The following is a 131,007-nucleotide window of genomic DNA, read 5'->3' as shown; positions in this document are numbered from 1 at the left end:
ACCCTCAGATTGTTTTTCAGAGTCCATAGTCTCTCATGGTTCACCTCCCCTTCCAATTTCCCTCAACTCCCTTCTCCTCTCTATCTCCCCTTGTCCTCCATGCTATTTGTTATGTTCCACAAATAAGTGAAACCATATGATAATTGACTCTCTCTGTTTGACTTATTTCACTCAGCATAATCTCTTCCAGTCCCGTTCATGTTGCTACAAAAGTTGAGTATTCATCCTTTCTGATGGAGGCATAATACTCCATCGTGTATATGGACCACATCTTCCTTATCCACTCGTCCGTTGAAGGGCATCTTGGTTCTTTCCACAGTTTGGCGACTGTGGCCATTGCTGCTATAAACATTGGGGTACAGATAGCCCTTCTTTTCACTCCATCTGTATCTTTGGGGTAAATACCCAGTAGTAGCACATCTTCTTTATCCATTCTTCTATCCATGGACACTTGGGCTGCTTCTATATCTTTGCTATTATAAATAATAGCATAGCATTTGCTACTATAAATAATAGCATGGGGATCATGTATGTTTTCAAATTAGTGTTTTTGTTTTCTTTGGGTAAATACCTACTAGTGGAATTACTATATCACATAGTATTTCTACTTCTAATTTTTTGAGGAATCTCCATACAGTTTTCCCCAGTGGCTGTACCAATTTGCATTCCACCAATGGTGCATTAGGGTTCCCTTTCCTCTATATCTCACCAGAACTAGTTATTTCTTATCTTTTTGATACTAACTATTCTGACAGGTGTAAGGTGATATCTTATTAAGGTTCTTATTTGCATTTCCCTGATGACTTGTAATACTGAACAACTTTTCACATGTCTGTTGGCCATCTGTATATCTTCTTTGGAAAAGTATCTATTCAGATCCTATGCCTATTTTTTAATTGGATCATTTGTGTTTTTTTTTTCACAATTTGTGGTTTTGTTTTTTAAAGATTGCTAGGAGGTTCTAGTTCTGCATAAGAAAAAGTTAGCACATTCCATCCTGTCTCTCTCAGCTATAAAATCTGGACAGAATGCAGAATAGTAATGAGGACTCTGGAAAGTAAATAGTAGTAGAATTGGGGGAGAAAATAAAAAAGAATTGGAACACTAAATTGGCAGTGAATTTGCCGTCTATTTTCTATTTTGTAGCCCCCAATCTGGATGTAGCCAGAAATGCTACACTGGGAATTGGTGAGGATAGAGAATGAGCTAGTTGAAATCTTTCCACTTCTGGTTTGAGGGGTGCAGGTGGGGGGTCTCCTAACCCTCAGAGAGGACCCCCAACCCTAAAAGAGAACCCTCTAAAAGAGAAGAAGTAGACTGCTTCTTCTCTTTTCTCTCTGCCCCATGACAAAAACAATGGTGGCAGGAACAGCAGGGAAGAGAGGTGTCTAAAACTCTGAGGGAAAGGAATCTTTGGGCCCCTGATGTGGACACAGTCACATGAAGTGTGTGGCAGAATGAGGCATATAAAGCCCCAGCTGTGGGGCCCAGAGGACAAAAAAAATTCTGTTGAGATCATGGAGAGGGAGGAACGTGGGAGAAGTGACACCATAAAGTTCTTCATAAACCTCCGAATTCAAGGCCCACATACTATATTCATGGGTATGACCCTATAGCATACTACTGATGTTGAGAAATGAATTATGGGGTAGCCAAGTCACAGAGAGAATACTAGCCACAGACACCATGAAAAAGGAATCATATTGAAACCATAACATAGAATGCTCGCTCAAACATGTGAACTGAACCCAATCAGCCCAACTGCCTGATAAAATAAAAATATCAACCTTCTCTGTAAGATTTAAAGAAGACCAAGACACTCATAACATAATATCCCAAATATCTGAGATACGATACAAAATAATTTGGTATATGAAAAACCAGGAAAATCTCTATTTGCCTGAGAAGAGAAAATAAATAGATGACAATGCTGAGGTAACACAGTCATAGCGGACAGAGCTGTGAAAACAGCTGTTATAAAAACTCTAACAACTGAAAACTCTTGAAATAAATAAAAAGATAGAAGTCTCAAGAAAGAAACAGAAGACATAAAAGTAAGTGGAAACTTTAGAACTGAACACAAGGATGCCCACACTCACCACTATTCTTTAACATAGTACTGGAAGTCCTAGCAACAGCAATAAGACAACAACAACAATAACAAAAGGTATTCAAAATGGGAAAGAAGAAGTCAAACTCTCTTCACAGGTGACATGATACTTTATGTGGAAAACCCAAAAGGCTCTACCCCCAAATTACTAGAACTCATATAGCAATTCAGTAATATGGCAGGACACAAAATTAATGCACAGAAATAAGTTGCTTTCCTATACAATAACAATGTAACTGTAGAAAGATAAACTAAACAATTAGTTCCATTCATAATAGCACCAAAAACCTCAAGATAACTTGGAATAAACTTAACCAAGAGGTAAAGGATCTATACTCTAGAAACTATAGAACACTTATGAAGGAAATTGAAGAAGACACAAAAAGAGGGAAAAACATCTCATGCTCATGGGCTGAAAGAATAAACATTGTTAAAATATGCTGCCCAGAGCAATCTATACTTTCAACGCCATCCTGATCAAAATATTAATGGCATTTTTCTAAGTGCTGGAAAGCAATTCTGAAATTTGTATGGAACCAGAAAAGACCCCAAATTGCCAAAGAAATGTTGTAAAAGAAAAACAAAGCTTGGAGCATCACGTTGCCTATTTTCAAGCTATATTACAAAGCTGTGATCACCCAGACAGCATGGTACTGGCACAAAAACAGACACATAGGCCAGTGGAACAGACTAGGAGCCAGATATGGACTCTCAACTCTATGGTCAACTAATCTTCGGCAAAACAGGAAAAAAATATCCAATGGGAAAAAGATAATCTCTTCAAAAAATAGTGCTGGGAAAATTGGACAGCTATGTTTAGAAGAATGAAACTCGACCATTCCCTTAATCCATACACAAAGAAAAACTAAAAAATGGATGAAAGACCTCAATGTGAGGCAGGAATCCATCAAAATCCTAGAGAAGAATATAGGCAATAACATTCTCCACATTGGCCACAGCAGCTTCCTTCAAAACACCTCTCCAAAAGCAAGGGAAACAAAAGTGAAAATGAACTTCTGGGACTTGATCAAGATAAAAAGCTTCTGCACAGCAAAGGAAATCGTCAACAAAACAAAGAAACAACCCACGGAAAGGGAGAAGATACTTGCAAATGACACTACAGACAAAGGGCTGGTATCTCAGATCTCTAAAGAACTTCTCAAACTCAATACCAAAAAACAAATAATCAAGTCAAAAAATGGGCAGAAGACATGAACAGACACTTCTCCAAAGAAGACATACAAATGGCTAACAGACACATGAAAAAGTGTTCATCATCATTAGCCATCAAGGAAATTCAAATCAAAACCACCTTGAGATACCACCTTACACTAGTTAGAATGGCAAAAATTGAAAAGACAAGAAACAACACATGTTGGGGAAGTTGTGGAGAAAGGGGAACCCTCTTACACGGTTGGTGGGAACCCAAGTTGGTACAGCCACTTTGGAAAACAGTGTGGAGATTCCTCAAAAAGTTAAAAATAGAGCTGCCTTATGACTCAGCAACTGCACTACTGGGTATTTACCCCAAAGATACAGATGTAGCGGAAAGAAAGGCCATATGCACTCTGATGTTCATAGTGACAATGTCCAAAATAGCCAAACTGTGGATGGAGCCAAGATTCCCTTCAACAGATAAATGGATACAGAAGATGTGGTCCATTTATACAATAGAATATTACTCAACCATCAGAAAGGATGAATATCCAGTATTTGCATTGACATTAATGGAACTGGAGGAGATCATATTAAGTGAAATAAGTCAAAACAGAAAAAGTCAATTATCATATGGTTTCATTTATTTGTGGAACATAAGGAATAGCATGGAAGACATTAGGAGAAGGAAGGGGAAAATGAAGGGTGGCATATCAGAGGGAGAGATGCACCATAAGACACTATGGACTCTGGGAAACAAACTGAGGGCTTTAGGGGATGTTGGGGAATGGGTAAGCTGGATGATGGGTAGTAAGGAGGGTGTGTATTGCATGGAGCACTGGGTATTATACACAAACAATGAATCATGGAACACCACATCAAAAACTAATGATGAACTGTATAGTGACTAACATAACAATCAAAAAGTTATTTAAAAAAAGAACTGAAAAATGCAATAAGAAATTATTAGACTCAATAGCAAAATAGAGACAACAGGGAAGACTATGTAAACTTGAAGAGAGATCAATAGAAATTACCCAGTCTAAACAACTGAGAACGAGAAAAAGATTTTTTTTTAATTTGACAGAGAGAGATTGCAAGTAGGCAGAGAGGCAGGCAGAGAGAGAGGGGGAAGCAGGCTCCCTGTTGAGTGGAGAGCCTGATGTGAAGCTTGATGCCAGGACTCTGGGACCATGTCCTGAGCCGAAGGCAGAGACTTTAACCCACTGAGCCACTCAGGTGCCCCGAGAAAAAGATTTTTAAAAGTGAACAGAACCGGGCGCCTGGGTGGCTCAGTTGGTTGGGCAACTGCCTTCAGCTCAGGTCATGATCCCAGACTTCCAGGATAGAGTCCCGCATTGGGCTCCCAGCTCCCTGGGGAGTCTGCTTCTCCCTCTGACCTTCTCTTCTCTCATGCTCTCTCTCACTCATTTTCCCTTAAATAAATAAATAAAATATTAAAAAAAAAAAGTGAACAGAACCCCATGGAACTGTGAGGGTAGCGATAAGAGATCAAACATTTGTGTCAGAATCCCAGAGGAGAGGAGAATAAGTGCAAGGATAAAAATATATTTAAAGAAATAATGGCTGAAAACTTAATTTGACAAAAGACATAAACCTACAGATTAAAGAAATTTTGTGAATCCCAAACAATCTATCAAGGAAATCCACAACTAAATGTCTCATAATCAAACTACTAAAAACTAAAAACAAATAAAGGGCCTTAAAATCACCCAGAGAAAATCAACACATTACCTCTAGAGAACAAAAATTCAAATTATGGCAGATTTGTCATTAGAACCACAGAAGCCAAAGGAATTGGCACAGCATTTCTTAAATGCTGAAAGGAAGGAACCAGAATTCTATACCCAGCAAAAATATGCATCAAGAGTGGAGATGAAATAAAGACATTCTCTGATGAAAGAAAGGGGAATTTTTAATGATTTATTTATTTATTTGAGAGAGATGTGATGGTGGAGGGACAGAGGGAGGGAGAGGGAGAGAGAATCCCAAGCAGACTCCATGTTGAACACAGAGCCTGATGCAGGACTTGATCTCACAACCCTGAGATCATGACCTGAGCCAAAATCAAGAGCTGGACACTCAACTAAGCCACCCAGATGCCCTGAGAATTTCTTTTGTCAGCAGATCTGCTGGGATCTTTGACTGGAGTTGCATGGAATCTAAAAAATCAATTTAAGGAGAAAGGAATAACTTAATACTGAGTCTTCTAATAGTGAAAATGGTATATTTTCTACTTATCTACATTTTTAATTTCTCTAAGAAATGTTTTATAGTTTCAGTTGATAGGTCTTACATATATTTCATTAGATCTATCTCAAAGTGTTTCATATTTATATGCTGCTAGATTCTTATTTTCAATTGACAATGCTTTGTTGTTAGAAATACAATTGATTTTGAATATTGATTTTGTATTCTTTGACTCCTAAATTCACCTACAAGTTCTAGTATATTTTTTCGGTAAATTTCCTGATTTTCTTTTTTTAAAGATTTTATTTATTTTTTTATTTTAGAGATAGAGTGTGAGAAAGAGTGTGTGTATGTGCGAGCAGAGGAAAAGCAGAGGGAGAGGGAGATCATCTCTAGCAGAGTCTGTGCTGAGCACAGAGCCTGATGCAGGGCTTGATCCAAGGACCTAGAGATCATGACCTGAGCTGAAACCACGAGTTGGTCACTCAACTAACTGAGCCACCTGGGTGCCCCAATTTCTTAAGATTTTCTATATACACAATAATGTCCTCTGCAAATAAGGATAGTCTATGGCTCTCTTTCAAATTCGGATGCTTTTTATTTATGTTTCTTGTATTGTTGCACTGCCTAGGATCTCCACTACAGTGCAGGATATCAAGTGTGCAGGTTGCCATCCCTGCCTTGTTCTCAATCCTTGTACGCCATCAAGTATGTTGTTGGCTATAGTTTCCTTTCGTCGAGGCTCTTTACTAGTTTAAGCCTGTTTTCTTCTCACCCTAGTTTGATGAGAGTTTATATCACAAGTTGGTGTTAAATTTTGTCTCCTGCATCTACTGAGATAATTACATTGTTTTCTCCTCCCCCAGCCCACAATTTGAACCAATCCTGAGTTCCTGGAGCAAACTTGGTCATGATGTATCATCCATTTTATATGTTGCTGCATTCAATTTGATGGTATTTTGTTAGGAAGGTTGAATTGACTTTCATGAATAATATTGGTGTATAGCATCTTTCCTTCAAAATATTTGTCAGTGTTTAGTAGCAGGGTTACACTGGACTCATAAAATGAGTTTGCAAGTGTTCCTCTTCTACTATTTGTATAGAATTTTGTTTTTTTCTCCCTTAAGTGTTTGATGGATTTGACAGTAAAACCACCTAGTCCTTGATTTTCCACTGTAGGAAAGCTCTAAGTTATACATTCTATTTATTTAATGAATGTAGTGCCCTTCAAATTTTCTGTTTCTTCTTGAATCAGTTTTGACAATTTGTGTTTTTTTAGGTACTTTTCCAGTTTTCTCAAATTTATTGAATATACTGGAGTAAACTGATCAAGATATTCTACTATTTTTTTAAATGATCTTTTTCCTTTGGAAAAAAGGTTTCTATTTTTAAACAGTTTAGATTTACAAAGAAGGAAGAGGAAGAGAAAGTAGAGGTCCCATATACCTCCTCACATAGTTTCCTTATTAGTATGGCACACAGTACAATTCATGAGCAAATACTCATACATTATTATTAACTAAAGTCCACACTTTATTCAGGTTTCTTTAGTTTTTATCTAATATCTCGTTCTATTCCAAAATCTCATCCAGGATACCACACTAAATTTACATGTCATGTCTCCTTAGGTGGCTCCTCTTGGCTGTAATAGTTTCTCAGACTTTCCTTGTTTTTCATGACCTTGACAGTTTTGAGGAGTACTAGTCAGGTATTTTGTAGAATGTATCTCAGTCGCATGTTTTTCTTATTCAACTTTTTGGTCAACAGAGTAATACAAATAAAAATCACAATAAGATACTAATTCATACCTATTAAGATGGCTATTATTTAAAAAAGAAAAAAAACACTTGGTGAGGATGTTGAGAAACTAAAACACTTATGTGTTGTTGGTAGGAATATAAAATGGTATAGCCATTGTGGAAAACAGTCCGGCAGTTTCTCAAAAGGTTAAACATAGATTGCCATATGACCCACCAACTCCACTTCCAGGTATACTGAACCAGAGACTCAAACAGATACTTGTACACCCATGTTCACAGTAGCACTTTTCACAATATCCAAAAGGTGGAAACAACTCAACTGTCAATCAATGAATGAGTGGAAAAGTAAAACATGGTATATCTATACAATGAAATATTATTTAAGGATAGAGAGGAATGAAGTTACAACACAGAGAAACCTTAAAAATTTTGGGCTGAGTGAAATAAGCCAAACCCATGGGCAAATATTGTATGATTCTACTTATAAGAGGTACTAAAATAGGCAAATTCACAGAGACAGAAAGTAGAATAAAGTTACTGGGAGCTGAGCAGAAAGTGAAATGAGGAGTTATTATTTAATGAAGACAGTTTCAGTTTGGGGGGATAAAAAAGCTCTGGAAATGGATGGCAGTAATGGTTGCACAACATAGTGAATGTACTTAATGCCACTGAGTTGTACACTTAAAAATGGTTGCAGGGGCACCTGGGTGGCTCAGTTGGTTGAGTGTCCCACTCTTCATTTTGGTTCAGATCACAATCTCAAGATCATGAAACCAAGCCCCGCATCTGGTTCATGCTGGGTGTGGAGCCTACTCAAGATTCTTTCTCTCCCTCTGCCCATCCCACCCTGCCCCAAGCATTCTCTGTCTCTCTCTGTCTCTCTCTCTCTCTCTTTCAAAGAAAAAAAAAAAGGTTGCAATGGTAAAAGAAAAAAGCCAACCAGTGCCTTATAATACATTTGTTGCAATGAATTATTTTAGTAAAATTTAGATTTCCAATTGATTCAAATTTTGTACCTCTGGTTCAGGTTTTTTTTTTTTTTTTCTTTCCTCTTGTTCAAGTTCCTCTCTCTCCTTCCCTCCCTCTTTCTACTCCTTTCCTTGTTAATAGTAGTTGCTGGATATACTTCAGTGATGGGGTCCTCTCTATCCTGCTCGTATCTATATGTTTCATCTTCTAAAGAGTCAAATCAGTATCATTAGGGTTAAGGGCCTCCTGCAGGACATGGTGGAATTAACCCCTTAGCTGCGCCACAGGGAGGCAATAGGTGATTTTTTTTCCTATAACTTTGAGGATTCGGATCTTTTTTGGTGATGGAGGCATAGCAGCGGCACCAGCATCAAAGGCATTTTGTAGTGTGAGTGTGACCTCAGCATGCCACAGAGTAACTGCTCTCCATTCACACAAGCAACAAATTGATGGACCCATAAGGGTATCAGTCTTCATACTGAGCACTCTGCAGAATGGGCCCAACGCCTGCTTGAGACAGGAAACCCGTGGTCACAGGTTAAAAGTCATTCTCTTGAGTCTAGACTTAGTTATGGCTTATGCTTGAGACATATGACTCAATCTGAGATACACAGACCCAGCTCATGACACATGAACCAGGGCCACTTTAAGGAGAGTCCCAAACCCATACTTCTGTCCCTAAATACCAATTATCAAAACTCCTGACTTAGACCAAAGTCTTTCACAGTGACTCAGTAGAACAAAACAAATGCAGCACAAAGCAACACAGCTCAAAATACATCCTCACCAGTGGACAACAAAGCCAGTTAACAAGCTGAAATGAAAAAACTCTCTAGTGGTGGGCGTTATTGTCTAGACACCCTGCTCATTGTGCTAATTATCATGGTTACCTCAGAGAGACAGGACAGACCCCCACACAAAATGTGGTTTAGTTATCAAGACTGATGGTCAATGACTGATCAGGACCTGTGCACAGTCCAAGAGGGTATTAAACGGTTCATTCTTCACATGATGAGGCTTTCTGGAAGAGCAGAGTAGATTTCTCTGTAGCCCAAAAATGGCTGGAGGAAAGCAAGAGGAGATTGGATTGGGATTTTTATGGTGGTTAAGCTGTGGACTACACCGGGGATTTTCATTCGCAGGCTGGGGCTTACACATTTTGAACTTCCCATTGGCAACAAAGAGGAGAACACCTGGGTTTTCTTACCAGTTTGCCCAGATGTGAGCCATCACATCTTAGAAGCCATCAGCAAACATCAAAAAGTGGAGTCAGACTTTATTACAATTAATGTGTTTACGTCATTCACATTTTTAGTGATTACTGATAAACTTGTATTAGTATCTAGTGTTTGTCCTTGTTGCATCTTTTTTCCGTTTGCCCTTTTTGTTCCCTCTACTTTTAATTGAGCATTTTACATGATTGCATTCTATTTCCGCTTCACATATTATACCTCCTTTTGAAATTTAGTGATTGCCCTAGGGTTTCTCATATATATTTTTAACTTTCAAAGAACACTATGCCACTTCAGACATTGTCTGAGAAAGTTTTTATTTCTCCTTCATATTTGAAGAATAATTTCAAAAGATACAAAATTTTAGGTTGGTGGGTTTTCCCTTTCAATGCCTAAAATATTTCACTCCACTCTCTTCTTGTTTTTATGGTCTCTGACAAAAAGACTGCTATAATTTTTAAAATTTTTCATTATGTTCAATTAGTTAACATAGTTCATCATAAGTTTTTGTTGTAGTGTTCGATTCATTAGTTGTGTATAACACCTAGGGAGTAAGATTGCTATGATTTTTATCCTTGTTTCTCTATAGATTAGGGCTCCCCTCCCCCAGCTTGAAAAGATTTTCTGTGTTAGATTTTTTACAGTTTGAATAAAAAGCCCTTTAGTGTGAAGTTTTAGGTTTATGAGACTTGAATCTGTGGGTTTGCAGTTTTCACCAAATTTATAAAATAACTCTCCAAATATTGTTCGGTCCTTTGTCTCCTTTCTCTTTCTGGGACCTAATTATATATGTGAAACTACCTGATGTTGTTCTAGAGTTCACTGACTCTAAGTTCTTTTATTATTCTCCACTCTTTTTTCTGTCCTTCGTTTCAGATAGTTCCTACCGTTATGTCTTTAAGTCATTTTTTCTTCTATGGAATTTAATCTGCTGTTGATTCTATCCAATGAAATACTCTATTCTGGTATCGTGAGGAAACAGTTAATGCAGTAGGTCTATTTTACTCACTTCTTACTTATCTCTGTATCCAGGGCAGTGATCTCTGGCCAAGCTCTGAAAAACAAATTCCTGGGTATTCACATAATTTCTAGTTAATGATTTTTTGATATATGCCTGAAGCAATGGCTCAAGATGAACCAGGCTATAAGTGTTTGAACATGAAGATTTATGATATGCATTGGATGCCTGATTTGGAGTCCACACCGTGGCTGCTCATATAGCTGTGACTAGTTCCCTTTAAGGACTCTGAATTTTAAGACTTGGGTGGGCTTCCCTGGGTGGAGATACATTGTCTTTGCAATTTGGCATCATAGGGAAAAGGACATCTGTATGACTTTCACAGAGACAGAAGACTCAGAAGCTTGCATGTGACCTCTAACATTTGCCCGTTTTTTTTGTTTTCTGCTCCTGAACTATATATCATTTATTGTAATAAACTTCAGGCATGAATATAACTTTATGTTGAGTTATATGAGTCCTCCCAGCAAATCACCAAATTAGCTAATGGTCGTGGGAGTGCCCAAAACAGGTGTATTTTTCATCTCTACAAGCTATCTTGGTTCTTTTAAATATTTTCCACTTTTTTCATTCTTTTCATGAAACAAGTGTTTCTTTAAAACACTTGTGCATAGTTTTAATAGTGGTTTTAGTATGCTTGGGTGTTAATTCAATCAGGTAGTTATTTCTGGGTCTAGTTCCACTCACAGATTTTTATTATAGGTCATATTTTCCCGCTTCTTGGCATATCTAGTAATTTTTGACCGGCTATTGGAAATTGTTATATTGTTGAGTGTTTCATTGTCTTCCAAGAAAGAGTGGTGTGCTTTCTTTTGCAGACAGTGACTTCCACATCATCCTGATCCCATTAAAGTCTATTTTTGTACATTATTAGGGTAGGTCTATAGCAGACTTCCCTCCTGGGATAGGTCAATCTATTACTAAGGCATGACCCCATAAGGGGCCTCCACTTAATGACTGGGAGTATTATTGAGGACTCTCCCCTACTGGTCAATTAGCATTTTTCCTCATCTTCTAAGAGCTGTGGCAAACTTACAACTCCCCATTATTTCTCGCCTTACCTTCTAAGACCTTCTAAGATTTTATTCTGAGGATGTGTAGCTTAGTGTCCAACAAAGACTCAAGGGGATCCTGTTGCAGATTTCTGGAGCCCTTTTCTACATAGCCCCCAACCCGCAACTTCCAGCTGCCTCAACCTTCCTGAACTCCAACTCCCAACTCACTCTAGAGAGCCAAGCTTTTCAGGTTCTCCCTTGTGTTTATAGTCTGAAAATTACTTCCCTGCAGAAATTTGGGGTAATTGGAGGGATCACTTCATGTTTCCCTTCTCTCAAATATCATATCCTGCACTGTTCCATGGCTGATTGTAGTCATTTCATATTTCCTATGGTGGACTATTACATCTAGTAGCATGGGTGGAAACATAAATCTGCATAAATACTTGGTGCCCTCTTGCATTAAATTTCTAACAGGTTTCTCTGTCACAGCCTGCTTAAAAGCATTGGATGATTCCTCATTGGGAAATAAACCATAACTTGAAAAACTGTACTACTATTCAAAAAAACAGATAGTGTTCTAAACCACATCATACAAGTCATCTAAGTTTGAACTGTTTTAACACTAACTCACTTAGAGCTATATGTTCCAAGAGAAGACAACAGTAACAGGAGCTCAGTATGGTTTCACACATCCCAAATTCTTTTTTTTTTTAAGATTTTATTTATTTTAGAGAGAGAGTATGCACATGATTGGGGGAGGGGCAGAGGGAGAGCGAATCTCAAGCCAAATTCACTCTGAACACAGAGTCTGATGTGGAGCTCGATATCATGACACTGAGATCATGACCCAAGCCAAAATCAAGAGTCAGATCCTTAATCAACTGAACCACCATGAGACCCATCCCAAATTCTAAAGATAAGTCCACTGACACTTTTCCAGCAGCTAGCCTCAATTACAAATTCTGGCCAATTGCTGGCCAGACCCACTTACTAACTTACTTAACTTAATCCACTTACTAACCTTTATTGTGTAACTACCCCTTAACTAACTTTGGCCTCCCAAATCCTCTAGGTGCCCTTCCTTAGTTCCTTGACTCTGTTAATGTAGTGCTCTCCCTTGCTAAGTTTGATGAACCCACCTTTGTATGATGAACAGGTTTCCCCAGGACTTTTTTGTTTTGTTTTTTAATTTCAGCTTTGACAATCATGGATGCTCCAAGGAAGTTTAGCAGAGACCTATCATAGTCACAACCCAAGACCACCAACTCAGAAGGCACTCCACTGAGGCCTCTTGAGCCTTCTTGTTTGGGGTTACCTTCTCCATGATGAGGAGTTCAGTTCAGTACTAAGTTTGAGCTCCAATCCCTTTTTTGTTGAAATCCCAAATCTGTATGAGCTTTATTTGTCTGTCCTAGGAAAAAGAGTTCCCAAAACATTTTAGTCACTTTAGTTATCTGAATAGATTTGTACTACTTTTAATTTTCCTTGGTTGCCATATTAGATATCCATTGCTGGGTAACAAATTACTCCAAAACTTAGATTAAAAAACAATTATCTCAGGGCGTCTGGGTGGCTCAGTGGGTTAAAGCTTCTGCCTTTGGCTCAGGTCATGATCTCAGGGTCCTGGGATCAAGCCCCGCATCGGGCTTTCTGCTCAGCGGGGAGCCTGCTTCCTTTCCTCTCTCTCTCTGCCTACTTGTGATTTCTGTCAAATAAATAAAATCTTAAAAAAAAATTATCTCACAGTTCCTGAGGGTCATGACTCTTTGAGTAGCCCAAAGTTTCTGTTGAAATTTCAGTCAGGCTGCTAGCTGGGGGAAAGCTTGACTGGGAAGAATTCACTTCCAAGTTCATTCACATAGATGCTGGCAGACCTTAGGTATTTGCTGTTGGCTGGAAACTTCAGTTCTTCACCATCTGGGCCCCTTCGTGGGCCTCCTGAGAGTCTTCATGGAATTGTAGCTGCCTTCTCCCAGAATAAGTGATCCAAGAGAGTGCATGAGACTAGCTTAAGAGCTGCAGTCCTTTTATGACCTAATCTTAGAAGTGCATACCACCAGTTCTGCAAAATGCTACTGGTCACAGAGACCAACCTTGATACAATGTAGGAGGACTCTACACAATGATGTGACAACCTGCAGCTGGGGAATCCAACCTGGGAGCCAACTTGGAGGCTACCCACCATGGTGAAGTCTGCCAAAGCACGGATTTGTCAATATTTCTCCCACTAGACTATCTATTGCCAAACTATTGTGTGTCTACAAGAACTTTCCTTAATAAGGCCCCTATTCATTATCACAGAAGCCAAGATATCCCACACCAATATGCAGTATGCCAGGAACTTAACTGTTTTAAGTCTGTGAAACAGGCAATATTGTCCATACCTAATAAATGAAGAATAAGAAAAGTTAAGCAACTTGTTCTTTCATATAAGTCATATGTCATAAGTCACAGGACCAGGCATTCCCAAGTCATCACTCTTCAAAGTCTAGGATTTTTCCAGAACTCCTCACTTCTTGTTGACTGGATCCTAGCTCTAATCTAGTTCTTTCCAGCCTGATCTCCCTCTAACCCCTCACTCACCTCACACTACCACCATACTCCACTTTCCATCATACTGTATGGATTTTAAGGTCCCACATTCTTGTGTTAGTCCCACAGCAGATATCTTTCTTCCTATCTCTTTGTGATATCAGTCTTCTGAAATTTGTTGAGGCTACCCTGGGCAAATTTCATAAATATTTCAAATGTGCTTGAAATGAGGAAATTTCCATGTTGAATGTGATGCTCTTCTGAGTTCATTAAACTGAGCTTGTTAATTGTATTATTCAATCCTATGTTTTTACTGACTTTTAAAAATTTGTTATTTAAATTCAATTTAGTTAACATATACTATATTTTTAGTTTCAAGGGTAGAATTTAGTGATTCATCAGTTGCATACAATACCCACTGCTCATTCCATCACATGCCCCCTTAATGCCCATCATCCTAGTATTCCATCTCTCCACCCACCTCCCCTCCAGCAACCCTCAGTTTGTTTTCTAGAGTTAAGAGTCTCTTACAGTTTGCCTCCCTCTGTTTTCATTTTATTTTATTTTTCCTTCCCTTCCCCTATGTTCATTTGTTTTGTTTCTTAAATTTCACATATGAGTGAAATCATATGGTATTTGTCTTTCTCTGACTGACATTTCACTTAGCATAATGCTCTCTAGTTCCATCCATGTTGTTGCAAATGACAAGATTTCATTCTTTTTGATGGCTCAGTAATTGATGGCTCAGTAATTTACTGACTTTTCTTGTATTTCATCTAACTACTGAGGAATATTAAAATCTCTACCATAATAGAGGATGTCTGTTTTTTCTTGCAAATCTGTAGGCATCTGTATGTTATTAGGTACATACAAGTTTTATCTTCTGTTAAACCTAATCTGTCACCATTATCTCAGGGCCACCTTTACCCCAGGAGAGGAGACGAGAGCAAAGAGATAAAAGGGGGAAGGAGTGTATGGGGGAGCCAACTACGGATAGGTTTACATCTAAGCCCAATCTCCCCCTTGCAAAGGGAAGATAACTAGTCTTCCGAATAGCCTGCTACTCGGACAGTGGTTAAAATTCTTTGGGTGGATTACTTCCTTCCTCCTAAGAACATAGCCAAATTTCCTTGCTACTTCTTTCTGGGAAGCAGGGTATGATTTTGCTCATCCTCCCATTGGTGGTACAGCCCACTGGGGCCCCAGCTTTACACAAAGGCTTCCCATTTGAAACTTCACCTGGGCACACCTGGGCTTTAAGATTTTCTGCATTATGCTGAGTGCAAACAGAACCCACTCTCAGGCTTCCTGGTTTCATTTCATTTGGGGTCCTGCAAATGCTTGGTTGTTTGTGTATATGTGGTGCTCAGCAATATAGTAACAAAAAGGTTTTTTTTAAATTATTTTATCTAGAATTATAGCTGAACCCTTCAAAAGCATCATTCAGAATCTCTCCAGATTGCTTTAAATCCTTGAAATCCTATTCACCCCTCATGGTTCAGTTCAAATACAGATGCTTTCATTAAACTCTGATCAATCAACTACCCTTCACCCCATATCCAGTGGAAGTTAATAGCGACCTCCTGTTTTACCTGGCTGTCTCTAGCTGGGTGGTAGTAATTGCTACAACCAGCCTTACTTTTCATAGTTATATTTGTATGTTTCTCTCCCCAGTAAAAAGGCAACTAAATAACCAGATCCTCTGTCAGGTTGTTGGGTCCCCATCCCCACTCTAGCCCTGCTCCATTCCCTGTCTCTAGAGAGGGGAGCAAAGGCTCGACTAGGTGTTCAAAGGCTCCGCTGGTGTTCCCCAACTGCTGAATGGCTTCAAATCTTTCATTTGAAACCTATGGCTAGAAATCCTGACCACAGAACTATCCAATCCTACGACAGTGGGTTCATGGCTAATGTCCTGTTCAAGAGAGCACAGGCTGCCTTCCTGGCATTGGCCGCTCTGTGGTGCGCTTCTCAAGAAAACAACAGATTTTCCAGAAGGACCTTGGGTAGACCCCCACTTCAAGGGCCTTTTAGATGCTGACAGGTGTGCAGATTCAAAAAGAATCTCCCATCACTTGTCCATTTACTGAACTTGACATATCTATTCAATAGATACGGATTTGAATCATTTTAAAGTTTTAAATTAATTAGATCTCACATCATACAGTATTAAAAACTTTTTAATATTACTCTTAAGATCAACATAGAGAAGACATTCAAGCATGTCTGACATGAGACACTAATAAGAGAGGACTCCGAGGTGGTTGCCACTGGGAACCCAGAGAGGGTGAGGCACAAGGCGGGAGTCTGACGGTGTACGGTGTATACGGCTGACTCTCTACCCAGTGTACCCAACTTCCTGCTAAGGCACCCACGTGCCACAGCCAGCTACTTGAAGGCACTTCTGGGACACCACTCATCAGTGACCACACAGATTTCCAGGCCCACGTACTGGAGACTCGCCACTTTACAGTCAGTTTCCACACTGAGAAAACACTTTCAGAGAAACAACAAAGCATGGGGATAAAAATACCAGCAACCAGAAAAATTAACTTGGGTGAGTTGTGTGCTTGCAAGGTCCTTCAGAGGGAAGCTTGAGTCTGACATGGAAGAGCATCGGCCTTAGCTCACCTCACAATGGGTTCCGAGCTAAGCCGTCAAGGAGGCAGCCTATGTGCCTCTCCCAGCCAGCCAAGCCTGCTGAGCACAACACCTGCTGCCGTCTTGCCTCCTCATCCTTCTCATCTCTGTGCTGGGAAGAGAAGTCCAGCACTGTGCCCCACTCATTGGAGCAGGTGCCTGAGCACCGACTCACTTGACCCAGGGGCATTCTTGTTTTTGAGAGAAATGGGAATAGGACAAGGAAAACCACAACAGCAGCGGGCCTAGCCTCAGCAGCCTTTCTGCGTGATGTCTAGTCCTGACGACTTTGTAATTTCCAAGGTTGTAAACACCTGTTTGAAAGGAAGAAAACCAAGCACATTTATATCTAGCCATCAGTATTTCAGTATTGCTTTAAGAAAACATGTTTAGAATATCACTTCTAGATTAACCTTTAAAATATACAAAGCAATCTAATAAAAATCTTTCTGACGATGGGCTTTACAACAGTTCTTGAAACCATACCAACTGAAATCAGTAAAAACCAACCCTATCTCCGTACCTCACCACATGTGGGATGAATTCCAATGGTGTCATCCAGTTGCTGCTTTGTGAGCCCACATTTCATTGCGGCCGCAAACCCTTGGGTGATCTCACCGGCATTCGGTCCGAGAACGTGGAATCCTATCACCCGATCCTTGAATAGGCAAACATAAGAAAGAGAAGCCTGGCAGGTTAATGATCGGAATAGGAATCTATTTATTGCAAGTTCGCAGTTAACATTTACGGCAGCTACCACAGAAAAAGAACTCTTATGTTGAACTGAGCAGAGAACATTATCATGAAACTGAACCACTGTAAGAATCTGCTAAATGAGCCAGCAAATGCACATCCAGAGTTAATTTGCACTCAAATTTACTAGAACAAGCAATTTACCCACTGCATGAAGGAGTTCATTAGTATGATGTAAATTTCCAAATTATGCTGAGATGGTGCTAAACAACAACATAACAAATCTGAATTAAAGTCCAACGCTGGAATAATTCTAGGGCTTGGATAAGTCAGAGTTTGGAAATACTGTGGTTTCTGGCCCAGGAAGCATGTTGCCAGGCTCCTGACATAACTAGGACCAGCCAGAGCGGGCCTTTCACCCAGGCCTGCACGAAGGGAGGGACAGGGCGCAGGGGACGAGCAGACCCACCAAGACAGGGAGCAAGAGTCAAAGTCTGTCTCCAAGGACACAGTACATTTTAGGCCATCCAGTGTTTTTTCATCAGACTCTAGTCTCCATGTTGATGTTCACCGGTGAAAGTGCTCAACAGGTAAGAGAGAGAAGGCAGAAGGGCAGAAGAGAGACCTCCGCTGCCCACGTTCTGGAGAAAGAACAAAGAGCACACACGCGGCCTCATGCACACTTAGTGGTGGGTGCTCACAGGAGAGCTCTAAGAGCGGCGTTTCTCAGGGGTCTGGCCCTCAGAGGCCACGGGAGCTGTGCATGAGAAGTGGGAGTTCTCAGGGCCCCACGGAAGGCCCCTGAGCTGGAATGTCGGAGGTAGGGAATCATGCGGCAAAGTGGGGGACAAGAGGGGCAGCCTGGAGAGACAAAGGACCTCTGATGAAAATCTCCACTTACAAATGAAAACAGAGGCAGTGTGTGAGGGCAGACCTCGTTCACACTTTCCACCATACAGGACAGGAAGGGAGGCAGTCCTAGGGCGATACTCCAGAAATAGCAATTCTTCAAAAGGGGCGAACCAAGTCCCACTGCTTTCTACACTCAGGGTTCTTTACAAAACAAGTCATGAGTAAGCTGTGCTTTCAACCCCGATAATGCAGGCGTCCATTATCAATTTCATGCTCACCTCAAGAACGGGGGAGGCCGAGAGCCTCTGCCCACCGGCTCTCCACCCCACCAATTCTTCTTTCATGAAAGCCTTCATTAGGAATCAGTTAATTAACAGGTTTTCACTCCATGCAAGCATCTCTTTCTAAAGGCTTTGACACACATTTGGTCAATTTACAAAAGGCATACATGCACCCTACCTTTTATCAGTTGATGACCAAAACTTTCACAGACCATCTGGCTCTAAACAGCTAAGTTAGATAGCTCTGGGAAGAGACATCTTTCAATGACTCTTTTTTTTTTTTTTAAATGGTATTAGTTAGCCTCCCTTACTGTCTGTCATGTGTTCAACGTCCACAAACACAAACACATATACTGGGTAGCAATTTGAAGGATTCCTGCCTCACCATGAAAGCAGTCTTGAAAGAGATCATTCAAATCCAAATACTAGATTAAAAGAGAAGTTTAAAATGACAGCTTTTTAGCATCCAATCGTATTACGTACGTTGTCGAATTTATTGCAAATTATCTTTGCATAACAAGTATTGTTGTCTCTGCCGGCCACTGTCCATTCAAGAGGCCAGAAAAAAGTATGGTACACCTGCAAGACAAAGGAGAAATAGGCCAAGATCAATGTCTGTGAAAACCACTCCCTCATATGCTCTTTAATTATACAAAGATGATCATCTCTAGAATAGCTTTCACCAATTTGAAGTCTTATGATCTTGACTTGGGTGTGTGATGGCAGCATCTGGACCACTGTCCTAAAATACCAGCTGTACAAGTGTGTGGACTTTTTTTATTTTTTTGCTCTGCTGTCAATCCAAAAAAATCTCCCAATTAATTCCATTCCATTTTCAAACCTTTCTAGGGTGCTACTGTCCAGGGCAATGCAGTAGGCCCTCTGGCACCCGAGAAGGTAAATAAAGACTGAGATTCTGCTTAAGTGAATTGACACCCTGCCTACAAGTTTCACAGTCACACCACATCTAGGGAAAAGCAGAAGAAATAAAATAGTGCCAATCATTCACAGACATTAAGAACACTACCTCTGCTACTTGTGAGCCCCCCCTCCAGTGCTCTGAGTGCACCTGGAAGGCTCTCAATCTGGCCTGGTCAGCTGGGAACCAGGACAAAGTACAACATGTCCTCCACTCGTGGGGGCTATACTGCCCCAGCCTGTTCATCCTAATCGCTCCACACAGAAGGCAGTCAATTAATGTCTGCTGACAGGGTAAGAAATGAATTCCGAACTAAAATCCACAGTGGAAGGATTTAAATACTGGTGCTTTGTTCTTTAATAGGATTCTGTATTTTGTATTTTGAATTATGTCTTTATTGTTTTTATAAAAACGATCCAAGGTTATCATAAGAATAAGGCAGTGAAGAAATTCACAAAGTAAAAACCAAAAACAAAACTAAACAAAAAATCCCCACCATCCAGAAATAAATATTTTAAATGTTAGGGAAGCATCAATTGTTGGTGCATAGCTAATAAAAATGAAATTATTATTTAAAAGCTATCATAGCTGTTATGCTGAAAATAAAAAATAATAATAATAAAAGCTATCATAGAACACAATTACTTGTAATAAAACTTGTATTTAACAGAAAAGCAACAAACTTTTCATGTATTTTAAGACAAACTTATCAATCTCTCTGGCTATCAGGAATAGAAGATAAATGCTTCTTTACATCAAGACAGTACTTCCTAAAATACAGCTTAAGAAAAGAGATGGTGAAAGCTCTGGGGTTTTAAACAAGATTTTCCCCACAGCAAGCTTGTTCCTGGCTTGTCCCATGCCACTCTGCTCACATGTTTCAATTCCTTTTCCTTCTTTCTCCCATTTGTGCTCTGTGTGTGATGTTCCTTTTAGTATTTGGAAGATTTTATTTTATTTAAATCCTTGGTCCTCCTTGTTCCAAGTGGATGTGAAGTGTGGATCTAAGTTTACTTGCTTCTTGAATGGCCATCCACTTATTCCAATGCCTTTAAATGAATGTCTCTTCCCACTGATTAAAATACGATCTCTATCATGTATGAATTCTTCTAAGCATTTGAACCCATTTCCAGGTTTCATATTCTGTTCCACCTGTCTTTCCATCCACCTGTATACCACTATGGTACAATTTTAATTATTACAGCTATATGATAAATTTTAATATCCAGTAGGGCTCATCTCCCCATTGCTCTCATTCAGAATCTGTTATTGTCTCTTTTTTAATTTATCAAATTATGCACAATTATTAGATGTAATTTTCGAAGCTCTATTATGAAAACAACAATGTCTGTCTCCCATGTCCATTTCAATCAACTGGAGGCAACTGTTTTCACTTTTGTTTTTTAAAGAGTATGTTTTCCAACTGCTGGATCTGCAGATCAGTGCTGCAGTTGTATCTGCCTGGTTCAGAAATGATTTTATTTTGTTGGTCTCATTTTTTTTTAAAGATTTATTTATTTATTTGACAGACAGAAATCACAAGGAGGCAGAGAGGCAGGCAGAGAGAGAGGAGGAAGCAGGCTCCCTGCTGAGCAGAGAGCCCAATGCGGGGCTCGATCCCAGGACTCTGGGATCATGACCCGAGCCGAAGGCAGAGGCTTTAACCCACTGAGCCACCCAGGCGCCCCTGCTGGTCTCATTTTATTCTTCAGTTCTTTACAATTTGAGTCTGTTTCTTAACTAAAATGCAGATTTCAGACATTAAGCTATTTCTACTTTTCTCCTCTTCTGTCAGCTTAATTAAGTATCATAGTGAGCACTCTTTCTTCTTCTAGAACTACATACATTGTAAATGAGTTGTGGACAAAAGAAAATGCCCATGGGTTGGCTAAAGTCAGCACCTCTGGATCAATGGTTCACAACCTTGGCTGGTCATTAGAATCCTAGGGTGGGGTGGACACATGCCCAACCTGCTAAATTAGCATCTCTGGGGAAGGGGCCAGGCACTGAAATCAGCATCTCTAGGTTGCTTTCACCTCTTTATTTACCTCCATGTTTCTAAATAACATGCTTATGCTGCTACTTCTTGAGTTTTCCATTTTAGGCTTTATTGGCTTGCCTCTACCAGCGAGGAGGATTTAACTCCCTTTCTTCCTCAGTCCCTACCACCCATTCACTGGACACCCTTCCTGACCCACTCATCCTCCCAATTACAGATATTTTCTCAGCTAAATCAATTATCAGTGTTTGCTTTACTAAGTCAAGCTGTTCACAGACAATTGGATATTCACATACAAAGGAATGAAGCTGGACCCCTACCTCACATCATAGGCAAAAATTAACTCAAAATGGATTGAAGATATAGATGTAGAAGCTAAAAGCTTTGATAAAACTCTTAGAAGGAAACATAAGCATAAATCTTCACGACTTTAGACTGGGCAACAGTTTATTCAATGTGATGTCAAAAACACAACAGAAAAAAAGATAAAGTGGATTTCATCAAAATGAAAGACTTCTGAGCTTCAGAGGAAGCCATCAAAGGAATCAAAAGACAACCTGCCAAATGGATGAGAGGTTTTATAAATCATCTCTCTGGTAAGAGACTTGGAAGTAGAACATACGAAGAACTCTTAGAACTCAATAAAGCAACAACCCAATTTTTAAAAGGGCCAAGGATCTAAATAGACATCTGAACAAAAAGAGATATACACCTAGCCAATAAGGCCATGAAAAGACTCCCAATATCATTAGTAATCAAGGAAATGCAAATGGAAACTGTAAAGAGACACCACTAGACTGGTGTATTAGTTTCCCAGCACTGCCCCAACAAATCACCAAGACTTGGTGGCTTAAAACAAAAGGAGTTAATATTTTTATAATTCTGAAGGCCAGAAATCTGAAATCAAGGTGTCCACACAGCCAGGCTCCTCCCAAAGGCTCCAAAAGGAGTATTTCTTTCCTCTTTTAGCTTCTGGTGTCCCCAGACGTTCCTTGTCTTTGGCTGCATAACTCCAATCTCTGCTTTTGTTTTCACATGGCCCTCTCCTCTTCTATCTTATAAGGATACCTGTTCTTGGGTACATGGCCAGAAGATCCAGGACAATCTCATCTCAAGATTCTTAACTTAATTGTACCTGCAAAGACCCTTTTTCCAAACAAGGTCACATTCACAGGTTCCAGGGGCTAGGCTGTGGACATATCTTTTGGGGAGTCACCACTCAACCCACTACAGATAGCTATAATCAAAAAAGACAATAACAAGTGTTAGCTAAGATGTGGAGAAACTGGAACCCTCCTACATTGTTGCTGAGAATGTAAAATGGTACAGCTCGGAAAACAGTTGGCCAGTTCCTCAAAAAGTTCAACACAGAGTTACCTGTGACTCAGTAATTTTACTCATAGGTATAGATTCAAGAAAACAGATAGCACTGTGTACACAAAAACTTGTACAGGAATGCTCAGAGCAGCTTTACTCATGATGGCCAAAAAGGGGAAACAATCTACTTGTCTGTCAACTGATGAATGGATAAATAAAACATGTATTCTCCATATAATGGATTATTATCCAGCAATCAAAAGAAATGAAGGACTGGCACATGCCACGACAAGGATGAATCTGGAAAACTAGCTGACGCTAGGAGAAAGAAGCCTGTCACAAAAGACCACATACAAAATGAGGCCACTTACAGGAAATGCCCCACAACAGGCAGATCTTCAGAGGCAGAAATCAGATTAGTGATTGCCTGGAGCCAAGGGTGAGGGGATAGAGGAACACAGGGAGAGATTGCTAACAGGTATCAGGTTTCTTTCTGGTACTGCGCATACAAATCTGTGAAGATACTAAGATTCACTAAATTGCGCACTGTAAGTGGTTAACTATATGGTATATGTCTTCTATCTCAGTAAAGCTATTTTTTAAATTAAGCTATTTACATCTGAGTCACATAGTAAACTATGGTTATTTTACTCTCATGAACTTTTAATTTTCTATGGAATTAAAGAGTATCTTGTTTTGCATTAGACTTAATTTTCCCTCTACCAACCAGGATTTATCCTGAGTCTTAACAATACTGTATTCTAATCCATGAAGAGGCAATGTCTTTCCAATTAATTAGGTCTCCCTTTATTTCTTTTAACAGTGTTTCAAAGTTTTCAGTGGACAAGTCTTTTGCCATCTGGGTTAAATTTATTCCTAAAATATCTTCTTAATCCTACTGTAATTATTTTTAAATTTCCTTTTTGGAGAGCTCATTGCAAGTACATAGAAATACAACTGATTTTTGTGTGTTTTCATGCCATGCAACTTTGCTAAATTCTTTTAGTTCTATTATGGGCTGAATTATGTCACAGCCTCAACATAAATTTGTACTTTGAAATCCTAACTCCTAATAGTCCAGAATGTAACCATATTTGGATAGGATCTTTAAAGAGGTAGTTAAAGTGAGGTCATTAGGGTGGCCCTAATCCAATATGACTGTGTCCTTACAAGAAAAAGAAATTAGGACACACACTCAGAGGGAAGATGATGTGTATACAAAGAGAAAAGACAGCCATCTACAAACCAAGGAGGGGGGCCTGGAATATCCTTCTGTCATGGCCCACGGAAAGAATATGCTGACACCTTGGGCTTAGATTTCTAGCCTCCAGAACTGAGAAAACAAAAATGTCTTTCACGTGAATAGACACTTTTCCAAAGAAGACATCCAGGTGGCTAACAGACATGTGAAAAGGTGCTCAACATCACTGGGAATCAGGGAAATCCAAATCAAAACCACAGTGAGATACCACATCACACCAGTCAGAATGGTTAAAATTAACAACTCAGGAAACAACAGATGTTAGTGAGGATGAGAAAGGGGGAACCCTTTTTGCATTGTTGGTAAGAACACAAACTGGTGCAGCCCCTCTGGAAAACAGTATGGAAGCTCCTCAAAAAGTTAAAAATAAGCCACCCTATGACCCAGCAATTGCACTGCTACGTACTTATCCAAAGGACACAAAAACATTGATTTGAAGGGGCACCTACACCTCAATGTTTATAGCAGCAACGTCCACAATAGCCAAACTATGGAAAGAGCCAAGATGTCCATGGACAAATGAATGGATAAAGAAGATGTGGTACACAAAAACAGACACATAAATTAATGGAACAGAGTAGAGAACCCAGAAATGGGCCCTCAATTCTATGGTCAACTAACTTTCAACAAAGCAGGAAAGAATATCCAATGGGAAAAAAAAGACAGTCTCTTCAACAAATGGTGTTGGGAAAACTGGACAGCCACATGTAGAAAAATGAAACTGGACCATTCTGTTACACCATACACAAAGATAAACTCAAAATGGATGAAAGACCTAAATGTGAGACAGGAATCTATCAAAATCCCAGAGAACACTGGCAGCAACCTCCTTGCTCTTGGCCGCAGTGACTTTCATTTATGATTTTAACCATCTGAGTCTTCTTTTTCCTAGTCAATCTAGCTAAAAGTTTATTTCTGTTGGCCTTTTTAAAAAGTTTTCCTTTGTTACTGATATCTAGTTTCATTCCAGTGTGATCAGAAAAGATACTTCATATGATTTCAATCTTAAAATTTACTAAGACTTGTCTGGTGCTCTAACATATGATTTATCCCAGAGAATGTTCCATTTGCACTTGAGAAGAATGTGTATTCTGCTGTTGTTGGGTGGGGTGTCCTAATGTACATTAGATCTAATTGGTTTATAGGTGCTCAAGTACCCCACTTTCGTATCCTGTCTGCTTGTTTTAGCCATTATTGAAGGAAGAGTATTTTAAAGTCTCCAGCTATTACTGCAGAAGTATCTATTTATCTTTCTGTCAGTTTTGCCTCATATATTTTTAGGCTGTATATGTTTACAACTTACATATTTTTGCTGTATTGAACTTTTAAATCAATATATAACATCCTTTTTTCTCTGTTGTAACTTTTTAAACTTAAATTCTATTTGTCTGAAAATAATAATAAAGCTCTTTTTGTTGTTATTTGCAAAGATCCTTTTCTTTAGCTTTCAATCTGCATCTTTATATCTACAGTGAGTCTCTTTAAAGAACATACAGATAGATTCTATTTTTAAGTGAAATCTGACAAACTGTCTTTTCAAAATTATTTTTACCAACATATAATGTATTATCAGCCCCAGGGGTACAGGTCTGTAAATCAACAGGCTTACACATTTCATAGTACTCACCATAGCACATACCTTCCCCAGTGTCCATAACCCAACCACCCCCTCCCTACTGCCCCATCCCCTAGCACAAATTGTCTTTTGATAGCAGACTTTAATCCATTTACTTGTCACAGGATTACTGATAAATGAGAACTTACTTTTGCATTTATCTATTTATTTGCTGGAGGTCTTACAGTTTTCTTACTTCTTAATTCCTTTATTCCCAACTTTTTTTGCATTTAGTTTATGTTTTCTAGTGCATCATTCTGAGTGGCTTATTCTTCTTTTTTGTATATTTAAAAAATTATCATTGTGGTTACCTTGGGAACTACAATTAACACCTTACATTTATAATAATCTTGTTGGAATAATACAATTTAAGGTTTCAACAGCATGGAAACACTGTGCTTCCAAAAATATATCTCTATCCCCTCCTTTTATATTCTTATTGTCATAGGTCACATTTTATACCATACATACTCATTAACTTGGATTTATAATGTTTAATACAGTTCCCTTTTGAATCAGATAGCCAAAAAAAGAATAGTTACAAACCAAAACAAAACTGCAATAACACAGATTATTATATATACCTAAGAAGTTATCCTTATTAGTGTCGACTTTTCCTATAGCTTCCTGTTACTATCTGGTGTCCTTTCATTTCTGTCTGAAGGAGTCTCTTCACCATTTCTTTGGGGCAGGTCTACTAGTAATGAATTCACTCAGTGTTTGTTTTTCTGGAAATGTCTTATTATCCTTTGCCAGATACAAAATTCTTGGATGATAGTTTTCTTTCTGAAGTTCAACTACATCGCCCCACTGTCTTCTGGCCTCCACTGGTACTAATGAAAATCCAGCCATTTACCTTATTAAAGATCTTTTCATATGATGTGTTGCTTCCTTCTTGCTATTTTTAAAACTAGCTCTTTCCTTGGGATTTTAACAATGTGACAGTAATGCATGTCAGTGTGCATCTCTGAGTTTACCCTGCTTGGTTGTCCTTCAGATGCTTGGATGTGCACGTTTATGTATTTCAAGTTTTGACCATTACTTCCTCATTCTTTTTTTTTTTTTTTTTTTTTTTTTTGCCCTCTTATTTTTTCCCTTCTCCTTCTGGGGCTTTCTTTTTAAAGATTTATTTATTTTAGACTGAGAGAGCGACTGAGCAGGGGAGGGGCAGAGGGAAAGATTCTTTCAAGCAGACCCCTCACTGAGTGTGGAGCTGGACACTGGGCTTGATCCCAGGACCCACGAGATCATGAACTAAGCCAAAAAGAAGAGGCTGATACTCAACCCACTGAGCCACTCAGGCACCCACTTCTGGGACTCTTTTAATGCATGTGTTGGTGTGCCTCAAAGTATCCCACTCGTCTCTCAGAATTTCTTCCTTTTTCTCCATTCACTGATGCTTTCTTCTGCATACTCACATATGCTGATGAACTTCTAGTGAATACTTCAATTCAGTTATTGTACTTTTCAGTCCAGGATTTCTGTCTGGTTCCTTTTCATAATTTCTATCTCTTTAATGATATTTTGTTCAGACATCATTTTCCTGACTTCCTTTAGTTATTTGCCCACAGTTTCCTTTAGCTCACTGAATATACTTAACATTGATTTAACAGGAGATTAATGTCTTTGACTAATAATTCCGAAGTGTGGCCTTCTCCTGGAATGGTTTCTGTCAAATTCTTTTTCCTGTGAATAGGTCTTACTTTCCTGTTTCTTTGTATGTTGTTATGACTTGAACTGTGTCCTCCCAAAATTCACATCTTAAAGTCCTAGCCCACAGTATCTTAATATGTGATCTTATTTAGAAATAGGGTCATTGTAAGTGTAATTAGTTAAGATGAAGTTACTCTAGAGTAGGGTGGTTCTCGTAATCTAATGTGAGTGTTGTCTTCCTTAAAAGGGAAAAATTTGGATACTCATACACACACCAACAGGGAATCCCAAGTGAAGATAAGGTAAGATCTACAAGCCAAGGAATGACAAAGATTGCCAGTAAAACACCAAAAGCTAGGAGAAAGGGATGGAATAGATTCTCCTTCACAGAAATTAAATGGAAACAACCCTGTCAACTACCTTGATGTTGGACTTCCAACAGAATTCTGCGGTTTAAGTCCCCAGTTTGTGGTACTTTGTTATGGTAAACTTAGTAAACTAATAGATATGCTCCGTTGCTTGTTTGTTTGTTTTTTCCCTTGAGCCTGGACATTCTGAGTATTATAACATGGTAACCCTGGAAATTACATATTTCCACACCTCAGAGAGTGCTGGTTTTTTGTTTGTTGAGAGCTGGAATCATCCATGTAGGACTTTTCCAAACTGTGTGTTTACTGCTGTGGTTTCTGTTCTATTGTCTCTGAGGTCAGCCAGGGACCTGACAAAGATGTCCTTAAAGGTCTGACTCCCAAAATGGGGGGAGAAGGGAGTGCTCTCTATTGAAGTCCCACCACAGCAGGGAAGCCACTTCAGTTTGTGGAGGTTGGTGCCAACTCCTCAGCAATCAGAAGCAGGGATGGGCAGTCAAAACACTGCCCTGATTTCTGGAGCACAAGGTCCTTACTACCCACTCTGGCCCCAGAAAGCCACAACAGGAGTAAAGGCCATCAGCCTTGCAAAATATCCACCACAGTGCTGGATTTGTGCAACACTGGCCATTACCACAACAGAAAAATCCACCACAGTCTCCTAGCCTCCTCTTCAAGCTCTCCTGAAAGTACTCAACTAGAGTTGAGGGTTCCAGAACTGCTTCAAACACTTCCTGCCAGTTCAGTTGTTGCCTCAGTGAAGGGATAGATTTCTGGAGCTTCCGTGTCACCATTTTCCATAATAGCACTCCTATTCATCCATCTTAACTGTTGAGTAACGTTCCTTGGTATGGATGCATGGCTTCTTGTTTAGCCATTCAGTTGCCAAAGGACATTTTGGTTTTCCCAATTTGGAGCTATTATGAATACAGCTACTATAAACATTCTTGTACACACAGAATGAACATGAGTCTTCATTTCTCTAGGATAAATGCCCATCCGATAGGTTTTTAATTTCTGCTATCATATTTTGCCTTTCCACCAGGTATCTGTTGGTTCTCTAAATGTTACTTCTGAAAGTATGTCCTACTTTCTGTTCATGAGTGTAATACATTATTTTTGTGCATATGTACATAGTCTGCTTCTTCCAAGTCTGATAACTTTTGATTGTCTGCTCATATTAAATGTTGGGGATTAAAAAGAAGTATGATATTGGAAGTGATGAAACTGTTCTTTCTCTTGATTCTGATGGTGGTGTCACAACTATTAGTCTGAACTCATAAAACTGTACACACACACACACACACACACACACACACACACACACAATCTTCATCTTGCTCTAAGTAAATTATGCTTCAAAGTATTTCTTTTTTCAAAGTTGAAAGCTGTGAGCTCATTTTTGTAGCTTATTGAATTTGAATTTCACTGTCCAATTATCTAACTGGGAAGTTTATTTGGGGACCCTTATTCAGTATCGTTAGGTGTTTCTCTATGGACTTGTCAGAGTCCCCTGAGAAATCAGACTCTACCAGCCTCTGGCCAGAGAATGGTAAAGGGCTGGTTGCCAGAGTTCTGGGAGCTCAGTGGAAGAAGAGTGAGATTCAGTATGAATTTGCTCACTTCAGTATTGTGCTGGCTCCTGCCTTCACTGGATCTCAGTGCTCCCTAGTTAAGAGGGTTTGGTTTTAACCATCTCCAGAAAATTACCTTCCAGATATCTGCCAGTGTGTGGAAAGTGCTCTGTAGAGTATCCGGAGGTGACAGTCTCACTGTTTCTTAAATGGGTTTTTGGTTTGCTTCATGTCAGTGGACCCCCTACATTCCTACCAGACATACATGGTGTCACTTCTGTACCACTTCTGTACCACTTTGATTTTCCACAGCAGGGTATGAATTATTTTTATGTTGGATCATCCTTGTCTACCCATGTCTATCACTCTTTTTTTTTTTTTTTTTTTTTTTTTTTGAGAAAGAGAAAGAGAAGGGGTGGGGCAGAGGGAGAGGAAGAGAGAGAATCTTAGGCAGGCTCCACACTGGGAATGGATCAATGAGCTAAGCCTGAACTCATGACCTGAGCCAAAATCAAGAGTTGGATGCTTAACTGACAGGGCCACCCAGGCACCCCTATCATCTTTAACTCAACCTTTCCTATATCATTAACTTTATTCTCAGTCATCTGTTTCTTTCGATTCCAATGCATTTGGTAGTTCAGTGACAGAGTGCTTTTGATTCTCAAATGTGACCTTAACAATCAATGCAGGCATTACTCCCCTGCTTCCTCCTTCCGTATAACAGGTATTCACTAGGAAGAGAGGCTGGGATTTTTTGCCCAGGAGAAATCCTGATGTCTCTTTCTTTCTCATCTGTCTCTTCTCCTAAGGGCAGTATCAGGTATGTAATCATGGCACTTGGGGAAGAATGCATGGTTTCTTTTTATCGGTCTCTTTTGGGTAACATTTCCCTTAGTGTTGGCAGTCGTGTTTACCCTGGACTTTTTCGTATCATAGTAATAAGCAAAGGAAACTAGAAGCCCACAGATTGTGCCATAAGAAGGAACATGGTGGGTTTCTAGAACAAACAGTAGACCAGTGTAACTGGATCATTATAAGCAGGACAGAGGGCAGCCTGAATGGCTTGATTACACAATGCCTCTTCTCACAAACAGTGAGGAGTTCAAATTGTATTCTTTGAGCACTGGGAAATCATTAAAAAGCTTTCTCCTGGGAAATGGCATAAACTGATTTGTATTTTTAAAAGCTCCTCTGGCAGGGGCACCTGGGTGGCTCAGTAGGTTAAAGCCTCTGCCTTCAGCTCAGTCATGATCTCAGGGTACTTGGATCGAGCCCTGCATCAGGCTCTCTGCTCAGCGGGGAGCCTGCTTCCCTCTCTCTCTGCCTGCCTCTCTGCCTACTTGTGATCTCTCTCTCTCTGTCAAATAAAGAAATAAAATTAAAAAAAAAAATAAAGCTCCTCTGGCAGAGGAGAGGCAAGATGGTGGAGCAGTAGCAGACTGAAATGACATCAGGACGCAGGAGTTCAGCTAGATAGTTTGATATCAAACCATTCAGAACACCTACAAACTCAACAGGAGATTGAAGAGAAGAGCAGCAATTCTAGGAACAGAAAATCGACCACTTTCTGAAAGGTGGGAGGTATGGAGCAGTGAACCCAAAGTGGGGTGGAGCCCTCACAGGGACAGTGTGGTCTCAGGATCTGTGGAGTCACTGAAAGATCGGAAGTGTCTGAGTGTGGCAGAGCTCCCAGATATCGGAACGGGGAAGCCGATTGCAGAGACGGAGCCAAGGAGTGAGTGTCAGCTCAGGGTTACCTTAAACTGATCCGCAACACTGTCATGCCACTGCTCTTTGAGCTGGGACACCACAAGTGGCGAACCCAGGAGACCTACCTTCCTCCTCTGGAGGCAGGAGTCTGCTGGGTTTGGAAACTCCAAATGGGGCTGTGTTCCAGAGACAAAAATGCTCAGTCCCAGGCCAGGTGAGCCTAGAGCGGGGCCAGAGACCAGGGAGACGGGAGTGATTGATCCCTTTTCTCTGAAGGCGCACTGAGGAGTGGGACCCTGAAATCTCAGTTCCTCCGGCCTGGAGATTGGGAGACCACTGTTAACATTCCTGTCCTCTGGAGCTCTACAGAAAGCGTTCAGGGAGCAAAAGCTTCCAAGCACAAACTCAAGCAGATTTCTTACCCTGACTCCTGGCAAGGGTGGTGCTATTTCACCTCAGGCAAAGACATTTGAGAATCACTACAACAGGCCCCTCCCCAAGAAGATCAGCAAGAACATCCAGCCAAGACCAAACTCACCAACCAAGGAGAATAGCGGAACTCCAGAGCTAGGGGAAAGCAATGCATGGAATTCCTGGCTTTCTCCCCATGATCCTTTAGTCTTGCAAAGTTAAATTTTTTTAATTTAATTTTTTCTTTTTTCTAATTTTTTAAACTTTTCTTCTTTCCACTTTTAATGTTTTCTAACTAGTTTATCTTAACAATACCTTTCTAAAAAAGAAAATATTTTTAAACCTTCATTATTATAGTCATATTTTATCCTCCATTGTATTTAACCTTATTTTTGATATACATATGTGGTTTTTTTCCTTAAAAATTTCAGATACAATTTATTCTAACAGATCAAAATATACACTAAATCTAGCACAGGACTTTGGTCTAGTCTTCAGCCTGAGCACATTCTCTCCCCACCACCTTTTTTTCCTTCTTTCTTTTTCTGACCAACTTACGTTATCAATTCCTTTTTTAGAATTGTTTTTAAATTTTCATCTTTACAGTCATATTCCATCCCTTCATTGTATTTACCCTTATTTTTGTATATATATACATTTCTCATTCTTTAAAATTTGGGGAGGTAATTTCTTCTAAGAGACCAAAATGCACCCAAAATCAAGGGGTGGTTCTCTTCTATTCACCAGTCTATTATATTATATATATATATATATATATAATACAATATAATTACATATTAATTATATTTATTATATATATATATATATATTATATATATAAATTATATATATGATGGAGAATAGAGAAGCTGAACAAAAGAGAAACAAACAACTACTGGACCATGAAGTGAGAATTAGAGAGATAAGTGATACCATAAGACAAAACAATATTAGAAAAATTGGGATCCCAGAAGAAGAAGAAAGAGAGAGAGGGGCAGAAGACATATTGGAGCATTATTATAGTAGAGAATTTCCATAATATGGCAAAGGGAACAAGAATCAAAATCAAGAAGGCACAGATGATAGCCCTCAAAAACAATTTTAAAAAGTCCACACCCCATCATCTAATACTAAAACTTATTAGTCTTAGTGACACAGAGAAAATCCTGAAAGTAGCTCGGGACAAGAAGTCTGAAATATACAATGGTAGAAATATTAGATTGGCAGCAGAGTTATCCATAGAGACCTGGCAGGCCAGAAAGGACTGGCATGATATATTCAGAGCACTAAATGAGAAAAATATGCAGCCCAGAATACTATATCCAGCTAGGCTATCATTGAAAATAGAAGGAGAGATAAAAAGCTTCCAGGACAAACAAAAATTTAAAAAACTTGCAAACACCAAAAGAGCCCTAGAGGAAATATTGAAAGGGGTCCTCTAAGCAAAGAGAGAGCCTAAAAGTAGTAGACCAGAAAGGAACAGAGACAATATACAGTAACAGTCACCTTACAGGCAATACAATGGCACTAATTCATATCTTTCAGTAGTTACCCTGAATGTAAATGGGTTAAATGCCCCAATCAAAAGACCCAGAGTATCAGAATGGATAAAAAAACAAGACCCATCAATATGCTGTCTACAAGAAACTCACTTTAGACCCAAAGACATCCCCAGATTTAAAGTGAGGGGGTAGAAAACAATTTTCCTTGCTAATGGACATCAAAAGAAAGCTGGGGTGGCAATCCTTATATCAGATCAATTAGATTTTAAGCCAAAGACTATAATAAAAGATGAGGAAGGACACTGTATCATACTCAAAGGGTCTGTCCAACAAGAAGATCTAAAAATTTTAAATATCTATGTCCCTAACATGGGAGCAGCCAACTATATAAACCAATTAATAACAAAATCAAAGAAACACATCGACAATAATACAATAATAGTAGGGAACTTTAACACCCCCTCACTGAAATGGACAGATCATCCAAGCAAAAGATCAACAAGGAAATAAAGGCCTTAAATGACACACTGGACCAGATGGACATCACAGATATATTCAGAACATTCCATCCCAAAGCAACAGAACATACATTCTTCTCTAGTGCACATGGAACATTCTCCAGAATAGATCACATCCTGGGTCACAAATCAGGTCTCAACTGGTACCAAAAGGTTGGGACCATTCCCTGCATATTTTCAGACCACAATGCTCTAAAGCTAGAACTCAGTCATAAGAGGAAAGTTGGAAAGAACTCAAATACATGGAGGCTAAAGAGCATCCTACTGAAGAATGAATGGGTCAACCAGGAAATTAAAGAAGAATTGAAAAAAAGCATGGAAACAAAAGATAATGAAAACACAACTGTTCAAAATCTGTGGGACACAGCAAAGGCAGTCCTGAGAGGAAAATATATAGCAGTACAAGCCTTTCTCAAGAAACAAGAAAGGTCTCGAGTACACAACCTAACCCTACACCTAAAGGAGCTGGAGAAGGAACAGCAAAGAAAGCCTAAACCTAGCAGAATAAGAGAAATCATAAAGATCAGAGCAGAAATCAATGAAATAAAAACCAAAAGAACAGTAGAACAAATCAACGAAACTAGGAACTGGTTCTTTGAAAGAATGAATAAGATTGATAAACCCCTGGCCAGACTTATCAAAAAGAAAAGAGAAAGGACCCAAATAAATAAAATCATGAAGGAAAGAGGAGACATCACAACCAACACCAAAAAAAATACAAATAATTATAAGAACATATTATGAGCAACTATACCCCAGCAAATCTGACAATCTGGAAGAAATGGATGCATTCCTAGAGATATATAAACTACCAAAACTGAACCAGGAAGAAATAGAAAACCTGAACAGACCCATAACCAGTAAGGAGATTGAAGCAGTCATCATATATCTCCCAAGAAACAAGAGCCCAGGACCAGACGGCTTCCCAGCGGAATTCTACCAAACATTTAAAGAATTAATACCTATTCTCCTGAAACTGTTCAAAAAAGTAGATATGGAAGAAAAAGTTCCAAACTGATTTTATGAGGCCAGCATTACCTTGATCCAAAACCAGACAAAGACCCCATCAAAAAAGAGAATTACAGACCAATATCCTTGATGAACACAGATGCAAAAATTCTCGCCAAAATACTAGCCAATAATATCCAACAGTACATTAAAAGGATTATTCACCATGACCAAGTGGGATTACACCAAGTGCAACTGGGCTGCAAGGTTGGTTCAACATCCTAAAATAAATCAATGTGATACAATACATTAATAAAAGAAAGGACAAGAACCTTATGATACTCTCAATAGATGCTGAAAAAGCATTTGACAAAGTACAGCATCCTTTCTTGATCAAAACTCTTCAAAGTGTAGGGATAGAGGGTACATTCCTCAATATCATCAAAGCCAGCTATGAAAAACCCACAGCGAATATCATTCTCAATGGGGAAAAACTGAGAGCTTTTCCGCTAAGATCAGGAACACAGCAGGGATGTCCACCATCACCACTGCTATTCAACATAGTACTAGAAGTCCTAGCCTCAGCAATCAGACAACAAAAAGAAAGAAAAGGCATCCGAATTGGCAAAGAAGTCAAACTCTCACTCTTTGCAGGTGATATGATACTATATGTGGAAAACCCAAAAGACTCCACTCCAAAACTGCTAGAACTCATACAGGAATTCAGTAAAATGTTAGGATATAAAATCAATGCACAGAAATCAGTTGCATTTCTCTACACCAACAACAAGACAGAAGAAAGAGAAATTAGGGAGTCAATCCCATTTACAATTGCACTCAAAACCATAAGATACCTAGGAATAAACCTAAACAAAGAGGCAAAGAATCTATACTCAGAAAACTATAAAGTACTCTTGAAAGAAATTGAGGAAGATACAAAGAAATGGAAAAACATTCCATGCTCCTGGATTGGAAGAACAAATATTGTGAAAATGTCTATGCTACCTAAAGCAATCTACACATTTAATGCAATCCCTATCAAAATCCCACCCATTTTTTTCAAAGAAATAGAACAAATAATCCTGAAATTTATATGGAACCAGAAAAGACCAGAACAGCCAGAGGAATGTTGAAAAAGAAAGCCAAAGTTGGTGGCATTACCATCCCAGACTTCAAGCTCTATTACAAAGCTGTCATCATCAAGACAGTATGGTACTGGCACAAACACATATATCAATAGGACAGAATGGAGAGCCCAGTCATAGACCCTCAAATCTATGGTCAACTAATCTTCGACGAAGCAGGAAAGAATGTCCAATGGAAAAAAGACAGTCTATTCAACAAATGGTGTTGGCAAAATTCAGCCACATGCAGAAAAATGAAACTGGACCATTTCCTTACACCATACACAAAAATAGACTCAAAACGGATGAAAGACCTCAACGTGACACAGGAATCTATCAAAATCCTTGAGGAGAACACAGGCAGCAACCTCTTCGACCTCAGCTGCAGTAACTTCTTCCTAAAAACATCTCCAAAGGCAAGGGAAGCAAGGTCAAAAATGAACTATTGGGACTTCATCAAGATCAAAAGCTTTTGCACAGCAAAGGAAACAGTCAACAAAACCAAAAGACAACTGACAGAATGGAAGAAGATAATCGCAAATGACATATCAGATAAAGGGCTAGTATCCAAAATCTATAAAGAACTTATAAAACTCAACACCTAAAGAACAAATAATCCAATCAAGAAATGGGCAGAAGACATGAACAGACATTTCTGCAAAGAAGACATCCAGATGGCCAACAGACACATGAAAAAATGCTCAGTATCACTTGGCATCAGGGAAATACAAATCAAAACCGCAGTAAGATACCACCTCACACCAGTCAGAACAGTTAAAATTAACAAATCAGGAAACGACAGATGTTGGAGAGGACACGGAGAAAGGGGAACCCTGCAACACTGTTGGTGGGAATGCAGGCTGGTGCAGCCACTCTGGAAAACAGCATGGAGGTTCCTCAAAAAGTTGAAAATAGAGTTACCCTACAACACAGCAACTGCACTACTGGGTATTTATCCTAAAGATACAAATGTAGTGATCCGAAGGGGCATGTGCACCCGAATGTTTACAGCAGCAATGTCCACAATAGCCAAACTATGGAAAGAACCTAGATGTCCATCAACAGATGAATGGATAAAGAAGGTGTGGTGTATATATATATATACAATGGAATACTATGCAGCCATCAAAAGAAATGAAATCTTGCCATTTGCAACAACATGGATGGAACTAGAGGGTATTATGCTGAGCAAAGTAAGTCAATCAGAGAAAGACAATTATCATATGATCTCCCTGATATGAGGAATTTGAGAGGCAGAGTGGGGGGTTTGGGGGATAGGAATGGAAAAAATGAAACAAGATGGGATTGGGAGGTAGACAAACCATAAGAGACTTTTAATCTCATAAAACAAACTGAGGGTTGCTTGGTGGGGGTATGGAGACGGTGGTTGGGTTATGGACATTGGAGAGGGTATGTGATATGGTGAGTGCTGTGAAGCGTGTAAGCCTGACGATTCACAGACCTGTACCCCGGGGCAAATAATACATTATATGATAATAAAAATAATTAATATTAAAAAATAATTAATAATTAATTTTTTTAAAAAAAGCTCCACTGGCTGATGTGTGGTGACTAGTCTGGAATGGGCTATGAGTGAATGCAGGGAGACCAGGAGGAATGCTACAGGCAAGAGAGGATGGTGGGCTGAAATGGGACAGGGAGGGCGGAGAATGGAAATAGGTCCACATGAGACATACTCGGGGGGGTCAAACTGGTAGCACTTCCTGGTGAACTGACTATTGATGGCGACCAACAAGGAGGAATTAAGGATGACTCTCAGGCACATCAGCATGTAGAGAGGGTCTTCCCTGGAAACCAAAAATTTCATTAGATTCTTAAAGCAATTTATATTAAAACAGTTAAAAACCATGGTTCTAGATACTCAACAATTTTGTATTAAGTCAAGTCACCAGAGAGCAGCACAACAGTACAGCCCTACTTTGGCCCCTTCAGGAACTACTTTTTTATTACACTGCACTGTGGCATCAAGCCACAGGACTGCATTTCGGGATCTAGTAAGAAACAATGTACAGAGCACCTGGGTGGCTCAGATGGTTAAGCATCTGCCTTTGGCTCAGGGCATGATCCCAGGATCCTGAGATTGAGTCCCACATTGGGCTCCCTGCTTGGTGGGGAGCCTGCTCCTTCCTCTCCTTCTACTGCTCTCCCTGAAAGGAAAGAAAGAAAGAAAGAAAGAAAGAAAGAGTTCTATAAAACCCACTATTATATTTACTAAGGGGATATTTTAAGGCCATTATTCACCATGCCTTCAATGCCACTTCTGTAAAAAATGAAAAATCTCTGTCAATTCTCCCTCTTTTAGCCAGGAAGTAGGAAATAATTTTTAGGTTAATAGTAAAGCAAATCCACTTAGCTTTAGGGCATGAATTCTGTGAACCAACAAATTCACCTTTCTTCTAACACCATCTTAAGTTTTCCTACCCTCATTTTCTTCCCACCTTGATTTTCTCACTTTGAAAAAAAATATTATGTATGTATCTCTTCATAATAGGAATTTTAAAAAATAATTAATAAATCCAATCTCTGGTCCTGTCAAACACAACAAATATATTGCTAAATAAATATATAGGAAAAGGTTAGTTGGTCTGCAGTGAAGCTTAGGAAAAAGACCTAAAGTAATCCCACAAACCTAGGGGGCTTTTTTCCTATAAAGATAGTCCCTTGTCTGGGGTATAGCCTTCTACATGCTTCCCCTCATGTACCTGCCTTTCTATCTTAATTTCTCATTAATTTCAGAAGTTTTAGAACTAAGTGTTAAATCCATAGTTGTTACCATCAATTTTCCAAGACTCAAGTAAAGCTCATCATTGCAGAAAAAAAAAAATGGCTCATTATTACAAAGGGTTAATTATAAACACTGATCAAGTAATGTCCTGTAAAACACATATTTCTTATCTAAAACAACATTATAAAGTTTTAATCACTCATTTTCCCAATACAGGAGATGTAAACAAGAGCTTCAGTTAGTCATCAGGCTATTTAACTAGTGCTATGATTTCAAGGAATTGCCAGTAATTGATGTGACTTCAAGGGAGAGGAATGAGATTTCAAATCTCTTTTGCTGAAAACATCAAGTACTAGCTCTTTTTATTTCTCCCTATCCCTCCTATGTTGGAAGGGTGTACAGAAAAAAAGCCACTCAAACTACCCATAAAACTGCAATGTAAGAAAATATTTATAAGCTTGTTATGATTGCATGGGGCGGGTGTTAAGGGCAGGTGGAAATAACGTGTGCAGATGACATCTTTTTGAGACTCTGACAGCTCACAGCCCGCAACCAGGTTGACAACCCCGGGAACTGCCCACCCTCCCCACCACTGAGCCCATCCATAATGCAGATGTCCCCTGTTGATGGGACAGGAGCCTGACTCCAGCCATGCTGAATGGAAGCGGGTAGATAGCTGATCCAACTTGGACCAATCAGATGTCCTCTTCCATAACTCAGAATTAAGACTGAGAAACAGGGAGTCCATCAGTTCCTCCTCAGACCAAAACTATTGAAAAAACTTGTTTGTGGAAGAAAGGGCATATTTTGGCTGCTATGTACATTCCAGAAGCAAATAAAGTCTGCATGCCAAAAGAAGAATGAGTTGCAAGCATATATGAGTTGAGACGGTCTTACAGTGCCTGGTTCCCATCCCTTCCTAAGGCCTTGATATACTCCTGCATTCCAAAAATTCTTATAATAACTTGTGCTTTCTTGTATAAGCTACTCAAATAAACGTTTGTCACTTGCAACTCAAAAGTCCTAATGCATACATCTTTTATCCCCCTCTCCCCAACTGTATGATTATTATTGGCTAGAGAAATAGGGTTTAAATTACTTAATTTCTTATTTTCCCAAAATAGGAATATGATTTCCTACACTCTAACCATTATGGTAACTTGCAAAACAAAAAGTGACTGCAAAGTCAGCTGATTCAAAGACAAATTCTGAAAAAGTAAGCCGTAAAACACAATCTTACCTCAAGATTCTCTTTTTTATGCACTTCAATAGCTTTCTCCTCAGATAATCCACAGCAGCCATATTCCAAAGGAGCAAACACTGTAGTCGGGACATTAACATAATCACACTGAAAAATAAGCAAATCAGATCTGCTTATTTTGTGACACTTTTCCCAGCAAAAATCTACATTACATACATTTCTAAGAGGAAAATAAATAAGCCTGGTCCAATGTGACTGATTCTTCCATTTCACCACTTGAGGGAATTTATAGTTACACTCAGAGTAGGGGGTGAGCCCAACTCCAGAGCAGAGAGCACACCCTGGCCAGGGGCCCACGGATGGGACCGGCCACCCTTGGCCATGCACCTAACTGCCACAGAGGAGATGAGCAAAGAAGCAGTTGAACAGTGTGGGACTGAGTGACTGCCCTGGACCATCAAGGGGAAATGGCATAGTGTAAAGGGGTGGCTAACACGGGTTCTTAGAGATCCTGTGGTTCTGAGAGAACCCCAAAGACCCCTTATCAGACTAAGGCAGAGCATGGGTGGGCATCACGGGAAGACTGCAGACTCTGAGCCCTACATGCCTCTTCCAACAGCTCCAGGCACCTACCTGCGGGAAGGTGAGTGTGAGTGCTGGTCGCAGCCCTGCCTGCAAGAAAGTATCTGTGACAGCATGGAGAACCAGAGCATACTGGTGCAAGCACATTAGAACCGTGTGTGGAGAGAAAGCAGTGTGCAGGAGCAGAAAAAGGGCAGAGGGTACAACCAGAGATGAAGGTCACTAGGCCTGCCCATCAACAGCTCCTCAAGGGGTGACACTGTCCATTGCACTACATGTCCCCCGAACCCTGCCAACAGGTTGTAGGTGATTAGGTCAAGGGTCACCTCTAACCCAAAGAAAGGTAATGAGAAAGCTGGCCAGAATCTATGTAGAAAAAGGTGAGCTACGTCAATCAAATTCTTTCTTTTGCAAGAAGATGAATTAGAAGCAAAGGAAGAATCCCCCGGTGGTAGTTGGATAGGAAGAAATGCACCAGTGGAGCTAGGGCCAAGTAAGGCTACCAGTAGAGCACCCTGTGAAACCCCCACCTGTGTGCCGGGGCCCCAGAGCAGCCGTGACCCCACCCCAGTTCCAGCTCCAAATGCAGTGTGGCCCAGCCTTAGCACGGCGCTTGTTCTAAGGCAGTGTTTCAACTTACCAATCCATAGGATCCTCATAGGAAACCCCCTCAGTCTGCCTAATGTGAGTAAGTTTCTACTTTTTGTTACCCCAAACAAAAACAAATCAAAGCCACCAGGTATCCCCACATCAATGAGGCGGATTATGTATAACATACATCAGCCTAGAATCTTGAACTTAGATGCTCTAACACACCTCACATTTGCTAACCTGCAAATCGTGGGTAAGCCAAGCATTTTTTCCTTTTTCTAACATGACTAGGAAAAAACCACATAACCATAGGAAATCTTGGTATTTTCTGACTTCTATTAGGCCTGCAAAAACTCATCATCCCATTTATAGTTGGCCCTTGTAGGGGTTGGGGTGCTGACTCCCATGCAGTCAAAAATCCCCATATAACTCCTGACCCCCCAACTTAACTAATAGCCTACCTATAACTGGAAGCCTTACCAATAATGTACATTAGTCGATTAACGCATATATTTATATTATATGTATTGTATATTATATTCTCACAATAAAGTAAGCTAGAGAAAGGAAAATGTTACTAAGAAAATCACAAGGGAGAGAATACATTTTCAGCACTGTGTTGTGTTTATTGACAAGAATCCACACGTAAGTGGACCCACACCATATTCAAGGGTCAGCTATATATTTTTTATTATTTTTTTTTTCAGCTATATATTTTTTAAAAGATTTTATTTATTTATTTGACTGCGAGAGAGGGAAGACAAGCAGGGTAAGTGGAAGAGGGAGAAGCAGGCTCCCCGCTGAGCATGGAGCCCCATGCGGGGCTTGATCCTAGGACCCTGGGATCATGACCTGAGCCAAAGGCAGAGGTTTAACGACTGAGCCACCCAGCTGCCCCAAGGATCAGCTATATTGACCAGCAGCTGACCCTATGTCCCATGGCTTACAGGGGAAGCCTCATTTTCAACAGATCCCTCTGTCTCCTATTTCCAATCAAGTAAGAATAATCAACAGGAAATTCCTCAATCTTTCTTCCTTTCATCTAAAACACTTTCTCCACATCTTCAGCCATCTCCTCCACCTAAACTTGACTTCATCTTGCCCTCCTTGTTGCCTTCCTTCTAGTCCTCGTACCTTTAAGTTCTTTCTTTCTTCACACTAAACACACTGCTGCGTCTTCAGATCTCTCCACCCCACAGCTGCCTTGATTAACTTCTTAAAGCATTTGGCAACTAATCCCCCTCCATACACCCCGAGATGCTAACTGCATTACCACACTGTATGTTCGGCATCCCGGGTCCCACCCACTGATGCCCGCAGAGCTGTGTCCTTGTTGCCCTTTCCAGCAATGCCTCCCTCTATGTTCCAGGTCTTCCCTCATGACCTCGCGAGGCACCTGGCGTGACACAACAAGCAGAGTGGAGCGACCTTTATAAAGAAGACGTACTCAAAAGATTTCTCCTGACCCTAATCATGTTAAACAATCAGAGAAACCCAGAACATGAGACATTGCACAAGGAAAGTAGTCTGGACTCATCAAAAATCAAAGTCATGAAAAATAAAACAACCAGGAAAGTAAACACACACACACACACACACACACCAGGAAAGTAAACACACACACACACACACACACGCAACAAAAAAACAAAAAACAAGCAGGAAAGTAAAGGCAGGGGAACCATTTCAGGTTAAAAAAGACTTAAGAGTCGGAAGAGCTAAACATACCACATGAATCAACACATCCAGCTACATATGCTTAATGGAAATCTGAGGAAATCTGAACAGTATCACATTTTTGTTCAGTTTCTCAGATAGAATGATGAAACTGGTCATGGAAGAAGATGCTTGTTACAGGAGATGCATGCTTAAGTATATAGGGGCCAAAGCCACTGAAACCTGCCACTTACCTCAAAAGCTCTGGAATGGGAGATGGAGAGAAGGGAGTTGGGGGAAATCGGAGGGGGAGACAACCCATGAGAGATTGTGGACTCTGAGAAACAAACAGTGTTTTGGAGGGGAGGGGAGTGAGGGGTTGGGTAAGCCTGGTGGTGGGTATTAAGGAGGGCACGTATTGCATGGAGCACTGGGTGTGGTGCATAAACAATGAATTTTGGAACACTGAAAATAAATAAATTTTTTAAAAAAGGCTCTGGAAATAAAGTACACACATTGTACACATACATATTCAGAAAAGGAGAGAGAGCCAAATGGCAAAATATTAATAACTGGGGAATGTGGAAGAAAGGGTAATATGGGTGATTATTACTATTCTTCCTGTGGTTTGACACCTTTCCAAATAGAAAGATGGAGGAAATAAAGGTCTTTAAGAGTTCCCACTGCATAGAGAAGGCCATTCCAATTCTTTATTGTGGTTGGCATGAGAGATTTTTTTTTTTTTTTAGCATTTTTAAAAAAGATTTTATTTATTTATTTGACAGAGAGAGAGAGATCACAAGTAGGCAGAGAGGCAGGTGTGGGGAGGGGAAGCAGGCTCCCTGCTGAGCAGAGAGCCCAATGCAGGGCTCGATCCCAGGATCCTGAGATCATGACCTGAGCCAAAGGCAGAGACTTAACCCACTGAGCCACCCAGGCGCCCCAGCATGAGAGATTTTTGATGAGCTGGCACCAAATAAATTTTCTAGCCTTATTCCCAGTTGTATGCCTCTATTCCCAAGTGCTCTGCCCGCACACACTCCAAATGCTCTAAGTATTATGGAAGGGACAATTCTTTGTCCCTTAGGACAAAACAATTAGCATTCCTCACCCCCACCCAGGCCCTTCATTCACCAATACTTCCACACGTCCACATGCTCTCGGGGAGGAGAATACAGAGGAACTCTCACAGACTGCTCACAGTCCTGCTGAGAGTGATGTTTGCAAATACATTATCTACTTACCAGAAAAGCCCTGTGCTTTGCTTCCTTGGTTTTGAATTATTCATCCCACAAAGCCAGTCCCACATCTTTGGTTGAAGACAACGAAAGGTGCAGGAGATAGTAGAAATCATCACCTTCACACTTAGCAGAGGTGAAACTGAGGCACGGAGATTTGAAACAACTTGATCAGGTTCACACACCAGCAGGCACTGAAGCCAGGGCCAGCGATCGCCCATCTCGGATCCCTTTACCGATCCAATAAGTTACAACTAACTGCCCCATGTCTTACATTACTCATGATCCTCCACTCTCCTGGGAAGTGCTTTGGCGCTGGAACCATGCCAATCCCCTGTATGTCACCTAGCAGGACATCCTGCACACAGCAGACACTCAAATGATATTTGTTAAAAATTATTACTAAATACTAATTTATCTGTGATGAACTCTTTCCTTGCAAAACAAGTGCACAAGTGTTGTTTGTACTGATTTTTCTAATCACAATTTTGATCTAGATATCACCTCAAAAGTAGAAACCTCACCTTTTCCAAAGAGCCAGCAAAAAGTCTGCGAGCCAGCAGCTTGCCTGCCTGTATAGCAATGGGTGTGAGCTCAAGTTTACCCTCCAGAATATCCCCAACAGCATAAACATAGGGTACATTTGTCTGTTCCGCGTCGTTTACTGGTATTTTGCCACTCCTATTGGATTTTGGAAAGGAAACAAATACATTATGATTCATTCTGTACTTCTGGATGACTAACACTAAATTTTCCAAGAGAAAATGACTAAACACATAGAACAAAGACCTCCCTCTAAGAAGAGAGGCTCCTCAGGTCATCAATCTCTATAAGATCAATGGCTTGAATCATAAGGGTTTCTGTAGCTCCAAAAAAACCACCTGAAACCATACACATTTTTTGGATGCCAAGGATAGCTCCTGATTTCCCCCAGAATTGCACTAGAGTTTTGAAATTTTTCTCCTTGCTTGACCAACAACATAAAAATTAACTCTAAATCAAAGAGTGGGTTAAGACATTTCCACAATTTATTTTTTTAAATTACTGTTTAATGTATCATTTCTTTAAGGCACACACTAAAGAGTTACTGATTCATTAATAAAAAAACTAATTAATACAGAGCTGGCATAGCACTTACTGTGAAATAAACTCAGAGCATTAAAATTTTGCATCTTAGTAATTAAATGAGAATTTCCAAGAGGTAATCTGTAGAAACATTTTGCTTTGTGTAGCAACAGTGCAATGATCCCACATGTACTTACTTTTCATTGACTTTGACACCAATCTTCTCCAAGCCTATTCTCCTTGTACAGGAGGCACGACCAATGGCTAACAAAACCTATGTTAAGAGTGAGATCCAAAACAGAAATTGTCAATGTTGGGAATGAAAGGAACATCACTACAACTCCTTCAGACATTAAAAGGACAATAACAGAACACTATGAATACCCTATGCCAATAAAGTTGACAGCTTAGATGAAACATTCCTTGAAAGACAGTTTACCAGGTCACACACCTGCAAATCTAGAATAACTCTATGTTATACCCTAAATTATGTCCCCGCACCAAATTCACATGTTAAAGTCCTAAGCTCCAGTGCCTCAGAATGTAATGTATTTGGAGACAGGGCCATTAAAGAAGGAATTAAGGTTAAAATGAGGCCATTATAGTGGGGCCTCTATATGACTGATGCCCTTTATAAAAAGAGGCAATTAGGACACAGATGACACAGACTGAGGGGCAACCACGTGAGGACCCAAGAAGAAGGTGCCATCTGCAAGCCAAGGAAAGGCCTCAGAAGAAACCAAACCTGCTGACACCATGATCTGACTTCCAGCCTCCAGAACTGTAAGAAACTAAATTTCTGTTTAGACACTCAGTCTGTGGTGTTTTTTTATGGCAATCCTAGCAGAGGAACACATCCTATACTCATTGCAGAAACTGAATCCACAAATTGTAAACTGTCCATAAATTAACTCAAGACCCAAATGACTTCACTGGTAAAGTCTATCAAAACTTAAGTAAGAAATACTAATAATGGGATACAAACTCTTCCAGAAAAAAAAGAGGACGGAACACTTCCCAACTCTTTTTTGTGAGACCAGCATAAACAACTGACACAAAAATCAAAAAGGATATTAAAATAAAATTATAAGCCCATAGTCCTCATGAACACAGATGCAGAATACTTTACAAAATGTTAGCTAGAAAATGAAATATAACAATATATAAAAAGGATAATTGATCATGACCAACTGAGGTTTGTCCCCGAAATACAAATTTGGTTCAACATGCAAAAATCAATCAATGTGATTAATCATATTAACCAAATAATAGAGAAAACAATTTAATCATCACCCAATAGATATGGGAAAAGAATTTGATAAAATTTAACACCATTTGAGGATTTTAATATAGTCAGTCCTCAGCAGATTAAGAATAAAAGAAAACTGCCCCAATCTGTGAAAAGGCACTTTGTAAAAAGAAATCTACAGCTTACATCCTAGCAATGATGAAAGTCTGAATGCTTCACCTCTCAGGTGGAAGCAAGATGAGGATGCCCACTCTCAAGCAATTTCTATTCGACGTTGTACTGGAGGACTTAACCAGTCCTCAGGCAAGAGAAAGAAATAAAAGGCAGGCCAATTTAAAAAAAAGAACAAACCTGGCTGTATATGCAGATGTTAACCCCAAGAATCTACAATAAGGACAACATACAAAAATCATTTGTATTTCTATATACTACCAACTAAACACTGAAAATTTAAAAATTTAAAATATCATTTTATAATACCTTAAAAACATGAAATATGTAGAGACAAATTTAGCAAAATACATGAAAGACCTCTAGAGCAAAATGATAAAATATTGCAGAGAAAAACATAGATAAACAGAAAGATCTATGAAGTTCATACACCAGAAAATTCAATATTGTTAAGATGGTCATTTCTTCCAAACTGGTCTATATAATCAATATAATTCCAATCAAAATCCCAGCAGGATTTTTTCTGCTGCTTTTTAAAAGTTATATGAAAATGTAAAGGACCTGATGAAAGCTGAAGGACTTACTCCACCAGTCTAAAATTTGCTATAAAGCTTCAATACTGAAAACAATGTGGTAAAAGGAAACAAGTGGTTGATGGGATTAAGAGTGCAGAAACAGACCCATAGTAAATGGTCAAATGACTTCAACAAAGGCACCAAAGCAACTCAGTGGAAAAAGGGAAGTCTTTTCAACAAACAAATGTTGAAAGGGAAGTCTTTCAACAAACACCCACTTGGAAGAAAAAGAACCCATATTCCTACCTTATTCTGTAAACAAAAATTAATTCAAGATGTATTACAGAACTGAGCATAAAAAATAAAACTATAAAGCTTCAAGAAGAAAATATAAGAGAAGAGCTTCATGACCTTCGGGTAAAAAGATCCCTTTGAGCACACAGAAAGCATTAACCATAAATCAAAAAATTGATAAACTCAACTTCATAGAAATTTTTAAACTACTGCTCATCAAAAGATACCATAAAAAATGAATAGGGAAGTCACAAATGGGAAGAAAATATTCACAATTTATTATCTACCTGAAAATGGAATGTATTCAAGATATATACAAAACTTCAATTCAAGAATAAAAATTAAAATAACTGAACAAAACATGGACCAAACATTTAAACAGAGACTTCATAATGGAAAATATAATAAATGGCCAGTAAACACATGATAAGTTGCTCAACATCATTAGTCATCAGGAAGGCGCAGATTAGAACCATAATAAGAGACCACTACACGCGCACAAAACTGGCTAAAATGAAAAATCTGGACAAGCCCAAAGCTGACCACATGGGATAACCAAAACTCCCACGTCAGCTCATGGAAATATAAAGTGATTCATTCATTCAGAAGGTGTTTGGCAGTTTCTCAAAAAGTTAAACACAGAAACTATCCTATGACCATTTAATTTCATTCCTAGGTATTTACCTATAAGAAATGAACACATAGGTCTACAAGGGCTTATGCAAGCAGCCTTCATAGCAGTTTAAGTCACAATAGCCCAAACTACAAATAGCCTAGGTGTCCATCCACAGGAAAATGAACAAACTGTGACATACCCATACAAACTTACAGCCATATAATTCATACAATAAGAACTAACTAAAGACACACAACAACATGGATGAAATACGAGGAGTACGTATCAAATAGTTCTATTCCTGTGACACCTAGAATAGGCAAAATTAGTCTATCGTGACAGAATCAGAATAGGGTTGTTTGGGTCAGGGAGTGGGAAGGGATTTGGGAGAGCTTTCTGAACTCACAGAAATATTCTGTTACCTTCACATAAGTATGGATGATATAAACATGTACATTTGTCAAAACTGACTAAAATGTACATCTAAGAAATGTGCATTTCACTACATGTAAATTACACATTATAAAAGTAAACAATTTAAAATTTCAATACTGTGAATAACTTTACACCAATATATTCAAGAACTTAGATGAAATAAACAAATTCCTAGAAATATAACTAATCTAAAGTAACTCAGGAAAAAAAATAGAAAGTCTTAAAAGTCCTATGGCTGTTAAAGAAATTCAATCAGTGGTCAAATACATATATCTATAGAAAATTCTGGGCCTAGATGGTTACACATCAGTGAATTCTATCAAGCTGATGAAGAACCAATTCTAACATTACAAAAATGCTTCCAGAGAATAAAGAGGTTATACTCCAAACTTCTCTCATGAGCTAAAACAACCTTGATATGCAAATCTGAAAAGTGCAATATATGAAAGGAAAATTATTAGCCAATATAATTCATGAATATTAATGCAAAAATTCTAAAGAACGAAATCCAACAGTATATAAAAAGAACCATTACCAAGTTGGGTTTATACCAGGAACACAGAGTTGGTTGAACATTAGGAAATCAATGTAATTCAACACATTAACAGATGAAAGAAAAAAATTTTTGATCAACAGCTACAAAAGAAACACTGTTACAAACAAACATCTACTCGTGAGTTTTAAAAAACAAAAAAGAAATAACCAAACAACCCCTGGGAAACAAGAAAGAAAACAAATCCTTTAACTTAATTAAGAATATCTAACAAAATCCTACAGAAAACATTACTCTTTAATGACAAAACACAGAACTTTCAATACTGAGAACAAGGCAGAATGCCTACCACTGCCATTTCTTGAAGGTCCCAGCTAGTGTACTTACACACAAAAAAAGAAATAAAAAGGGAAAGAGCAAAAAGTAGGAAACAAAACTTTTGTTATTTATAAATAGTATGAAGGCATACAAAGAAAACTCAAAATAATCTAAGATAAATTATCAAGTAAGAGTTTAGCAAGATTATGGTATGCTAAATCAAAACACACAAATTGGCAGCATTTCTATACATCAGCAACTGTTAAAAAGAATGACATTTTCTCAAAAAAATACCATTCATGACTACATAAAAATATAGTAAATACCTAAGGATAAATCTAAAAGGTGTTCTTGATTTGAATGTAGAGAAATTTGTTAACTTTGTTAGGAGTTATTGAAGACAACCTAAATTAAGAGGCAGATATACCATGTTCATGGAGAGAAGACTAAATATTGCAATAAAAAGTTACCAGTTGATTTATATATCCAATACAATCCTCATAAAACTCTCAACTGGGGTTGATTTATTCTGTTTTCTTATTTTTGGCTTTGTTGATCCTCCCCATATTATTTCCTTTTTTTAACTAAAAACAATCACACATATATCAGTATATAAAACATAAATGTATCATTATTTACCAAAGAAATGTTAACATCCAAATATCAGTTTAAATTAGAACTGTTGCCACCCAATATAGTCCATGGACTATTCACATTGTTTGCAGATTTTATACTGTTTTTGAAAACAAAAAGATCTTTATTATAATTTTTGATTATAAGATACCAATTTTTATTGAAAATATTAAAATGCCCAAATGTAGAAGATGTCTAATGCCCCAGAAATAAGTACTTGTAACAGTCAGATATATCTGCTTCCAGATTTTATTCTATGTATAAATTATCCATACACACATATTTTCTTATATTTCTCATGTACACCAAAAACTACCAAATGTCAACAGCTCAACTACCAACCATTTTTTTATAGTTTTACAAAGAATCAAAAGGAAAAAAGTTAAGGCTGGTAGAATTTTCCCATAAACTTCATCTGTGCTAATTTATGAGTGTGTTCAATCACTTAACTGCTTATAAACTAAAAACTTACTGTATTATATATTTCTTCAATAGTTTCTGGTCCTTCAGTGGATTTAGCCACTACTTTCAGCTTTCCAGGTGAACCTTTCTCCAACTGCTGAACCTAGTAAGGATAAAAAATGTAATGATTCTATCTAAAGGTGACAGAAAATAAATGGGTCAGAGGGTGTACACATGTGCACGTGTAGGTTTCTCAACTAAGTAAAGATAGAGAGGGGCGCCTGGTGGCTCAGTGGGTTAAGCCTCTGCCTTCCACTCAGGTCATGATCTCAGGGTCCTGGGATCAAGCCCCGCATTGGGCTCTCTGCTTGGCAGGGAGCCTGCTTCCCAGTCTTTCTCTGCCTACTTGTGATCTCTCTCTGTGTCAAATAAATAAACAAAATCTTTAAAAAAAAAGTAAAGATAGAGAAAAAAAGGACTGTAACAAGATACAGTCTGGAGGTAGAAATAAATTAACAGATTAGTTGGTGGTACCATAATAGGAGGGATGAGGGATACTTTCCAGGTGTTGACTTAATAAATTGTGTATACTGTAATACTGCTTACTGAGTACTGAGATAGGCCAGAAAGATGAGCTGGGGAATACACTTAGGAAGAAAATCAAGAATTTCATTTTTGTCTTAATAAATCTGAAATGCTTATGAGGAGTTCAAGTGGAGATATCCCATAGTCAACTGTGAAAATGGGTGTGGAGTTCAGGAGAGATGCCCAAGCAGGGTATATAAATCTGAAAGCCATTAGCAAAGTATGGACCTAAAGAAGACCTCCCAGGTAACAAGTGCAGAGAAGAGAAGAGGAAGCAGGTGCTCTAACATTTACAGGTTGAAGACATGTGGAACCCCAGGCTGTGAGACCAGAGAGCTCAAGAATGGAGAGAATTTCAAATGGAAGGAATGTCAATTTCACCAAATGCTGCCCAGAAGCCCCACAACTAAGGGCAGAGATATGACCACTGGGTTTGACAGCACGGATTTTGCCACAGACCCCAGCATGCGATTTCAGAGGAACAGGGATGGAAGCAGCTGAGAGTTGGCTGAAGTGGATAACGGAGGCAAGAAAGCAGGAGCATGTATAGAAGTTTCCTTGTGAACAGGAAAAGAAAAACAGGGACCCAGACAAAAGGGCAGAGAGGGGAAGGGAGGACTCATTTGTTTAAAGTGGAGAGACACTGGTGGGAATGACAGAGTGGAAAAGATGGTTAACTGATGATGAAGCATCCCTGAGAAAGTGAGAGAAGGTGAGAGCACACTGAAAGCCTGAGAGGAGCAAGGACACCTTCAGGTATAAGCGGGAGGGGTGGGGAGGACAGAGGGACACGTGGAGGTCAGTGGTATGGACTGGAGTGGGGAGCACTATCTTTAAGATGTCCTACTGAGTATAGACTAATTTATTTCATGAAATGAAGGAAGGAGAGCCAGAATAAAAAACTTAAAAAATAACAAAAACCTGAAAATAAAAGGAATTCCAAACACCTTTCAGACTTACCATCACAGGTACAAATTTTCTTAAGAACTTAACACCATGTTGCTCCATGTAAGAAGCCACTTTCTCTGCCATTTCTTGATCAAAGCCACGAAGAAGGACTGAGCGCACCATAATCGTGACATCTAAGCCAATTCCAGCAAGAAACCCACCACATTCCAGAGCAACATAAGACGCACCCACCACTAATGTTTTGCCAGGGCAATAAGGCAGAGAAAAAAGGTCATCACTGAAAGATAAAAACAACAAAAGGAACACGTAGGCAATAAAAATGAAGTAAAAATGAATACATAGGTTTTGATGCGTAGTGGTCTTCTGTTGGCTGCATGGCAACCTGGGGCTTGAATGAAGAAACATTAACAGAAAGAGTCTTTTGTCATTTTAAAGAGTGTCCACTGTAGAGTAAGAAATATATTTCAGGTTTTTCAAAATCAAATTAGTGAATCACAAGTGAAGGTGTTTTAAAAACTGAAATGGACTAGAAAATATTAGACTACATTACATGTGATAAGAAGAAATATGGTTTGGTTTGTTTTGAGTATGTCCATGTGTTCACCTGAACAACGTCATGAAAAACACATTTCTTTTTTTTAATTTAAATTTAATTAGCCAACATATAGTACATCATTAGTTTCAGGTGTAGCATTCGATGATTCGTTAGTTGTATATGTGCATCTGGTGAAAAAAGTTTGGAAGTCATTGTCCTGAATTATGAAATGTCCTCTCTGTAACCATCAGGGATAATTACTATTAAGTCCCAGTATTGGGAAGAGCCATGCTTCTCCTGATCAACTGGCCCATTATTATCATATAGATGCTAAACCCCAAAGCTATTTTATTTACTTCTTTGCTCTGGCCTCCATGAAGTTCAGAGCCAATCTCCCAGACCTGGCTGAGCAATTACCTAGAATCATATAGCATTTATGTGTGCATAAATGTGACCTTATTATCTACCTTAGCTTATTTTCTCTGGGCTTCATAACGTTAACCGCTTAGCTTCTTTCATTATACTTATTTGCCATCAATTCAAATCTTCTGTGAAATAATATCAGGGACTAAATAAGTCGGACACATAAGCATAACACAATTTAAGGTTACAATAGCCTGTTTAATCTTACCTAGTAATACAGTACTCTTTATCTCCTGGGATTCCTAAATAGCGGGGTCTTTGGCCTGTTGCTAGGACAAATTTGCCAGCAGTATAGTAAGTTTCCTGTCCTTTTCTATTGGTTGCCTTGAAAAGAGAAAAGTAAATTTCAACTTTTGCTACAAACACAGTAGAGTATCAGACACTGGACAACTAGTTACAGAGCTTCCCACCCAACAGGAGTGGACATGCAAAAATAATAATGCAGTTGGTGATAAGCACCAACACAGAAAAGAGAAGTCTTCATAAAACAGCCACCAAAAGAGCCCAGTGGAGGTGCAGTAGGGGACTGGAATGCCAGCCGAGGGCGGTTTCAAAGGTGGTGGTATTTCGAGTGGAGACCAGAAAGTGAGAAGATTTGAGAAGAAAGGAAACCTACAGAGAGAACAGTGCATAGAAAAGAACACGGGCCTGAAAGCAGCAGGTGTCTGGGGAACAGCAAGTGGTCAGAAAGTGGCAGGAAAGGCGGGGGATGCATCACGGTGAAGGGATACAAGGTTCCTGCCAAACGTTAACACCTTTATTCACCATTCTAAAGATTTCAGCTATGGGAAACCAAGAAAGGTTATTCGTTGTGTGCATATTTTCAATTATATGAGTAATTCATAAATCCATTTTTTCCTTAAAAAAATTCAAAAACCAATGGAGGTGTTTAAATAAGAGGGTGGTTTCAATGGTGGGACCGAGGGAGGGCAGCCTGGAGACAGGCACCTGCTCCAGAGGGTCGGGAAAGAGAGAAACAAGCCCAGGATGTAGGGGTGGGATGAGGGAAACCTGAGATTTCTAGCGGGAGCAACTGAGGAGACCTTGGTTATCACTAAATGTGGAAACACAGAAAAGAAGAAGGTATGCTTCCAAACGACTGGCTTATTCAACCAACCATGCCAGCCATGCCACAATTTGAGAACTAAAACTACCCTGACTCGTATTTCTATGATGTTTCGTGTGAGTGATGTAATTCAAACTGGCCCGCATATGGTTTCAAAAGGGGAAACTTTCAACAGACCACCCCACAATTTTCCAGAGATAATAAATGACTACAAAATAATCTTAAATCCCCCCAAGATCATTGCATACTGTACTAGGAAAGCAGAGTCCAAAAACTAGGTGTTGAGGGTTGTATCTCATTGTCTTATATAACTCCAATTTAAAATTCTTCTGTTCAGCACAACAATCTCATTTTCCTTACTTGTGGCTCTTATACTATGTAAACATGACAAAGCTTCTAAAATACACTAATTTTATACTACTTTTATTAATATGTCTTTGAATAACATTTGGAGTTCTACTTAAGGTTTCATTTTATTTTTTTAATTATTCTTTTTATGGAAGTACAGTTGAGACGCAATGTTCCATTAGTTTCAGGTGTACAACATAGTGATTTGACAAGTCCATACAACACACCATGCTCCGCACACCTGTAGTTGCCATCTGTCCCCAAACAACGCTACTACGACACCCCCGACCAATTCCCCAGACTGTACCTTCATCGTCGTGACTATTCATTGCATTTTGCTCATCCCCCACCTAAGGTTTCATTTTAAAAAGGAATTACACTACTAAAATTTTTCATTTTTTAGTCAACTATTCTAAACATTTTCTTATAAGGTAGTAATAAAATCAAAAGGCAAATAATAACTTTAAATGAAGATCTCTTTAAAAGGCAATTTCTGCAATTTAGCAGGCTCTGTGCAATCAGCAACAGGAAGAAACAGGTGCACATGAGGCAACATGTGTCCTCACACATGTCAGTGTGAGTCCGTAACATACAACACAGAATTTCAGATCAAGGCGAGTTCAAGCAATAGTAAAGAAAAGCAACAAACGTGACAAAACAAACAGTACCTTTATTTTATGATGTTCGACAAATTCTCCATAAGAATTGACATAGGTCACAGCCTTCTCCCTCAAGGACAACCTGTAGCCCCAGTTCAGAGAGCCAATGTGATTCTGAATCGCTTCTATCATAGTCTCCCAGTTGTGCTTCACTGAAAACAAATAACCAGAGCAAAGGCATAAAGCCAATTTTATTGCCTTTTTCTTTAAAGATTATTTATTTATTTATTTGGGAGAAAGAGAGCAGAGTGAGGGAGAACATGAGCTGGGAGGAGAGGCAGAGGGAGGAGGAGAAGCAGGTTCCCCGCTGAGCATGGAGCCCAACATAGGGCTCAATCCCAGGACTCTGGGATCAAACTTAACCGACTGAGCCATCCAGGTGCCCCAAGTGAATTTTATTTTTAATGTTCAATCTTATATAACCACACAGGAGCCATACTATATATTGATTTAAGAATCAAAAAGTGAACACAAGACAACTAGCAACTGAAATCTTTTTTAGGTCAGTTACAGTTTATACTTCTTCCTCTTTTACATTACAAAACATAAGCAAAAAGCAAAGTTCTGAAAAAGAAAAAAAAATCCCTGGAACAGAGAATGGGTAGAACAGTCCAAAACATCACAAGACAGGGAGATCATCCCTACTTGGGAGCACCCCAAGGCTACTCTCACACTCTTAGGTCTGCACGGGGTGTCCCAGATGTGAAGGGAGGGAGGTCTCAGGTTGGTGAGCACCATACATCCATCTGCCAAGCCCAGCCCGGGCCACTCCCTTTCAGTTCACTTGGTGGTGGCTTTATGATAGCAAAGATGCTGCATTTCATTACAACAAATGTGGTTTCTGCTCACCATGGCCTACCATTTATATTACAATGTTTATTCATTTCCTGTTGCAGTTGGAGCAGGAGGTGACGGAATCAAATTCCTCATCATCTCCTTATCTTTTAGGCAGGATTGATTTCCTAGCCTTCGTCTTGTCTGCCAATGCTGTTTCCTGAAGGAGAAACCAGTCTCCATGCAGCACTGTGCTTCTAAAATACAGAGGCCAGCCTGGGATTCTCACCAAATTGGATGAGATTCCCAAAGGCAAACCCAGCCAACTGAGGGTTCGTCCTCTAATCACACCTGGTGACTCACCCCATCTAGCACTCTCGGAAAGGCCACAGCACTCCTCAGGAATGTGGGAAGTTACAGTGCAGGAGAGAAAAAGAGGTTATGGTGCACTGAGTTTATGGCACGGATGTCGGACCAACCCCTCTAGGAAGCTCCTGAGATCTTGCAATCCAGGGGATCACTGCGGTTGCTACACTACCTGATCCCCACGCTGTGATCCCAGGAGGTAAAGACCCAGCAGGGATGAGCCTCTGCACAATGGCACATGCCCTCAGATCCTGAGCTACCTCCTCCCCTCTAACCCAGAAAAGCTACTCCTCTAATCTTCCAAGAACCATTTCTCTCAAGGACCTTGTCAGTTAGCTTCCCATTTCACACGGTATGTTTGTTTCTGGTTCTTTTTGTAAGAGTGTCTCTTACATCTACACCAGCGTTTCCCAAATATGGCTGCATATCAGGATCCCCTGGGATTCAGGTTGAAACATACAAATCCCTGGACCAAGTCCGGACAAGCTCCCCCGGGGAGATCCTGCGAAGCCAAGTCCAGAGACTTGCACTCTAGAACCACGTGCTCCATTGCTCTATTGACCTGTTAAAGATCTGCAACAGTATCACAGTTCTAACTACTGATGGAAAAAATCTCCCATACTTTCTCAAAGGCTGCAGAGCTATTCTCAAACATTTACTTTCAATACAAACTTTAGAATAATCTGTCACATTCCAAAAAGAAAAAAAAAATTGTGGAGATTTTTCCTGGACTTACATAAAATTTACAAATCAATTTTGAGGTAATGTCTTTATAGTATTGAGACATCCCACCCAAAAATCTCAGTATACTTTTTGTTATGCTTTTCTTTCCTTATATATCTTGTCCATTCATGGTATATTTATCCCAAGTTATTCTATCATTTTGTTGCAATTTTCCATTGTATGTTTAACTTCCTATTGCTATGTAAGAAATCTATTGATTTTTACACATACAACCTCTGAGCAACTTTGTGAACTCTTATTAGTTCTAACATTTTTAGTTTGAACTCTTGTATATTCTAGGTATCTTTTATATAATTCATATTATAGATTTGTAATATCTTTTTATTCCTCCTTCTCAAGTATGTACTTTTTCTTCCTAGCCTTCCTTTTTGTGCACAGGCCAGAAGCCCCAGAACAATGCCGATAATAGTAGTGGAAGTTGGCTGCCCTGTTTGATTCCTGACTTCAGTGTAAATGCCTCAAGCTCTTCTCCAACAAATATTTACATCTGACTTTTCTTCATCATGTAAAAGAAGTGGCCATTTCTTTCCTTAGTTTAATGACACTTGTTTTTCTTTTCTTTTCTTTTCTTTTTTTTTTTAAGAGCCATAATGGATGTGAAATTTCTGCCAAATGCCTTTGGAGCTAGAATGTAGGTCATCACGTGGATTTCAGCATCCCTACTATGGTTTCCTAATGACACATTCTTGTATCCCCAGAATGAACTCTCAGAAGTCACAGTGCATTCTTTTAGTCACTGCTGGAGAGGATTTGCTTTTTCTAGAATTTTGTAGCTCTATGGCCTATAGCTTTCTATTTTTACACTATCTTTCTGTATCACTGTTAAGTCAGCCTCAAAAAAAAATTTTAGAACTTCAGTATTTTCCTAAGCTCTCGAACAGTTTAAATATTTAAAAAGTGTTCCTTGAAGACTGAGGAAATTTACTTGTAAATTTTCAGTGTCTTGGAGACTGGGTTGTCCTTAGGCAATATTTTCTTTGATAATTCAAGTCAATTCTGGTTATTTATATTTCCCTAGAATATACTCCTTTTCATCAAGATATTTAAAATTCTTACCACTAATTTGTATACTGAATTTGTTTTTTCTCTTCTCTTTCTGTAGTTATATTTCTTTCCTCAAGATACCTAATGCTACATATTTGCATGAATTCTCTCTCCTGTTTCCCTGATTGGGTTTGCCAAAGGTCTACCTACCTATCTGCATTTTCAAATATATTCTTGCTTTTGTTCATTGACTCTGTTTTGGGGAGGATGCTAAGTCATTATTTCCTCAGTGTGGGGTGCATGTGTGTGCGTGTGTCTATTTTTTTGCCTTGAAGTTTCCCTATCTGGTATTAACTGCCATTACCTTGTTTGCATCTCCCTGACACAGCTTCTCCCACCTGTTTTAAAACTGCCCATCTATTTCATTTTAAATAGGAAAATTCAAGTTAGCCATTTAAAAATTTAAAATTCAAAAAAAAAATTAAAATTCCTGTATTCTCAACAATTCTCCTTTGGTTTAGATGTGTGTGCTGTAAACAGCACATGGATGAATTCTGTCTACACAACTTGAGAAGCTGACTCATTCAGCTTTATTCTACTATGTAAAAGAGTGTCCTTATGTTTGTCTGCTGTCTTGTTTTCTGGGTTGTTTTTTGCTCGTTTTAAATTAGTTTCATGCTGTTTATTTGTACATATCCCGTTCCCCTTTTCTTGGAAGTTCTATATTTAATTTCTGATCTGCAAATTATATATACATTTTAAATCTACTTCAATCCATTATTTCTCTACCACTGTCAAGAATGAATGTATCTAAAAGATTCTCCCACACCAGATTTCAGCATGCTTTCAGTTCCTTTCTCTTCCTGCTTAGATTCTATGGACTTCTCTTGGCCATTTCATGAAGCTTATGCCTAAAAACTGCTAAGCCCCAAATTCCACATGATGGCTAGCTAGGTGTTTCTTAGTATAGTACCTCAAAACTAACTTAGAAGCCTTTTGTGTATCGGGAACAAGATTTTACCCACTTGAGGGAGTTATAAAGTATTTAGGAATATCAAGCACGTCTAGACAAGTTCAAGAACGTCACCTGGACCCTCAGGTGAGGCAAAGTGGCACAAGCATACACAATGCTATCCTCTCAGAATGTGCAGAGCCCCAGCAGCATGAGGCAGTGGGCAGCAGGCAGGGCTGACACACCAAGAAGTTATCAGCTTGTGGGGAATCCTGCTTGGGGAGTCACCCACACACCCCTCTGCCTGGCTGTCCCCATCATAGGACACATGTACTGTCCCATTCCTCATGGCCTTTCTCCATTATGGGGCATTCAGAGTTTCCTCCCCACTTGGCCTTGATTATTCTAGAATTATTAAAACAGGGTATAAGCACTTTTAATTTTAAGAAGACTCCTTTGGGCACCTGGGTGGCTCAGTCACTTAAGTGTCTGACTCTTGATTTCGGCTCAGGTCATGATCTTAGGGGCATGGGACTGAGCCCCACATCTTGCTTGGTGAATTAAACCCTATTCCATTTGGCCTTCTGGCACCATTTCCTTCCAGATGGTTCTCTTCTGAGACTCTCTAAGCCCTAAGTCTTGTCCTTAAAAATCTAGCCCCTCCTGGCCTCTAAGACACGACTCTCCTGGTTTTTCCTCATCTTCCTCACCCACCCTCTAGGTTTTAACATTTCTCAGGATCCGTCTGTGTCTGCTATTCTTTTCCAACCACAGGGCCTCCCCAGCCCCTCTCAGCAATTCCTAAGACTTCAACCACCACCTGTAGGTGGGCTGTAAGCCCAGGCCTTGCCTAGACCTCTCTCAAGCACAAACCAGCCCCTGACAGTGAACTCCACCAGGTGTTCTGCAGGGGAAAAATCCATGCAAGGTGAAGGATTCAGGGAGAAGGATTCTTGAAAGTGAAGGTGACCCCAAAGTTAAATTGCCAAGTGCAAAGACCTTATTTTACCTACAACCAGTTGGTACTGAAGCTGGACCCAAAGCTCTCCAGAGAGCGGAGTGTCTGGGGAAATTTGTCCATGGGAGAATCTGTCTGGCCACAGCTCATTATGCTGAACTCCACCACGCTGGGCCACTAACTCACACTGGCCTGTGTTTTCCAGCTCAGCAAATACACTGCATTATCACCCACTCCCTCCCTCTTCTGGGATTCCTTCCTTTTCTTCACCCTCCACCCTGCGATCTGCGGGGCCCAGCCAAATCACCAGGAAGGATATGCTCATGCACACATTTCCTCCATCAAAATCTCTTGGGACACAAGTCCTTGTAATTTTTTTTTTAGAAATTCCATAACATTATTCTAAAGAGATGAAAATCACCCAGCCACATCTAGCCTGTCAATTCCATGCCTTCAGTCCTCTAAATCCACCTCACACTCTCCAGTCTGAAATCAGTCTTGGCCCAGGCCTGTCATTTCTCCTCTAGGTTAGGTGACAGCACTCCGGCTCACTTCCTTGTCTTTGGACTTGCCCCCCTTCCCACCACCAGCCTTCTAAACTCCTTGGTGCCACCAGAGGGTTCCAGAATCCAAACTGTGGTTCAGGCTCCTCTCTTGCTGAACCCGACTCTCTTTCTTCCTTTGGGGTCAACCACAATGCCTTCAGATGACATTTAAGAGCTGTCATGATGTGCTTCTTTGTAATCTTTTTTTCCCCAGCATCCTGCCCCCATTCTCCATGCCAGCCATTCACTATCCCCCAAAGATTCCACGTTTTCTTCCAGCTCCAGAGTTCAGAGCATACTGCTTCCTGTCTCTAATGACCTGCTTCTCTGTGACCTTCAAGATTCAGCTCAAGGGTCACCTCCACCATCTTAGCCTCTCAAGGATACAGTAAGTGCCCCTCAAGGCAATGCTCAAAACCTCACTGTGAACTAGAGCACACAGAATCTCCTCTCTTCTCTTTTCCCCTCTTGCAACAGACTGTGTGCTCCTTAAGGGCAGAAGTTCTATTTTCCTCATATCTGTATCCTCAGAGCCTAACCAATAAGTGCCTATTGGATGAATTTGGCTTCCATCTTTCACTAACCAAGGACATATATAACCACTGGTAAAATAAAAAATGTTATCACTATAACAGATAAAATTCAAATAATGACCCTGGCTCTTCTCTTTTCTTTACACTTGAAGGAAATCTGAAAACAGCAATTATTCTCTCTCATGTTCTGTAGAGTCTGCAATGACTATAGCTGCCAAAGGCACCAAGGCCCCCGAGAGTAGGGCCAGGTTTCAGGTGATCACCTCTGACTCCCCTGTGCCAAAGTGGGGTCCTAATGAGCACTCAACAAACTTCAGACTCAACTCTAGAACTATAAATAGCAAGTCTTTCTCTAAGAAACTCATGCTTTCTTCTTTCCTCCCAATCTGTATTTTTATATACAATTACCCACCTTGATGACTGTACTCCCAGCCAAATTTCCTGGAGTCCTTTAATGCCTGCCCTAAAAGGGCAGCTTGGTGCATCAATTTCTTAGGAACACAGCCCACATTTACACAAGTACCGCCAAGACCTGAGAAAGAAGATAATAGTTTTAAAGTTTCCTCTGTGTCCATGGGTGTGTACATGGTTCTACATACCTGTAGAGCAGGTGTTGTTAAACATGGGGAAATGACACACTCAGATGCTGGGGGGCCAACAGTAGACCCCACAATAACACGCAAATAATTAAGCCAAACTCTTCAAATGAGGGTCTGTGAAGGAGACCCAAAGATGAGCAAAAATACCGATATATACTTGAATAGTTTTCTGGGGAGAGAATCCAAAATTTTCATTTGAGTCTGGCCCGTGAAGGGATCAGAATTATATTAGATTAATTAGATAGATACTAAAACAAGGACTGGAACCCCAGCTTCTAGCCTTTATTCTCTGTAAGTTGGACTCCTCCTCTGAGCCAATATTGGGTCCACTGCAAGCTGCCTGGTAACATCTACTCTCAATCTCAAACAGCACAAAAAAGCCACGTGTGATGCCCCCAAGCAGGGCATGAGTCAGAAAATTCCCTCTCTGATCAGTCTCTCTTCTGGTAATCCAGAGAAGTAGGATATTTCTAGGCAGGAGAGAAAGAGGGGAGAGGGCAGAAGGAGAGAGGGAGAAAACAAAGGTACACACAGGAATTTTTCAGCATACAAATGTTAGAAGGAAAATTGAGAGAGATTAACTTTACTCTATGAAATGCTAAGGTAAAATTTTTTGAGTAAATTTGAATTTTAAAACATGATTATCATATTTTGTCAGGGCTCCTACAGGAAACAGATGACATCCTCAAGCTGGGAAACTGAGGAGAGTTTATAGAGAAATGATTACAGGGGCGTGGGCAGGAAGAGTGAGGAGGAACAGAATAGTGAGTAGGCCATCGCCAACCCCACATGATGGGCAAAGCACATGGAGAGATTGACACAGCCTACAGGGAGTTGGGCATAACAGTGGAGGTGGCCTTCTATTCCTGCAGGGACCAGCAGGGCAGGAGCTAGAAGAATGAAGAACCCCCCAACTCCACTTTCCTCCCTCCCTTCTGTTCCCCTCCTGTGACCATTAACTGGTTGAGCCCAGCTAGAAGCCAGAGGGCAAGGCTGCAGATGCATCAGCTTTCTGGGGCATGGAAAAAGGTAGACATGAAGACACAAAGGATGGATCGAATACAAAACAGAAAATAGCCACGACAAAGTCTGTGTGTTCCATTAAAGTAAATGCTCTCCTCTACAACTGGAAGCTCACTGTGCACTTTGCTGACAGGCCCTGGACGATTACGCACACACTGACTTGACTGAACATCACGCAACCATTAGAGTCAGCCATGAAAGTGATGCAGAAACACAAGACAAGGTCAGGGCAGACTTAGGTGGGCACCACACAGCATACACTGTGATTCAATTAAGGGAAAACATCGGTGCACGTGTGCAAGAATTATGGCACACATGTTGGATACTGGAGTCATGGAATTTTTTCCTTTTGCAAAATCTTCCTTCATTACTTTTATATTATCTTACCTTTTTATATTATATTATCTTTCCACCTGTTAACCATGCAATCTTAGGTCCGTTACTTAACCTCACCAAGACTTGCTTTCCTCACCTATGGAACAGGCTAGTTACTCTTCTTGAGATTAGTTGTGAGGATTAACAAGATTGAAGAAAGCCAAAGACAGCTGTAAAGAGCAGAAAACTACAAGAGTCACAACAAAGAAACACTGCTTACCCCATGATGTGCCCTGAGGTGTCGGGACCACAAAGTCTAGCACCATAACTTTCTTTCCCAAGATGGCGGCTTCCTATTAAAAAAACTATATAAAGATCTTGTCATTTTCTTGACAACCCCCCAATTTTTCTCTCCCTGAGAAGAAAAGACTGTGGAAGAACATAGTCTTTTCTCTTTATTAATACAATTAAAGCTTGGACCATAACAACAAAGTAGCTGAAGAAGTGCTTACAGCAATCACCAGGAAAATTATCTCTGAGTTTCGTTATGTTCATACCTGAGCACACGCAAGGCCACCAGAACCTCCCCCAATGACAATGAGGTCATACTCATATGCTGAATCTTCCTGAAGGAGCTTCTGTAATAAACCACTCTGATGGGCCTATGGATCAAAAGAGAGAGGAAAGCATGATCTGTTTTAAATCTGTTCTTTTGTACCCTACATTGAATCCGTATGCACTGCTTTTCTAAAACTCTTAGAAACAGTTCCTAATTCATCTAAGTTGAAACCGTAAATTTATCTAGATAGTATTCAAATAGGGTCCCACTAGATAGAACATATGTTAAGTACATACATTTTTGATCATTATCACCTCGTGGCTACATGTGTGTCTAATAACCCGCAGGTCACGACTTTATGTAAGGCAAGGTCATTTTCCTTGGTCTTATCATCAAAGTATCACAATTAAGTAAAATAGCCAAGTACCATTTTTCAAGATCCTCTATCTTTCGTTGACCTGTGCCAGGCTTTATTTTGCAAACAATTCCTTTTTTTTTTTTTTTTAAGATTTTTATTTATTTATTTGACAGAGATCACAAGTAGGCAGAGAGGCAGGCAGAGAGAGAGGAAGGGAAGCAGGCTTCCCGCTGAGCAGAGAGCCCGATGCGGGGCTTGATCCCAGGACCCTGAGATCATGACCTGAGCTGAAGGCAGAGGCTTTAACCCACTGAGCCACCCAGGTGCCCCTTTGCAAACAATTCTTAAGCATCCTTGGCAGGACATGCACATCAAATTTTTACATGGTTTCTCATAAATTGACCTAAATTCGGCAGCATCCTGGTAAACTTTCTACAGAACACAGACTTTTGCTTTTTCTTTCAGTAACGGTCACAAGGCTAGCTCTTTACCATAGTCTCCTGCTCACTTGGCCCTCCCTTCTGATCGGAAGTAGCTGGGGCAAGCTGGGACGATCAAGGCATGATGTAGCAATAGTTTTTGTTGTGTGAAGGTGGGTGTTCCAGCCCCTGAGGCTGGCTTTAGAAACACCACATGGCACCAGCTCATCCTGGGAAGCACCGTAGAAGTGCTGTATCACTGTAGGACTTGGCACATGCCACATGGCCCCAGATGGACGCCTGCCTGTGGAGGTTTCTGGCACATTCTAAAAAGACTCCTTTGGTCTCCTTACTATTAGGTGCCCTTAGGAAAATACATTTCCTAAGCATCTTCCATGCAGCATGAAATAGAATGGATAACTCTGCATCTCCAGATCCATCCTCTGACATCTTTCCCAGGTTAGGAATGGCAAGACCAGCACTTCCCAAGGTGTTTCGGGGCCTCTCATTATGCTACACGCCACCACGTGAGCAGAGTGTAGCTTCTGGGACTAATGAAGCAGGCTGTTAATAGATAACAATGCTGATCATAGATTAACATAAATCCACACAATCTAGTTTCCCAAGAAAATGTCATTTTAAGTTAAAGTCTCAAATATAAGTATTTAATCACTGATTACTACTATTTACATACGTGCATAAAAAAATACAAGGGAACACAATTTTAATAAAAGGAAGTCATTATAAAACAAGGACCTAACTTAAGAAGGAACATCAATTTTATCTATCAGGACTTTCAAGATGATCTGATAACCATCCTCTATGCTTTTCCACTTCACAACTTCCAAAAGACAAATAAACAGACTCCCTTTTTTTAAAAAAAATTATTTATTTATTTGAAAGAGAGAGAGAAAGAGAGCGCACAAGCAGGGGGAGAAGCAGGCAGAGGGAGAGGGAAAAGCAGGCTCTCCATGGAGCAGGAAGCCTGATGCAGGGCTCGATCTCGGAACCCTCAGATCACAACCTGAGCTGAAGGCAGATGCCCAGCCGCCTGAGTCACCCAGGTGCCCCATGAATAGACTCCTTTTTAAAAGCCATTTTCTCCCTTTAGATAGATTTAAAAACAAACGTTGAACAAATAGCATTAAAAACATATAATACCATTATTACCTGGAAAGTTCGATCGCATCCACCCATGTGCACTTTATTCACAAAAATATTGGGCACGGTTCTCTGATTAGTGATCTCTGAAAGCACTTCTTGGACATTGGCCCCATCATCTGAAGAATAAAAACTTCAATATATAAGAACATTGAAAGGGTTCCAAACTTTTGGGGGTTGAACAGAAGTGTTACAACACCAGACGCTCCCATGCACACACCCATAAAATGTCAGTACTTACATATTTACATATTATATAACTTCATGAAATGATGACTCAAGAAGGGGAAATGCCTGTTTTCAAAGGAAACCTTAAAGAATAAAGACAAATCTACAAATTCATTTAAAACGAACCCTTCTAAATTAGATCTTGAACTATCATTCAATGGCCTTGCTGGGACAAATAAATAAAAATCCTCTTTAAAGAGCAAATATTAGGATAAAACATGATTCCACTGTCATAACTTAGAAAATTCTTCCTACAATTACTTGTGAAAAATCTTTATGACCCATGGTCCAAAATGTCTCCTCCACCCCTGAAAATAAAACAAGGCCACAACTACTTACTTACATACACCCTATGCGGTATACACTGTAGAATAGTCTCAAAGATTCAGGAACACATCGCTTGTTCAGGAGACATGGCTAAAAGGAGTTGGTGAAGTCTAATGAAGGCAGAGCTCAAACTCTTTCCTGTTCACCACCCAGTTTTCCACCCTTGCAGATCCCAAGTGTGGGTAAAATGCTTGGTTAATATTAGATGCATGCACACATGCATGACAAGAATTAAAAATATAAAGCTGAAATATTAATGTGTTCCCCTCATCTGTAATACAATCAGGAAATAGGGGCAGTTTCTTTTCACTTATTGCAGCTTAATCTATTTTGCCAGGAAGTTAGCAGATGCATATGAAATGCCTGAAATACTTCAACCTTAGCACTTTATACATCTTCTTCCTGCTCCCACCCCTCAAATATGAAAAGTATATAAATAAATAAATAATCTACACCAAATTATTTGCCAAACAGAGTTCCATTTTCTGCATGGTTGAATGTAGACAAAAACAGCTCACCTAACCCAAAGAGACAAGAGAAAATTGAATTGAACAAAGCAAATGGGAAGTAGTCAATCTTGTTGACATTTATTACAAACATTTATTACAAAGCATACACTACCGATTCTACTTACCGACTTGATCAAGTTCCAAGATGTTACATTCAACTCCCAAAGAAGAAAACAGATCTTTAATCTGGAACACAAATTTATCTGAGTTTTACTCTCCCAAAGATTCAACAGAGTTTGAAATATGTGCATGAAGGTATCAAAAGCAAATGTCCAGTTCTCTAAATGCAGCCAAAGTAGTATTTTAAAGTCCACTTTTCACCATTATTTAACAACTTTCAGTGCCCTTAGCCCTCAAGATAAAGCCCAGATGTTTCACTTCCAAGATGGAGACACTATGAGCTTGGCAGATTGGCTCCCTGGTGAAACACCATAACTGGTGAAAATTACTTAAAAACAACAACCACCACCATTTAAAGTCTCTGGGAATTGTCCAAAGGGTGCACAACAAGTGAAACATTTAGTCAAGAAGATCTAGTAAATGTCAATAAGAACAGACAGAGTCTGTTCCTGCTCCTCCTTCCCTGCCCTAGGTCAGTTTGATAGAAGCTCCACTTCCAGTGAGTATGGACAAGAAAAAGAGGTTCCTTACTCCTTAAAATCACTGTCACCAGAAGGGGCAGGCCACCAGAATTTCTTAGTCTCCCCACAGCTCTGAGTGGCAAAGGCTACATTCTTGGAGAGCGTGGCTAACAACACGGGGACTCCTTTCCTCCCTTCCTCCACACAGCCTCCACTCATAGAGCAAAGGCTCTACCCTAGGCTGAGACTATTACAGAGCAAAGTTTCAGGATGGAAGAGGTAAGCCAAAAAGACTAGAGGTTACAGTCCCCACCCAAAACCCTGCTCATAAAGTAAGGTTGTCACTGATCCTTGCCCAGGGAAAGAGGTAAGCCATAAGATCAGAGAGCTCCAAAGCTCTATCCAAAAGAAATGACCTTATTTGAAACAGACCATGTGGAAGGGCAAATCTAAAGGTAATGGACATTTTGGTGGTAAGCAACAAAGGGAAGGCTGGTAGTTTCATTAGAGTAACAGGCTAAGCTGCAAGCCAGCCAATTTTCCTAAGGAAACTGGGACAGAGATCGTTAAGAACAGTTCCTCTAGGGTCAGAATAAGCTACAAACATGCCTCAGAAACTGCCCCTGAACGGAGCCCAGATTTAACTGAACAAGAGTGTGGAACATCTGACACCCCAGGACATTGTCAAGAACAACAGAGCAACCAGCCTGCAATTCGGGGGGCCTAACATCTGGGTATGATCCCGACAAGACAGAAAACATAATGCAAACTAGGTGATGGGGACTAAGGAGGGCACTCGGGATGAGCACCGAGTGCTGTACGAACTGCTGAATCAGTATACTTCATACCTGAAACTAAGAAACACTGTATGTTAACTGAGTTAAAATGAAAACTTAATTTAAAAAAAAAGAAAAGAAAAAGAAAAACATTACACAGTCCACTAGAGCCCTGCTAAAATCTCTGTCATTCCAGGGTGACTGTACATACATTTATGAGGGCACACTCTGAGAAGTGACATCAAAGGCTCCCATCTTTTGGTGGAAGTAAAGCTCCCTAAGATAATCCTGCCAACTTACTATAGAGAAATAAACAAGCAAACAAAACAAGCCAGAGAGGAAGGAGTCAGTACCTGGAGCTGCTATGCGATCCCACCTGAAATGTCCAGGTTCCAATCAAAAACACTACAAGGCATTAAAAGAAACCGGAAAGTGGATCCATAGACAGGAAGAAAAGCAAACAAGAGAAACAACCTGATACACAAAGCAGCCATTCCAAATATGTTCAAAGAATTAAATAAAATTATGCTTAGAGAGATGAAGAAAGGTAATAGAAATTATTTTTAAAAATCAAATGGAAAGTATAGAGTTGGAAAGCACAATAAAATGAAAAGTTCATTCCAGTGCTTCAACAGTAGATTTAAACTGGCAGAAGAAAGAATTAGCACACTTGAGGAGGGATCAGTGCAGACTGATTGTGCAACCTCACACCACAGACAAAGAAGATTGAGGAAAAATGGAGAGTCTTAGAGAAGCATGAGACACTACTAAGCACACCAACATATAAGGTGTGAATATGAGGAAAAAGGAAAAAGAATAAAGAAGAAGAAAAATTTTTAAAGAAATGTCCAAAATGTCCCAAATTTGATGAAAAGCAGTAATCTACATGTCTGAGAAGCTCAACAATCTCAAAGTAAGATAACTTAATTGAAGCTCTGGAAACTGGCCCAAGATCTACAACAATAAAGTGTATGCCCAATGAAGAAAATGCCACATTTAACTTGGTGGAAAATCCTGTAGCATCCTTAACGGCCCTTACCTCACCTATTCCTTGATGCTCCAAGGTATAGTAAGAGCTTTGCAGCAGTCTGGGCCCCAGTTGCCTTCCAGAAAATGCAGAGAGACCAAATTTGCAATGTTTTAAACTCAGGGCTGCCTAAGGGATTTGTCTCTCTGATGCCTAACACAGACTACACAGATAGTCAAAAGTGGCTGGGGTCCTAAGCTAAAGGAAGCCACGAGAAGCAGAGTGCATGGCTTGTGAAAACTGAAAATGGGCTTCTAATATGTAGACCCCTGGGGGCAAGAAACTACAGGCAGAAGAATACAACAGAACAGCTAAGGTCCCAAGAAGAAGCAGAGGAGAGATTCTTAAGGAATTTACCCCACTTTAAAACAGCCCTGTATACAGGAAAACTGAGCACATGTATGAAAAGCACGTACAAATCCAGGGATGACAAATGCCCAGAAAAGGCCTAGGAAGAACTCAAGCCTTCATGCTGCACTGATTAGAGAAGTTCTTCCCCAGCAGGAAGCCAATCTGCAAAGACTATGAGAGGCAGCTGTTGTATATGCTGAACTTTCAACAAAAGATCATATACATACAAACAGAAGAACATTTATACATATTATATTTTTCACAGGAAAAAATAAATCTCCAAAACATCCTGAACAAATACAGCCTTCTGATTTACTAGACAAAGACCTCAAAACAACTACTTTAAATACACTCAAAGAGGAAAGTACAAAGAGCTAACAGAAATCAGGAAAATGACGTAGGAAACAAAATAAGATTGTCAACCAAAAAGCAGGAATAACCACAAAGGAACTCTAAAACTGAAAAATACAATAACTAAATTGAAAAATTCTCTAGAGCAGTTGAATAGAAAACTCCACCAGCAGAAAAAGGAACCAGTGAATTTAAAGACAGGGAATTTGAAATTATTGAGTCTGAGGCACAAAAAGAAAAAAGAATGAAGAAAAATGAACACAGAATAGCAGCTTTGAGGAACATCATAAAGTAGAACAATATATACAATATGGGAGTTCAAGAAGAAAGGATCATAAAGCTTATTTGAAGAAATCATGACCAAAAACTCCCCAATTTGAGGAAAGATATGGATAAACAAACATGAGAAGCTCAAAGAATGCCAAGAAGAAAAACCCAAAGAGACTCACACCAGGACAACCAAACTGCTAAAAAACAAAGAGAAGGAGATAATACTGAAAGCAGCAAGAAAAAAAGTAACTTATCAAGTACAAGGAATCCGTTTAAGATTATCCATGGATTTTTCAGTCAAAATCTTGCAGTCCAGAGGCAGAGGAATGAAATATTTAAAGTGTTAAAAGGAAAAAACTATCAGGACACCAAGGTGGTCCAGTCGGTAAGGGTCTGCCTTCAGCTCTGGTCATGATCCAGAGTCCTGGGATTGGGTCCCAGGCCTGCTTTTCCCTCTCCCTCTGCATACTCCCCCTGCTGTGTGCTCGCTCCTCTCTCTCTCAAATATATAAAATCTTTTAAAAAAGAAAAAAACTGGGGTGCCTGGGTGGCTCAGTGTGTTAAAGCCTCTGCTTTTGGCTCAGGTCGTGTTCCCAGGGTCCTGGGATTGAGCCCCACATCGGGCTCTCTGCTCAGCGGGGAGCCTGCTTCCTCCTCTCTCTCTCTCTCTGCCTGCCTCTCTGCCTACTTGTGATCTCTGTCTGTCAAATAAATAATTAAAATTAAAAAAAAAAAAGAAAAGAAAAAAATTATCAACCAGGAATTCTATATCTGGCAAAAACAAAAAACAAACATACAAACAAACAAAACAAGTAAACAAAAAATGGTCCTTCAAATATGAGGGAGAAATTAAGACTTTCCCAGACAAACAAAAGTTGAGGGAGTATAAATACTAGAGCTGTCTTACAAGAAATGCTATTGGAACTTCTTCAAGTTGAAATGAAAAAATGCTATACAGGCTTTGAATTCCTTTGAATTTGAAAATGCAAAGTTCCTCAGTAAGAGTAAGTATATGGACAAACATACAAAGAAGTATTATTATAATTTTAGTTCATAATTTAATTTCTTACACTTTTACAAGATTTAAAAAAACAGTAGCCTAAAAATAACTACAAATCTTTGATAATGGGTACACAACATATAAAGATATAATCTGTGAGACTGATAATGTAAAAAGCAGAACTATAAAGGAGGAGAGTTTTTATAAGTGATGGAAGTTAAATTGTTTTTTGAAACAATTTAATTTTGAACTTTTGTTATTTTTAAATGTTTAAATTCAAAACAAATGTTCCAAAAGTTTTAATTTTTAATTATTTAATTTTAATTAAATATTAAGTGTTAATTAAATTATTTAAATTGTGTTGATTTTGTGTCCTACAACTGTGCTGAATTTATGACCAGTTTTTTTTGGTACAATCATTAGGGTTTTATACATATTATATTACATGTAAAATTTATTAAATATTAATTAAAGTATTTAATTTTAATTTAGTTCTAAATTTTTAAATTTGAAACAAATGTTTCAAAATGTTAAATTTGAAACAAATAATACCTTCAGGATGTTATATGTAATCCCCATGGTAACCACAAAAATATCTAGTAAATACACACAAAAGGACAGGGGAAGGATTACTAAAAAAATAAACACAAAAGAAGACTGTAAGAAAGAAAATGATGGACAAAAAACTATGATATCCACAAAACAAAATTGCAAAAGTCCTTCCCTTGGGTTCCTGGGTGGCTCAGTCAGCTGAGGGTCTGCCTTTGGCTCAGGTCATGATCCCAGGGTCCTGAAACTGAATCCACATGGGGTTCCCTGCTCAGCGGGGAGTCTGCTTCTCCCTCTGCCCCCAACCCCACTCATCCTCTCTCTCTCTCTCCATATCTATCTCTCTCTCTCTCTCTCTCTCTTGCGCAAAAGTAAATTAAATTTAAAAAAAAAGTCCTTCCCTCACAATAATTACTTTAAGTATAAGTGGATTAAACTCTCCATTCAAAAGACATAGACTGGTAGAATGGATAAAAAGACAGGATCATGATGCTTAGAAGAGACTCATTTTAGAGCTAAGAATACACATTAATTGAAAGTGAAAGGATAGTAAAAGATATTCCATGGATATAGTAAAAGAGAGAAGGGATGGCTCTACTGATATAAGACAAACTTTAAATCAAAACTGTTACAAGAGACTAAAAAGGCTAGTATATAATGATAAAGGAGTTAATATACCAAGATGATATAACAATTATAAAATATATCTACCAAACATCAAAACTTCAAATATAGGGGCACCTGGGTGGCTCAGTGGGTTAAAGCCTCTGCCTTCAGCTCAGGTCATGATCCCGGGGTCCTGGGATCAAGTCCCGCATCAGGCTTTCTGCTCAGCAGGGAGCCTGCTTCCTCCTCTCTCTCTGCCTGCCTCTCTGCCTACTTGTGATCTCTGTCTGTCAAATAAATAAATAAAATCTTAAAAAAAAAAACTTCAAATATACAATGCAAACACTAAACAAGCTTAAGATAGATATGGACAAATTACAATTATAAGAGACTTCAATATTTCACTTTCAAAACTAAATAGAACAACCAGACAAAAGATCAATAAGGAACCAGAGGACTAAAAGAACACTGCAGACCAAATGGACTTCATAGACAGATTACAAAACACTCTATCCAAGGTAAGCAAAATACAAATATCAAGTACACATGGAACACTCTCATGACAGACTAAATAAGTCTTAATTTAAAAAATGAAATTATACAAAGGATCTTTTTCGATCACAGTAGAATGAAACTAAAAACCAATAGCAGAAAGAAAACTAGGAAATCCACAAATATGTGCAAATTAAACAACACACTCTTTTTTTTTTAATTTATTTTTTTTTTAGTTTTTATAAACATATAATATATATTTATCCCCAGGGGTACAGGTCTGTGAATCACCAGGTTTACACACTTCACAGCACTCACCATAACACAGACCCTCCCCAATGTCCATAACCCCATCCCACTCTCCCAACACCCCTCCCCTCAGCAACCCTCAGTTTGTTTTGTGAGATTAAGAGTCACTTATGGGGGGCGCCTGGGTGGCTCAGTGGGTTAAGGCCTCTGCCTTCGGCCCAGGTCATGATCCCAGGGTCCAGGGATCGAGCCCCACATCGGGCTCTCTGCTCAGCAGGGAGCCTGCTTCCTCCTCTCTCTCTGCCTGCTTCTCTGCCTGTTTGTGATCTCTGTCTGTCAAATAAATAAATAAAATCTTAAAAAAAAAAAGAGTCACTTATGGTTTGTCTCCCTCCCAATCCCTTCTTGTTTCATTTATTCTTCTCCTACCCCCTTAACCCCCCATGTGGCATCTCCACTTCCTCATATAGGGAGATGATATGATAGATGTTTTTCTCCGATTGACTTATTTCACTAAGCATGATACCCTCTAGTTCCATCCACATCGTCGCAAATGGCAAGATTTCATTTCTTTTGATGGCTGCATAGTATTCCATTGTGTATATATACCACTTCTTTATCCATTCATCTGATGATGGACATCTAGGTTCTTTCCATAGTTTGGCTATTGTAGACATTGCTGCTATAAACATTCAGGGGCACATGCCCCTTCGGATGACTACGTTTGTATCTTTAGGGTAAATACCCAGTAGTGCAATTGCTGGGTCATAGGGTAGTTCTATTTTCAACATTTTGAGGAACCTCCATGCTGTTTTCCAGAGTGGTTGCACCAGCTTGCATTCCTACCAACAGTGTAGGAGGGTTCCCCTTTCTCCGCAACCTCACCAGCATATGTCATTTCCTGACTTGTTAATTTTAGCCATTCTGATGGTGTGAGGTGATATCTCATTGTGGTTTTGATTTGTATTTCCCTGATGCCGAGTGATATGGAGCACTTATTCATGTGTCTGCTGGCCATCTGGATGTCTTCTTTGTGGAAATATCTGTTCATGTCTTCTGCCCATTTCTTGATTGGATTATTTGTTCTTTGGGTGTTGAGTTTGCTAAGTTCTTTATAGATTTTGGACACTAGCCCTTTATCTGATATGTTGTTTGCAAATATCTTCTCCCATTCTGTCAGTTGTCTTTTGGTTTGTTAACTGTTTCCTTTGCTGTGCAAAAGCTTTTGATCTTGATGAAATCCCAATAGTTCATTTTTGCCCTTGCTTCCCTTGCCTTTGGTGATGTTCCTAGGAAGATGTTGCTGCGGCTGAGGTCAAAGAGGTGGCTGCCTGTGTTCTCCTCAAGGATTTTGATGGATTCCTTTATCACATTGAGGTCCTTCATCCATTTTGAGTCTATTTTTGTGTGTGGTGTAAGGAAATGGTCCAATTTCATTTTTCTGCATGTGGCCGTCCAATTTTCCCAACACCATTTATTGAAGAGGCTGTCTTTTTTCCATTGGACATTCTTTCCTGCTTTGTGGAAGATTAGTTGACCATAGAGTTGAGGGTCTATTTCTGGGCTCTCTATTCTGTTCCATTGATCTATGTGTTTGTTTCTGTGCCAGTACCATGCTGTCTTGATGATGACAGCTTTGTAATAGAGCTTGAAGCCCAGAATTGTGATGCCACTAACTTTGGCTTTCTTTTTCAATATTCCTTTGGCTATTTGAGGTCTTTTCTGGTTCCATATACATTTTAGGATTATTTGTTCCATTTCTTTGAAAAAAATGGATGGTACTTTGATAGGAATTGCATTAAATGTGTAGATTGCTTTAGGTAGCATAGACATTTTCACAATATTTATTCTTCCAATCCAGGAGCATCGAATGTTTTTCCATTTCTTTGTGTCTTCCTCAATTTCTTTCATGAGTACTTTATAGTTTTCTGTGTATAGATTCTTAGTCTCTTTGGTTAGGTTTATTCCTAGGTATCTTATAGTTTTGGATGCAATTGTAAATGGGATTGACTCCTTAATTTCTTTTTCTTCTGTCTTGTTGGTGTAGAGAAATGCAACTGATTTCTGTGCATTGATTTTATATCCGGACACTTTACTGAATTCCTGTACAAGTTCTAGCAGTTTTGGAGTGGAGTCTTTTGGGTTTTCCACATCTAGTATCATATCATCTGCGAAGAGTGATAGTTTGACTTCTTCTTTGCTGATTTGGGTGCCTTTAATTTCTTTTTGTTGTCTGATTGCTGAGGCTAGGACTTCTAGTACTATGTTGAATAGCAGTGGTGATAACGGACATCCCTGCCGTGTTCCTGACCTTAGCGGAAAAGCTTTCAGTTTTTCTCCATTGAGAATGATATTTGCGGTGGGTTTTTCATAGATGGCTTTGATAATATTGAGGTATGTGCCCTCTATCCCTACACTTTGAAGAGTTTTGATCAGGAAGGGATGCTGTACTTTGTCAAATGCTTTTTCAGCATCTATTGAGAGTATCATATGGTTCTTGTTCTTTCTTTTATTAATGTGTTGTATCACATTGATTGATTTGCGGATGTTGAACCATCCTTGCAGCCCTGGAATAAATCCCACTTGGTCGTGGTGAATAATCCTTTTAATGTACTGTTGAATCCTATTGGCTAGTATTTTGGTGAGAATTTTCGCAACTGTGTTCATCAAGGATATTGGTCTGTAGTTCTCTTTTTTGATGGGATCCTTGTCTGGTTTTGGGATCAAGGTGATGCTGGCCTCATAAAATGAGTTTGGAAGTTTTCCTTCCATTTCTATTTTTTGGAGAATAGGAATTAGTTCTTCTTTAAATGTTTGGTAGAATTCCCCCGGGAAGCCGTCTGGCCCTGGGCTTTTGTTTGTTTGGAGATTTTTGATGACTGTTTCAATCTCCTTACTGGTTATTGGTCTGTTCAGGTTTTCCATTTCTTCCTGGTTCAGTTGTGGTAGTTTATATGTCTCTGGGAATGCATCCATTTCTTCCAGATTGTCGAATTTGTTGGTGTAGAATTGCTCATAGTATGTTCTTATAATTGTTGTATTTCTTTGGTGTTAGTTGTGATCTCTCCTCTTTCATTCATGATTTTATTTATTTGGGTCCTTTCTCTTTTCTTTTTGATAAGTCTGGCCAGGGGTTTATCAATCTTATTCATTCTTTCAAAGAACCAGCTCCTAGTTTCGTTGATTTCTTCTATTGTTTTTTTGGTTTCTATTTCATTGATTTCTGCTCTGATCTTTATGATTTCTCTTCTCCTGCTAGGTTTAGGCTTTCTTTCTTGTTCTTTCTCCAGCTCCTTTAGGTGTAGGGTTAGGTTGTGTACTTGAGACCTTTCTTGTTTCTTGAGAAAGGCTTGTACCGCTATGTATTTTCCTCTCAGGACTGCCTTTGTTGTGTCCCACAGATTTTGAACCATTGTGTTTTCATTATCATTTGTTTCCATGAATTTTTTCAATTCTTCTTTAATTTCCTGGTTGACCCATTCATTCTTTAGAAGGATGCTGTTTAGTCTCCATGTATTTGGGTTCTTTCCAAATTTCCTCTTGTGATTGAGTTCTAGCTTCAGACAATTGTGGTCTGAAAATATGCAGGGAATGGTCCCAATCTTTTGATACCGGTTGAGACCTGATTTAGGATCGAGGATGTGATCTATTCTGAAGAATGTTCCATGTGCACTAAAGAAGAATGTGTATTCTGTTCCTTTGGGATGAAATGTTCTGAATGTATCTGTGATGTCTATCTGGTCCAATGTGTCATTTAAGGCCTTTATTTCCTTGTGGATCTTTTGCTTGGATGATATGTCCATTTCAGTGAGGGGAGTGTTAAAGTCCCCTACTATTATTGTATTATTGTTGATGTGTTTCTTTGACTTTGTTATTAATTGGTTTATATAGTTGGCTGCTCCCACGTTAGGGGCATAGATATTTAAAATTGTTAGATCTTCTTGTTGGACAGACCCTTTGAGTATGATATAGTGTCCTTCCTCATCTCTTATTATAGTCTTTGGCTTAAAATCTAATTGATCTGATATAAGGATTGCCACCCCAGCTTTCTTTTGTTGTCCATTAGCATGGTAAATTGTTTTCACCCCCTCACTTTAAATCTGGAGGTGTCTTCGGGTCTAAAATGAGTTTCTTGTAGGCAACATATTGATGGGTTTTGTTTTTTTATCCATTCTGATACCCTGTGTCTTTTGATTGGGGCATTTAGCCCATTAACATTCAGGGTAACTATTGAGAGATATGAATTTAGTGCCATTGTATTGCTGTAAGGTGACTGTTACTGTATATTGTCTCTGTTCCTTTCTGATCTACTACTTTTAGGCTCTCTCTTTGCTTAGAGGACCCCTTTCAATATTTCCTGTAGAGCTGGTTTGGTGTTTGCAAATTCTTTCAGTTTTTATTTGTCCTGGAAGCTTTTTATCTCTCCTTCTATTTTCAATGATAGCCTAGCTGGATATAGTATTCTTGGCTGCATGTTTTTCTCGTTTAGTGCTCTGAATATATCATGGCAGCCAGGTCTCTGTGGATAAGTCCGCTGCCAATCTAATATTTTTACCATTGTATGTTACAGACTTCTTTTCCCGGGCTGCTTTCAGGATTTTCTCTTTGTCGCTAAGACTTGTAAATTTTACTATTAGGGGACCGGGTGTGGACCTATTCTTGTTGATTTTGAGGGGGGTTCTCTGCACCTCCTGGATTTTGATGCTTGTTCTCTTTGCCATATTAGGGAAATTCTCTACAATAATTCTCTCCAGTATACCTCCTGCTCCCCTCTCTCTTTCTTCTTCTTCTGGAATCCCAATTATTCTAATGTTGTTTTGTCTTATGGTGTCACTTATCTCTAAAATTCTCCCCTCATGGTCCAGTAGCTGTTTGTCCCTCTTTTGCTCAGCTTCTTTATTCTCTGTCACTTGGTCTTCTATATCACTAATTCTTTCTTCTGCCTCATTTATCCTAGCAGTGAGAGCCTCCATTTTTGATTGCACCTCATTAAGCTTTTTTGATTTCAACTTGGTTAGATTTTAGTTCTTTTATTTCTCCAGAAAGGGCTTTTATATCTCCCGAGAGGGTTTCTCTAATATCTTCCATGCCTTTTTCGAGCCCGGCTAGAACCTTGAGAATCGTCATTCTGAACTCTAGATCTGACATATTACCGATGTCTGTATTGATTAGATCCCTAGCCTTCAGTACTGCCTCTTGTTCTTTTTTTTGTGGTGAATTTTTCCGCCTTGTCATTTTGTCCAGATAAGAGTATATGAAGGAGCAAGTGAAATACTAAAAGGGTGGCAAAGACCCCAGGAAAATATGCTTTAACCAAATCAGAAGAGATCCAAAATCATGGGGGGGAGAAAGGGGATAAAAAGAGGTTCAGAAAAAAAAAAAAAGAAAGAAACAATTAAAAAAAAACGAATAATGAAAAAATATAAAAAAGAAATATATATATATATATATATATATATATATTAGATAAACTAGTTAAAAACGTTAAAAAAGAAAAGGGTAAAAGTTTTAAAAAATTTAGCAGAAGAAGAAGAAGAGAAAAAAAATTGAAAAAGGAAAAAAAAAATTAAATTAACTGCAAGACTAAAGAATCATGGGGAGAAAGCCATGAGTTCCCTGCTTTGCTTTCTCCTCCTTGGAATTCCGCCGCTCTCCTTGGTATTGAACCTGCACTCCTTGGTAGGTGAACTTGGTCCTGGCTCGATTTCTTGGTGGTCTTCTGGGGGAGGGGCCTGTTGTAGTGATTCTCAAGTGTCTTTGCCCCAGGCAGAGTTGCATCGCCCTTAACAGGGGCCGGGCTGAGTAATCAGCTCGAGTTTGCTTTCAGGAGCTTTTGTTCCCCGAATGCTTTCCATAGAGTTCTGGAGGATGGGAATGAAAATGGCGGCCTCCCAGTCTCCAGCCTGGAGAAGCCAAGAGCTCGGGGCCCCACTCCTCAGTGCGCCCTCAGAGAATAGCGCCCAATTATTCCCGTCTCCCTGGCCTCCGGCCGCGTTCCGAGCTCACCGAGCCTGCGACCGGTTCAAGGTAACCCCGAGCTGAAAGCTCACTCCTCGGCTCTGTCTCTGTAGCCAGCTTCCCCGTTCTAATACCTGCAAGCTCTGCGACACTCAGACACCCCCGATCCTTCTGTGACCCTGCGGCACCTGAGGCCACGTTGACTCCGCGTGGGCTTCACCCCGGTTTAGCCTCTGGAGCGATGTCCCTCAGCGGAACAGACTTTTAAAAATCCTGATTTTGTGTTCCCTTGCTCCGCCGCTTGCCGGGAGCCGGCCCCTTCCCCCGCAGTCTATCTTCCCGTCGCTTTGGATTCACTTCTCCACCAGTCCTACCTTTCAGAAAGTGGTTGATTTTCTGTTTCTAGAATTGCTGTTCTTCTTCTCTTAGATCTCCCATTGGATTTGTAGGTGTTTGCAATCTTTAGATAAGCTATCTAGCTGATCTCCTGCTACCTGAAGTAGTCTCAGCCTGCTACTTCTCCACCATCTTGACTCTAAATAACACACTCTTAAACAATTGTTCAATAAAGAAGTCACAAGGGAAATTAGAGAATATCTTGACAAAGGAAAATAGATCATACTAACCAAACATACCAAAATTTGTGGAATGCATGGAAGTAGCAATTAAAGAACAATATATCACTATCAATGCTTATATTTAAAAAGAGAAAAGATCTTAAATCAATAACCTAACTTCACACCTTAAGGAACTAGAAAGAGCATATAACTAAACTCAAAGCTAGCAAAGGGAAGCAAATGACAAAAACATTACAGCAGAGATAAAACAGGGTATAGAAAACAATAGAGCAAAAAACAAAACACTTAGAGTTACTTCTTTGAGAAGATACACAAAATTGACAGAACTTTAGCTATACTAGGAAAAAACAGAGAAGACTCAAAGAGCTAACATCAGAATTGAAAGAGGGACCATAATTAATGTTTTTACAGAAAGAAAAGGATTGTGAGAGTACTATGAACAACTGTACACTAACAAATTAGATCATCTAGATGAAATTTATAAATTCCTAGAAACACCACAATGCACTAAGACTTGAATCATGAGTAAATGAATAGTAAATGTGAATAGACCTGTAACTAGTAAGGAGACTGAATCTGTAATCAAAAGCCTCCCAACAAATAAAAGCCCAGTACTAGATGTCTTCACTGGTGAATTCTACCAAACATATAAAGAATAAACACCAAACCTCCCCAAACTCTTCCGAAAAATTGAAAAGGGTACACTTCTACACTCACCCTGTAAGGCTACCATTATCCTAATGCCAAAGACAGACAAAGAAACTATAAGAACACTACAGACCAACAACAGACCCTGATGAATATTAATACAAAAATCCTCAACAAAATACTAGCAATACAAATTCAACAGCATATCTAAAAGACTATACAACATGACCAATGGGATTTATTTCTAAAATGTAAGGATGGTTCAACATACAAACACAGATCAATGTAATATATGACATTAAAAGAATGAAGGAAAAAAAACAAGATCATCTCAATGAATGGAGATAAATCATTTAAGAAAATTCAACATTTTTTCATAATAAAAACACTCAAAAAACTAAGAATAAAAGAAAACTACTCAACATACAGAAGACCATATATGAAAATCCCACAGATAATATCATAATTGATGGTGAAAGACTGAAAGCATTTCCTATAAGGTTAGGAACAAAACAAGGATGCCCACTTTCACCATTTCTATTCAACACAGTATTGGAAATCCTAGTCAGAGAAATAAGACAAGAAAATGAAATAAAAGGCATCAAAATTGGAAAAGAAGTAAAACTTTCTCTGTTCACTGACTACATCTGATATGTATAAAACTCTAATGATTGTACCAAAAAAAAAAAAAACTGTTCATAAATTCAGCAAAGTTGTAGGATACAAAATCAACACCAAAAAATCAGTTGCTTTTCTATATATTAACAATGAACAACTAAAAGAGAAATGAAGAAAAAATTCCACTTACAATAGCATAAAGCAGCATACTGAGGAATAAACTTAGCAAGGAGGCAAAGACATGTACACTGAAAACTACATGTTACTGAAAGAATTAAAGACACCAATAAATGGAATGAAAGCCCATGTTCATGGACTAGAAGACTTCATATTGGTAATACTACCCAAAGTGATCTACAGATTTATTGTAATCTCTATCAAAACTCCAAAAACAAATTTTACAAATGCACACAGATATTAGTCATTAACAAATGGCTAATGAGGACATGAAAAGATACTCAACATCACTAGCCATCAGGGAAATGCAAATCAAAACCATAATGAGATACCACTTCATGCCCATTAGAATAACTACTATCAAAACAAAAACAAAACAAAACAACAACAACAAAAAAAAAAACAACCAGAAAATAACAAGTGTTGGTAAGGATCTGGAGAAATTGGAAACTTTGTGCACTGTTTTTGGAAAAATGACATGGCGTGACCACTATGGAAAACAGTATGGTGGTTCCTCAAAAAATAAAAAATAGAAGTACCTTATATGTGATCTAGCAATTCCCACCTTTGGATATATACCCAAAGGAATTCAAAGGAGGGACTCAAAGACATATTTGTACACCCATGTTCACAGCAGCAACATTCACAATGGCCAAAAGGTGGAAGGGACCCAAGTATCCATCAATAAATGAACTGACAAACAGCATGTGGTAAATACACACACACACAATGCAATATTATTTAGGAAAGAAATTCTGACACAGGCAACAACATGGATGAACTCTGAGGACACTGTGCTCAGTGAAATAAACAAATCACACATGATTCCACTTATATGAGGCAATGAGATTAGTCAAATTCATAGAGACAGAAAGCAGAATGTGGTTTCCAAGGTTTGATGGGAGGGGGAATGAAGAACTCAGTTGGGGAAGATGAAAGATAGATGGCAGGAATAGTTTCACAACAATGGTTAAAATAGTCAAGTTTATGTTATATATATTTTACTACCCCCAAAAAAGCTAAAAACAGATGTGTAAAATCTTAACACAGAAACAGATGAATTCAGGGCTGGGGAAACACGGCTCAAAGTTAACGTGGGGAAGGGGTTTAAAATATCAGGGCATTTTCTCCACTGTAGTCTGGGCCATTATCTTGTATCTGACTTGAACAGTAGCCCCCTGACTAGTCTAGCAGCTTCCACACTTAGTCTAATTTTCACACCACTGACAGATTTCAAATCACAGACTTTTCACTCCTCTTCTCAAAAGTCTGAGATGGCTCTGCCTACATCATTAAGTCCACACTTACCAGGGAGCATTTTAAGGTCTCATCAATTGATATCACTTTGAAAGTAAATTTCCAGCCATTTTTCAATTTATGCTCTTGATTTCTATCATATCCCCTCTGTCCAGCCACACTGTTTTCATTTTATCATCTCCTAGTTCAGCTTATACTAATTCCTTAGCTAATGCTCTTTCTTACCTACAGATATCCAAAGTATCCCTCAAGGAACAGCTTAAATAGTTACCCTGAAGGTTTTCTGATCCCCATAGAATCAATTGTCTTTGTCTCTCATTCCCTCAGCCCTTGTTTTTTTTTTTTACAGGTACCTCCTACAGGACAGGACAGCTACTTGATTACTGCTCACTGGACTATGAGTTCTTGGAAAGAAAGACCACAGTTTATTCTTTCGTGTCCCAAACACTGGGCCCCCATAATGCTTGCTGAATGATATTAGTGGCCCAATCAAGGAACAAGCCTCTCTGCTGGACTCTGTGCAGGTAAGGACAGATGTAGGATATGGCGTCCAGTCTGGGGTGATACATTTCAAAGGTTCATAGTCAAGCTATTACAAATCAAATGAGTGAAGTGTCATGTGTCCAGATAAATGATATGAGTACATGAAGAAAGTGGGCTGCTTAGCCAGACAAGAAAAACACTCAGGGAAAATTCTAAAAGATCTGCCATCCAAGTGGAAACAGATTCTTAATTCTATGCACTGGAGCAACATTCAACTCCAAAACTGAGTATATGTTTCAGGGAGACAAATTTTGCCTCAATTTTAAAAAAGATTCTTACAATCAGAGCTGTCCAATTATGTAATGGGACTGAAACTAGTGGCCACATTATTAAAGTGTTGACAAGCACAGGGTGGAGAATCAATTGTCTTAAGATTTTCTGCATCAGCAAAGGTTTGACCTAAGACCATTTATTAATTCAACACACATTAAATGCCTGACACTGTTCTAGTCCCCAGTGATATAGCAATAGACAGGCACAGTTCTGATCTCTTGGCCCTTTTTAAAGTTCCAAAGGACAACTTAAAAACAAAACTAAACAGGGGTGCCTGGGTGGCTCAGTGGGTTAAGCCTCTGCCTTCAGCTCAGTTCATGGTCTCAGGGTCCCGGGATCAAGCCCCACATTAAGCTCTCTGCTCAGCAGGGAGCCAGCTTCCCCCCTCTCTGCCTGCCTCTCTGCCTACTTGTGATCTCTCTCTCTCTCTCTCTCTCTCTGTCATATAAATAAATAAAATCTTAAAAAAGCAAAACAAACAAAAGAAGGCAGTGCTTAGAAACAGACCAATGTATATATAAGAACCAGATGAATGATGGGTGAGCATTCAAAGTAGCACAGAAAGGATGGATTCTCTAACAAATGAAGCAGGGATAACTGATAAGTTATAAAGAAAAAAACAACTAGATCCCTGCTCAGCATCAAGTACAGGTGGAATAAAGAAGGTGAATGTGAAAAGCACACTCTAAAACTTCCAGGACCTAAAATAGGAGAGTATCTTTATGACATCAGAGTAGAAACAGGTTTCTTAAATGTGACATAAGCACGAACCGTCAAAGGAAAAAAAAGTGACAGATTCAACTACAACTACATTAAACTTGGCAAATTTCAGTTAGCTAAAAGATCCCATAATCAGAGTGAAAAGAAAAGTCAAATCTGGTACATTTCCAACATATATATCCAAAGGATTAGTATCCAAAATATACAAAGAACACCTATAAAACAGGACAAAAATAAAAACATAATAGAGAAATAAGCAAAAGCTGTGACCATTTCATAGAAGAGGAAACCCAAATGACCCATAAACACAGAGAAAAATGTTCGGCTTCCTCAGGGAAATGCAAAAACTACTATTTCATAACTGCCAGAATGGCAATAATTAAATTTATCAATTATTGGCAAGCAAGTAGAGCAAGGGGACCTGTTATACACTACCAGTGGGGGAGCCAACTGGTATAATCACTTGGAAAAACATCTTGGCATCACTGAGGTAAGGTAGAAATCATTTCAGCTTCAAGATATCTACTCTAAGATAAGGGTTACACACATGCACTAGAAGATACGTGCAAGCAAAGGCACGCAAGAACAAAACACTAGACACAGCACAATCAATAAACCATGGTATGATTCATCCTAGGGATTACAGATATGAAAATTAACAAACTACAGATACTAACATGCATGAATCTTGAAAACACAACTGTTGAGGAAAAATACCTATGAATGATAAAGTACCAAAACAAGCCATAAGGAATAAAATCTCATTTAAGGATATACATGTATTTGGCAAAACTGTAGAAAGGCAAGGAATTTTGGATAGTGGTTAACCCTGGGGGGGGGGGGGAGGAGTACGTAACATGAATATTAATAAAGGGAAACCTCAATAAATGTAGCTGAGAGATTTAGCAAGGATAGCTCTCCTGCTGTACCAGTCTCACCAATTGCAAACACAAGGAAGAGAAGTACCCTGCCCAGATACTACTTTACTACCCCATCAGAAAGAATAGCTTTCTTCTGCCCAGGGAAAAGGCCAGCCAATGAGAGACTGTCACAACACAGCCAGTGAAAAGTGTTATGCTTGGAACTCCCAGTTTACTCCAATGGACTTTTTGTTTATAAAGCCCTCCCAACACCACCTACCCCTCTTCCTCTATAAAAGAGCATCCCTCCCCTCTGTTCAGTGGACTTGCCTATGGTTTCATGGTAGCTTGCTTGTCCTGGATTGTAATTCTTTGCTATTCCTGAATAAACCCATTTTTGCTGGGAGATAACTAGAAATTTCGCTTTTTAAGTTTAGCAGTAATCAGGCAGAGATATCCAAGGTTCCCAAAATATTAGTGTTTTATTATTTTTTAAGATGTATACACATAATATACATGTTTTCTGAAACAATATGCAAGGCAATGTAAACTTGAAAATAAATCTGAAAAACATAGCCTATTATCTGACAAACTTAACCTAATAGTTTATGGGTTTTGCATATTCCATTTACTGTTATTTCAAGTTTTTGATAATGTATAGTTCAAAATATTGAAAGTCCCTATCATACAGATGGGTCTATCTTCCAAAGGTTCGTTTCTAAGTGGGTTATTTTTTCCACTAAGAACAAATGTGCCTACCAAAATAATGCTGTATTCCCAGCTAGTCCCCCCAAAGTTAAGGTAGTGTGCAAGACAGCTGAAATTACCCATCACCTGGTACCATGCTCTCACCCTTCATTATGTTCATTTTAAAAGATGTAGAAACCAGGGCTACGTGGGGTTCTGTAACCTGGTCAAGGTCACGTAATTAGGAAGTGGGATCTGAATCCAGCTTTTGTCTACTCCCAAATGGTGGCCTCTCCTCACACCACTCTTTCAGCATGCAAAAACTCTTGGAAATCCCTTTTATCTCTCCAAATAAACTCTTGATAAAGAAGCCAACGTCGGGCTAACAGAAAGGACAGGACCGGAGGTTAAAGCCCCAGGCCGAGGCCCCAGAATAAGTATGCTGAGCCTAGCAGGTGGGCAACGTGGCCTCCCGACCAAGGGTGCCAAAGGGGACACGCCATGGGGCCCGGTCCTCGTTCCGTGTCACCACCACCCCCGCGCTCAGGTCCCGAGTCCCGAGTCCCGAGTCCCGGCCGCCGAGCTCTCAAGCGGCCTCCGGGTTCGCATCCGAGGGCTGAACTGGCGGCACTCGGGCTCCAGGGTCGCGGGAGAGATGAGTCCCCAGAACTCTGGAAGACTCCTCTTTCCCCAATCCCCCACAGTCCCTGCCACCAGTTTGCCGCGACCCCTGCCCGTCCGACCCCGCCCTCGCCCCGCCTACCCGCGCGCTGTGCGGGCAGTAACTCTTGCTGAAGATCATGACTCGGTTGCCCTCGATGAGGCCCATGAGGCGGCGCCGCAGCTCCTCGCGGGCCTCGGAGGACGAGCGGCCGGTCCCAGGGTACGAGAGGCGGGCCCGGCGCCCTGGCGGCGAAGACACGGGCACGCCGCGGACACTGCCCAGGCGGCGGTTGGGGACCGCTCCCACCTTCACCGACCCCGGCGACGTCGGCGCCCGCGGCGGCGGTGGTGGCGGTGGCTGCGCCAGGGCGGCAGTATCGCTCCCGGCCTTGCCGGGCCAGTTCAAGGACCGAAAGGCGGGCGGTCGCGCCGGCAGTGGGCCAGGGAAAGGGGAACCGCGAACACCACACAAGCCCAAACCTGCCACTAAGCCAGCCGGACCGCGGCTCGCGCCGCCCCGCCCCCGGCGCCGCCCCGCCCCCGGCGCCGCCCCGCCCCCGGCACCGCCCCGCCCCCGGCGCCGCCCCCGCCCCATGCAAAAGGCCTTTCCTGGCCAGCAGAGGTTGTGGGGAGTAGTCAGTCCTTCAGAAAGAGTTGGAAGTACTTTCTATGCCTCGTAATCTCCACTAGCCCCCGGAAACCATCTTAAAAAGCAGACATACCTCAATGAGGAGAGATGTCTCAACCTTATGAAAAGAGTGAATAAATAAAAGTCATCTTTAGGAAAGATGGTTATTTATTTTTTTTACTTTAAGATTCCATTTTAATTCCAGTTAGTCAGCATACAGTGTTCATTAGTTCCAGGTGTACAATATTCAACACTTCCATATATGCGCAAGTATTCATCACCTGTTTTACCCATCCCCCACCCACCTCCAGACTGGGAGACCTAAGTTTGTTCTCTGTAGTTAGGAGTCTGTTTCTTCGTCTCTTTTTTTTCCTTGTTCATTTGTTTCTTAAATTCCACATACGAGTGAAATCATATGATATTTGTCTTTCTCTGGTTTATTTCTCTTAGCATATCCTCTAGTTCCATCCATGTTGCTGCAAATGGCAAGATTTCATACTTTTTATGGCTGAATAATATTCCATTGTATATGTGTGTATATATATATTCCATTAGATGTGGTATATATATCTCACATCTTTATCTATTCATCAATTGATGGACACTTGGGCAGCTTCCATATCTTGGCTATTGTAAATAATGCTGCTATAAACATAGGGGTGCATGTATCCCTTTAAATTAGTGTTTTCATATTCTTTGGGTAAATACCCAGTAGTCTGATTGCTGGATGATAAGGTAGTTCTATTTTTAACTTTTTGAGGAACCCCCCCATACCGGTTCCGCATTCAACCCACAGTTCACAAGGGTTGCTTTTTCTCCACATCCTCACCAACACCTGCCGTGTCCTCTGTTGTTGATTTTAGCCATTCTGACAGGTGTGAGGTGATAGCTCATTGTGGTTTTGATCTATATTTCCCTGATGATAAGTGATGATGAGCATCTTTTCATGTGTCTGTTGGCCAATATTTTTTAAGTTTATGTCCCACAACTAAATAAAAATACTACATTTCCTATCGCAATACAGGTTTTTTTTTAAGATATTTATTTATTTAGAGAAAGAGAGAGCATGAGCTGGGGGGCAGGGGGGAGGCAGAAGGAGAGGGAGAGAAAGAATCTCAGGCAGACTCTGCACAGAGCGTGGAGCCCCGCAACGGCTCCACCTCACAACCCTGAGATCATGACGTCAGCCGAAATCAAGAGTTGGATGCTCAATCAATTCATTGAGCCATCCAGGCGCCCTACAACATAGTTTTAAGGCAAGTTTCCTAGTTTGGTGCCCTACAGTCCCTACTACACAGAATTCTGGAGGCACGTGTATACCAGAACAGGAATCCTGTATTTATCATTTGGGTAGGTGGGGGATCTCAGGGCTGACTTGGTCACCATGGCCTATAGCCCCTTGCACTGCAATGAATGAATGAAACCCCGATAAAGAGAAAGGCTCAATTCCAAACCTAGCAGGCTGACCTGGTCAGATGTCATCTCCAGGCTCTGTCTCAGGTTCACTGTGCTTCAGCCACACTGGCTTTCTACCTATAGCTTGAATATGTCAAACGCATTCCTGCCTTAGGGTCTTTGCATTTTCTGCTACCATAGCCTAGAATGTTCTCTCCTCTCAGCCAGGCTAGCTCCTTCTTGTCAACAGATTCTTGGCTTAAATGGTGCCTTCACACAGAACTTTTGCTGTCCATCGAAAGTGCAATAGTCCTCTGTCTCCATCACACCGTACGCATTCCAGTTCTTTCATGACACATTTATTGCTATTTGTGATTATCTTTTATAGTTACAACCAGTAAACCATACTTATTTTTTGCCTGTGTCCCCTCACCTGTCAGCACCACCAAAATGTAAGCTCCAGTGAAGGAAGGACCTCAGCACTCTAGCTTACGGCTCTATTCCCAGAGTCCATCTCTACGCTTTGCTTGTAGTAGGCACACATGAATGAATGAGTGAATCAAGCATGTCACAAATTGCCAGCGCATATATTACCGTAACTTGCATCCCCACTTGTCCCCATGTAACAGGTTGGATCTCAAATCCTTTTCCTTCCTACCGTAGTCATCCAGAGAACCCCAAATCAGGGAGGTAGGGCATAGACCATGCCTTTCAGAAATTGCCACTCCTCCTGCCCAGGAGCTGTGTAGCTATTTCATACCTTTACTCCACAAGAATCTATGTGTTCTGTGTTAGGGAATAAGGAAATGGATGGCAGTGTCTGTCTTCATATTAGAACTTTTCAGGGAGTGATGTCAAAAAGAAGGGGCACAAATGGGGAAGTCATTGTAAATATATGTAAGCTGAATTTGGTGAACTGAAGAGTAGTTTTCCCATGCAATGGGTTGGAAAAGGATCCAGACATGGGAGGCAGCCCGACTGACCCACAGAAGCAGGGCACAGCCCAGGGAATTTGGGGAAATTCTGGAAGATCCACAAATGGGCAGACTGAGGTGAAAATTAATGCTGATGAAGTAAGCAGGGACCAGATGGCTAAGACCTTATTGCCTTACTGTTCAAAAACTCTCTGGGAAGAAAAGGAAACAAAGACAATGACTTCAGGCAGGAAACAGCTGGCTGCCCTGTCAGCGTGAGCAAAGATAATGAAGTGTGGAGTGTGAAAATTAATAAAGGGAAGCCTCACTAGAATAGAGCAAGGAAGCCAGTAGGGGGAGCTCTCATGCCCTACCACGGATAGTCCATTGCAGCCTCAACAGGAAGAGAGATAACATGCATGTTCAAACTACTTTAGCCACCACTTCACTATCCCAGCAGAAGAAAGGTTTTTCTCCTGTTCCAGCAACAGCCCAGCCAATGAGAGGCTGTCACAGCTCAACCATTGAAAAGCCACTAGCTTCAGCCCTTTCCTTTTGTTCTAAGGACTTGCCAATGGTTTTGTCTGTAGCTTTCTTACCCCAAATTGCAATTCTCGGCTACTCCCAAGTAAGACCATTTTTGCTGGTAACATACTGGCAGTTATATTTTTAAGGTTAACAAGAGAAAATGAGGAAGAAAGAAAACACCAAGAGGGATGTCTCTTTCTTCTTCCTATTTAAGGTGAATTATTTGTGCCTTCTCTCTTTACCTCTTAATCAACTTTGCCATAGTGTTGTCTATTTTACTTATCTTTTTCAAAGAAAGTTTTAAGTTTTATAAATTAAATTCACTTGTGTCTTAATTTATTAATTTCTATTTTTACCTTTGTTTTATAGGAGTTCATTTTTTCATTTTTTCCTATTCCTTAACTTGTACATTTAATTCATTTACTTCTCCCTTGTTTCCTTTTAAAAAAAAATTAACTTACCTAAAATAATACACCTTTTTTCCCCAAAAGAACTCAAGCAACACATAAATGTAGAAAGGATAAAATAAAAATACAAGATAATAATCATACCAAAGTATAGTAAAAAAAAAAAAATTATTTGTGATTTACCATGACCATCATTCCAAATGCCTCCCTAAATACTTAAACAGATAGAAGTATAGAGAGAGACATAATTTTCAAGTGTATGGTCATGCTAATTTTAAAGTAAAATACAAACAAGAATTGAAGAAAAAAAAGCTAAAGTGAGACTGTGGGAATTATTTTTTCAGATTTTTCCAGATTTTTTTTTTCCAGAGATGGTATTAGTTTCTCAAAGATCTCTTTAAAGAAGAGTGATCATGAATGATGAGATGGAGGTCATTAATTTTTAACAAGTTCCTACTTTCAACTGTATGTTTTTACTTGCTGGTAAGAAAAATGAAGAAATGAGAGCACTTATGTTCTCTGCTACCTTTCTGCCTCCTTGCCCGGAAGTTTTATGAATGATATTATTTTTATGTTGCCAGGCTTTATGACATTTATATTCTGTGCAGTAGTTCTACCTCTCACAACTCAATCTTTTTAATTTAGTGGATTTGATGCCAAGTACTGATCTTCTTGTTTCGTCTTCTGTATTCTTGAATTTTAGAATTTTCATCACTTCTTCATTGTTACGTTTGAATTATCCTAAGTAATTCCTTTTTTTCCCAAAAAGGGTCATGGTTATTGTCTTTCCTGAATTTTTACATGCTTGAGAATATCTGTCTGTTCCCTACATCCATGAACAATTCAGCTACCCCTAAAAATCTTGGATCATACTATCTTCCCCTCCAAACTTTGTAGATTTTTATTTCCTATCTTCTGGAATGGAGTATGGATGTAGAAAATTCTGAGAGCAGTAGATTCTTTCTTATATAAGGTATTAATTCCTATTTCTGCAGAACAAATTAACCCCAAAACTGAGCAACTGAAAACAACATATACTTATTACCTCACAGTTTCTGTAAGTCAGAAATCTGGGAATAGTTTAGTTGGATGGTTCTGGCTCAGGGTGTCTGTGAGGTTGCAATTCAGCTATTGGCTGCGGCTGAAGGATCTGCTTCCCTAGGCACATGGTTGTTGACAGGACTCAGTCCTTCACCACGAGGGCCTCTCTATAGGTTTCTTGAGTATCTAATGGCAGGTGACTTTCCTTAGAATGAATGATTGAAAAGATAGAGAAAAAGAGAGAGCACATGCACCAGAGCTGGAATCCACATCTTTTTATAACCTAATCTCAAAAGTGACATCCCATCATGTCTGCCATATTCTGTTATCTAGAAAGGGGTCACTAAATCCAGTCCATATTCAAGGGGAAAGGAATCTAGCACCACCTCTTGAAGAAGAGAACTATATTGGTGAATTTGTGTGCATATCTTGAAGACTACCTGTTTTTTCTGTATAGAAACCTATCTTTTTTTTTAAAGATGAAACTTTATTGTAGTGTTGTGTTTCTTTTTTAATTTATTTTTTATTATGTTTAGTTAGCCACCATATAATACATCATTATTTTTTGATGTAGTGTTCAATGATTCATTAGTTGCATATAACACCCAATGCTCATCACAACACGTGCCCTCCTTAATATCCATCACCCCGCTACTCCATTCCCCCACTCCCTTTCCCCCTCTGAACCCCTCAGTTTGTTTCCTGGAGTCCATGGTCTTTCATGGTTTTTCTCCCTCTCTGATTCCCGCCCCCTTCAGTTTTCCCTCCCTTCCCCTATGGTCTTCCATGCTATTCCTTATGTTCCACATATGAATGAAAACATATGATAATGGTCTTTCTCTGCTTGAGTTATTTGACTTAGCATAATCCCCTCCAGTTCCATCAATGTCAATGCTAATGGTGGGTATTCATCCTTTCTGATGGCTGAGTAATATTCCATTGTATATATGTACCACATCTTCTTTATTCATTCATCTGTTGAAGGACATCTTGGCTCCTTCCACAGTTTGGCTACTGGAGTCTGTATAGAAGCCTATCCGAAGAAGGAGAAGGAGAAGGAGAAGAAGGAGAAGAGGAAGAAGAAGAGGAAAAAGGAAGAAAAAGGAGGCAGAGAAAAGGGAGGAGAAGGGGGAGGAGGAAGAAGAAGAGAAGGAGGAAACATCACCCAGCTATGTCTTGGTGTAATCTTTGGAGCTGCAAATCCAGGTATTCTATTATATCTTTAGATATTGTTTCCATTTTATTTGTTGACTTTCTTTATTCAGAGAATTATTATAATATGTTGTTTCCTTTGCTTTACATTTATCTCTGTAATTATGGTTACAACTTCCTTGTTCTCCATTAATTTCTGTGAGTTTGTTTTTCTGGTACCTTATTTACCATGTTCCAAACTGTGTTTTCAGTCTCTTATTCTATATGTGTTATTTTATATACCACTACTTGTATATAGAACATATCTCTTGCTTTTAATGTGGTTTTTATGTTCTATATTACCTTCATTTTTATTTTTAATTTGTTTTCTGGGGACTGCCAGCTTTCTTTTCATGATCTTATCACCTTCTGTGGGCTTATCTCTTCTTTGAAATTTTATGCCTTTTTTCTTAAGCTTCCTGCCCTTGTTTTTAAAAAAGAGTATGCTTCCTCTGATTACTTTGAAATGACCGACAACGACTCATGTGAATTCTGCCAGTGTCTTTTTGGGTAGTTCTGTGCTTTTGCAGATCCGTGGTGTGTGGTTTTCATCCACAATATGCTTACATGCTCCTTCCTCATCTCTCGTTTTGGCAACATTTATGCGTAGATGATGGCCCCAGTGGTTGTCGTGGGTTCACATGTCCCAATAAGGTTAGTCTCATACTGTGTTTAGAGAGCTTTCCAGATGGATACAGGACACATTGTGCAGCATGCACCAACTCTGCATTTTATTGGGGGTCCCAACAGCTACCCAGGTTCACAGCTTATGTCACCACACAGAACATGTACAGCTGCTGTGGGTGAAACAAAACACACATAGGCAACATTAACATGAAAGTTGCCTCCTCTGTTTTTCATCATTTTTAAAGATGTTATTCTGGCCATGTAAGTGAAAAGCTTGATGCCAACTCACAGGTCTCCCAGGCCAGGTGTGGACCCATAAATCATGGAGAAACAGCAAAGAAAGCAGACACGATGCAGCATATTTATCTTACCTCTATAATTCCCAAGGAGACAGTACTGAGAGAGGAGAGGCCTGAGATCATTTTCCCAGGTAGGCCAAGGGCAGTCCAAGTCTGATGTCATCCATTTACTCAGAGAACCTTGCAGGTGCCTTTCTAAGTATAAATTCTCTTTCTTTGGAATTGTTTTTCTGCTGAAAATACTATATATAGTAAGAAGCAGAGAAAGAGCTGTTCACAGCTCCCATTTAAGTTTATTGTCCTCAATATTGTCCCCAAGGGCTTGTGCCCAGTCTGTTATCTCCTTGGCCCCAAGGACGCATCTAACCTTAGTTTCCAAAATTCAAGTGATTCACAGCCAGGCATCCATATTATGACACTTTGTGTGCCACGACCCAGTTATCTTTGCACCTTCTCCCAACCTCACACCATGGTGGTCTCCTTGGCCAGAGGCTGGGCTGTTGAGGGAAAGCATAATTCATTTCTCTTCCTGCTCTCTCAATTCCCTGGTACTTCTTGTTTTACTCTGTATCCTGTTCATGCCCTTACATCTGGTTGACCCATCAAAGCTTCATTGGATGGAGCTTTCAGAACCATGATACTGTTTTCAAGAAAATTTGTGCTTTACTTAAAGTCTTTAAAAAAGACAGTATGGCCTGAATCCTAGTTCCTGTACCTACTAGTCAGTTCACTGAGGCAACACTCATAGGAGGAGACTAACAACACTTCCTGCCTTAAAGGATTGGTGCAGATTTTAAACAAGTCAGTATTTGTAAAATGCTGAGGATAACATGTGGCATAGGACAAGTCCTCAGTATGTATGTGATTAAAATTTCATCTTTGATTCCTCCCAACAGCCCTCCAAAGGAGACATTATTGACTCCATCTCACAGGTGAGAAAACCAAGGGTGTGGAAGAAAACATAATGTTCCCAAAGCCACAGACATAAAGGGAAGAACTGGGACTTGCATCCTTGTTCACATACCTCTGCAACATTCTGTCCAGAATTAACACTGAGCTATGTTTTGTTCTTTTGGTGGATTTTCAGGGGAAGCAGAGAGTAGAACTGCCTCTCTTTCATCTCTAGCAGTGGTTCTTTTTTCTTCTTTTGAACCTGATGAATGCATTTTAAAACTATGATTTTTCCTCTACATGCTGCCTTGGCAACATTCCATGGGTTTCATTCTGCTCCTCATTATAATTTGTTTCTAAGCAGTCTTTAATTTTTGTTGTCATTTTCTCCTTCATGCATTTTTAAGGAGGTGCATTTTAACATTTCCAAATGGATAGATTTTTGTCACGGCTACATCTGCCCTTTGTAGCAAATTCCCAATTTTATTATATTATGGTCCAAAAATATGGCTTCTCTGATTTCTGCTTTTTGTAATTTATTTAGATTCTCTTCATAGTTAGATGAAAATTTTTGCCAATGCTGCTTGACTGCTTGAAAAGTGTGCATTTTCCACATGTTGTAGACAAAGTAGAATCTTGTGATTGTGTAATTCACATCATAGCATCTTTACTTTTTTTTTTACTTTTTTCTTGTTTTTTAATATATCAAGTTATAACAGACATATATTAAAAATCTCCCACTATAAAGGTGAATCTGTTAATTATTCAATCCATTTGCTCATATAAGTTTTGGACATGTGGTTGGCTCCCAAGGACTTGTCCTACCTCTTCTATATGCTGTCATTTCCAAGTGTTTGGGATATCATTGGTGCTATACCACAGATGGGCCATGATAGTCTCAGATAACTAAAGAATGCCTTCCTTCTCCCTTGCTCTAGTTTATTTCAGAATTTCATACCTAAGCCAAGTCTAAGCCAACCACTCTCTGCCATGCTCCTAGCTGAACAGACTGGTTCAGGCATGGTCAAATGACCTAAGTTGGCCCATGAAGAATGTAGCTCAGGACTCTGTGTGTGTATGTGTGTGTGTGTGTGTGTGTGTGTGTGTGTGTGTGTGTGTATTTAAAGATAGATTAGATGCTAATGAGCTCCGAGATCCAAGAGAAAAAGGCAGCATGCAAGGCCTCTTGAAACCTAGGCTCAGAATCAGAACACCTTCACTTCTCCTACATTCTGTTGACCAAAGGGAGCCAAAGGGCCAACTCAGATTCAAGGGGCAGAAAATACATTGCTTGTCTTGATGGGAGTTCCTACACAGACACACTGCCAAGGAAGTGGATAGATACAGGGAGGGGTAGAAAAGGGCTACTTCTGTAATCAACTTACTGGGGGAAAGAAAATCAGGATTTTTACTTTTAAAGATTTTATTTATTTATTTGACAGAGAGAGCACACACACAAGCAGGGGCAGTGGCAGGCAGAGGGAGAGGAAGAAGTAGGCTCCCCACTGAGTAGGGAGCCCAATGTGGGACTCAATCCCAGGACCCCGGGATTATGACCTGAGCTGAAGGCAGATGCTCAACCTACTGAACCACTCAGGCATCCCCAAAATCATGGTTTTTAAAAGGTAACAAAGATGTACCTCTTTTTCTAAATGGAAACTCTTTTCTTTTCCTCTGTGTCCTGGTCATGAATGGACCATTTCCCAGATCAGAATTCTAGGCATTCTGGGTAGTTCAGAGAGTGTTGTTTATTTCCCTAGATTCCACGTGTAAGAAAGCCTTTGGACAGACCCAGTGTGTCTCTGCTGAGCTAAGGGACACCACCAAAGTGGAATTCAATTCACCCCTGGAGCAGAGGGTTGAAAGGGGAGACTTGCCCTCCCCTTCAACGCAAGGAGGCAGCAGAGGGTCAGACTGTGGCTCTTAAGGGACGAAAGAGCTAGCCTAGCCCCCCTTCCCTTCTGGAGTTGATCTTTCCAGAAGCCAGCCATGGAGGTTCTGAGGGTAATGGAAGTGCCTGCTCAGGCGGAAACTTAAAATTATGCAGCTGCTCCCCTGTCTATGAATAGAGCCCTTAAGTCACCTGGGAACAGATTTGCCTTATTATCTTTTGAGTTTCCTTAAGTTATATAAATGTAAGGCAAGTTGGCACTGCTTTGCTTTTTTTTTTTTTTTTTTTTTTTTTCCCTGAGAAATGTATAAATGGACCCTCACTTTCTTTGGCTTGGAAATGTCTACCCCACCAAAGAGTCCTGAATATACAGAGCTAGGGAAGAGATGGTGACAAATTTGCACTAGGCCCACCAGCCTGCTGGGAAAAGGCATTTGGAACTCTGACCTGTTCTTTTATTGGAAAGAGACCCTCTCATAGAGACTGGTGTAGCTTTCCTGCACCCCTCTCATCTCCCCACTACTACTAAGGACAGGGTGCCAATGGCCATAGAGGGTAATTCTCTAGGAAAGATAGGCAGAGTCTAGCTGGTGGGTGGCTGTCCACGCCATGCCAGACTCAGGTTCCTGCACAGGCTGTGGCCCCTCCTGCGACTGCGCATTCAAAGAGCTGTCAATCTAGAGTCCAGGTGGGAAAACACTAACACTGCACGGCACTTGGGATTTACTGGACAATTCGGACAGGTAGGTTTCAAGTCTGAGTCGCAGAATATTTGTCAATTGGAGCAAACAGGGGATTAAAGCAGAACATCGGACAGAATGCTGAGGTCTTTGCCTTCATTCAGTTCCAGTACTCCGTACAGCCCGCTTCACGCAGTGGCTCTCTCCCAGCCTCTGTCTCCTGGGTTCCCTGGGATGCCCTAGAGCAAAGAGGCGGGGTTATTCCTCTGCCAAAAGCCCCAGTCGTTACTCTGCCTCCCTTAGAGCTGGACCCAGGGCTTGTGATCGCTAGAGGACTTTTGGTGAATTCAGTGCGTTCCGAAGCCTGCTCAGGAGCCCGTCCCCACTTTCGCGGTGTAGCCCAGCAGGGTTGCGCTCCCTCGGGTCGGCCCATTCTGCTGCTTTGGGGACGTCCACTGCGGCGGGTCCCAGCGCGCATTTCTCAAGCCAGCCACCAGGTGGCAGTGGGTCTCTCGGGAAGCGATCGGCGTGGGTTCCCCCGTCACCCCGCCAGCTGCTGCCGCGCAGGTGCGTCCCTGGCTGCCAGCCGTCCCGTGCACCTGCGCGCGGGGAGAGCCGCTGCCACCACGACCCTGCGCAGAGCGATCGTCCCTCACCCTCATTCAATGACTCCACCCCTCCTGGTCTTGTGTTCCCTCAAACAATATAAGGAGCCTGGCGGACTTTCTAAGGGGAATGGATATGAGTATACAGTACGAACTGTAAGGGTTAGGGCAGAGAAGCCTGGTATGGGCACACTGATGAAAAGAGGAGACACACACTCTACTCTTAAGGAAAATCTTGGGTCAACTACTGGGACCCCTCACCCTGGGTAGCCATGCACATTGACAGTTGGCAAGAGCAAAAACTCCAAAGGTGTGGTTGTGAGGAGAGAATGATAAACACGGTGCACGGACAACTTTGCATGACTCACTGAACCCCCACAACAGCCCTCTGATTCTGCAAGCTGCTTTGATTATTCCCATTTTACAAACAAGGACGCTGAGGCCCAGAGAAGTTGTGACTCCCTGGAGCCCACATCTTAGTAAGTGGCCACGATGCAGAATGGATGGAGGGAGAGTGCTGCGGAGAAGGGAGAGACACTGGAGGGAGATGGGTAACCTGAGAGAGGGGCGAGACAGGGAGGAGAAGGATGCCTGCCCGGGAAAGCAAGGGACAGGTCACCAGCATGGGATGGGCCCTCTCCCCAGGAGCCTGGACAGAGAAGCATGGTCCCCTCTGGGTCCCTTTTCCCCTTTGCTGACAGCTTAGACGGCACTCCCTTACTAGCTCACATTCTCAGGCCCTTGCACTCGTTGTCATTTGCAACGTTATATTTGTGTGATTTTTGGATTAATGTCTGGCACTTCTCCCACCAGGACCAGAAGCTCCATGAGGATGGGGAGGGGGCTGTTTTCACCATTGTGTCATCGGCACTGAGCGAATGGTCATGCATGGCTGGCACTCATGAGTGATATGTATGAAGGAAAACATAGCAACAAGTTCAACCCTGGGTAGCATGTGGGATGGGGGACCTTGGGGTGCTGTTTGCACATCATCCCTTTTGTCCCAGCCCCTCCTTCTGTTTCAGGACCTGACTCTCACAGAATAGGTATATGTCCTTTTAATTCACAGGAACTGGAGAGGTGCTTATTGATTGTAGAAAGTGTTCAGAGGAAAAAAGTGAAAAGGGCTGGCAATATCTTTGAGGCCACGTCCTTTCTGCTGCTGCCTGAGCTGCTTTCCAGCTGTGAAATATCTAAAGGCAGCCACCCCATTTCACCAGAATGGCTGTCTCGGGGATGTGACCTGGCGGGAACAGAGTGGGCTGTGTTCCTGGGCTGGGGGGCAGGGAAGGGAATTAATACTCCATCTCTGAGCCTCTGCTCTTTCCCTTCTCTTTCCAGGGGCTGGGTAATGGCCTCATAAAAGTGGGGACAGCACTCTCCCATTCAGTTCCTATTCACTTGCAGGAATTATTTCACCTACAAGAATTGTTTATTCCTCAATTGTAGAGGTGTCGTCTGCTGGTTCAAAGAGGCAGAGTAATAGTTATTGGAGATGTGACTGGTTTCTGCAAGTTGTACTGTCTAATTTGGGAGACCAGTAACTGATGATTACTGGAATCCTGGTGGTTTTATTTCCCTGTTTATTTATCTCACAGTGTTGTTTGTGCTTCTTGTCCTAAAACTGTCATGTGTGAGACTTTTCTGAGAGGAGGTCTGAGTGTGCTCCTCCCTGCCTTTGCCTTTCTTCCTTTTTTTAGTGGCTATAAGGATTAGTGTCTAAATAAAATCAACCATCAGGAATACATACATTCTACTGCTTTATGAATCTGACAGGTGATAGTAATGGGCAGCAAAACTGTAGAATGGAAAACCTATAAAACAGGCCTCCAAGCACCTCTCTTTTGTCAAGTTGTGATGAAGGATATCTATAGACTCAGGGAAGAAAACTCACCCAGCCAGGGAGTGTGGGTGCATTTCTTAGGTCTGGCAGAGAAGATGTTTATAACACACACGAGACTGAAATTCTAAGTTGCAAAAATATCAAAGCTGGGCTTGGAGGAAGATCTTGACTTTTCTCCATTTACAAAGTCTGTGAATTTGGGATTATCCTGTATTTATCTCAGTCACTGGGAAACAAAAGACACAAAGCCTGGTTCTTAAGAAAAGCAGAAAGAGGAAGACTCAGGAGTCCAATAAGTGTGATTCTGGGACCCATCCTGCAGGAGTGAGGCTGAAGCGAGAAATTTTTGTCCATCCCACCAAGAACCTTTGGGCCAACCCAACCCATCCACACTCAGTCCCCCATTGGCCCAGCAAGGACAGCCATGAACACTCAATACCACCCATAGGAGCATCTGGGGCAGACTTCCTTACCTGCCTGCCACCCTCACCTGTGTCAAAGCTGATTCTTCACCTAGGCTTGGCTGTCCTTTTCTGCCACTTCTGCATATTGGTTCAGTCAACTGATCTTATTTTCTTGGCTCAATCCTTGGCACTTTGGAGGGATTTTCACACTTTCTGGCTTTCTCCTTCTCTTCTCCTCTTCTTTCTCTTCCCAGGGAAAACATCTCAACCTGGCTTTGACGCCCAAGGACCCAACAACTAATTCCCTATTAGAGACCACAGAATCAACCTGTTCAAAAAAGGTCAATGAGTTACTGTTTGGGAGCAATGAGAAAGGGTGCCTGGGAAGCAGAAGAGAAAGGTTGGTGAAAGAGAAGAGGTATGTATGACTTGAAGGCTGCTATTATTCTCCCCAGACACAGCTAAAGTGAAAACCTCTGACTGATCTCCATTTTAGCACCAGTGCTGCTAACTGCTCAGATCTGTTTGTAAATCTGTGAGACGATCTGAGAATGTGAACAGAGTTATGAGAAAGCCTTTTCACTATGTCCTCTAAATAGTAACACTATGAAGAAGAGTCACCAAATTCAATCAATAAAAAAAATATGTCTGAGGAATATGATTAAATAGAGAAAGCAGGACAAGAATTTTGAATAAGTGTAAGTAATGACTCCAGAGAAATGTACAAAGATATTGAATTTGTAAAAAAAAAAAAAAGATACTAATATTGTATGTGATTATTATATTAGAAAAAAACAAAGCTCAACAGGTGGACTGAAAATAAATTGAATATAGCTGAAGGTCAAATCAGTAACCCAGAAAACCTGAGGAGTTACCCCAGAACATGCAATAAGAGCACAAAGTAATAACATGAAACAAAAGTTAAGGGACATAGAAGATAAATAGAAAAATTGCAAAAGCCATCAAAGAGGAAATCTAGAGAATAAGGAAAATGGAAGGAAGGATATTTTCTAAGAAATAATAGAGGAAATGTTCTCCAAACTGAAGAAATAATATTACTGAGATTGATAGGGCTCTTCAAGAGATCAACTTGATAATAGAGCAGTATCTTCAAAGTCCTCAGTGAAAATGGGACCTGGGACCTACAACTGTATACCAAGCTTAACTATCGTAAAGCTATCATTCATTGTGAGGGCAAAATGAAGCAATTTTTAGGCATGCAAGAAGCCAAACATTTAAAACCCACAGATCCTCTCTAAAAAACCCCAGATACTAGAAGATGAATTTTAGCAAGAAGAAAAATGAAGACAGGCACAAGGTATGGAGTAAAATAAACATTGCTTCAAATAAATGAACAAATAAAACAGTAAACGCTGCTTTTTAAGAGTAAATATCAATTGTTTAAAGCAAGAAATTTTAATTAACAATGCAGGTGAACTACTTGGAAAACTGACAGTATCCTCAATGTTAAATATATGCATATGCTAAGACCCAGTAATTCTTTTCCCTCAGGGCATGTATGTTTCCTGTGAAAATAAATAAAAGGAACCTTTTTTAAAATGGAGTTGGGAGGCCAGCAGGGGAGCTCTCACCTTCTACTGCTCCTTGTCAGTTACAGACCCACCAACAGGAAGAGAGGGATCTTGGAGTCCATACTACTACTACCCAAGCAGATGGAAGAAAGTTTTTCCTCCTCCCTCAGCAGCAGCTCAGCCAATGAGAGACTGTCACAAATCAGCCAACAAGAGACTGTCATGATTCAGCCAATGAAAAGCCACTACTTTGAACTCCCAGTTTATTCCCATGGACTTTTGGTTTATGACAGACCCTGCCAAGCCCACCCTTTTCTCTACAAGAGTCTTCCTCTCCTTTGTTTTCTGGACTGCTATAGCTTGTTCAGATTGAAATGCTCTGCTATTCCCAAAGAAGCCCATTTTTGTTTGTAAAATAGCTGCCAGTTCTATTTTTAAGGTTAAAAGTGCAAAAGGAAATGTAGAGCTATCTGTACCAAAAAGGCAAGTGCTAGATGCTCATAGCCGCACTGTTTGCAGCACCCACAAACTGGGACAAATGTTCATCAACAGAAGGATAGATAACTTATGCTATAGTCATAGGAAAGCACCACTGCTATATGCTTTCGTGGAGCCTCAAAGGCATAATGATGGGCAAAAGGAGTTAAACACAGGAATAGATGCTGCGATGTCACATATATGAAGTCGAGGAACAGGACACATTCACTTATGGTGATGGGCTTACCTGTGGTAGGGGGAAAGACTGGGAGACCACCAAGTCTTTGTGAATACTAGGAATGTTCTATGTCTTCCTCAGGGTAGGATTTGCATGAGTGAGTTTTCCTTGGAGAGATTAATCAAGCTATATGCTTTACACTTAGGCATGTTGGTATATGTCTATTATACTTTAATGAAAAGCAAAATAAATTAATCATGGAACAAAAATTCTAGGGAGGCAGTCAATGTAGTAAAGTGAAGTTAGAACTGTTGTTTGGCCTCTTGTGGGAGTAACTTACCTATAGTTAGTGTTTTGTAAAAGTGGGAAAATTTAACAAAGAAAATTCAGTTGGTATAACAAGGTGTAAGAAAAAGGGGAAAGAAAATTTAAAAAGCATAATACACATAAAACAAGCCAACAAACAAAATTAACAGTTCTATGATCAGTCAGCACAATAGATGTGATTGAATTAAACTTATTAATTGGAAGGGGAAAAAAAGACCCTTGTGGGATAAAAATACAAACTCCAGCTGTATATCCTTCATGTGAAACATATCTAAATGAAACAATCCAGGAAAAATGAAATTGAAGAAATGAATGCTAATTAAACAAAGAAAGATGGTAATATTAAATTTAGATGAAATGGAATTCAAGGCCAAAACATTTATAATAAAAGAAACAGTTATATTGGATTGAAAAAAGGGAACAATATGCAGGGTAACTAGTGATCATTTTTTTGTTGCCCTTCAAGCACAGCTTCAAAATACATAGAGCAGAAACCTGATAGGATTACAAGTAGAACAAACCAAATCCTAATATCTTATTGGGTGATTTTGACAAAACTCTCAGAGAAATAAGTAAGTAAAGAGAGGATTTGCCTAAAATGACAAATGAGCTTGAGCTAATCACACACAGATACACACACTCACATACACACACACACACACAAACACACACACACACACCCTTCTGCTCAATTAAAAGAGATTGTATTATTCTTTGAACCACAAATGGAATATTCTAAAAAACTGTGTCAAAGGCCATAAAGGAAATTTTAATAAATTCCAAAAATCTGCTATTATTTAGGCTATAGTCTCTGATTGAAATGCAAGAAAATTGGGAGTTAACAAAGACATCTTAATAGCTCTTGAATTAAAGGGAAAATAAAAATATGTAATGCACAAACTATTTATGTCTGAATAATAACAGAAGCACCCTATCACAAAATCTGTGTTTTTCTGCCAAAGCAGCATTCAAAGGAAAAAGTATGGCTTACATGCATGCATTCATTACAAAACAAAAAAAAAAGACTGATGATAAATGAACTAAACTTTCAACTCAAGGAAGTATTAAAAAAATTTTTTTTAATTCCCAGAGAGTAGAATGGTCGAATTAACACTAAATTAGAAATTAATAAAATATGAACAAAAACAACACAGTTGATCAATGGAATAGATGATTCGAGAGACAACGGAGGACAACTTGGGAAAACAAAGTTATATGCTGACTTCCCTCATAAACGCAAATGCAAAACTGCTGAATAAATTGCATGGAGGATAGAAACCTGAAAGGCCACACAGAGGACTCGGTGTCTTCCACCAAGGTCACTCAGTCTATGAGTTGTTCTGTGTTCATTTCAGTCTGAATGTACTTCTCCCTCCCCCTTTCTCTCTTTCTGGGACTCTGCATACGTCTGTCTTTTATCTTTTCTGGATGTATCTCTTCTAAATATTATGTTTATTTGTGAGTCGCTAGACCTTTCTTTTCTTTTTTCTTTAGCTTTACAATTTTTGTTTTTTGTGTGCGTGTGGGTCTAGATGTTTCTGTGAAAGTGTCTTTCCCCACTTCTGTGTTTATCTTTTTTCTTTCTCTATTTCTCTCCCTTAATTGGTAAAAACATAAAAAATAAGTAAATGTTATGATTTTATTAATCAAATGTGTTCCTTGTTTTAAATTTTAAATTAGACCACTTTTATTATTTTCTTTTAAAATTAAATTGATTGAGTTTTTACTTTTTAGAATATTAGCAAATTCAACCCATCAGTCTATTAAAAGACATCTCTGGAATGCAAATATGTATTAAACTTGAGAAAAAAATCTACCAATTTAAATCACTGCTTTATTAGAGTACAAGAAAAACCACATAATTATTTTCATAGAGAACAAAAACATTTTTGAAAATATTCCACATACATACTTTCATGATAAAAAAAACAAAGCTTCTAGCAAATTAGGTTCTTTCATAATACGATAAAGGGCATTGGAACTCTATAGTAATCATCACGCATGATAACAAAATAAAAAGAAACAGTATTACTATTATTGTACTATTCAACTTTTTATTGGAGATGCTAGCTAATACTATCTTACAAGGGGAAAATGGTATTAACATTGGGGGAAAAAGAACAAAACCAAGATTATGTACAGACCAATGATCATCTCCCTGGAAAATTCTCAAGAGAATCAATTGACAAACCAATAAGAGAGTTAAGCAGTGTAGCCAGATATAAGATCAGCATAGAAAAATCGATAGCTTAATTATATACTAGCAAACACCAATTAGAAAATGAAATGAGACATGAACCCATTCTTAAAAGCAACAAATTCTATAAAATACCTAGAAAGAAACTTAATAAAAATGTCTACAAACTATATAAAGGAAGTTACCAAACTTTACTGACTGACCTTCAGTAAGAATTAGTTATATCAGTTCTCCCATAAATTAATCTATAAATTCAATAGAATCCCAATCAAACTCTCAGAAAGATGATTAATGGTGTGTGACAAGATGATTTCTTTCCCTTGGAAGAGAAACTTCCAGAGATAGTCAAGAAAATCTGAAATAAGAAAACAACAAGGGGTAACATTCCTTGCTAGATATCTGAATATCTTATAAAGTTATAGCAATTAAATCAGTGGTAAATTCTATATAAACAGCCAATGAATAGAGAGACAAATCTAGACATATATCGTGTACATATGGAAAGAGTAGTTTATTATGAAGTTGACTTCTTAATTTAGTGGTGTGGGGAGTCTGGGTGACTCAGTCAGCTCAGTGTTCTCCTGATTTCCACTCAGGTCATGATCTCAGGGTCACAGGATTGAGCTCTGTGTCAGGCTCTGTGCCCTGTGGGGAGTCTGATTGAGATCCTTCTGCCATCCTTCACTGTGCATGTGCTCTCTCTCTATATCAAATAAATGATAAATCTCTTTTAAATTTTTAAAAAATAACTTTGGTGGTAAAACAAGGAAATATTAAATATATGATGGGGTACTATTGGCCATCTATATGGAAAAAAATCCTATATAGCATAATCCCATAGCATAATAAAAATAAATTACCAATGGTTTTAAAAGGTAAACATAAAACTGTTTACAATCTTAGTAATAGATACTTCCTTATTAAAACATAAAATCTAGGGTTCCTGTGTGGTTCAGTCAGTTAAACGTCTGCTTTTGGCCCAGGTCATGATCTCAGGGTCCTGGGATTGAGCCCCACATAGGGCTCCCTGCTCTGTGGGGAGCCTGCTTCTCTCCCTCTGCTGTTCCCTCTGCTTGTGTTCTTGCTCTCAAATAAATAAATAAAATCTTTTTTAAAAAACCATAGAATCTACAAACTAAAAAAGGGCATTTAAAAAAAGGGCATGACTTGGAGATTTGACTGAACACAAAATTCAAAACGTGTTTGTCAAAAAAAAACCCACATACAATTAAAAGACAAGTGGTAGACTGGGAGAAAATAGTTAAAACATCAGAAAAAGAGGAGTAACACCCAGAGCATATAAAGAGCTTCTATATATCAATAACAAAAGGACCCAAACAAAACAAATAAGGTGGACAGAGGATATGAAAATGTAATTCACAGACAAAAGAAATATCAATGACCAACAAACAGATGTAAAGATGCTTTAGATGTAATGTTTAGGGCATGGTAACTAAAATTAAAACAGTTTTTGGAGGGAGTGGGTGCCTGCGTGGCACAGTCAGTTAAGCGGCCGACCTTTGGCTCAGGTCATGATCTCAGGGTCATAGGATTGAGCCCTGTGTCTGGCTTCATCCTCAGCATGGAATCTGCTAGAGACTCTCTCTCCCTCTTCCCCTCCTGCCCATATTCTCTCACTCCCTCTAAATTAATAAATTTAAATTATATATATATATTTATAAATAAATAAATTTTTTAAAAGCACCATTTTTTTTTTCTCCATAACACTGGCAAAATTGAATGCTAATACCCATGTTGGCAAAGATGTGGGGAAACGAGCATTCTCATGCATTGCCGGTGGGCACAAGTGTTGGTACAGACTTCATAGAATGCATGGTTTGAACTTGCAGTTCCACTTTTAGGAATCTACTCTTTAGAAACCTCACACAGGTGCACAAAGACATTCCCACGACAGGGTTCATCGTAGTACGCTTTGCATTCATCGTAATGATCCGTCAGACCGGTGGGGAGGTGGGGAGGATGGTACTCACTAGTGTGGATACGCACAGGGCCATGTGTCCAGTGAGTGGACAGGATCTGTTTGCCCGGAACAAGTGTGAAATCGGGAGGCCACTGCCCCCAGCACACCTAGAGTGTGGTGTGTCCTCCCATGCTGGCTCCAAGGGGTGGTGCGTCCTGGCCCTGACAGTCGTAGCTGTGTGCTGTGGACAGGCTGTTTCCCTCCTGACCAGGATCGTCATCCCTGAAGTGGGAACAATAATAATAATATTAATACTTACCGCATCAGGTTGTTTGAGGATTAAACCAGACCCCATCTGAACAGTCCCCAGTCTTCTTTCCATCTCCATCAGAAGACTCGGGAAACAGTCTGTCCAGTCATGTAGCATGCTCCTTACAGATGAACACTCCTTGCGGAGCTCACACCAGCGCAGCCTGCTCCTTGTAAGGAACACTGGAGAATACTGCTTCTCACCCTCTGGCGTTACCATTACCTTGACAGTTACAGCTACCATCAGGACTCCGGTGGGAGGCCAGCCCTCACTGCTGGTGAAGTACCCCCAGCAAGACTGTCCAATGTGGCTCACATGCCTTTCTCAGGCCCCACTGTCTCCTGGCCCTCCCTGGTGCTCTGCTTGGAGTGGTCCCCTCTCCGTCGTCTGGAGGCTGTTACTCTTGAGACCCTTCCTCATCTCCCTGGGGCTTCAGGGCCCTTCGGGCAGCAGCCCCACTGAAGCATCACCACCCACATGATGCTGTATTTGCAAGTTGCCCTGTCGCTCAGCAAATGCTCATTTTTCCTGTTGTGTTCCAGGCTCTGACATGCATTGGATGTGGATTTGAATTCCAAGAGTTCATAGCTATGTTTCTGGAACAGACACAGATGTAAACAAGCACAAAATTGTGTAAGCCATTTATGGGGGTTGGGTGGGAGGGGCTGCTGCAATGCAAATACAAATTTTCTACTTAGAGGGTATTTTGTTTAGCATGGCTGAGAAGAGATGATAGAGATTACGGGAGGAAGAATAAAGCTCCGCCAGCCACGCTCCAGCGTGGCCGCTGCTCTATGCAGCACTTGGGTGACAGGCTTGAATGCAGAGAAGGTGACCCCCTTCATGCTCCTCACACTGCTCTGAAGGGGCCTCCTGCAGCAGCTTTGAGCTCTTGGGGACTCGGGGGTGGGCCCCTCCCCTGCTAACTGATGCAAAAGGCTGGAAAACCATTTTGCCAAGTAGGCAACTAGGATTACCACTAAGCTCTCCAAGGAATTGTGTCAATCTGTAGCTCTTGTTATTTCCTTCAAGCTTGTGTGTGCGTTTTAACAAATTCATAAACTTTGAACTGTAAGAGTTCCATGGAGGGGATGGGATATGGTTCTGGGACTTTGCATTCAAGCTGCAGAGATGGAAGGAATCACCAATGGGGCCAGGAGCTGGGAATCAGGGCTGGAAGCCAGGGCTAGCAGAGTGCAAGCCTCCTTGACCAGCAGCCCCTCTTTCCCTTCCCCATCCCCATCCTCATACCCATACCTGCGCGGGCCTCAGGCCCTGACTACCACATGGGCCAATAAACAGGTTGCCTTCATCCCAGTTTGTAAGTCCCACACCCAAAGACCAGGCAGGCCACACCCCAAGGGAGCGGTGTGCCAAGTCCAGATAGAATTCTAGAAAGGGCCCTATCTTCTGAGATATTTGGACCAGGGTTCACATCCTGACTCTACTCCCTTCTAGCTGTGTGACCTCAGATAAGTCATATCTCCTCTCTGAGCCTCATTTGGCAGCCTTCTCAGGAGGCATAATAATAACTACTGATAATCAAGTGTTTCCTCTTTGCCAGGTACTGTTCTAGGTCCATTACGTGTATTAACTCGGGCAATCCCTCACAGGCCCTCTTGGGAGGTTCTGTGCTCACCCCTGTTTTACAGAAGGGAAAACTGGCACTTCTTGATCACACAGGTAGCACAGCTGGGACTAAAAGGCAGGTCTTTACTCTTAATCATGTACTTTCTTACCTCTCTAATCGTGGAGCAACTCACACACCATAGGGGAACTCATTTTCGTTCATTCATTCATTCACTTACTCGAGGATTTCTTGACTACGTACCCTGGTCCAGGCCCTGTGCTAGGTGCTCAGAATTCAGTGATGAATGAAGCAGATGCTGTCTCTCTTCTCTGAAGCTTCTATCTTAAGAACTCTGTGTGTGTGTGTGTGTATGTGTGTGTGTATGCACGCATGCGTGTGTGTGGTATGGTAGTATTGGCTAGAAACCAACCATAAACAGATAAGCAACAAAGATCCAGACAGTGAGCTTTTTTCAGGAAGTAAGAAAATAAAACATAGGAGTGGGAGGTGGGAGGAGGTGGCCCCACTGGGGAGGTGACATCTGTAGAGGCTGCTTTTGGGCAACAGGCTTGAGTAACGGAAGCCTGAGTAAGGTAGAAGGGCCCACAGCAACCACCATCACAGGGCTGAATGCAAACAGGCTCCTTTCATGACCCACCTTGAAATCGCCTTAGGCCGCAGCTGACCAATGGGATACTTGCAGATGGGCACAGGTACAAAAAAGAAACATTCCATAGGTACCTATAGCTCTTCACGCCTCCCCACAGCCTCCTGGCAGACAGTCTCTCCTTTGCTGTCCGGTTCACTTCTCCCTTGCAGTGGATTCAATAAACTTCTATCTCTTTCATTCTGCCTTGGGTGAATTCTTTTACCACCTGCGGTGCCGGCCTCCACCAGACTAGGTCATCCCGTAGCATGTGAGATGAGACTTGGGTGTCCAGGAGGAGCAGCTCCCTTGGAAGAGCAGAGGGGGGCATTCCTGGCTGGGGGGCAGCAGGGCAGGTCCAAGTCAGCAGGTCCCCAAGAAGCCTGTGGCTCAGGTCTGGGGCCAGCCACTTGCCCTGATCCCACCCCTCTGCCTTGCCCGGTGCCCGTGAGGCTTGGCAGGGATCCACTCTGGATCACTCTGGAGCCCAGACTTTGTGAGCTCCTGTCTGGCTGTGGTTGCCTATGCCCCAGCCTGCTCTCGGCGTGCTGGAGCGTGTAAGGCTCCGGTCAGATACCTCCTGGAGCAGGGCCAGAGAGTTGAGGTAGGCCAGGAAGCTGGGTCTGGGCCTGCCTTTCAGATTACAGCTGTGTGTGAATGTGTGTGTGTGTGTGTGTGTGTGTGTGTGTCCGCACGCTCATGTGCGTCTGGCTAAGCAGTCCCTGCTCTTTGTGACCTTCATGAATTCTGTGACTCACCTGACTTTGTTGAGCCAAGGATTCCACCGAAATCCTTGGCCATGAAGGGCCCTTAACCCCCCAACTCCAGCCTGCTCTGCTCAGGAGGGGGTTGGCTTTCCTCATGCAGCTGCTGGGGTGTAGAGAATCCTGGCTCTGGGGAGCCTGATCCTGCCTGTCACAGCTGGCTGTTCTGCTCGCTAAGCAGCCATTCGTAGGGCTGAACAGCTAAATCCAGGGCAGAAGCTGAAGCTGAAAATTCAGAGAAGTAGAATAGGAAGTTAGGGCCGGGAAGCTGATCCTGACTTTCTGCTTGATCTACTACGCTCTTCAGCTGATTCATTCCATCTGGAGGCTTTGTTTCGCACCAGGAGCTTCCTGAATTTCAGGAGAGCCGGTGGGGACCCAAGCTCCAGTGAGCAGGGGCCCGGGGAACAATGGACAGAGCAACTTCATTGTCTGGGTTGGCTCCCTCCCTTTCCCTGTTCACAGACAAACACGCTCACACTCATTCATGTCCATGGACCACACAACACACTCTGCCCTGTACACCAGCAGCCCTGTGACAATCTAGTCCTGGCCAGAAACAGATGGCTGCTCAAATGGGGTGCTTGAAGGATTTAAGAAGGGGACAATGATTTATGAAGCCGTGGGCAGGGCTGGTTGTCAGGGAATGTGTCCAGCCCCGGAAATGATCCTGCTAGTCTAAAGCAGTGATGGCCATCCTGTTCCTTTTGCCAGGGCCTGGCTTAGGGTGGGGTGTAACCCATGACTGGTCAATACAGCTCCAGGAGAAGATTGTTGGTAGCTTCTGAGGAAGATTCCCTTTGTGCTGAGAGTGAGAGAGTCCTTCTCCCAGCGAACTGTGGTGGGCAGATGCCCGGAGTTGAGGCTGATGATATTTTGACACCATGAGGACAGACAGACATCATCAACACTTTGAACAGAGAGAGAGGAGGAGCCTTGGGCATTGGTGGATCCAGACTCTTAGTACTAAGTCTCCATGGAGAAGCATATGCTCCATACAGTCAGGAAGACTTCAAAGACAGAAGAGGATGAAACCAACAAGGGTCACATACCAAACTCCTCCTCAGAATTCAACCCATCATTGATGGACCAAGAGTATTATGCTAATGGAGGTCCTTCCTGTGGAACCATGGGGCTGGGAAAAGGGGTTCCCCTGACCAACAGTGTCAAGGTGCCTGGCAGGGAGCAGGGTGGTAAAGATCTTCCCAAAATTCAGATGGTGGTGGAGATCAGGTAGTGCTCTCTGCATTTTGAACAGGTTGTGTTTCAGGAATGGGCCTCACCATCAACCATCTCTCAGGCTACTCCAAAGACATCCTCCATTCTGGGGTCAAAGACAGCTTCCCAGAGCACAGCTTGGACCAGATCCCACCCCAGCTCCAAAAATCAAGAGTTCTCTACTGTCTACTGCCTCAAGGGTTAAACTATATACTTGGAACTCAGGCTTCCATCTTCATGATTCAACCAAATTTTCCAGAGTTTTCACCACCATGATCCATTCTCTAGTACTCTGCACCCTGTCTCATCCTTCCCTAGGTCCACCATTGGCAAACCATCCTCTAAGAGAAGAGTTCCTAACTCTGGTTTAAGGGTGAATCTTGGGGAGGTCCATCTAGTCTGCTTGGAGCCAGATCTAAACATTTTTGCATAAAACTACCTAATCCTGTTGAAAAGCACTGATGATGGAGGCAAACCTCTTATTGAAGATTACATAGAGATGGAGGAGAAGGTTCTATCACATACAACAGAACAAAATCTATTCATCAAAGCCCTCAACAGCCGGCCTGTACAGGCTCCATGGTACACATGCCACCAAATCCAGGTGCTTCTTGTTCTTCAGCCTTATCGGGGGTGGGTCTGAAGGGCTCAAGTCATGCTCATCCTACATAAAAGAAGCCCGAGGTTCAGAAAGTCAAAGAGTCACAGGAAAATGGGCGATGCTCCCCCCACCAGTGGCAATCTGCTCCTTCAGTGACTCCTCCTGGTGGCTCCTGGACCATGGGGGGGGGTCTATCCAGTCCTCCAGGGACACACCTTCAGGCCTGCATGTAAGCATCCTTAATTCCACCTCCCTTCTCACCAGGGCTCCATTCCTCACCAGTGGTTTCCAAACTTCAGTCCCATACCCCATGAAATAGAGAAAGTAAGAGCAGCAAAGTGAAGAGCAGCAGAGATAATTTACCTTCCAAGGTATGTACATGTCAGCATCCCTAAGTGATCATTTTAGTGCCCAGGAAACACCTTCTTAAGGCAGACTATCTATGGATATGATTATCATATGGGAGAAGACGCGGATTCTGCTATATGATACCTCTATTCACAAAATGGATTGTGATTTTGTCTCAATTCGGCATTTTAGCATCTGACATTCCTTCGTTATTATCAGCATGTTTTTCTTGTATGGACCTTCTCGAAAACACTATAGGACCAAAGTGGTACTCCTTCATCAGTGCTTGATGTTCCCAGTACTGTGATGGCACTTTTCTCTCTTCCCTTCTACTGAGAGAAGACAGCACTTCCCAGCCCTTGCAATTTAGGGGGTGTGGGGGCCCATGTGGCTGAATGGCCAGTGGAACGTGAATGGGAGTGAGGGGTCACTGAGGCAGAGAAAAGCAAGGGTTCACTTTTCTAATCTCTGAAGTCCACTATTTTTTTCTCTTTTCCCCCAATTTTATTGAAAAGTAATTGACATACATGGATATGTAAGTTGAGGGTTTGATTTACATATATTGTACACGATGGTTTGATTTACATATATTGTAAAATTATTACCATAATAGGTTTGGCTAACATCCATCTTCTCATATAGATACAGTAACAGGAAAAGAAAGAAAGAAAAAAAAAAGGAAGAAATTTCTCCTTTTTATAAGAACTCTTGGGGTTTATTCTCTTAAAGACTTTCCTATACCATACAGTAAAGTTAACCATAGTCATCACACTGTATGTGAGGTCCCAGGACTTATTTATCTTAAATCAAAAGTTTGTACCTTCTGACCACTTTCTCCAATCCCCTCTCCTCCCACCCTCCACCTCTGGTGACCACAACTCTGATCTCATTTTCCTATGAGTCTTTTTTTTTTTTCTTTAAGATTTCCCATATTAGCGAGAACATACAGAATTTGTCTTTCTCTGTCTGACTTATTTCACTTAGCACAATACCTTCAAGTTCCATCCATGTTGTTGGAAATGGTAGGATTTTATTTTCTAATGGCTGGATAATATTCCATTGTATATGTATATATACTATGATTTCTTTACCCATTCATCTGTTGATGGACCCTTAGATTGTTTCCATATCTTGGTTATTGTAAATACTGCTGCAGATTTTTTTTTTTTGAGTTAGAGTTTTCATTACCTTTGGATATATTCCCAGAAGTGGAAATGCTAAACTCTTTGACCTCAGCTGTAGCAGCTTCTTGCTAGACACATCTCTAAGGCAAGGGAAACAAAAGCAAAAATGACCTACTGGGACTTCATCAAGATAAAAAGCTTTTGTATAGCAAAGGAAACAGTCAACAAAACTAAAAGGCAACCTACGGAAAGGGAGAAGATATGTCTTACCAGATAAAGAGCTAGTACCCAAAATCTATAAAGAACTTACCAAACTTAACACCCAAAAATAAAAAAATTCATCAAGAGATGGGCAGAAAACATGAACAGACATTTCTCCAAAGGAGACAAACAAATGGCCAATATAGACAAAATACTCAACATCATTTAACATCAGAAATCCAATTCAAAACCACAATGAGATACCACTTCACACCAGTCAGAATAGCTAAAATTAACAAGTCAGGAAACAACAGATGTTGGCGAGGATATAGAGAAAGGGAAACCCTCTTACACTGTTGGTGGGATTGCAAACTGGTGCAGCCACTCTGGAAAACAGTATGGAGGTTCCTCAAAAAGTTAAAAATTGAACTACCCTATGACCCAGCAATTGCACTACTAGGTATTTATCCAAAGGATACAAACTTAGTGATTTGAAAGGGCACCTCACACCCCAATGAGTATAGCAGTAGTGTTCACAATAGCCAAACTATGGAAAGAGCCCAGACATCCATTGACAGAGGAATGGATAAAGAAGAAGTGGTGTATATATATGATGGAATATTACTCAACCATCAAAAAGAATGAAATCTTGCCATTTGCAGCAATGTGCATGGAGGTAGAAGGTATGCTAAGCGAAATCAGTCAGACAGAGAAAGACAAACATCATAAGATCTCATCGATATGTGGAATTTAAGAAACTGAATGGATGAACATAGGGGAAGGGGAGGAAAAATAAAATACAATGAAAATAGAGAAGGAGGCAAACCATGAGAGATGCTTAATTCTAAGAAAGAAGCTGAGGGTTGCTGGAGGGGAGGGAGGTGGGGGATAGGGTAATTGGGGGAGGGACGTTAAGGAGGGCACTTAATGTAATGAGCACTGGGTGTCATATGCAATTGATGAATGACTAAGTTCTACCCCTGACACTAATAATATAGTCTTTGTTAACTAAATTCAATTTAAATAAAGAATAAAAAAAAAGAAGTGGAAATGCTGGATCATATGGTAATTTCATTTTTAAGTTTTTGAAGATCCTCTATGCTATTTTCCATAGTGGCTGCACCAATTTACATTCCCACCCACAGTGCACACGGGTTCCCCTTCCTCCCCATCCACACAAGCATTTGTTAATCCTTGTCTTTTTAGTGATGGCCATTTGAACAGGCATGCTGTGATATCTCATCATGATTTAGATTTGCATTTCCTTAATGACTAGTGACTGTTGAGCATCTTTTCATGTACCTGTTGACCTTTCGCTTATCTTCTTTGGAGAAATGTCTATTCAGATCCTTGGCCCATTTTTTTTTTTTTTAAGATTTTATTTATTTATTTGACAGAGAGAGATCACAAGCAGGCAGAGAGGCAGGCAGAGAGAGAGGAGGAAGCAGGCTCCCTGCTGAGCAGAAAGCCCGATATGGGGCTCGATCGCAGGACTCTGAGATCATGACCTGAGCCGAAGGCAGCGGCTTAACCCACTGAGCCACCCAGGCGCCCCCCTTGGCCCATTTTTAAATGGGTTATTTGGTTTCTTAGCTTTTGAGTTGTAAATGAAGCTCATTCTTGCCCTGCTAAGTTGACCAAAGAAGCCAGTGTTCCAGATGGTGAGGTTAAAGCATGGTGGAGCCTCTGATAGTCAGGATTGCTGAATCCTGCCCACCCACATTTTGCCCAAATGAGACATGAAATATTATGGCGCTAACTCCCCCCAAATATTTCAGACTTTTATTGAGGCATATATCATAAAATGCCTAGATGTTAAGGTTACACTTGATGAGTATTGACGAATGTGTATGTCATGTAGCCAATACCTTAAGTTTTATTTTCCTATCAATTTCCATCCCCCTTCCCAGACAACAATGTTTTATAATTTTCAAAGTACAAGTCTCGCATGTCTTTGGTTAAGTGTATTCCTAAGTGTTCTATTCTTTTTGATGCTATCATAAGCAGAATCTTCTTAATTTCATTTTTGGATTGTTTGCTCTAAGTGTATAGAAATAGAACTGATTTTCATACATTGACCGTATGTTCTGAAAACTTGCTGAACTTGTTTATTAGTTCTGTTGAGTGTGTGTGTGTGTATGTGTGTGTATGTGTACTCCTTAGGAATTTCTATATATAAGACCATGTCATCTGCAAGTAGAGATACTTCTTTTCCAATCTGGATGACTTTTATTTCATTTTCTTATCTATCTGCCTTGGTCAGAACCTCCAGTGCAATATTGAATAGAAGTGATGAAAGCAGACATCCTTGTCTTTTTCCTGATCTTATGGAGAAAGCTTCCTTTTGGCTTTTGACACTGACAAAGAAAATTACTTTTCTTACTTTTCTACTCTACCAGCCCTTCTCTTCCTCTTGTTTGCTTCTGGAGAAACCAATCTAAGAGAAGCCACTCACTCAAGGCTCTCTCCCAAACACCCTCTATACTAGTTGCTAAGGTATTAATTCCAATAAAATCTTTCGATAATAATAGTGATCACTGACTTAGTTCACTAAGGTGCCAAGCTCTGGGTAAGCATTCTGCACAATGTTCCCCATCACTTTTATATTCATCAGAAAACTGAGGTGAAAAGACATTTAATAACATGCTCAGGGCAAAAGTCTAGATAGAGGCAGGGCTCAGCCTTGCACCCATCTCACATGGTCACACCTCACTGCTCTCTTCAGACCCTGTGCTGTTCTCCAGGTACCACACTGCTCAAGAGTCTCCTTGGCTCCCCTAGGTCTCATAGTCACTTCTAGGTGATGCCACATTTAAAGGAAGCCTGGGGAGGGAAGTATTTCTTTCCCCAAGTGCAGAATTTTATTTTATTTCCCTCTTATTATTCTGAAAAATTTCAAACCATAGGAATATTAGGTCCATTATTAAACGAAACGAGCCTGAGACAAAGTGAAAGTTATTTAAAGCTTTATTTTATGCCAAGTATTAGAAGTCAGACTGATCAGCCAGGGCCATCTCCAAAGAGAGCGACCACCCTCAGCTTACAGGCTTAAGAATTGACTGACAGACCGGTCAGGGCTACCTCTGAAGAGAGCGACTCCCCCCAATCTTACAGGCTACCTTTTATTGGGTAAAACTGCAACCCATATCTTGGTATCTCAACCTACTGGGTTTGTGTGTCTCTTGCTGATAGGCTAGTTCCATCCGGTCTGGTGACTTGTTATTCAAGATTACCCCATACCAGGAACCGTTACAAACAGTACTTTCTGGGAAGGCTTAGTCAGTTAACATATTCAGTGTGAATAATAAGATCATCGTCCTTCCCAAGATGGAGTCATTTAGGTTTGGGCAAGACCTTCTCACTGTTACAAACAGTATTTCATACCGATTAGATGTCTCCATCTGGCCTGACTCGTCCTTGTATTCTGGGCTCTGCTATCAGGAACTAGCCGACTACATTTTACTGGTTTCCTGGACTTGCTTCTAAGTAAGTCTCTCTGGGGGCGGGGGGGGGGGAAGGTCAATTTAAGTTTACTGCACAAACAACAAAATGGCTATTTAACCAAGATGGAGTCGCTCTGGCTAAATAGGTCCTCACGAGGAACAGTGAAAGACAATAAAATGGACTCTAATACATATTTCACCTAGATTCACTTATCATTAACATTTTTTCTGAAACATTTGAGTTTAAGCTACAGAAACTTTGACACCCTACCCCTAAATACTTCCTTCAGCATGCATCTCCCAGGAACAAGAAAATAAACATTAGTTCAATAATATCACCTAGGATCTTGTTCTATATCTAAAACTTTTGCAATCTTCCCAAATACTCTTTTTACAGTGTCATTGCTGTTGTTTTGACTGTTGTCATTTTTATCCAGGATCTCATCAAGATTGTCGGTTGCATTTCATTTTTCTGCTTCTTTCATCTTTTTTAAACTACCCCTCCTTTTTGTCTTTTTGCTTTGTTTTGTTTTTCATGACATTGACCTTTTGGAAGAGTCCAGGATAGTTGTTTCGTAAGAGTTTTCACATGGGGGAGTTGCCTGATGGTTTCCTTGTGATTAAATTCAGGTCACACATTTTTGACAACAATACCCTAGGGGATCTGTATGTATTCCTTATTGCATGACATCAGGAGGGACATCAAGTCAGGTTGTCCTCCTCTAGGTATGCTAAATTTGGCCTTTTAAGGCCGTGATTCCTAGGTCTTGTAATTGTGATACAGTTTTCCCTTTGTAATAATTAAGAAATCTCTGGTGGAACTTGCAGGTTACCTGAATATCCTGCTCTCCAACCACCAATCGCTTTTTTTTGGGGGGGGGGGGGATGAGTTTTGCCTGATTCAGTTAATTCACTGAGGCTTGCAAAATGGTGATTTTCAAATCTCACATTTATTTGTTGGCATTCTTTTGTAAAATTTCCCCTCCTCCCCACCTTCTCTTTCTTTTAACACATGGACTATTGGATTTTTAAAAAATTATGTCATAAGCTCAAAATTATGTTATAAGTTCAAAATGTCAAATTGCTATATTGCTCAAATTGTTCCAAGTTTGGCCAGTGGGGGGCAAAGTTTTCTAACCAGCCACATTGTTGCACAGAAAGAAATTGGAATTCTATTATAAAGAAGGAGAGAATGGGTATTGGGCAGCAACTAGTGGGCTTGTTACAAAGGCCTCATTTTCCTGACCCTTACAGTGGGACAATAACTCTTTCTGGATGATTTCCAGGACTAAATGGATTGGTCTCGGATTAAGTACACATGAGGTGCTCCTGTGTCATAGAACCTGTCACAAAGAAGGCCTTCAAAAAAATATACAACTCCCTTCCCTTCTTTTCCTCTGCATCCCTATGCCACTGCCTTTATTCAAACTCTCATCCTACTTTAGATTTATAATGTCATGTTATCTTCTCCGTTTGCACCCAGGGTTTCTCATCTGTGAAATGGGGGTACAGAAATTGTTGGGTCAGCAGGGGACCTAGCTAGGCTGCTGGCAATGGAAGTTCCATTCTAAGTCTTGTGGAAACCGGATTCTCTCCCAGGATGTGGCGTGCAGTTGGGGAGGGGGAGACCATACAGTCTCATGCTCAGACATGTGGTTCTGACTCCTGTTTTGCAGAAATCAGTTCAGTGTGTTACTTCATCATCTGACCCAGAAGTGAAATCCAACCCTTTCCTAGGTTCTTCCCACAGCCATAGATGTTCGGATGTTTGAGAGACTTTCAAAAGCCTGTGGAGCGTGTGGTGGACACTTAAAGTACCCCACTTAGGGTTTTCCCTAGCCGGTGAGGCCATCCCAAAGCTTGTGTGGTTGTGGGCTGTTGACAGCTCACAGATGCTCCTTCACTGGGTCATTGTGCTGGGCTGCTGATAACTGACCAACATGGCAGACAGAAGGCCTGTCGCCTTGTCGTAGGATGAGACGAATTCTGGATATAATTTATTCTCCAGAGCACCACCCCCACCTCAGCACTGCCCAGCATTAAAATGAAGCCAGTCTCCAGCTCTGACCACATCTTTCCTTAGCCTTCCCCCCACCTCATCCTGTTCTCTTACTTCCTTTTCCCTGAGGCACTTCTCCAATAAATCACTTGAACCAGAATCACCTTCTCAAGCTCTATTTATATGGAAGAAATGGAGGATAGAAAGGAAGGAGCGAGATTTGCAAATCAACGTATTTTGAATGAAAGTAGCAGATACCTTTGTTCATAAAAATCCTCTAGCCCTACATCTGGAATGTTCACTGGTTTCTTCACCCAAGCTATTCTCACTGGTCTCTTTCATTCACTCTCTCTCCTCCTCACCCCTTCTTTTCCAGGTTCCCAAAAGCAGCTCCAAATGATTCTTGCTATTTCTCGTAGCAACTCGGTTCTAGATTCCAAACTGAGCTCCAGGCCCACTTTGGTAAATCAAAACCATTTAGCAACTTGGTTGAACAAAAGGGTGCTTCATTCAAGGTCACTGTGGCTGTAAATTGCAATCATTTGTGTTCCTCCATTACACATATGATCCTGTGTAAGAAGCACAAACACAATGCTCGGTACATTGCACTCAATGCATGACATGTGTGCTCCTTGGCCAATGTTTCCTAAATGCTTATGATCGTTCACTGTTTTCTCAGGACATTTAGAATAAAACTCTGACCTGGCCTACAAGGCCCTACATAATCTGAGCCCTTCTTGCTCCACTGACCTCCTTGCCTCTGGCTTTCCTCTGCTCCCTTCTCACTTTCCATTCAAGTAGCTCTTTCTATTTCTTGAATGGGGCAAGATTTTCCCTGCCTCAGGGCCTTTGCACTGGTTGGTTCCCAGCCAAGTTCTTCCCCCATCTTCTCCTGGCTAACTCCTACTCATCCTTAGGTTTCAGTTAAAATGCTTCTTTCTCAGAGAGGTTGCTGTGGTCTCTCAAATTAAAGGGGGTCCCCTCCTATTAGTTTCTTTCAAGGTATTGTGATGTAGTATTCTGTTTTTGGCACTTATCACAGTGCTTAGTAAGCTTATTTACATGCTTGCTTGTTTGTGTTTTCATTGGTTCCTTTCATTATATCTAAATTTCACTAAAGGAGGATATGTCTTGTTTGTCCTTACATTCTCCGCGGCTAGTTCAAATGCTTGCTCAGTGCTTGGTGAGCGCTGCTCAGCAGGAGTTTGCTGAAGGAACCAAGCAGCAAACCTCGCAAAGGTCGCCCTCACATGCTTGGCTCAACCTCCTCGGTGAGCTTCTGGCCTTAGAACCTCACCCTTGGCTCTGCTTCAAGGGCGATCTTTCCAGGGGCTGCTTCACTTCAACACGCTTTTCACCGCCTAGGTACCACGCCTCCGCGTGATCCCTAGTTACAGTGGGGATGTCCAAGCTGGGACAGATGGGCAGTCCAAGCTGTCTAGACTACAACCCCCACAATACCCCGCGGGCAGGCGCCACATGACTGGTTGAGCCTCTAACGGCGGCCAATAGGACATGCCTTTGTTGGCTTGTGCCCCAGCAGCCCGAGTCCCGGGAAACGCTGGGCCCGTAGGGAGCTGCAATTCGGCGTTCGGCCGGTTGCTCTGGAGCCGGTTAGCGTGGCCGCCTGCCCGCTCGCCTCCAGTCATGGGGAGCACCGAAAGCAGCGAGGCCCGCAGGGTGTCCTTCGGAATGGACGAGGAGGAGCGGGTCCGGGTGCTGCAGGGCATCCGGGTGAGCGGGCCGCCGGCGGGCGCGACGAGCTAGCGCGGCCTGGGCCGGGCGGGCGTGGAGGGCTTGGGCCGGCCTGAGGGGAGGTTCGGGCCCGAGAGCGGGCGGGCGCGTCTCGCTCGTTGAGCCCCCCTAACGCCCGGGTGGCGAGCGTCTCTCTCTCCGCCGTGTACATGAGGGACCTGAGGCTCGGGGGATGCACGGGGTTGGCCACCCTGCAGTGGTCGCCTTCAGGCTTCACCAGCCTGGCATCGGGATAGAAAGAGCGGAGAACGGGAGAGGTGGGGAGGCTACATCCCAGCTCCTGTTGACTCGTTGTAGACCTGAATTTCTTCCGCTGCACTCCGTGCACGCGGCTTGTTCTGTATACGTGAGATGCTTCCAAGTCCAGGACAACGCAACAGCCTCTTAATTGAGGCTCTTCGCTTCTCAACACTGCAGCCAAAGAAGCAGTTAAAAAGTTGTGAATCATATCATATACCCCTCCCCTTGCTAAAAAACCCTCCAGTGGATGCCCAGCGCATTTAAGATGAAGAGGAACCACCTTACGTTGCTTTACAAGGCTGGTGCAGCTGCCCTGTGTGACCACATCTCACGCCAGTTCCCTCCCTCTTCCCTCTCTTTACTAGCCTCCCGACTGCAAGATGTTAGTTTGGTCCAAGCACAGGACCTCCCTCTGCATTTGCTGTTTTTTCTCCCCTAGCTTTCTTAGATCTAGCTCTTGTTACAGTTTGAGTATCATCTGAGTATCTTTCGGTGACCACCCACCTAAAGTAGCTTTCCACCCCCACTGTCACACATTTTTTTTTCATAGTAGGCATTGCCATTGGAAACTTTAATTGATAATTTACTTGCTTATTGTGTCTCCCACCACAGTGTAAACTCTTTGAGACTAAGGCTTTTGTCTGATTCAAGACTCTGTCCCCAGAACCTAGAAGAAGAATAAAAATAGCTCACATTTGAGCGCTTAGTGGGGACCGTGGGTTCCACTGAATCCTTTACAGACAACCTCTCATTTACTTTTCAACAGCCCTGTGAGAGAGGTAGAATCCTATTTGCCCATTTTATAGAGTAAGGACAAGCTAGACACTGAGAGGTGAAGTAACTTATCCAAGGTCACCTAGGTGACAAGTGGGAGAGCCGGGTGAAGTAGGCCAACTCCAGGGCCTGTTCATTGATTGACTGTTGCCCCTTCTGCACCTGTGCACTGCACGTGGTGGTTTGTAAATGATTGTTGAGTGGTTTAAATGGATGAACCCAGTGAAACAGCGGCCGGTCAAGTTGAAATAAAATGCACAAAGCTGGGTGAAGTTGAATTGGTTAATAAGGGAGTAGATCAGGAAAAAACATCAGGGGGTCTGACTTCTGGGCAGATGCTCATTAGGTGGGTGGCCTTGGGCGAACAACTTACTTTTGAGTCCCACTGACCACATTTCTAAGAGAGTTGAGGGAGGGTGTAATAATCCTAGGAACTGCCTAGTATAAGACGAAGATGAGTGTGGAAGTGCTTAGAAGTGGTAGTGTTTGGTGATGGCCTCTATTCTTAGGCTAGTGTAGTACTTAGCACATTTGGTGCTTGCTGGATGTCATCTAGTCTTGACCTGGCTTGAGGGAAGACAAAATAGGGAGGAGATTGCTCATGTTTGAAGACTGAGAGGGGCTCTCTCGCCTTTGTCACCTGGTATCCAGTGTTTGCGAATGCTGGATAGTTAGGTCAGGCAGGGTCTTCTAAGATTCAAGGGTGTCCCTTTGAAGGCGAGTTCCTCTAAGTTGACGGAAGATCATCATTTGGGGGGATATCCTAACAGACTAGTGTATTTTATTTCTAGTTACCTTAACAATTCTGCAAAGTATAAGTTCTCTTTAAAGATGGGAGAGTCAGGCTTAGAGCTGTTAAAGAATTCATCCAAGGTGTTAACCTACCTGAGTCACTGATGGGACTTTAGTGCAGATCTTTTGGGTACAAGAAAAAGCCTTTTCTCACTACTCCAAGCAACCTCCCTCAGTGATATGCAAGGCAGCCTGATAATTGTGCGTCAAAACCTCTACCTGTTTTGACAGAGTGCTGGGACCCCATTTAGTTCTCCCAGGGACTGTTGAAACTAGAGGGAGCTTTGGTGACTCTGAATGCTGGGCAGACTCATCAAAGAGAATGACTTCCTGAGAGACACACAACGGGGTGCATGGCCCTTCCTTCCTTCCTTCCCTCCTTCCTTCTTTTCTTCCACTTGTGTGCCTGTTTTTGGACAGGGAGATTTGAGATAGGAGGTGATAGCAGTGAAGTGTTTTGGTGTAGGGGCTTTTTCTACTAGCAGAGTTACTTGAGGGTTGGGGAGTACACCTTGTTCTTAAGCTGGCAAGTAAAAATCACTAGAGAAGATCATTGGATGAACCAAGTGAGAAGTTACTTTAGTAGAAGGTAGATGCCAAAGAAGACTGTCTGCCCCAGGCCCTTCAGAGAAAGTTAAATATTCTTGAAGACCACTCATATTTAATCCCCAGGCCCTGATCTTGAAGAGGGCTCTAGTTCCCTTAAGATTCAATGCTAGGGCCTTGCTACTTTGCACACTTATTTGCATAAATTTACATATTGAGTTCAAGCCCTAATTCCATGGAAGGTAAAAGAAATTTAATTAATGCAAAACGCTGCAATTATATTCAACTCCAGTTTTCAGTGCAAGCATGTGTGAAATACATGAAGATTTCATTTTATCCAGTATGTTTAACCTCATCCTCCAATGGAGAAGGCACACACATGGCAATAATGTCCTGTGTGTGCCCACTTTTCCTCTTCTCTGCCTCATGGGAGCAGCCATATTTGGAAATTCAGATGAATTTGGTTGCTTTTCAACATGTAGACTCACCGTTCTCCACCCTTTTCCCCTTTCAACTGCTCAGCTGCCTGCCATTCTTCCCAAGTCACCTCCTGGCCTGCTGCATGATACCTGTGTCCCCAGGCTCATTACGCTCTCAGAGCTACATCACATTTACCATTATCCATTGCTTCCACGAGGCAAATCTGGACCACTGCTGAGGGGAGGACCAAGGAGGATGTAGTAAGGTGCATAAGAAACAGTCCTCAAACATGCCATTGCCAGAGAAGTCATGTGCTTGAGCATTGCACCTATAGCCACCATTTGTCATCCAGCACCTCCGTAAATGTTTCCTGCTAATGGGTGACTTGCCAGGCGCTGGGTCTGGCCTTGCAGAGACTATAAGGGATGAAGCATAAGGTCCTTGGCCTCATGGACCTCAGCCCAATAGCAGGAGCAAACCAAAAGAAAGCAAAAAAAGAGGCAAACTAATAAAAAACTGCAAGTGTTGTGAGGGAAACAAAAGTGTGCAATGTAATGGGGCTCCCTGCTTGAGGCAGGATGACAGACACTGCTACCCTGAGGAGGGGACACTGAAGATGTGCCTGAGCTGGCTCTGAGAAGCATGTGCTGTGCTGTGTTTTCCGAGCACCAGCTTAGACATTCCCCTTGCCAACCATGTGAGCTGTTCGCCCCGTCTCAGACATGACACAGGTTCAAGGAGGTGAAGTAACCCAAGGTCACAGCTAGTTAGTGGTAGCATTGCAGGCACAAACATGCCAGCTCCACAGGTCCTGTTTGTGGCAGCCACAGGGGTTGGGATGTTGAAGAAAGATGGCCAGGTGTTGAGCCTAGACAGGTGGTGGGCCCTGAATGCCAGGGAGGGCTGTCTGCAGGTTTCCTTGGAAGCAGCGTCGCAGGTCTGTAATCAGGAGTGGCTCTTTGGAAAGATATTACTTGATGATGGTGATTTTTCTTTTCTTTTTTAAAAATAGCATTTTTGAGATGTCTTTTATGTGTAAAATTCACCCATTTGAATGATTGCTAGCACATTTATGGAGTTGAGCAACTGTCACCACAATCGGATTTTAGCACATTTATTCACAAGACCTAAAAAGATCCTTTGGGCCTGTTTGCAGCCACTCCTCACTCTCATCCCCAGCCCCAGGTAACCACTAATCCTTCTGTTGCTATGAATTTGGTTTTTCTGGACATTTCGCATATATGCACTTACACATCTTTTTTATTTGGCTTCTTTCACTTAGCATAATGTTTCTGGTGTTGGCTTATTGATGTAGCATGTATCAGTACTTTGTTCCTTTTTATTGCCTGGCTGTACTTTGGTTTTGTTTATCCAGCCGCTAGCTGATGGACATTGGGTTTGTTCTCAGTTCTTCACTGTTATGAATAATGTTGCTGTGAACATGTGTATACAAGCTTTTATGTGTGTTTGTGGACACATATTTTCCTTTTTCTTGGATAGATACCTAAGAGTAGAATTGCTGGGTCATTCTGTTTATGAATTTGGTGAGTTGTTAGGTTTAACTTTTTAAGAAACTGTCAAAATGTTTTCTAAAGTGACTCAACCATTTTATATTTCCACTGGCAATAGATGAGGGTTCCATTTTCTCCATATCTTCACCAACACTTGTTATTGTTTATCTTTTTGATTACAGCCATTCTAGTGGGTGTGAAATGGTATTTCATTGTGGTTTGAACTTACATTTCCCAGGTATCTAATGTTGAACATCATTTCATAGGCTTATTTGCCATTCATATATTTTCTTTGGTAAAATATGTATTCAGATATTTTGCCCACTTTTCCTATTTTTTATTAATAAGTTATAAGATTTCTTTATGGTACATACAAGTCCTTTATCATATTACACATTGCAAATATTTTCTCCCAAAGTGTGGCTCATCTTTTCATTTTCTTAATGGTGTCTTTGAAGTGCACACATTTTAATTTTGATGACGTTTACTCTATCAGTTGTTTTCTCTTATTACTTGTGCTTTTGGTGTCATACCTCAGAAATCTTTGCCTAATCCAATGTTATGGATATTTTCTCCTGCATTTTTTCCAAGAGCTTTATAGTTTTGGCTTTTATATTTAGTTCTATGATCCATTTTGAGTTAATTTTTATATATGTTATGAGGTAAGGCTTTAAATCAGGTATTGGCAAAGTTTTTCTATAAATGACCAGTTGGTAAATACTTTCTGCTTTGCTGACCAAAAGGTCTTTATCATCATTGCTACTCAGCTCTGCCATCGTAGGGTTGAAGCAGCCATAGTCAGTATGTGAACAAATGGGTGTGGCTATGTTCTAATAAAACTTTATTTATAAAATCAAGCATTGGGTTAGATTTGGCTCAAACACTAGAGTTTCTTATCCCTGATCTAAATCTATCTCTTTTTTTGGATGAAATATCTAAATTTTTCAAACTTGTTCAATTTTTTTCGAATTTTCAAAAGTGTTCAAATTTGTTGAAAAGACTATCATTTCCATTTCTCACTTTGGGAACTTTGTGAATATTAGTTGACCATAAACATAAGGGTTTATTTCTCGACTCTCAATTCTGTTGAGAGTTCCATTGATCTATATGCTATATGTCTATGCTAGTACAACACAGTCATGATTATTATAGCTTTGTAGTAAGTTTCAAAATTGGGAAATATAAAGATGCCAGTTTGTTTGTTTGTTTTTTAAGATTGTTTTGGCTGCTATGAGTGCTTTGCATTTCCATACACATTTTTGGATCAGTTGGCAGCTTCTCTTAAAAAACCCTATTGGGATTTTGACGGGGTTTGTCTTGCATCTGTAGATTACTTTGGGGAGAATTGCCATTTTAGCAATATGGAGTCCTCTGATCTATGAATATGAAATCTCTTTATTTAGATCTTTTAAAATTTTTTTCAGCAATGTTTTATACTTTCAGTGAACAAGTCTTAGCATTTCTTTAATTTCTTAAATTATTTATAATTTACACCTATTAAGTTAAAAATTGTTAAAATACTTAAAATATTGTATTCTTTTTGATGTTATTATGAGTGTAATTGTTTCTTAATTTTGGGGTTCTTCAATTGCCAGTATGTAGCAATACAACTGATTTTTTTGTATATTGATCCTGTATCCTGTAACCTTGCTGAACTCATTTATTCAAGTAGTTTTTTTCTGTGAATTTTATATAGCTAGAATCATGCTGACTATAAATAAGGAAAGTTTTAACTTCTTCCTTTCTAGCCTGGATATCTTTTTTTTTCTTTCATTTTCATCCTTTATTGCATTGGCTAGAACCTTTAGTACACTATTAAATAGAAGTGGTGACAGTGAATACCCTTGCCTTGCTCCTGGACTTAGGAAACATTGTCTTCCACCATGAAGTATGTTAGCTGTAGGTTTTTCATAATTGTCTTTTATAAGATTGATGGTTTTATCTTTTAATATTCTCAGTTACTTTTTTCTCTCTGTTATTATATCCTGTTTGTTTGTAGGCTCTTGGCGTGCAAAGACTGTTTTATTTATTTAAGTGTCTGGCTTATTAGTATGTTGGATTGCATGCTTGGATTAATGAACTGATGATCCTTCTTTTAGCCAAGCTGACGATCTTTGGCATAATTTTACTTTTCTGTTTGTTTTACTTCCAAGCTTTAATACAAACTGGTTCCATTTGTATGCAGCACACTTTTCACCTTGGTATTGCCCTGTGAGATGCTTTTTGAGTCTCAGCATGAATGTTGATGCTCCCTATCATACTGCTTTACATTATATCCTTCATGGGGCACCTGGGTGGCTCAGTTGGTTGGGCGTCCGAGTTAGTTTCTAATCAGGTCATGATCTCATGGGTTGTGGGACCAACCCTCACCTCGGGCTCCATGCTCAAGCACGGAGTCTGCTTGAAAGAGTCTCTCCTGGGACGCCTGGGTGGCTCAGTTGGTTAAGCAGCTGCCTTCGGCTCAGGTCATGATCCCAGCGTCCTGGGATCGAGTCCCACATCGGGCTCCTTGCTTGTCAGGGAACCTGCTTCTCCCTCTGCCTCTGCCTGCCATTCTGTCTGCCTGTGCTCGCTCTCTCTCCCTCTCTCTCTCTGACAAATAAATAAATAAAGTCTTAAAAAAAAAAAAAAAGAAAGAGTCTCTCCCTTTGCTCCTTCCTTCCCCCCACACGCACATGCTCTTTTTCTCTCTCTCTCACTCTCAAATAAATAAATAAATCTTTGTATTATGTCCTTTAGCTTAGTTGATTGCTTAGAGGCAGTGTGGTTATTAATGTGTCTCAGGAAGACCTGGCCTTGGGGAGCCTAGGTGGTCAGTTAGTTAAGCATCTGCCTTTGCCTCAGGTTATGATCCCAGCATCCTGGGATTGAGCCCCGCATCGGGCTCCCTGCTTTGTGGGGAGCCTGCTTCTCTCTCTCCCTCTGCCTGCCTCTCCCCCTCATTGTGCTCTCTCTCTCTCTCTCTCTCTCTCTCTCTGTCGTATAACTAAATAAATAAATCTCTAGAAAAAGGAGAGGGAGAAGGGAGACAGGTAGACCTGGCCTTGAGCTCTAACACTCAAGGTAGTAAGTCTCTCTTCTTATATGCAGGATGTACCTATTTAGCCTAGGTGCCTTGAAGGGGTTGGATCACAAGTCCTCTCCAGACTTCCCCAGCTTTAACACTCTATCTGGCTGACCATTTGGAGGAATGTAGTTAATGGGGCCACAGTAGGAAATGCCAACTTGGAAAGTCAGGAAATGGATGGCCAAGGTCCCTACACTTTTCTGTGAATGGTGTGCAGAGCCGGATGTCAGGTCCAGCAGGCATTGCTGGCCTGCATTGTTTGCCAGTCCTTGGGCTAGGTGTTTGCCCAGGTCTTATTCTTTTTGATGCTTCCTGAACATTGCATCTGACACATGGTGAGGTATCGGAAGACAAAGTAGAGCCAATTCTGCAGAGAACCAGAGCACTTTAAGTTTCTCTGCCTTTCCCCCATAGCTGCTGAGGAGTAGAGGATCATCTTCAAGACAGATGAAGACTCAGGTACCTGCATGTAGACATTTCCTTATGATCCTCCATTTACCTGTCTCAGGGGTTCTCAAACTCACTGTGTTCGAGGACAGTAAAGGGCTGGGCATACAACCACGCTGTACTTTAGGCGCAGATTTAGCAACTTTTGAGGGTTTTTTGAACATCCCTTAAATCTTCTCTTAGTAGTACTGCAGCGTAATCAGTAATGACGTTTGAATAGTATAAGAGTTAAGGTGATTTCTACCTTCCCTTCTTTCTGACTTTTGAATATAACCCATGTGTAAGATGAAATTCCATCCTAATAATACTCCCTAACTGTGTCACAGTATGGTGTTGAAGATCTTCCTTTGTAAAAGTAAAATCTATAAAGTCATGTAAATATAAGGAGAGTTGTTAACTCTAACTCTAAGTTCATCTTGGGTCAGTTCCCTCATTTGGGAGGCAAAGACGCTGCACTGGAAGCATCTTTGATCCTTCAGGTCTCCAGTCTACCTTTACCACCTCTTGGTGGGGGGTCACTGCACGCTCTCCTGCAGCAGCTCTGGTTTCCAGATCAAACCTGCCGCCTCTCTGTTTCTCTGCCTCTGGTGGAGGCTTCAGAATATTTCCTAGTTGAACCCTCTTTACCTTCTGCATCCTGGCCCTGGCCATTCTCTTTCATCCTCATTGATGAGCTGTTGACTTTTGGATTCTAAGTATCTAACCCAGAGCTGTCCCGTCCCATATCCCATGGGTGCATGTAATTCACTACATCGGCTTGAACTCACCTGCATCCCCCTCCTCTGCTTTCCTCAGAATCACTGGTGTTATGCTACGGATGGCTCCAACCAGCCAGTCCCTCAGCCAGAAAACTGGGTCCTGCATTCCCTTTTTTTTCTCTACATTCAGTGACAGATCTTGGCGTTTTCCCGTCTAGCCATTTCTCTTGTTTTTGCCTCTCTTTATCCTTGTTAACTCTTTATCTTTTTCTGGTCCATTCTGTCTTTCCTTGACCATCTGATAAATTGTTCTTTTTCCCAGTAGACTTGCCTCCCACAAATCTATACCTCCTAGTGCTAGCAGGGTCATTAAAAAAAACCAAAACAAAACATAAATTTTACTCTTGAATAGGCTTCAGGCGAATGGTATTACAGTTCTGGCGGTTCCAAAGGAGGCACGTAGGGAAAAAGTTCATCTCCCTTCCCACTTGTTTTGTCTATCTTGCTCTCTGCAGCAGTCACTTTTACCAGTGGGCCGTGCCAGTGATTGTGCAGAGTTAAAGCTAATTATGTCTCTCCCTTAGGTTAAAGGCAGATTCCAGGGCCTGGCTCACGGTGTCCTCTAGTGTGCTGGTGCCACTTGCTGCCTTTTGTTGCACGGGTCGGCTGAGAGGACACCTGCTCCTGATGTATTCTGAGCTGCTTTGTGCTTCTCTGCCTGTGACTCTGTTCCCCTTAGTCTGCAGTATTTTCTCTCCCTGTGACGGGCTAAATTCCTTGTCATCTTCTGGACCTTTCGGGTGTTACCTTCTGAAAGGCACCCTCTGTGGTATCACTCTGTCACCCCGGGCTGTCCCTGTCTGTGTCTTGCAGACTTTGTGCTCACCTCCCAGTGCTTATGGCGTGGGCAGAGATGATCTCTTCCTTGCTTCCTCCCTTACTGCCCTGGGAGCAGGAATCACATGTGTTTGTCTTTCTGTCCCCAGTACCTAGCTCAGAGCCAGTTTCTCTTATCCCAACCCATAAATCCAGAAACTTTGTGGTATTAATTGATTTGAATTGATTGCCAACATTTAGAACTTGGAGGCTTTACATCAATTCAATTTATAGCTCTTTGGGGGAAAAAATTGAAAGTCTGGTTCATGTTCCCATATGGCAGTACTTTCCTGGAGGTGTGAGGTAGTTGCCCTCTCTGGGGGATATGCTCTCATCACGGTCCCCACCATGTTGTCCTTGCACATATTTTTTACCCCTGCCAGGCCCATTCTATTAATTTTGTCGCTTGCCTGACGCCTGTGGACATTTGTGTTTGCCACGCTCAGTGTAGGAGGTCCCCGAGGGCTCTTCTTGTTCTGACATTCTGGGATTTAAATCTGTGGTGAGCAGCCGGTGGATCTAATTTGAGCTCATAGAAAACTGAAAGACTAGTGAACAAAATCTCCAAGGCAACAGCCTGAGGCAAGGAGAGGAATCTTTTTAGAACCACAAGATTGGGCCGTACCTCTACGGGGACTGGGGTGTTCAGGCACCAGGAGCTACTGACAGACTCAGCTTTCTGCAGGCTCATTCTTCTGGAAACTGCCCCAGGTGCTCAGCCTGACTGGAGAAGCCTGAGGCCCAGCTTGGAGAGGGTAGTGAGCTGCAGTTTATCTCCTGGCACCCTTTGGATCCTCAGACAGTGTCGCTCCAAATGGCCGTGGCCGTGGCTGCGCAGGCCTAGTTGTTGCCGACTCACCACAGAACCTCGGGCTAGCTGCCTCTCGGCACCGCAGCTTCTCCATCCTTGCTCAAGGAGGACAGCTCCTCTCCTGCCCAGAAGTGAGCTGGGGCTGGGGCTGTGCACTCGTTCGGTGAACATCAGAGCGTTTGCTAATGTAAAGAGTAACACTTAGGAAGCTGCCTCCACATTGCTGCTTCTCACATGTGTCTAGATGAGTAACATGTTAAGACTAAAAAAGTGCTCATTTTCATATTGACATTCTCCTAATTTAAGTAGGCTGTCTGTTTTATGAGTACCTAGTGCTCCCCCTCCCTCCCCCTCCGCAGGGGCTTGGTAAAGCATCATCAGTGGGGGTAGGGTGGGGAACATGACTTGCCAGTCTTTTTATTTTTCTTGAATTGGCCATTCTGAAAACATGGTCACTTGCCACATCAGAGTGGCTCTGTATTCCTGCCTTACTGCAGGTATCACTGTTAGGTGCCCAGGGTCGGGATCCATGTCTCGGCCTGAACACTGAAGACTTCCTGTGACCTTAGACGAGATGTCCCACCTCCCTGACTCCCAGTTTCTTCATCTCTAAGATGGGAATGCATTTAGCTTGGGGCCTGGCATGGGAGCTTGCTCAGTGGTTATTAGGTGGGCTGTTTCTATCATTATCTCTAAACAGGATCCCCTATCCCCTCTCCTGCGACTGAGTTCCTCCGCCCCAACTGTGAGCTTTGTTGCCCTGTTCTGGAGTCAGGGGCCATAACATCCACTCTCTGATCTGCCCTGCGGCACTCTGATGCCAAGGATTCCGTAATTTCTTTCTCCACAGGCAACCTCTTGCAGCAGCGTCCTGTGTAGTGTGTTTACTTGCCTGGGGAACGGTGCTGCCTGAATGGATTTAGAGTGTCACACACACACTTACAGAGCAGTGCTCCACTCAGCGACCGTGCCTCCCTCCCCAGTGAGCCAGGCCTGGGCCTTGCTGTCATCTTTCCCTTGTTCTTCCTTTAAGACTTCTTGCAAAAGGCATCTTATTTTTAAATGCCAACTGTTCATAATTTCTCATGAATCCTTTCAGGCTTTTTCCAAGCCTCCATATACAAGCACACTCTTTCCCTTTTTATAGCACAAATGAGAACATAGTGCATATACCACTTGGTAAATTGCTTTTTTCACTTGCCCTGTGCATTCATTCAGATGCCAGATCCCCAGTTACTTCACTTTGCAACCACCCTCCGCCCCGACTCCTGCAGAGATGACACTTTCTAGGCCTCTCGCTTCTGATGTGCAGTGTTTGCGGCAGCAACCCTGCCTCCAGCCCTCTGTGACCTCAACCCCTCTTGCTGCTTTGCCAGGCTAGTGTGTGTGAAGAGGAGATCGTGACCGAAGCCCTACTTAGAAAGTGTCAACGGCTCCCAGTTGACTGCAGAAAAAATTCCATTCTCCTCATCTTGTCCTTTAAGGCCCTCACCAGGTAGAGCCCGCCAGCCCTGCACCTCTTCCTTCCTTCATGGACCTGTGCTTGGTCCAGCCAAACCTCAGACGTCTCCCTCTGTGCCTTCTGTGTGTCCTTCCTCTCTGTAACACCCCTCAACTCCTACCCTTGTCTCTGGTCATCTGTTCAGGCCCATCTCAAGCTGTCTCAGGCTGACACTTAGGTGCTTCTGGAGAGCTCCTGAGTATGCTAGCTCAGCTTCTCTCACCTGACAGCTTAGCAGCTCATGTTTTCCAGGCCTTTCACCATCCCGCCCACCGCCCTGTCCCCCATCCAGCCATAAGCTCTTTGAGTACGAAGTTCTTGGCTTGTATCTTGACATATCCCATTGCAGTAGCTCAGTGGTATGGACCTGGGCCTTTAGTAAGTATTTCTCTAGTTCACATGTTTAACAAATATTTGAGCATTTCCAGTGTCTGGCCACTTTCTAGGGCCTGAAGATACAGCAAGGACAAAACAGAAGCCCACAGCCATTGTGTTCTGGTAGGAGTGATGACAAGCAGGTGGTTCACACGTGTATTCTGTCCCATGGGTGACAACCAGTGCTGTGAGAAATGAGGCCGAGGAAGGGAGAGAAGGAGTGATGGTGGGGTCATGACTTCAGATAGAGTTGGCAGGGATATGCAGAAGTGCCTTGTGGCCGTACCTACCTCTGACTGACTGGTGTGC

At 40.9% G+C, this 131,007-nt stretch overlaps 2 protein-coding genes across 3 annotated transcripts in view; one reads left to right on the top strand and one right to left on the bottom strand.

Annotated features, from left to right (window-relative positions):
* Positions 1–16,144: 16,144 nt before the first annotated feature.
* On the bottom strand, positions 16,145–95,839 carry LOC111159006 (thioredoxin reductase 3). The gene is made up of 17 exons (XM_022521368.1): positions 95,564–95,839; positions 84,786–85,073; positions 65,577–65,637; positions 64,397–64,506; positions 62,448–62,552; positions 62,171–62,243; positions 60,366–60,485; positions 54,107–54,249; positions 52,233–52,348; positions 51,118–51,343; positions 49,643–49,735; positions 44,644–44,720; positions 43,906–44,062; positions 39,354–39,461; positions 18,932–19,027; positions 17,146–17,280; positions 16,145–16,936 (listed from the first exon to the last, which is right to left on the bottom strand). Exons 1-17 carry the CDS (start codon positions 95,837–95,839, stop codon positions 16,874–16,876), a joined length of 2,247 nt encoding a protein of 748 aa, XP_022377076.1. The 3' UTR covers positions 16,145–16,873.
* A 22,606-nt stretch (positions 95,840–118,445) lies between these two features.
* Positions 118,446–131,007, top strand: part of LOC111159074 (coiled-coil-helix-coiled-coil-helix domain containing 6) — a 244,275-nt gene continuing 231,713 nt past the window's right edge. For both annotated transcript variants that reach the window (XM_022521457.1, XM_022521458.1), the window contains exon 1: positions 118,446–118,619. In XM_022521457.1, coding sequence (XP_022377165.1) covers positions 118,533–118,619 — 87 coding nt within the window. In that variant the 5' untranslated portion in view covers positions 118,446–118,532. The remainder of the gene's footprint in view (positions 118,620–131,007) is intronic.

The sequence above is a fragment of the Enhydra lutris genome, unplaced genomic scaffold (assembly GCF_002288905.1).
Source record: "Enhydra lutris kenyoni isolate GAN:26980312 unplaced genomic scaffold, ASM228890v2 scaffoldscaffold66, whole genome shotgun sequence".
In the NCBI taxonomy this organism is placed as follows: Eukaryota; Metazoa; Chordata; class Mammalia; order Carnivora; family Mustelidae; genus Enhydra; species Enhydra lutris.
The sequence above is the reverse complement of the archived record's forward strand: the minus strand, read 5'-3'. Positions and strand labels throughout refer to the sequence as shown.

What these genes read in the sequence shown, in the direction of transcription:
- LOC111159006 (XM_022521368.1), bottom strand. Translation starts at nt 95,839, where the DNA reads ATGAGGGTGAGGGACGATCGCTCTGCGCAGGGTCGTGGTGGCAGCGGC. An exon ending in ACCTCAGGGCACATCATGGG is followed by an intron (nt 60,486 to 62,170) that starts GTAAGCAGTGTT and finishes CTTCTTTCTCAG; the next exon opens with GTCTTGGCGGTACTTGTGTA. An exon ending in CTGGGAGTACAGTCATCAAG is followed by an intron (nt 54,250 to 60,365) that starts GTGGGTAATTGT and finishes ATTTGTTTTCAG; the next exon opens with TGAAGCACAACTGGGAGACT.